This window comes from Erigeron canadensis, chromosome 3, assembly GCF_010389155.1.
Source record: "Erigeron canadensis isolate Cc75 chromosome 3, C_canadensis_v1, whole genome shotgun sequence".
In the NCBI taxonomy this organism is placed as follows: Eukaryota; Viridiplantae; Streptophyta; class Magnoliopsida; order Asterales; family Asteraceae; genus Erigeron; species Erigeron canadensis.
The window spans coordinates 36,755,548-36,897,847 of NC_057763.1; the positions used below are offsets into that span (position 1 = coordinate 36,755,548).

Genomic DNA, 142,300 nt, shown 5'->3' on the forward strand with positions numbered 1-142,300 from the left:
ATGGCATTCGTCACCTTCTCAACCTTCCCAAATTTTTATTTTTTTTTCTTGAGAGATTTTCATATATGTCATATTTTAAAGACATAATTACATATATGTCCAAAGCATGCTTTAAAAGCATTGTATTTATGCATTAAAAACTTGCAGCTAAGGAATATATGTAATTATGTTTTTAAAATGGGATATATATGAAATTTTTTCTTTCTTCTTTTTCATTTAATTTAATCAAATATTTTTTCTTTCATAATTAAATTAAATATTATCTTCATTATTAATAATCATTATATTATTAAATAACAATATCAATATATATTTTAATATAACTAAAGATGATAATAATAATATAAGAATATATTATATGAAGGTACCTTTTGTATATACATGAAAATGTATGGTTTAAATTGGAAAGTGTGGTGCATCTTTTGTATATACATGAATTTTTGGTGCATTTTCTTCCATTCTTCCTTCTCGAGTTCTCGCTGCTCTTCTTCTCCAGCAGGTTCATTCCTTTTTTTATTTTTATTTTTAAGTTTTGAAGCTCAAAAAGGGCTGGACCCCACCTCCCACACACTCCCCTACAAGCTCAACGGTCGAAAATAACCCAACCCGCAGCTGGCTTTAATCCCGCTGAGTCCCAGCCCGTCTTCAAGCCGCCTTGATGGCGGCGGTGTACCCTCAGCGGGTTGCTCAACCCGTGATGCATGCCGCTCCCACTCCTCTCCCCCTTAGTTCTATACTTAGGGGGTGTTTGGTATGAGGGAATCATAGAGAATGTAAATGTAATAAAGAATGGAAATAGTGAGAAAGAGAATAAGTATTTAGAAAGATAATGAATTCCGTTGTTTGGTATCCACAGAGAATGAATATATATAAAAAATAAAATTTTAAATAATAATATATTTATTACATATAACATCTCTAAAAAAAAAAAATTTTTTTTTTTCATTCTCACTCATTCTCTACCATTTGTAGAGAATGAAATTGATTCCTCTTTCTCCTTTCTCATTCCCTTTCTTCGTCGCAAACAAACAAGGGAAGTCTTTCTCATTCCCTTTCTCCCCTTTCCATTCTATCATACCAAACACCCCTTTAGTCTATTTATTATTATCATTATTATTATTTAAGTAGACAGTAGATAAAATGCATTAATTATTATATCGAATGATATATGCTATTTGATAGTTTTACTTTTCCTTCTCATATAATAAAAATCTGAACTTGGTAAAAGAAATGCATTTTTAGTATACTGATAAATTAACGAAGTAATTAAAAAAATTTAGGCATATCTTACAAGTAATTGAAAGTTACCATATCTAATCTTCAATGGATAATGTTATTCCACGAGTATTCTCCAACGCAAAATCATTGAGAAGGTTTTATTAAATGTAATTTTAAAAGTTTCAGTTAAAATACATTAAATAATTATATACTTAATATAAATTTAGGAGTTTAATTAGCTTTTTGATAAGGAAGAAAAACTCGTTTAAATGAGAAAACCGACTTTGTGAGGATTATTGTTACCAAAATAATCTATATACCTGAGCACCACCAACAACTAGAACAATACCCGGTTGTTGACCGGGTTAGAACAATGAATTAACGAAAGTGCAAGTATCCCAATAAATTAACAAAAGTGAAAGTATGTTTAAAGTACTTGAAACATGTTCAAGTTCGTCTATAAAGATAGAGTGAATTAATAAAAGTGTAAATATCCAATTTTTATTAGAAAGGCGTAACATGAAACGTCGCAAAACCAGATATAAGATTGGTAGAAAAACAATGAACGAAAAGTATAAGCCCTGTAGTATTCAAAGATGAAGTTTAGTATAAATCGAGTATCGTAATAAAATAACCTTTTAACACTTATATATATATAAGTGTTATATATATATTTATTATAACACATTGAGGCTATCAATACTCGATCTAATCCAAAACTAACGCGAAAAAAACCGGGTTAGACTTGCATATTTTTGACTCTCTAACCCGCCAAGTTGATTATTTCGTGTCGGGTTGACCTTTCAAATTAAGAAGTCGACCCGTCAACCAAAAAATATTTTAAACTTATATAAACTTTTAATATGTCAACCCACCAACCCATAAGACCCAAGAATCCATTACATGTTTGACCTGAAATCAATCCGCCAACCTACAAACCCACCAAGCCATATGACATGTTGAAACTAAAATTAATCCACCAACCGATTTAACCCGACGCTCGATTATCCTGTGTCGATGGGATGGTTTCGGAATAACCATTTGAGAAAATTGGGTTGAAATTTCTATCCTAATTGTGATATCAGGTGGAGTTCAAGTTAGGTATTTTTAACCCGTCAATTCGAACCAGTTGACCCTAACACGACATCCTATGTATACTATATCCTTTATAAAAAAAAGTTTCTAACTTATTTTAAGCTTAATAAAAGTCTTATTGAAATAGAAAAGCTCATTATAACTTAAAAACGTATTTATAAATAACTTAACTAAATGTATAATTCTTTATATCTACAGAAATATGTAAATTATGTCATTTTAGATTTTATAAATATATAACTCAGGTAGTCTATAGACAATAATGGTTATGCAAACAACCCCCCCCCCCCCTAAATAACTCATCTTCTTACTTTCAATTATGAAAATTAAATAAAAGATGTTTTATAAAAGTAAATGGATTTTATATTATATTATAATAATAATAAAAAATTAAAAATAATAATAACAAAAATAGTAATAATAGTAACAACCACAACCTTAACAAAACTAATGCATATTGATCTACTTCCAAAACTAAAACAAAATAATCGTAAAATATTATACTGTAATCAAGAGCATTTAAAAAAAAAACACAAGAAAAATCGGTGATGCACTTTGATACATAACCAATATAAATTTTTTTAAAGAAGCAAAAATAAAATTTAACCATGAATTTATAATCTCGACTATTTTATGTGTTGATAGACAACCGACGGTAATTATAATCTCGAGTATTATATATTTGTTGAGTGTACATTTAGCCAGTTATGCATCTATGTTCTCAATATTTTAAGTTTTATATATTTTGTTAAAATACATCATGATGCATCTAGATTCAATTTATATATCAGCTCTAATGTTCTAATTATGGATTAACTGAAATACATATAAAAAATCGGATTATGCATTAGACATGCAAGTCATATGAAAGTAATTACCATGTATTATATAATTACCATGTTCTATCTATTTAATAGCTACTATAATTACGAAAGCATATATCAAATGAAATAAAAGAGTTACCATATTTAAAATAGTCAAACTTGACTTTTAGTTAAAAGGGCCTAAATTGATTTGCTTATGAATTTAGATGATTAAGATTAAAAGTTTCATTTATTTTTTAGATCAATACCCGGTCGGTGACCGGGTTACCAAGTAAACTTAAGAGACTTATATCTAACAATAAAGTTTATTATTACATCGAGCATAATGTTAAAATAAAGTCTTAAACCTTTTATATAACATATATAGAGTCGGTGTAATATATATATATATATTATGATTATAATACTCGACCTTACACAAAATTTAACTTGAAACCGATACGAAAAACTGGGTTAGGGTCGTAAGATCTGACTCGGTAATCCACCAATTTGATTTTTTTTTGTCGGGGTCGGTTGATCTTTTAGGTTATTAGGTCAACCCGTTAACCCAAAAATACAAAAAAATTATATAATATCTTTTGATAGGTCGACCCATGAATTTGTTTGATCCGATAACACACGCCCATTTGAATTGAAATCAACCAGTTAACCCGTCAACCATATTATAGAGCTTTTCTTAAAATAAAATTTGGGATAATTTTTCCCGCTTCTTTCTCTCGGTCACTTTTTTCTTTATTTTTTAAATTTATAATTTATCTTTTACTCTTTATCTTTTCTTATTAGATATATATATAACATACATATAATAAAATTATGTATTGTTTTGATGTAACTTATGGATATATATCATAGATGCATCTTCTTTTATTATTATTTTTATTATTTAATATTAAAGTTAATGTCTATTTTCATATAATATAAAAGTTTTAGCTATCAGTTATTTAATAATATTTTCTTTCTCTTAAAATAAAACCAATCGTATAATAAATATAGTTCCTTCGTACATCGTACGGGGTTGATAGATATCAAAAGTTAATGTTTAGTTCGTACATAAAATCTGCTTAAATTGAAAGTAATTACCATGCAGTATATAATTTTCATGGTTATGGTAAAAATACACAAGTCATTTTGAACGTAATTACTATGTACTCAGTATTAAATAGTTACTATAATTACAAACGTATATATTAAATATAATAAAGAGAGTTACCATATATATAATAGTCAAAGTTGACTTTTAGTTTATTAATTAATTAGTTACCATATCTGCAATCCTAATTTTAAAGGCTCAGATTATTTTGTTTATTAATTTCAATGGTCCAGATCAAAAGTTAAGTTTATTTTTTTCTCTCTGCTCTACCGGCAATATATATATATATATATAATGTCCAACTCAGCTACATGGTTTAAGTTGATTATTATGGGAAATGCTAAATACAGCCCTAAGGGCTGTATTTAATGTGCATAAAAAAATTTGTTTCTTTTATATTAAAAGTCCGCCCCCTGATTTTCATGGTAAATTTACAAATAATTTATGCACCTTAAACACAGCCCTAAGGGCTGTATTTAGCAAACCTTGAGGATTATTCTAACACAATAACCTCTAACTAACAAAGTTCATTTGCGCTCACTTTTTTATTATTTTGACTAATTGACCCTTACTAAATGAAACTGAGATATACTTAACAAGTATAAATATCATCATTTAAAATTTTTAAAGTTTTTCATTTTTAGCTATGACTTTAGTTATCTTCTATTATGTATTATATGATTTTATTTTATTTTTGAACAACGAATTGGTAAAATTAGTAGTTAGCATTTGAGACACTATAGTGACATACCATTAGACATTATGCGGAGCTCAAACAAAACATGTCTGAGATGAAACCCATGACTTTCGAAAACCCCCACAATAATTCACTCCTACAAATATGGGAAATGAGATTTGAATCTTAGTGAATTTTCCCAAGATCTAAAACCTTACCACTGGGTCACCAACCCATTGGTAATACTTAATAAAATTTATACCAATGGGAACAAATCTAAAACTCAATTAATTCATATAACTTTTATTTAGTATCGTATAATACAAACAAATGTATTTAAGGTTAAAATTGTAAAAAAAGCAAAGATTTTGAAAATTAAATCATGACACTTTTAATGGGACAAAAAGAGTATATCAATTACAACCGGAATAACCAACTCTCTTGTATCAAGTGGTTGAATTTTTTGCCTATGCAAACATAATTCGACCTGTATGCCCATCAAGACTGTAGGTCATTTTCTACCTTTGTTAAACTTAATAAAAGTCTTTCTATCTTACGTAGAGGTAAGACGGTATTGAGACCCAAAACCAATGAAAAACGACATTTGAAAGTTTTGAGCGGTTGCTACTATTACACACACACACACATATATATGCTAATCCTAATATCCGTACGAGAAATCTGAATATGCCTCTTACATGGTTTGAAATTATAATAAATTGTAGTTAAAGTAAGCTGATGATCGAAACTATTTTATAATAAACAGTAATGATAAATATAATATATGTTTAGTTAGAGTTTTGAATTTACCTTAAATTTTTACAATCACGTCAAAACCGAAACTTGTAAACATAGTGGATAACGACAAATAGCCTTGTGATTTTAGATCGTATACTCAAATTTTTGAAGTCTTCATGTTAATAACTTATTATTATAAGTAATATGAATTGAAAATTGAGAAAGAAAAAGAGACAATTTTATTAATAAAAAAATATCAATCAAATAAGATTATAATGTGTTTTGTATCTTTAAGCCAAAGTTAAAGTTTAATTCTAACTCTAATAAGGAATTTGAATCTATATACAATTAAAAAAGCTAATTTAATAAAATAAATAGATTAAAAGCACACGTGTTGATCAAAGATTACACCACGTGTCGTTTCAAGAACATCTCAATCCTGTTTTAGTTTATTGTTAGATATATATACTGAAATTAATCATTAAATATCGATGTCCTTTACTTCGAGTGAATAGGATCCATTGATTTTAGGTAGGGGTGAGTATGGTTCGATTAGGGTAGTTTTTGACTAAAACTGAAATTGAACCGTTATATTTCGATTTTTGAAAGCTAAAACCATTGGGTTTCGGTTTGGGTCTATCTCGGTTCGGTTTTTTGATTTTAGTCGGTTTTTAAGCACTTGTATGTTTGGGTCAACTTGAGCTTGAAAATTTTATAAGTTTATGCTATATGAATACGCTATAATTTCAACAAGTTTTCCAAACAATATTAGTAACAATAACATTACAACAATGACAACAAATCCATCAATATAAATTGTACATCAAATACTTATTTCAAACAAATTTTATATATAACTCTTTATATACGCGTTGTTTAATTATATAAAACGATATTATTGCATACACTTAAAAATGCAAATATATTAACATATTTACTAAAAAAGAGTAATGAAATAATATAAATATAAAATAAAATAAGCAATATATATTTTTGGTTCGGTTCGGTTTTTCATTAGAAACCAAAACCGAACCATAACTTTCGGATTTTAGAAAACCAAAACCAAAAACCATTGGTTTTTTCGGTTTTCAGTGCTTTTAGTTCAGATTTTTCTTTTTTTAATGTTTTTTTGGTTTTTGGTTCGGTTTTTGCTCACCCTTCTTTTTAAGGTATGGGTCATACGGTCTACATCTCAACTTTTCCATACGTTGTCAGAGACGGTATCAAAACATATAAACAATGTATCTGATATTGGGTGTTACCTATGTTAACTTAGTCATAGAGTTTTCTCTTATATATGGTGGGTTATTTTTTTCTAAAAATATGATCGGGTCAGCGTCAGCCAATGGTCTATCATTGATCTTAATTACTATTAAAAAAGATTATAAAAGGGGCCTGGTAACCCGACCAGTAATCTGGTATCTCGACCAGACTATTTGCAGCGATTATGATTGTAAATAGTAGTGTTTTGTTAATATCCAACTATTTGCAGTGATTACTGACAAGACCTCGCTATTACTTTGTCAGATTTACCATTATAGACAGGGGGCTCACACTATTTGCAGTGACTATCGCTGCAAATAGTAGTTGTGGTCGAGATATAAAAAACAATGAGAGCTGCGTTAATCATTGTTTGGAAAATTAATTATGGAGTTGATCTATTACACGGATGGTCTTTTGCAACTTTGATATGATCACGTGTAATTATTACAGTAAATATTAAGCTTTCATTAACTTGGAAACCTCTTGTTTTTTTATGGTGGCATTATGATGTGGCCAAATTTTTATGGTTTGTGTGTCAGGGACAAACAAGTGCTGCCATAAAGGCAGAGCATACCAGCAACACAGGCATTGCCTGTCAATAATACAGTCCACACCACACCATATCTCTCTCCCTCTGATCTCTATATCACAAACAAAAAAAATAAAAAGCCTCCCTTGCATAGATTCTACTGAAACACAAATAATTCCACTATACTTCTCTCTTGTGATCATCATAAAGTAAGGGGTAATGGAAATGGAAATGTTGAGTCCAGTAAAAAATGAGAGTAGTAATTCTAATAGGTTTGCCCCATTTACTTCAAGTCAATGGCAAGAGTTAGAACACCAAGCACTTGTTTACAAGTACATGATTTCAGGGATGCCAATCCCTCCTGATCTATTGTTCTCCATCAAAAGAAGCTTGGATTGTTCTACCAAACTCATCTTGCACAATCACTCCCCTCTTCAATCAAGTAAGCTTCTTCTATCTTTATATATATATATATATATATATCTGCTGCAATTTTTTTTATTCTTATTCTAGCAAATGAGCACTTTTATGCATTTTCACAAAAGAAATTATCCTTCATGGTAATATATAATATCTAGCCTAGCCTAGAAAATAATTGAAAAAAAAACTAGTTAAATTTGTTACAAAACTAGAAAATTTGACTTAATGTATAAACTTAAGTGTTAATCAAACAACTCAAAAGTCTGAAAACACGTTTAATTATTACTGTAATTTTATTTAAATTTACAGAGAGCACAATAACTTCCCATCTGGTAAAATAAAATTTCCCAAAAACTAGATACTGTTGTTTAATTTCATTGAAAAACTTTCATTAGTCATGCATAGATATAGCTAAAGCATATATAAGTTGGTTTAAACTAACATTGTATGTATGTAGTTGGATGGAACTGTTTTCAAATGGGATTTGGAAAGAAAATAGATCCAGAGCCAGGAAGGTGCAGAAGAACAGATGGTAAAAAATGGAGATGTTCAAAAGATGCTTATCTTGATTCCAAATACTGTGAAAGGCATATGCATAGAGGCCGAAATCGTTCAAGAAAGCCTGTGGAATCAAATAATTACGCCCCATCACCACCATTATCAATAAGCACTAATACTAGTACAACTAAATTCCATAATAATAATAATTATCCTTCATCAACTTCTTCTCATCATATCTTTGGATATCATGATAATCCACAACTATCATCATCATCATCTAGGCCTAATGGTGCCAATGTGATGTCATCTCATCAAGATGGCTTTATGTTGGAATCTAGCCCCTACTCAGAAAAAGAACACAGGTTTGTTTCTGTCAAAAAACTTTTCTATTATAAAATATATACTGATATCTAGTGTAGTCATGATTGTACACATGCATGCAGAAGCATGCACATGCTAGTCTGCAGTGGCTTATAAAATTGAATGATTCTTTCTCTGATAATACATGTACCAAGTTATGCTTTTAACAACTTGTACCTTTTTTTGCTGTTCAAAAATAAAGAATAAATACTTGGACTTTTTCCATGCTAAAACTGAATACTTACCATTTCAAGATGCAAAAGTTAAACTTGGTACTGTTATTAGGATGATTTGGGACTGTCTTTCAGTTTTCTTTGACTCTACTCTTTGAATATACAGGGTAGGGGTATTTCAGTCCCTTTGAAACCTTGTATTTTTTGTTTCCTTTTATCTAGTTTATTTCATTAATGTTAACTTGTTAAGTCCAAAATACTTATAATGATGATAATGCTTCTTGTCTTCTTGAATATTAAGAATTACATATGTTGCTTAAATAAAGGCTGACATGTCGATCAGTCAAAACGTCAAATCCTGTTTTAATTTATTGTTAGAGACCTAGACAATAATCTCAAACATTTAACGGATGTAAAAATACAATTCAACCACGACTCATGATGCACAGTGTGAAAAAATTTATATTGTGAAAATTTATAACTCATTGTTATATTTCGGACCAAATGAGTAACCACTGTTATGGTTTGGGCTTGTATATATATTTGTTTTGAATAGGAATACTGCTTCTTTCGTTTACCTGTTTATATGCACATTGGTACTGATAATTGTGCACATTGCTAGATGATTCAACCTGATTGTTTTTATGTTAGTTATAGTTATGGGATGAAAAAGGAAGTAGATGAACATCCATTTCTATCAGAAAGTTGTGGCAGCATCTCTGCTTCAAAACAGCGAAACTTCTCAGATTATCGAAATGACTATTCATATCTACAGCTTCAAAACACTCCGACACAACAACGGCAAAAACAGGATCAGGGACGATGTTATGATCAACTGGCTCTAAAATTCGAAAGGAAAGGTGAACCCCAGAAAGTAATGCACCATTTCTTTGATGAATCGCCACATAATGACAATGAAGACAATAACAAAGATTCTTCCACAACTCAGCTCTCAATCTCCAATCCTAGTTTTGCTCATGACTTCTTCCTGACCCATAAATGGTATTCAATTCGCCCTTTTTTCTTCATTTTAATTCCTTTATGGAATGATCAAATATTTTTATATTAATTTTGTTGCCTTAGAGTGTACTCAGGGTAGTTAAGTTCTAACTAATTCTTACTTCTGATGCAGATAAATGAGGTTTTCAATTCCGGATATTGATAAGTGGTAGTGGATCAATGTTGCTAATTACCTTTATAGAAGTGCATGAGGTAAGAATAACTGGGACGTGTTTTGAATTTTCGTGTTATTGTGGAAGGATGGTATTACAAATAATCACATGTTTTTGTTAGACTAATTGTACGTCTTTCTGATATCAATCGACTACATATGTTCTAACAAGAATACAAATATCTAGGAAGCAAACTATCTCTTGGAATCGGGTGGACTTTGCACCTTTGTTTCTATTCATTGAGCTACAATTATAGTCTGTTTGAAGCCTTTGAACAAGATTAAGTGTATGCTACTCGAACCAACTAGCACTCTAGCAGTGATATGATGCATTAGAAACGATTAATATTACGTCTCAAGTATATGATTAAGTATCATACTTCATTACTTCAATAACATAATAAGTAATGTACTTGAATATGATTTCTTTATATTAAAACATTGATTTTATAATAAATTTAGTAACTTAATACCTAAAGATAATTAGGGAATGGTTAAGTAGTGTTGCATACTCCATCTTAAGTGAAACTTGCAATTCTTACCTTTAATAGCTTTTTCCGAGAGTTTAAAGTCTGATCATGCGGCTTAACAACAGTATAAGGATCTAAAATCGATTAGCTGAAGGGTATGAAAGATTGGATGACAGAGATTGCCAGCAACAATAACACATTGGGCAAACTGAGACTCTGGAGCATGTTCAGTAAAAAAAGTAGTACACACAACTACACAAGCAGATAATTTTACTAGTTTGTGAATGAGACCAACTTTAAACCAATAGACACACATATTTTTCCAGAAACGTCGTAGAAAACCATAAGACATTCAGCGTAATAATGGTTCAAAGACAAGTCAATGATTTACATATATTTAATATCATAATAATATGTTGTTACCTACATTTTCCGCAAATTATCTAACCTTGCCTGTAAATCGCTGTCTATGCCACTATCATCGGTTGCATCTGCTTCAGCTTGTGGCGTCTTGTTCTTTGCAGCAGGGGTGGGGACGGAACCTGATGGCGCATTCATCAACTGCAAGTTCAAAAAATTCCATAAATACCGGTTCCAAGAGATATCATTAATATCCCATGGAAATTGCAACATTTAACAAAATGCTTTCAAGACCTTTTAGGCCTCAGTAATCTAAGTATCTAAGGAGTTGTCAAAATCATTAAGACGATACTTGTAGCTTCAATCCAAGGGAAGAAAAAACTGAAAATGAACAAGCAATCATAAAGAGTACCTCTTGATTTATGTTGATTCCAATCTCATCAAGGACCTGGCTCACCAGCTCTTCTGTTTGTTCCTCTGCATCTTCGTCTTCCAAAGCATCATCAATGGCATCACCCATAACCTCACCGACCATTTCCATCTTCTCGTTCTGTTTCTCAAATTCTCGCATTATTTTTTGCAAGGATGGCAGGTTCATCTGCTTGTTCATCTTCCCCATAGCCTTTGTGACCCCTCTCATCGCCTGGCCCATTGCTTGTGTTGACTTTAGTGTCTGATCCAAATAGATTTATGCTTAATCAGATGCATACAATAACTACGCTATATTTGTGCCATAAACACAAGGGAAAGAAATAACAAAAAAAGGTACCTGAATCCTAAGTGAGACACCCTGCAGTTGGGATTTAAGCTTGAAAAATTTCTCAATTTGATTCCGTGTTCTGATAAGATCTTTCGCCAGGATCCTAACAGCTCCCTGGATCAATTTTTAGTTATAAATCTAGTGAGAACAATGGTTGCCCATAAGAGAGCATAAACTCATACAACAAATTACTGGATTAATTACCATTTGGCCTTGTTTGGCATTTTTCTTAATCTCCACAATCAATTTCTTCTCTTGTGTCTGCAAACCTTGCCTTTCCCTTTCTATTTCTCTAATAGATCTATCAAGCATTCGCTTATTCTCCCGCAACAGCTCTGCATATAAACAAAAACCGAATATACTTTACTACAAAATCAACTTTCTATTTTTTACTAACCATACAAAAAATATCTTAAAATCTCCCAAAAGAATGTGTTGTTTTAAATTACTGAGGAATAAGAGTCAACGACAGATATATATGCCTGTTGTTGATACACCATCCTTGAAATTTCGTTTTATTGTTGTTGTGGAAGTGCATAAACAAGGCTAATATATTAACTTTGTCAATGTAGTCTTTCTAAGGAACGAGGCATAGTTGTGGCGGATTTTGGCCTAATAACCAAGTAAAAAAAAAGGGTAAGTGGGTGGCCACCCTCGGGGAGCCATGTAGCTATTGGTACCCAACGCATTTACCGCATATACGCATGCCCTGGTGAAAACCCCTGAAGACTTGGTTTGGGACGACATTCGAACCCGGGCCTCATAGCCCCCAAGCCCCCATTTTTAGGGGTACAATCTTATATATGTTCAACATGGGCTGGTTTTGCACCTAACATGCAAAATTGTATAACCATGCATCCATCCAATCTTATGGTTCCTCACTTCCTCATATTCATCTTACAATACTATTCCCACCTTCTAACACAATATTCTGTCAACTAACAAAAAATGTTACAAAATTTTTATGATCATCAATATCTATACAAACACTCTACAATCATCCACACCCATTATTCATAATCAGAATATATATATATATATATATGTATGTATGTATGTATAACTTTATATAATAAAAAGAAGATCAATAATATACAATACAAATAGTAAATATAAACTGAAAACCTGCTGGGGTCTTTTTCTTCCAAAAAAGAAAAGTACTCATTGTCATTACGAAATCAAGAACTTAGTAAACCCTTTAAAGGTTTTGGATCGTCCTCTTTGTTTTTGATTTGTAATTCGGGATAGTTGTGAAATAAAATATATTTGAAGTTTCCCTTATGCAGAATATATATCAACCCGGAGAAGGATAACTCCGAATTTAGCTCAAACTGTTGTTGCCAATTGGGTGGGCTTACGCAAGGACCATTCACCATTGGGCCTATAGTTTTATATCTCTCATTTATTATTGGATTGGGTTTTTATGCCAAGGCATGAGGTATTATTATAGAATATAGACTTGTCTTAATAAAATTCGTATAGTATTATTTACTACGAGTATAATAATAATAATATAATATAATTAGTACTAAATTTTAGATCCGTGCCCAACACTGGACATGTGTTTTATGATATTATCAATGTTAGATCTTCTTACATTTTTAAGTTATAAAAACTTATAATTTTTATATATGGCTAAAAATTTCACTCTTCCTACATACCGTCATTCTGTGATCTGACAATGGTGAAATTTCTTAATTTGCCGTTAAAAAAAAATCTATGTTTTCTTTACTTATCAATTTGTGTGTGTTTATTTGGTTATCTTAGTTTATTTAATTCTGTGTGGTTCAAGTACTTTTAATAAGTAGAAAAATTTCATAAATATAATACAAATTAAATAATTCAACGATATCTCAATCTCATGACAAGAGTGAAATTTTTTCAGTTAATTGAACGATTGTAAATTTAAAATTTTTTTCTCAAGTTGATGCTAAAAATAAATGTAAACTAAATATTCGGGGTTAAATAGTGTAAATTATTAATGGAAAACAAAAAAAATGTAAATTAATAAGACTTTTTCTACAAATTAATATAAATACTAATAAAAAAATATATTTTGATAATAGTTATTAGTATTTTTATTTTATAGTTAATCTAAATGATGACATAAGTGAAAGTTAATTTGATGAATTTGAACGATTTGATTGGTTAATAAGTCATTAGTTCAACTGTGTTATAGTATATATTAAGATTAAGAATAAGATTATTTACTAGGGGTGAGCAGGGGCGGTACTAAAGGGGGGGCAAGGGGGTCCAATGCCCCCCTCCAAATTTAAATTTTGTCATGTATTTTTAAATTTTTTTAAAATTTTTCATAGATTTAAAAAAAATTTATATAGGTTTTTGACATTTTGCCCCCTTTTAGATTTATTTTTCATAAGTTTTCTAAGTTTGCCCCCATTGGAATTTTTTTCCTGGTACCGCCTCTGGGGTGAGTATGGTGCGGTTTTTAGTTAAAACTAAACACCAAACCATTATTGTGGGTTTTTAAAGTTTCAAACCATTTGTTAATGGTTTATAACGGTTTGATTTTGGTTTTTTGTGGTGTTTACCCTTTTTTGTGGTTGGAGAAGCACCACTAAGAAAGGGTAAACACCGCTATAATGAACAAGTCTACTTTGCTGATTTAGAGAAAATAGGGTATACAATATATATATATACACACACATACACACACATACATATACGTATGAAAGGCTAGTGTACATTATTTTGAGCAATACGAAAGTAAATGGACTGTCCCATTATATACGTATGAAAGGCTAGGGTACAGTGTCTTGAGATATAATAGAAAAAGGGTAATTAAATGGAAACCCTTTGATCTCATATACCATTTGGTTCTCCCTAATCCCCCAGGCAGACTTAGGGATGACAACGGACCGAAAAAAACCCGTAATCCGCGGATACCCATCCGTCATGGACGGGTAATTTCAATAAATTTCATCCGTTGATACATAACGGGTATAAATATGTACCCGTTTGCGGATCGCGGACGGGTAATGGATATACCATATCCGTCATGGATGTATCCGTCCTGCGAACCCGTGATACACATTAGTAAGATCCGTGGATATATCCGTAGGATAACCCGTCAAACACATATACAATTTTTAGTTTTATATAAAAATTATATATATGATACATATTAGTAAATTTTAAAACTCAAAATATCAAATTGTTTACGTATTATGTTTAGAGTTTTATTCCAATATTAATGATTTATTCCTAATTTATAGCCCATTGATTATTTGTTTCCAATTTAAATAACATTATTACTTTAATTTCCGTTTAAAATTTTTAACATTCTATCATTATAATCTCTTTCTACCATTATCAAAATTTTAAGGTGATATAGAATCCGCGGATCTACCCGTGAACTTGTATAACCGCGGATGACGAACATGGATCATATATTTTCCCCGTTTGCGGATACCCGCAAATTGGCGGATCAAGAAAAACCCGCGGACATGGTAACAGGAAAGAGGTATCCGCACCTGTTACCTGCGGGTGCCCTCCCTAGGCAGGCTAGTCAAGTGATCCTTAACCACTTAATAATCCCCAAATTATCTTAAGTTTGTCTTTGCCAAGAGTCGAACCCAAGATCTCCCATACAAAGTGGCGGTTGGTGCTGGGTTATTACCCAATGGTTAGTATCTTGATATATATATATATATATAAATTAACTAATATCAAAATTTAATTTAATATTACTGATAATATATAATGCGGTTCGGTTTGGTTTTTTATATGCAACCGAAATCCGAATCATTAATTTGGTTTTTCTAAATATAAGAACCATAAAATTGGTTTTTCATTGTGGGGCGGTTTTGCAGTTTGGTTTTTTCGATTTTTGTGATTTTGCGGTTTATTGTTTGGTTTTGCTCACCCTTATTATTTACTATAATAATAATAACTTTACTTACCATTTTAACCCTTTCATCTACTATTATTATTATTATTATTATTATTATTATTATTCAATTCTATCATTTAATTGTTTAAAATATTTATATAGTACATATCTTTTCAAATATTTTCACCAACCCCACAATCACTACTATTATTACCACCACCACCACCACCAATAATCACGTCATCACAACGATGTTGTTGTTGCCATTATCGTCACTACCACCGGTCGACGTCAGCACTAGTCGGCGTCGTCATCATACTGCCGTTGCATCGCGTAAACATATGTTAATTTACATTTACATAAATGTAATGAATTTTCAGGAATTAAAGTATACTTTGTATCTATAAAAATGTTCGATCGGTTTAATATACTTACCTTAACAATCACATGTCATTCCAAGAAAGAAATCTATATTTTCAAGATAGCATGATTTAAAGGAATTTAATTATCTAGTAGATTTGATCCTTCCCTTACAAGGAATATCAAAAGTTCAAAATCCATTACATTTATGTCTTCTGAAATTTGAACTATTAGAGGATTGACCAAATAGAAAATATGTTAGCTTGCATAAAAAGTTTCAAAATCAATAGTAAACATTCCTAAAATAACATGTAATTTCAATCTACTACCGTTAATCTACCTTCCATATATGTGTCTAGCTAATAATAAAAATAGAAACAACGATCAATCCAACGTATTCTATAGTAAGATTGTATTCTATAGTAAGATTTACAAACTTGACCACCAAGATTTCTACTTAAGTTAATCTCTACACGACCATAATACCCTCACGTTGCGACGGAATTTTTGTTTTAGGAGTGACAATTTGTTATAAGGGTAGTTACGGTAATTTAGTGTTGTAGTGTACGGAGGACCATTTTGAGAACCATATATATAGTGTTGAGGTTTTTTGAAAGAAAAAAAAAGTATGCTTAATTTTTTTAAGACACACCATAAATAAAACTTCAAAATGCTTTATAAAGGGGTATAGATATATGTATCCTACATCCCTCTAAAGCTTTCACTTGCGAATTAATTAGTTATTCTTTTCGATATCGATATCCCGGCCATATATAAATCTCCCCATACGTACTATACGTCTATACATAATCGAATTTTCAATCCTAACAACTACCCGCACTTAAATTAATTTCTCTAATGGATTGCATGCTTTCGAACGAGATGACGATGTTCGAGATTCTTTCAAGAACATCGCTAAAGACTCTTGACGCAATACGATGTGCTAACAAAGAGTTGGATACCATCACATACAACTCGTATTTTCTCGAATTGTACAAGAAAAGAAATAACATTGTTTCTGGTTTTCTTGTACAAAACTTGAAAGGCTCTATTCGATATGTCAACCACTTTGTACCCTCGCCTCATTCTGAAACTATCGATCTACGAAAAGTCCTACCTCGTGATGCTCGTATTCTTGCAAGTTCAGAGCAAGGATTAATATTCATTGAGGGCAAAGATCATTTGAACCCTAACAAGGCTTTGTACCAAGTTTGCAAACCGGCTACCCGACAATCTTTGGAAGTACCAAATCCGAATTTAGACTATGTTACTCAAAAGGCCGCAATCGTGATCATGGGGCTGAAGCCGTTGCGTTTTAAAATCGTGAGATTATCTCAACCTTTACCAGGAAAAACAAAGTATTATTATGAAATATTCAACTCGAAAACAAAAGCATGGAGCCGCCCATATCCAATAACAAAGTTTACGGCGGGCGCGTTCCTTCTTGACGATGCACAAGAGCCCATCACCACGGGTGGTTCAATCAACATGCTACTAAACAACAACATAATACTGAAGTTTAATGTATATTCGGAGGAGTGGAAAGTCTTTTCATCTCCAATAATTCCAGCTCAAAAATATCAGGATTACACTTGCAAAAGGCTTGTAAAGTTTGAAGGGAAATTGGGGTTCACTTGCAAGTGACCAGATGGTTCTTTGAAGACGTGGGTTCGTGGCGCAAATCAATCATCATGGAAGAGTTTGTATGTGATCAGCAGCAAGAAACAAGGTATGGACCGGAAGTCACTTGTGGCGTTGTATGATTCGGACACAGGTGTTATGGTGGATAGCCATAATGGACTCGAGTTTTATAGGTTTAAGAGAGGTCTTAATACTAATAGGGTCGTGTTGAATGATCATCCAACTCGAATGTACGCCTTCCGATCAGATTTTGAGCCAATTGACGAGACCGATGATGCTTGGGTGTATAATTAATTAGAGGAATTAATTGATCATCGATCAAGTTCATTATCGACATATATCATTTTTTCTAGCTAGCTAGGGATGCATATATTATCAATTACTTTGAATGTTTATAACATTTGTTGAATTCGAATTTATGCGTAACATAAGTTACAAGTTGTTCAAGAATGAAACACGACTAGCTAGAGGGTTGACTTTCTAATTGTTGATACTAGTAAATTACGTATTTGTTTTAGTTAACTTGAATTTGTTTCGATAATTAATACGAGCAGTGTATTAATTAAATAGAAAATTTTAAATTTTAAGAATAATTAGTATATCTTCTTGTAATGTATTAATTGTATATACGAGTATCATATATAGTAAAGTAATAGTAATAATACGTTGACCACCTTAGGATAAAATTTTAGAACAATATACAAATTACCAACTTTCCATAATACAGCAACATATTTGTTCTCCATCCCGGCCATCATATCCACCATATATGAAAAAAAAATAAAATACGCATATGGATTCAACATTTACTTAATAGGTCGTCAAAAATTGGAAACTCTTCAATTCAAATCCCAAAGGATATATATATATGTCTTCTTTGAACTTGTTGTGGCAAAAGCAGGATTGATCAACACTTTGTTGAAATCCAGGTACCTCCGGATGGATCGATATGATGGATGCATTTTCTTAATTTGTTTTCTCGTTTATAAGTATTGTTTATGTATCCTTGCCCGGTTCTCTTCCCACCATAGTCTCGCATGAACTTCCCCAAATTTTTCTCGGCTGCATTTTAATTAATTCCGATAATATTGTTAACTAGCTAGCTACTACGTACTGATACAAGTGTAGGTAGGAATGAAGATATATGTACACTACACATAAAGCAATTATATATATATATATATATATATTCAAAGTTATGCGTACGAACCTGAATCTAACACGTCTGAGTTCCCTCAAGCCGCCTGGAAGCGCTTTAATAGTAATGTAGACGCCTGGCTCATCCTGCTCCACCCACTCATTCTCCATATCACTGACATTGCTGATGGATAGCTCTCCTGACCGATCGGCCTCTCTTGATGAGCTGGTCCTTATAGAGGCATCCATGGATGATGTTTCTGTTTTGGCTCCACTAATACTTGATACTTTTGGTGTTGCAGTACTGAGACCAGAAGAGTCCCGATTGGACTTGCCCACCGTTGAGCTTTGGTGGTCTAGTGAATCCGAGGATGAGTATCCCATTATCCCCATTGGACGGTATAAGGTTCGCGGCAGCCTTTCTTTACTCAATGGAGGTGTTATTGGACTGTCCCCAATACATTCAAATTTCAGATTACTCTGTTTACACAATAATTTAATATCTCATTATTGGCATGTCAAAGAATAGTTCCTATGAAATATGTGACTATATGCAGTATCATGCACACCTCATCTTCGGATCTTGGAGGCGTTGGAAGGGGAAACGCTTGTCGGTTTAACCTCTGGACATTGTAAAGCTCCATTACTTTGTCGTAATTCTCTTGCCACCATTTTTGAGCTTGCCATTTGTTAAACATCTCTCGACTACAAAACCAAAATAACCAAAAAAAATAAAAAACAAAAATCATAAGTTTTAAGACACGGGCTTAATTAGTTACTGAAAATAACTACTGTATTATGTTTGTTTTTATTGGAAGGGCTTGATGCTTTAGATTTAGAATACAACTATTTGGATAGACTGTTTGGAATCAATTCCAACTCACCATACAAGGGTGATAGTCTTAACTGGTCTGCCTGCGAGTGGATTCCCAACAAAAAGTCAAAAAGCCACCAATATGCGTCAGCCATGGCTCAAACCCGGAAAACCCCCATATTAATTAGTAGTTTAGTGTATATGTCAAAATGTATTCACGGCCTTTTTCTTCTCATGATTTTGAGTAAAATTGGCTAACCATTATGAGTTGTACAGTTTTATACTATATGTTTGTGGAGCACCATATAGCAAGTAGTGGTGCACTACCATAAGAGGTATCTTCACGAGTAAGGCTAGATTGGGCTAAAAGTCATGACTATCTCGATCTATGGATTGTATTAAAATTCAAAGCAAATTAGACTTGAAGCTTAGGCCAAATATATACTCGTATTATATTAGCTAATGATAATCACGTATTCCACTATAATAGAAAAACAAAAACCTAACCACTAATGTTGACCAAGAGGCACATTGTACCTTTGCTTTTTCTTTTGACAAAATTTAAAAATGAATTGATTTTGGATTTTACAGATCCATAATGGGACAGAGCACCTTTCATATTTAGTTCATAGTAGCCATGTATGCCTTGGTGGTTACATTTTTCTATATTACTATTATTGAAGGTAATCCTGTGAGTATATGAGTCAAAGAATAAATACGGAGTAGTTCTTAAATCATCACACTCGGCAAGCAATTCTATATACATGATGTTATAAATTTAAATAACTAAACAGATAGATATAGACCTGTGGTAAATGATACTATATAAAAGTAAAGCACTATCAATTGAGTGTGTTAGAAAAGCAATAAATCCATCATCTCATGATGGAAAAATGGGAAAGATTTGATGGTCAAAGCTCCACCACGAGTGAATCGATGTGAATTCAAGATAAAACATGATCAAAATTGAGAGACTCAGCTTTATATCCTGCGTTATTATATTGAATAACTTGTAACAATATTCATAATAGTAATTTGTCGAAAATATATATTCTATACACAACTTTTTATCTTCAGATAAATGTATGATCTACAGGTCACGTCTTTCATATCCATCCATCACGTATTATAAATATAATTTTCATAATAGTAATAAAATTAATCTAGTAATACTAATTACAATAGCATTTCTGACATTAATTAAGTTGTTAAAAATAGCCGATTCCATGACGTACAACATATATGGTCATCGAAATTCTGAGTCACGCGACACTAACTATCCATCCATCGATCAATTCGGGTTATAAATCAAGACTGAAGTTGGATCACTAATTCTCATGACTATTCTTGTCTAGTTTATAATTAAAGAGACATGTTTTTCATGGTGCCTAGTAACCTGACCACCTTTTTGGTAACCCGATTAGATTTTTTGCAGCAACCTAAAGAGGGGCCCCGCTTTTATTCTGCCATATTTACCATTATAGACATGGGGGTCCGCATTTTTTTTACTTTTTGCAGCGAGGATCACTGCAAAAAGTGATAGTGGTCTAGATATTAAAAAAGAATGGTTGGGATATGGGGGCTTTTCATTCTTGCCATAGTGACCATCACAAAAGAACAAAAGATATAAATGTAGGTGCGACAAAGTTTTTAAAAAGTTGATAGGAGACCATTCTCCGACAAGGCAACAGCATTCTTGTAAAAAAGCACACCAAGAAATACAAAAATTTAAACAGGGACCCAACTAGCTAAAGAACTACTAATGAGAGTAATAATAAGTAACTATAACAATTTTGGACTTTATTTTTTACATAAAAGCAAATTGGAGTGCTACTATTTTCTAGCGGGACCTTTGTTTACATGATGATGTTTCTAGTATATGATTGAGACAGTTTTAAGGATGCAATCCCATTTTGTTATTATGAACATGTAGTCAATTATAATTCAACATTATTACTAAAGGTTGTGTGAAATAAGACAAATTGAAAGAGAAAAAAAAAGTTGGATAACTGAAACTTCTTTGATTTATAATATTCAATTAAAACTTTAGATATCTTTTATTACTATAAGATTTGTAATAATAATGGCTAGATAAATCTTCATAGCTCATTGTTTATATGAGAAGCAAATTTCTGAATTTCTTTAGAAAAACAAATTAAGTATCTTAAATCTATAACTATTTATAATTTGTTTATCATGAAGAATTATAGAACAAATGAAGCTGATTTGAAACTAATTATATATATATATATATATAGAAAAGTGAGTATGAGGTTGTTATGCACCTAACTTAGTTGAAAAATTCCCCACATACTAATATTTTAATATTTTATATAAATGTTTGGTCCCCATGATTTTTATGGTTTAAAAAAAAAGATGTGAGGGGTTTTCCACCCAACTTAGGTGTCTAACAGCCTCATATCCCCTTCTCTTATATAATAATAATAATAATAATACGGAGTAGTAGTAGTAATAATAATAATAATAATAATAATAATAATAATAATAATAATAATAATAATAATAATAATAAAGCGGTAGAAGACTCGTGAAGTAAAGAAGAAACTAAAATGATTTTAAAAATCTAATGTATACATCATGTTTAATGGGGTACCACACATGTTAAATTTTGTAAGACCAACTAACATGAGTTATCAAAGTCTCCATTGGAAGTTTGGAACATGGGAGATAATAAACTTTGATGACTTTCTTTTATAATTGCAAAAGACTTTTTTTTTTTTTTTTTTGCATGGTGTGAACAATTTCAAAGAAAATAATGATTTTCATGATTGTGTCACCTACTACCAAAACCATCATTTGTGCATACAAGAATTAATTGTACAATTCCAAAAGGAAAAAGGAAACAAAATTAGCAACTAGGCAAAAGAAAATTCAAATTCAAGTCTTTTCAGGGTAAAAAGGTAACAAATTAAAAACTATGGCATGCCTACAAAAAACAGTAAAAAGATGCCAAAAAGAATCCTAAATACTTTCATAAACATTTTTCAGATTCAAAAGGGGAAAAAGACAACTTTTGTAGCTCATTTTAATAATACATGTTCAATATACATGAGTGTAAAACTATAAAATTAGGTAATTCACAGTAAAATTTACACCCCATAAGGTAATTTGTTAGGAACAGAAGCTGTTTTGACAGAGGAGATCAATTAAGCATATCCATCTACCCTATGACTCAATAGTTACTTCTTCATAAAAAGGAACTATTTATTACCATTGGCAAACTGGAGTCTGAACCTCTATGTACTTGTTAGCTCGTAATTCTAAATAGTAGCATTGATACTGCAGGACATCTACAGACTACAATCAAGATCATAACTTCCAATGGAAGGTCAGGTGTATTTTCCATTCTTGTACATAAAAACAAATATTTAAGGGCTTAAAACATTTTCAAAATTATGCTATTGTACAGAATTAACCCTTTTTCAAATATTCATGCATCAAATATAATGAACTTGCAAAACGTATCACTTGATGACTTGATGTATGGTATGTGCAATACGAAACTAATTTACTGGTTATATAAAGTTTTTTTTCTTTTATATCGATTAAATGACATATAACAGTAGCTTATTATGTGCAGATATTATCATATTAAACGAATATTTCAAATATTTGTCGTATACAAATAGAATAACATTGTAAGTGAATTTTTTTTTACACTTTTTATTTGGATGTTGGATGTATGCGACATGATATTTTACTCTTATTAGATGTATACGATCTAAACAAGATATGTAGCAGTCGTTTCTAACTATATGGGAAATAATGATAGATCCTTTTAAAAAAAAAGTGCCTATTATCCTCCTAATAACTTGATCATTACATGTGTATAAATCAAGGATAGTGATAATCTTACAACAAAATTTAGCCATATACAATGTATTGTTGTAGATGATTAAAAATTGTTGTAGGAATATCATTTTCCATAAATCAATGGATAAAATTAAGAAAGCGAATAAGTAGATAACACATGTCATGTTTTAAGGTTATTAGAAAGATTATTAGACTATTTTTTAAAAAGATTTAACATTTTCCTAACTTTTTGTTTTTTTTTTTTTTTTGAAAAGTAACATTTTCCTAACTATATTCATGTCCAAGATGATCCAAAGTGGTGTGAAAAGAATCAGATAGAAGTGCACACCAGGAAACCCATAAATCAAATCAAATAGAAAAATAACTATAACTAGTACTCGTATATAATACTATATACTCGTATAATCATGTAGAAATTGAATGTGATGCAAGCAAAGTATATATAGTGACAAAATAACTTCAATGTTACCTGAACCGGATTCGTTTAAGATCATTCCCGCCACGTGGCAAAGAAACAAAAGTAATAAGCACGCCGGGTTCCACCTGGGCAACCCATTCTTTAGGTTCATTTTCTTCTTCCAAAACAATCGGGTCGGGTCTCCTTCCACTAGCTGAAGCAGACAATGTACCTACCGATACGTCACCACTAATGCTCCCCATTGATATCCCTTTCAATCTTGCTTCCATTTCCTTGCCCCATACCCGACCCGAACTCGAGTTCTTGCTTCGGCTTCGTCCATATGACGACCACTTGAACCTGTCAGATGATGTCGATAAATCGGTTTCTTGGTGGTTGTTGCTTTTGTTTTGTAATTGTTGTTGTTGTTGGGGTGTCATCATCATAGTTGATCCTGTACATGGGTTGCAGCTAATTCTGTATGCTGATCCTGACGCTTTTAGCGCCATATCCTTGATCTATTTATTAATATATACATATTTACAAATTAATTAATTCGATCATATATATATATATATATATATTGTTAACTATATATGTTTCATATACAAAATAAAATTATACATTTGTTATACCTTCATATCATGCGTGAAAGTTCAAGGGGTAAATTTTAGGAGTATTATTAATTATTTTAATTGTAGAAAGTAATTGGAATCGGTGAATTTAAGATTTTCTAGAGAAGTTTTGGATTAAGAGTAACGGTTAAAAAAATTATATATATATATCATTTTTATGCTGAATAAAGCATAGTAATTAATGATCCAGTAGTAAATATGAAAATAAAAAATATGTTTCATATAAAACAAAACAAAATGACAATTTTACTCGAAATTCGTCGTCTTCCTCTGTCTGTCTACTTCTTTTAGCTAGGATGTACGTGGGGACAAAATTGTCAAAGGACGTAGTACAGTTAGTTGGTTAATTATGTATTCATCAATGCATTAAATTAATATAATTTGGTATTCCAAAATGATGGAGAGTCTAGAAGTACTTACTTGAGAAGTGAGTGTTTTGATGGCAGCTTGATGTTTATTATTGTTGGCTGGAGTATTGGCACGATTTGGTTCGTCGGTTTCATCGGGTTGTTTCGAACGAGCAATGCAGGTTAGCATTTTTTTGTTTATTTGGTCGAACTGAATTGAATTTTGTTAGATGATAATTGTCAATTGTATGAAAATTAATAGTAGAAGAGAAGGCCGGACTGAGGGAGGGAGAATTGAAGAAAAGAGAGAATGGAAGGAAAGGAAAGGAATGGGATTGATGAATTGAATTGATCGAAAGGAAGACAAAAAGAAATACTAATCATGTGTTGGGTGCTAAGGACAGGGACTTTTATTACGCCCCCCTTAATTCCGCTAACAACAGATTCCTTTCTCTCTCTTTCTCTCTTTTTTTTTTCAATTTAACGATAAATACATATATACTTTTGAGTTATGTTTAAGCCAAGAAAAAAAAAAATTAAAAAGCATTTTTTTATTACATAGCTACAAGAATTTTTTTTTTAAGAAAATCGTCAAAAATATATATAGAGTCAAATCTCTAATAAAAAAAGACAAAATTTTAAGACTACTCATATATTTTTTTTCCGTTTAAAGATGTGTTGTTTGCGAGATCAAATATTTTGAATGTATCGAATGAATTTTCATTATTTTAATAAGAAAAGAACATGTGTGATACAAAACGGTTTTCAAATTCTTAAATAACTTTTTCTTTATAAATATGTTTGCATATTGGATATCAATAATACATTCTTTTTCCCTCGATTTTTAGTAACAAAGCTTACTCCTAATCTATATAAACAAGTTAAGATTAAGAGTGACGTATCAAGCGGTTTTAATTTTAATTCTGATTATTATTTTTCTAACAAATAAGATTGAACTGATCAAGGATATTAACTCCTCGTAAATCTAACTCCCTTAATTAACTCTAACTCTCTTTAACTCTGCTTTTAACATAAGAAAATGCTAACTAAAACCTTAGAATAATCGTCTTCATGAAAAAGATTTTTATGATAAAAATACAGTTATTTTATGTAATATGGTTGTTTTTAGCAAGATTTTTTATTTTAAAACAGAAAACATTTGCTTATTTAGTTCATTAGTTGTCTTGATAAGAATACACTTGTCGGCGAATACTTCATCTTTCTAACTAAATTATTACTAAACTTAGAAATCAATATTATTGCCAAAAGAAATCGAAAGATACGTACTTCTTTAGCCCATTGACACTGCAATATGATTTTCATATATAGACCCTAATCTAAAAGTTATAAGATGGGCCACATTATAGTTGTATAATTAAGATTATCTAGTACTCATCTTAAATTTTAGTGAAATTAACTGATCCAAATTCATAATTGAAACCTTACTGATAAATCAAGTCTGACGAATATACTTCCACATGCTCCAATCTTCAAAATTGAACACATTGTAGAAAGGTTAAGTACGTTATATATGGACTATTTGTGTTAATGTCACAAGTTTTAAAGTTTGGGGTTTAGGGATGGGGATGATATCCCTCATAAATTAAATAGTGAAACTTAGTCTAATCAAAACTTAGTTAATGTAGAGTGGAGAAAAGGACCCTTTTAAAGCTCGATTCAATCAAATTTAACTCTTTCCTTTTCAGTAGAGATGTACAAATAATGCTTATTTTTAGGATTCCTTTTCAGGTAAAAGTACAACATGCTTAATATTTCAAAAAAAAAAAAAAAGAAAAAAGGATTAATTTCTATGTATTTCTTTATTTGCATGAAAACGAAAAAAAACATCTATCGAGTTATATAACGACATGTTAAGATCTTTGTGTGTGAGACTGAGGCGTATAACAATTTAAGATATTTCTCAACATACTATCATATACCTGTTCTTTACGAGAACATAACCCTTTATAAATATGTGGTAACTAACTTTATAAATATGATTTACTTTGATAGACGTGGTTTATAATAAGTTAAATCGTACGTACTAGTTTATAGTAGGGTTGGTAATTTGGGCACAACACGATCAGCGAGATGATATGAAATAAACGGGTTTGGGTTGAGGCTAAATGGGTTTATGACATAAATGGGTCAACACAACTAACACTATTAATACATAGGTAGGTTTTGATATTTTGTGTTCATTTCCGTATGGGACTATGGGTCATATTACTTCTTGTGTGTGAATCTAAAAGATGGAAAATCTCAATTAGTAATTTTTATACATAGTTTTATTGGCATAGTTACACCGGCCAGATGACCAAATAGTCAAATACTATTGAAGTATTAGTAATGGGCCAACAAAAAGATATTACACTTGAAGAAAATTATGTCAAGGAAAGTTTAAAAAAATATGTGGATGAAATAAAGTTTATTATGGAATAACGAATAGACCACTAGCCAAATAAACCAAAAGGTTCCAATCCACAAACAAATTCTGAAATTAAATCAAATTTTATAGCTAATCATCCTTCATCTATTTCTTTGTACATATCATTTTATATCATCCTTAAAACTAGCATGATTGATAGATACACGTTCAAGGTGAATGCGTTATAGATTCATGAATGTGTTATGCTACGAAAATGTCTAGCACAGATGACGCGGAAGAGAACTATTATGGCCAACGTCGATTTTTGAGAGTAAAACAAAGGCTAAAAGATCGATCTGAGGTATCAATATCTGTTTATGGTCGCACATTTTCATGCTGCATCGATTTAATACATTTTTTACGTTGCCTTTTCTTTTGTCTTTAGAAAGTGGCACAAACAAAAGAAAAAACAAAGGAAATATTGTCTAAACAAGCTGTCTTAATAGCCAAACATGCGGAAGAACATGAGAGCTTCATCACGAAGGTACATATAACATATATATATATATATACTTTACATTAGATACAGACACATATCAATGTTATTTATATGAATTGGGATTTTTGTTCTGGTCTAATAGATAACTCATTTTTTGGGTGTCTTCTCGTACGGAGCGTTTTGTTTCATCTTGGGTGCAAGTGAGTATTTACGCCAAGGGACAGATTTTATGTTTTGGAATTTACATGATTGATTTTTAGTTATATTGCTTTGCTAATCTATTGTTTCGGTTGGTCTCAGGGCCACAAGATGTTCGATACATATATGTTCTGTTTTATATCACATTTGTGCCACTTCGATGGATTTATTATCGATATAAGAAATGGCATTATTACCTTTTGGTATGTTCATCTCTGTTACTCTTTTCACTTGGTGATAGTATTTATATGGGATAAGAAGAAACCAACATATGCCGACGAGTCTTGTTTGATTGATCAAAAAAGGGATTAAAGATGCATGGTTTCTGCAAAAGAGAAGGATGCAGACACGAAACTAACCATTAGAGATTGTAGAATGGTGTTCGTACTTTCGTTATCCATTGTGTTTTTCGTGAAAAATAATCCATCATTTATTTTTGACATGATTCAGGATTTCTGCTATTATGCCAATACCATATTCTTGATCATGCTTTTGTTCTTTCCTAGAAATCAAAAGCTTTTCATGGTTAGCTTCTCATTTGCAGAGGCAAGTTGATTCTCATATATATTCATACTATATATGTGTTTACAGAAACTTTATTTGTCTCCATTGTAACACATCAAGAAAAACAAAACAAGAAGATTGATTTATCAAGTCCCCAATCAACTTAAACCACATGGAAGAGTACGTTATTAGTTGCTCACTGGAGACTTTTAAGCAGGACTCACAATCTAGGGTTGATGCTTTTGCAGGGACCGCTAGCATGGGCAATTATAGTTTGGCGGTGTAGCTTGGTTTTTAGTTCTGTTGACAAAATTGTAAGCGTCCTTATACATCTTTTACCAGGTTAGTAGTACCAAAGCTTTTAATCGTTCATCTGTTATATTTTAATCTGTGGCAAAGCCAGGTTTTTGGCCTTAGGTTGCCAAACCGTTTACAAGACACTAAAACGTGTAGAATTAAATTACAAGAGATAGGAAAATGGAACAATATAATAACCTTCATAATAGCTAGATATTTCATTTAGAAAGTTTTAGCTGTACACAACGCCCTCTTACAGCACCAAAATCATCTAAAGTCTTTGATCTTAGTTCTACAATCATTTTTATAATCCATTTCTCATGTTAGTTTTATAAGTTCATTTTCATGATGTGATGATAAACAAAGATGAGATCTTATGTAGGAAAGTGGTTTTTTCTCGAGCAATGTTTTTCGTGTAATCTGCAGGTGTGGTATTCTTCACGATGTGCTGGTGGGATCCGGCCTTCTTCGAAGCCATGCATCCTATGGGAAGTGTACAAGGTGGTTCATGGCGTCAGATAGAAGACAAATCTTTCCTGTGCACATGGCTATTCACGGTTCCATTGATTGCTTACTTCCTTTGGCAGCTTCTGTATTTTCTGATAGTCAATGTCCTTCGTCGACAGCGGCTGTTAAAGGACCCTGAAGTCATGACCTCCTACAGGTTATCTTTTCTGCTTTCAATAAAAAAAGTTTTTAGTCCCCTCCAAAAACCGCATGCCCAAAACGCTTGTACTTTAGGTTACCTTCGACCCGTTCGACCCAATTTACCCATTTTAACTTGTTTCCTTGTTAGCAATGTTTTATATTTACACGTCCCACTTACAGGTTAAGTAGAATAAAATGTTCAGCTTTTAGTAACATAAATGCACATATACATAACATTAGATTGAAATCTTGAGTCCCCCACCGAGAACTTTGACTTTTTAACCAACTTGACCATATTACCACTTCAAAGAAGCAAGAATTTTGATCCAAAATTCCAAATCTATGATGATTAGTTATTCCTAATACTACAATGTTGGTATATAGGGGGCTGTCCAAGAGGGCACAAAAGGCAAACAATGTATGGTGGCGCTTAAGCGGGTGTCTTGGTGATCAGAACCGTATGTTTATGTACATTCTTTTTCAAGCCATTTTCACAGTGGCAACAATGGCACTCACAGTGCCAATATTCTTGTCGTACGAACTACACCTTGTTTTCCAGATACTAAAAGTTTCTGCAGCTGTATGGAATGGAGGACAGTTCTTGGTGGAAGTGATGCCTCGGCAAGTTGTTCTTAAAGAGAAGAAAAAACTTGAGGTGACGCCAATAACACAAGAAATCTGCCAAGAAGAAGAACACTGCCACCAAAGCTAGTCTTGGGTAACTAAAGCTCTAACATATACACGTCGTCGGGGCGTGTGACATGTGTTGTTGTACATGTTATTAAGAATTTACCAGTATAGTGTAGATTATGGTTCGTAGTGGTCAGGGAATAGGGTCCTTGTTACAATCTATTCATTAAGGTACATCAAATAAAAAGGTACCATTATTATTGGCCTCTAGAGCAGAAACTATAATCTGTTGTAAAAAGGAAATCTTAAAAACAACGAAAGTATCATCCTTCAAATCACCAAATGTATATTGTTCTTACTTACTAATAAGTATATTCAAGGTCATACATAGTGCAACACTTGTATTTGATTGATCCATTTCCTATAATTAATTGTGACAATCACATTAGTTGCAACTTTTGGGACAATTGAAGTAGAGCATCGTATTTTTCATGAAATAATAATTGCGAATATATAAGGTTAATAAAGATTATTAGTTTATTATTTACTGCCTCTTAAAACATAGACCATGGCTTGAGACTGTAAACTTACACTATATTTTGAAGGTTCTGTATGAAAAGATTAACATCTACAAGGTGTCAACCTCTGCATATTAGAATAGAAGAATTGCTGATATGATCAGCAATACAACAGAAAACCCCATTGCCTGCAATCAAAGACAACATTGTGCTTAGTATATGTACATACAATTATAAATAATAGTCTACAGAGTGAGTACTTACAGCGATTGCAGAAGCAGCAAGACCTGCCCGTTCCCTAGGATCTCTTCGGTGGTAATTTCCAAAATAGAGAAATGTAGCATAGTACCACATCAATGGAAATGCAAACCCTAGTAGGAATCTGATAACGACAATAAGCAACCATGAGACGTCAGGCTAGCATGTTTAAAACGTGAAAAAGAATGATACTTACGAAAACCATCCAACCCCGCAGCCAAAGCAAGGAAGAGGTTTAGCATAAATCCCTTGTTGGAAGTCATCTGCATCTCTCACAAGAATATACCTATCTTTCTCGCAGTCATCATAATTTGTTGCATTCCCTGCATCAACACTTGTTCATTTTGATCATTTAACTTTCTTATTTTGTCATTTTATAGGAACCCAAAAAAACAACTGGTGATTTTATAAGGTTACAGTTTTACCTTTGAACATTGAAAAACAGTGAAACGAAGACCTCAAAATATCAAGATTCTTGTCTGAAACCGACTTCACGAACTCAAAGCCATGTGTCTTACCCTTTGCCTCTTCAATAGCAGCATCTGTGAGTACCATCATCAAGGTTTAGATAGTGAAGCAAATACGAGTATCTATATGAAAAAGTTGATGTTTATTACTCTGGTCCATATGCACTATAAGCTAGTTTGGATTCAGCTACTTGCTAACCAGTTCTTCCTCCTCCTGCTATATATAATCAAACCATTCATACCAAAATTTAGTCCAATGTTGTTATAAACTTTGAAGCCAATCATATTAATGAATATATAAAAAAAAAATAGTTATCCTAGATACGTTGGTGCTCTTTGGTTGATCATAAATATCATATAATTTTACAGAAACTATTCCAGAGAGAACAAATACCATACAAGAGAAGTAACCAAGATAACAAATTTATGAGTATGAGATTGACAGAACATGATAACTTGCCTGATGATCGGTGACTGTTTTTCGTTTGGCTTGAGATTTGGGACTGTTTTTTGGTTGGGTCTTAGATCAGAATTCTTGCAAAATAGAAGTCAATTGCTTGTAACTTGTAAGAAAATTGATGTGGAAGCAACCAAAAGAGTGTGACACCAAAAGTTTCCACACTTGGTACCATTTGGTGGTATGTCCTACTATGAGAAAATAAGGCCTTTCCTTATAAGTAATCTGTCCTCAGGACTTCTTCACGGTCACATCAACATCACACCACTCAGGACTCCCTTCAGGACTCTCCCTGCCTATAAGGCAAACTTCTTCAGAACTTCTTCAAAATTTCAAACAAAAAAAAAAAGTTTTTTTTTTATTTTAGAGTCCTCACCAAGACTCTCCCTTGAAGACGCTCATGGAGGACGCTCGATGCTTGTAACGTCGGTCGTCCTTGTTTGTTTGGACGCACCATTTGGACGTTTATAAGCAAGGGCCTAATAAACAAAGTATACTACAGTTAAACTATTGTCCTTTTTAACTAAATTGGACATAGATACAAAGTCATATATATATATATATATAAGTGACATCAAGTTTATTATTTTTATATAAATGACCATCATTTAGAATGTCTATCATAATCACACACAAAACACGATATTCCCTTCTCAGTGTGCCGTTTCTGGCCGGCTATTAATCTTCTTATTGTCTTTTTCAGTGCTTTTGAGGTCCTTTGAATATCACTATTATTAATGGGAAGTGATATTAGCACCAAATATTTTGATTTATTTACCACAAAATACAACAGTTTATGCATATTGTATAACCGGCTAATGCACAATGATGGTAAATATATCAATAGACATGGTACGAATCATTACCCATTATTAATGTTTACTGCTGTACAAAAGCAGCCCGCATACACTGAACTGGTACGAGTGGGTATTGTTGCTATTGTTGTATGAAAAAAGCATTACATGGGAAAAATTAATACAAGTGAAACAGACACCTCTTGCACCGCTGCTATAAAAAGACTAATTTCATCAAACATATCATATTTAATACATTAAAAAAGTACAGATTATATAAAGTCATCATAAATGTTGTTCAACCTCATACGACTTGACCCACAGTGTCCCAGGTTTACAAATAGCTCTTCCCTCATAATGTGAACCTGTAATCCACTCCGTCCATTACAGGTCATCTAGAACCGCGGCTTGAAATAATGCACGTAAGGGGCTAACGTTGAGCTAGAAGAGATCATAGATGGCCGATGCCCTAAAAAAATTAGCACTATGCGGATTTGAAACCTCTTATTGTATCAGGTTGACCAAAACATGCAGCATGTCTACCAGTACAATACTTCATCATGCAAATACTGAAGAGCATAACGTATCGCATGGCTCTCTAAACACGTGTAACTCATCTGACTTGTTATCCCCCTTGTCCTGTACAGTCTGCTTGAGAAAATTCTTCTGTTACCTGCAACTCCAAGTATCTGAAGTAAGAGAGTGAACTCTTTAATTCTATATGTCAACCAAAAGAGAAAAAGAGTAGATCAGTTTTGAAATCATTATTATTCATTACAAAACAACCACTGTACTAGCCAAACTACAAACATTTTAAAAATCACAAGCTCAATATTTACCAATAGCTAAGAAAACTGTTTGAATATGCAACAAATCTAACTGGACAAATTAATACTATCAGCTTTATGTTAACAAGTGACCATAAGTTGAAAACCTTCCTCAGTCACTTTCATAATAATTAATTTAAGAAGTTCAATTTAAACCCTTGTAAGGTTAGGATGTACTATGATTAAATTCAGACAGTCATCGATTATCTGCTCACGCCATTCAGCTCAAAGAAATCAGGGAAATTTTTAACTATATTAAAATTTCAAAACTGGGGACAGTTCTAAAAAGACGTATTCATTGCATCTGATCTGGGAACTTCCGCTGCAGAAAGAAGCCCACATGACACCAATCTTATTAAGGGCGTGTTTAGTTGCAAAAAAAATGGAGGAGTTTCCCAGAAAAGCTTTCAAGGAAAACTCAAAAAGTCTAAAACATGTCAAAATGCGCTTTCAAGGAATGATTTTCATAGAAAAGAGAAAATTCACTTTTCAGATTGATAACTAAGCTTTTAAAAACTCGCTTTTATAGTTTTCTACTTTTTTCCTCTCCAGAAATAGGAAACTTCTTGTTACTTTCAAAGTCTGGAATAACGATAACAAATAAACAAGTTTTAAAAAACTTTAACAGTTTCTAGAGAGCTAAAATACTTGCATTTTCTAGAAAAATTGAGATGCAAAGTTAGAAGACTATGTTCGAAAACAAAAAGCACACTAAGGTCTGTTAAAATTAGAATTAATAAAAAAAACAGTTGAACAATTTCCTATATCAATCCTATAGTCGAGCAAAAAAACTGCATACCGTTGCAAAGAATGAAGGAAGATCAAAACAAATGCAGATGCAATGTCAAAAATCCTGCAAAACACAAAAAGTCACGTTGTATGAGCAAAAGTCCAAGAATAACTCCAGAACTGAAATTCTAAATATAAATATGAAAGGCAAAAAAGATCAGCAAAATAAATCCTTGTGACAACAAAAAATAATCAATCTTATCAAAGAATTATCGGCACAAGAATATCCAAGTTGAGAAAATTTGTACACTATTCAGAAAATGATCAAACTAATCAACGAATCATGAACTCAATAACGTCGATGATCATAAGTAATACTCTCATACTCTAAACAACCTATAGCGTTTAAATTTACTATGTATTATTGCTTCCCCTTCTCAATATTAACGCCGCAAAAACAAATTTGAGATCTCCAAGAGATTTAAAGATTATGGCGCCATCTGAAGTACACCATCACAGACTGATATATATATATATATGTGGAGATAATGTTCCTTGTGTGGTCCTCTGTTCATTCTGCAAGACTTGAAACAATGTAAAGAGTCCAAATGGATGGTAATCCAGAACCAAGAAGCCAGGTGTGCCTATCGAAACACTTACAGCAGAGCTAGCTCTTTGTTTATCTAATTATAAAGTGCTGTTTGTATTAAATGTCTGCATAGAAGAATATAATCTGTACGGATTAAAAAAATAGTGTTAATTATAAGTGATGAACCTAATCTGAATTATTAAAATAATGACCATTATACCCTTTTTTTTATATAAATTATCATAAAAAGAGACATGTTTGCATTAAATGACCATCAAAAATAATGTTTACATGCATATGACCTTTTTGGTTAAGCCATGCTTTCTAAATTAACTCAGAAACAAACCAACCCAAATGACTTGATAGTTTATTACGTTAAAATCAAATACCACCTCAGAGTAGTAGAATACCACTGAGAGGATTGTCTCTCCCAAAACTATCAAACCTAGATACTAAAAAAAAGGTAATAGAGGGAACCCTAGCCCCGGTACCACAATTGGATACCCATCGACTCACCCCGTATGAGCCATATCATGCTGGTACCAAAGGTGACAGTTTCAACTCATTTACATAATATCATGAACGACTTAAAGGTAAATGATCACATCGGTAACTGTTTTATCCTATTTTGACCCGTTACCCAGCCCACTGATTCTGCCACTAACGCATACGACCAAAATAATAACCTCCAGAACTTGAAAAGCTCAGATTAATGACCAACACAAACAACTTACCTGCAACGGTAACCTAGAATTTATCATCAGAAAAAGAAAGTCAATTAAACATTAAGTATATAGAATATAAACAAAGCAAACGGTTAGTCTGATGGCCATTTTCAACATTGAATTGTAAAAGATCTTTCACATTAAAAGAGAAAGATTACATACTTCTGTATATAGCTTTTCCAACGGCAGTCAAAATTGGAAAATGTTCCCTTTCCCGGAAGTGTCGATGAACCTGAAGATGGATAGAAACTCGAAGGCCAAGAGAATAAACACAAAGAAAAGATGAGATGTACATAGACACACCAACCTATACCCGCACGATTTGCTGGAAACATTTTATGAATGAACTGATTTTATTGAGAACATAATTCGTATGTACAAGGGGTATTGTCCCCTGATCTTTAAATGCTACAAACAGAATTTGTGTTTCCTAAGATATAGTGAGCAGAACGAACTAGCTTATACGTAGAACAAAAAGATTTTTACAAACTAAGTCACTATATTTAAATACCAGCAAAACCCATACCATCCAAACCGTCCACGCAGGTATATTATCTCTTTCAGGGGTTCTGAAAAGAATATGTAACGCAATCACGGGCCGGAAAGTCACTTGAACGACTATTCAGCTTAGTTCTTGACACCAGCTGTTATGTTTCATTCTGTAAGTGGTATACTGAACATGTCTATACAACACAATCAACTTTAGAGTTTAAACCATCATATTCAAATCTGATAGATCATCCATTGGAATCTCAAGTCCCATAAAGTCGTCATCTTGAAATGTTTCATCATCAATGTTCAACCACGAACCTATGTCCTCTCCTTGCTCGCCAAGGACATCCATTTCAGGCAATTGCAAGTGGGAAAAGTCAAGTGGCTCCTCAGAGTTATCGAGTAACTTGTAGTCATCCTTCTCTTTGACTACATTATTTTTCATATCAAATGACTTCGGAACTGTAGATAACGTTCTATGTTGATCTGAAATCTTTCCTAACGGGCCATTGAGAGAAGTAGATAACTGAGTTGTTTTTTGCTTCAGTTTCGTTTTATTCTTTCTTTCACCCTTAACATTAACAGTTGCAGGCCGCCCAATTTTGGGGCCTCCATTTCTGGATAAACCATTTCCTTTACCTTCTCTATCCCTCTCACTCCTCTTTCCTTTTGCACTATTCAAAATTTTTGTTCCAATGCCTGCAGATGTACCAGCAACAACATCATCAAGATACAATTCTCTCTTCTTGACCCTGCTAGACCATATATCATCTTTGCCGGTAGCTTGGTCAGACAAGTGGAATGCATCGGACGAATATATGTCATGGCTGTTTAACGAAGGGCTTAGCTGTGTACCTACTTTAGCATTGAATAACCAAAATCACCATTTGCACAAACAAAAGAATAGTGAATAGGCGATTTCATAAAACAAATGTAAATAATATGTAGTACCTGAAACTCGCTCTATGGAGTTCCCATAGAATTTACCGAATTCGCCACCAGTTGCAGCCTCTACTTGGACGTCCTCTAAGTATGACGATCCGGAACGGAACATTTCCTTATATGAGGGCTCAGCAAAGCAACTTTTGCCTGTTTCTTCAAATTCGTGGCATCGATCCAGTGTTCTTTTTACAAAACCTAGAGCAGTTTGCTTGGCGATTTTGCTACCAACATTCTTAGGTGCATGAGGACCCCAACAACTCTGATGAACATTAATTGACAAATGAAAAGAATATCAAATTCAAGAACTTAGAATTTCTATGGAAAACACCCGTGACAAAAATGCTTGAAGAAATATGATTCTCCCGTCAAGTTAGTAAACTAGAATAAATACGATTTGGACAGTCAAAAGAGATGGTAATAATAAACGTTACCATGTACTTTTGATAAGACATTGCAGTAAGTTTGTCAATACACTGTTGTTCAAATTCCCTACAAACACAAATGGTCATATTAGAATCCTCATGCAGAGAGTAAAAGCCACCAAAGAACAAAAATCCTTGGTGTAATTAGAAGATTCCTTACTTCTCTTGCAGCTCTCTTGCTTTAGTCGTGGACTCCAAAAGGTTCTCAAGCAGGTGTTTCTTCCTGGAAACCTGTTAATCAACTAGATAATGAGATGAGGCTTTAAACTAGTAACTCTACAGTGTCGGTATATGTCAATACATCCTTGCTTTTTTGGTCTTTTTTGCAATACTATCATGATACATGCAGATGAGGTTAATTGCATAAGACTTCATGAGAAAGAGCATATACCAGCAAATTCAGTGAGTTGAATAAAAAACTATGAAAAAAGGGAAAAGCATGTATGGGTCTAGTAAGAAACAAGATGCAAGATCTTATAAGAAATCTTCACACAAGACAGACTATATCAAATCCCATCTTGATTAAAGTTTATGATTATTAATGATGACCACATTACTCAGGTTCGAATGATCCAGTTGATGTTAGCTCAAGAAATAAATACAGAAGGATAAAAAATGGCCAACTGGATGCCAATACTTCTTGCTTCTGGGGTATTATTTACAATAAAAACACAATTATGCCACCGCAACATAAGCAGTTACTTGTGTAAGACGAGCATATACTAGCAACTAATCGTGTCTTGTAAGAACAATCAACAAGATCTCAAGAGAACTCTTCACTAGAGAGACTATCAACTTTTCATCTTGATTAAGGTTCTCACTATCGAATATGACCAGGTCCCTCAGGTTGGAAAAACCCAGTTGATTTAAGCTCCGAAAAAATCAACTAAGATTACATATATATATAATATAATAGAAGACACTTGTGGGATTATGGTAAACGGATCATGAAAAAGCATTTGCCAGTTCATCCTAACAGATAACAACACTACACACACTTAACTGAACCTTCACTAAATTTTACAGTTGTTACAATAGTCCTAATACTGCATTCTATGATTTTTGTTTCATGGTCAGGCAGAGCAGTTGTTAGAAAACAGGGACAAGAATTTTTTTTACGGATCATGAAAAAGCATTTGCCAGTTCATCCTAACAGATAACACTACACACACTTAACTGAACCTTCACTAAATTTTACAGTTGTTACAATAGTCCTAATACTGCATTCTATGATTTTTGTTTCATGGTCAAGCAGAGCAGCTGTTAGCAAACAGGGACAAGAATTTTTTTTACTTTTATAAAAAACTGGTAACACACACACAAACAAATACACACATATATAATTATTATTGATGAAGTCAGATATAATTTTCTAGCTATCAAACACTATGTGATGGAAACTTCTTCAATTGAATAATAGAGAAATATACAAAACCAACAACACACAGAACAGGGTTACTCTGATTATATATCTGTATCTTATGGACTTGAACTGTAAATGGTCAAAGAAATCCAAACAAAGCATAAGTTTCAAAACTTTGTGTAGCAGAAGATTCCTACCTGTTCATGGTGCTTTTCTTCAAGTTGACGAATTTCACCACGGATACCTTCCTTCCCATTACGTGGTAACTCAGGCTGGACAAAAAAAAGGAATATTTGCTTTTAAAAAATTGCAAGTGACAGCTTACCAGCAAACAGAACAGACCCGTTAAATCTTATAGCAGTGAACAGGACATTAGAATTGTAAGCAGTGTTTAGAGACCTTGAATTGAAACCTCCATATTAGAAAGGTATAGAACACATAAAAGTGGGGAAAAGAAGAACATACCATAAGCTCTGGATAAAGTCCAATGCTCTGAATCTCTGATAAAAGTCTGTCATTTAATGGCATGTTACCATACTCATATTCTGAGCAGGTTATGCCAGATGTCATCGCTGGATCTGTAAGTAGACCATTGAAGGATTTATCAAAACCAGTGGCGATTGTCAAATCTGGCATCGGCGTAATATGATTACTTGACGGGCTGTGCACAGCTTCTTTACAAGATCTCAGTGTAGAATTTATCCTATGACCAGTATAAGTACCACGTCCGGCAATGTCGTAGTTCTGCAATGATTGATTATTGAAGGCATCTTCTACATCTGCTTCGAACTCAAATGCAGATCCATATATATTAAATCTATGATCGTCACTCCCACCGAAGGGAAGCTCCTTGTCTTCTTCTGAGATGAGAGCGGCAAGGAGTCTCTGACACAGAGGAATTTCCCCTGGTCTCGTGGTTCCTGGTGCAAAACTTTCTGAACTAGGTTCAATAATTTTGCTTTCTGTTCCATTGGGAAGTGTTCCAAAACTATCATCGTCTAGATTTACTGGGTTTGTCTTGTTAACAACGGACTGAGTGCTTCCCTGTACAGGAGTAGAACAAAAGAGTTAAATGTTGCCCCTTCGAATGTCTGATGTTGTCTATCGAACCCTGGAAGTAGAAAACTGTAACACGTTTTAACTGTGATGACTAGGGAATAACTTTTGTAAATTTATGTTCCATAGAAATGTGTAGAAACCACCATTGTATACATTTCTAACGTCTCACAGGATAAAAGACAATATAGCCTACAAGAATGAAGACAACAATTACACAATATCTATAAAACTCCAAAAAGGATCATCACCTGTTGCTTTAGATAGGAAATTTCCGAATCGGATACAAAACCAAAAAGTGGTTCCATCTGCCTCCAAAATAGACTGGACAAAGCATGACCTGCAACCACCCAATCCACCAATTAGAATTACCGAAGACTAACGCTCAAATGGAAAAATTTGAAGGGTGGAAATTAAAACAGTACTAGGGTTGATAACCGCATTCGCTGCAGCCAGAAGCTCTTTGTGTCCATCATCAGAACCAACTAACAAAAATGAAGAACAACAACGTCAAGCAATCTACAAGTATATAAGTAACTTCCAGCAAGTTTTAGCTTTTATTGTTTCCATCTAAGTTCATTTTTCCCTACATCCCCAATGGGTGGCTGTTAAGGTTTCATGGAAGATAATATAATTAAAGGGTTCATGTATATACACGAAATCTTTATTTGAAAAATCAAATTTCATATACCTAGAAAATCTGCTGCAGTATTGATTGTGGTATGCTTTTGACGAGTATAAGCTCTGCGGTCGGACAATTTCCTAGTGGGAGGCCTGCCTGATTTGCTGTCAACATACCAATACGAGTCTTAATAACACATAGGTAACAAAAAGAAAAGTACCTACTTAATAAGAATGATCATTCATCTGGAACGGTTAATGTACAACCTTTCAGACTTGTCAAAACCAAGTTTAGCAGTTCTAAGTTGTTTTGCAGTTCCCACATTGCGAATCTTCTCTACTGTTGGCGTAGCAGCCCTAGCACCAAAACCCCGCCCAGTTCTGCCTTGTCTACGAACTCCATCAGTGACATCTTCCCCATTCACCATCTTATTCTTTCTTGTTGGTGGGACTAAAGTAGACATCTTTTGAATGTTCCGTTCGGCTTTCTCTACCACTTCTTCGGACTTCTTACCCTTATCCCTAGATCTGATTTCAGCAGCCCCTGACTCCTCACTTTCTGATAGTGTAGATGATGGGAAATGGTCGCCTTTTGATTTGAACTGCTGAGGAGAATTCACTGGAAAACGTTTACCAAATCCAGTCCCACTTTCACTACCAGTAACATCACTAGTATCCAAAGCAGGGACGTCATCACTATTAGATAATATAGGGACAAGGTTGGTTCTCCTTGCTGTACGTGATATCTTCTGGGGCCTTCGATCAGCCCACTGTGCTACTGGTGGAGATGAGGACCGCGTTGAGGATGTACGTTTACGATTAGTGGACCCAAAAGCCCCATTATTCTTATTTGTACCATGACCCGAGTCCCAATCACTGGAGGCAGATGCCCGTTGATTCACTGTTGATGATTTGGGCACCACATTTGATCCTGATCTTGGACCTCGAGCAGTCACGTGCAGCTTTGTGCTAGATGTAGGACTACCAGACATAAACTCTTCTCGAACATTAGACCTGGAAAGGTTCATACTGAATAAGAACTTCATTCGCAAGAAGAAACATTGATAACAGAAATGAGTTTTTAATATACTAGGAATGAGTTACATACTTATTAACCGATCTAAGATTTGTCCTTTCCTTCTCGGAACTAGTACTTCTATCTCTTTTATCGTGAAGGGACGTATTCTCCTGTTCAGGCCTTGGGATGGAAGAGCGCATGCCCACACTTGCCTGCTGAACGAGGCCGTCAGCTTTGCCAAATCCATTAGTGGTTCCTGGTCTGCAGTGAGATATGTACTATATCAACTATAACACGGACAAGAAAATATACAACATAAAAAGTCGACCATAAAACTATCTTAGCTTATTTCATCTTGGAATTGAACAATTAAATTGAAAACCTACATTGTTAAACTGTCAACATTGACGACCAGTACAAACACCAAACACGATTATTGTATGAACTGTGGGTATGAGAATTAATACCTGAACCCAAGGGGATCATTTAATCTTGCCATAGCATCAGGAAGATGCCTTGGATGCATTCCTTGTTTGGTTTCCCTATATCCATCATTAACTTTTGTTGACAAAGAGCTTGGACTTGGAGCAGTGTCCGCCTTTATTCCAGTACGCTTCTTTTTCATCTTTGCCTTCTCCCAACCATCAGCTACAATTGGCAATGTTCGTTCCTCGCCTTGAGAAGCATTATTGTTAGGAAGTCTTAACGCCTCTTTATCTCTATCTACATTCCCAGATGGTCTAGCAGGAGTGTTAGGCCGCACCTCAGCCTATAAAGGTAAAAAATCCAAATAAAAATCGCATAGAAATGAAAAACATGGAAATTAAACAGAGCAAAATCTTATATGCTCGAAAGCTTTAAAACAGGCAAAGAGAATCTTAAGATGAAGCAAATTGTAGTGGAAGACCACTGTCAGGTTCCATTGTATAAAGTAAGTTAGATGTGAGAAGAATATACCATACATATAAAGTTCATTACATAGATACAAATTAATAATAGAAAATTCAAGGACATTAAGTAGTGAGAAGTGAATAAGATGCAAGATACGAACCCGTTGATCGACCATTGAAGTTCTGGTTCGTTTGTTAGGAATGGCATTTTTACCCCTTTCTTCGACTTTCTGTTGATCAAAATCTAAAGAAGTTGAGAGGGGGTGACTTTGGGCACCCATCTTACCAACACCCGACCCCATAGGTGAACGATTTAAAAGTAAACCGCTAGAACGGTCCCCAGCCAACGCCTCTGGTCGTGATCTCTTCCTTGAAGGAATACTTGGGAAACACTTGTTGACCACTGATAAGGTCTCACTAAAGACCTTCACCCGTTCCCTGTATAAATAACAGAAAACTTACAAACTGTATACATCCGTTATCCCATAAGTACAAGAATATATACCTGGCTTTAATAGTGGATTCACGCAGACCAGCCTTTAGTCGTTTGAGATCGTCAGGGGAGGAATTAGGCCCCTTGCTTTTCAACGAACCAGATGGCGACTCATCTGGTGAGCCAAGAACAGCACTAGCAAGTCGTCTAAAATCCCCGTGGCGATTAAACTTATGCTCGGCTGCCATTGCCTTGGGATCAAACCTCAAGCATTGTAAAAAGTTGGTCACATCCAATTGTGTGACAGTTGAGTTACTTCTTGACATGCTTGGAAGGGAAGATAAGATAGGATTTTCCATGTTCTCACGGAAACTGGATGATCTGTCCATTGACGCGGCTGTGTAGGACCCACGCTGAGTAGAATTGTACAATGGCCTATCTGGGCTGACAGATGACAAGTCGAATTTACTAGATGATGCCATCGCATCAGTTTATAAACAGTCTCTGTGTTACTAGACTTGTAGACACAGTTGTGCATGACAAGACTGTCTTGTCACAACACATAGGAATGCAGCCCAAATTTCTCAATGGTATAAGAAGAACAAAACCTAACAATAGCAGAGATGCTATAAGTTTCAGATTTGTATCAAATGTACATATAAACTGAAAGATAAATTAAAGTAATTTGCTCTCATGTTGGTTTTTACAATTAGCAAAATTCAAAACTTAAATATGAGGATGGGAGCAAAAAGCAGGATCATGCCAGTATTCACAAAGGAAATTAAACAATTGACTCACACCTCTAATAGGTGACGGGATGGAGGGTCCAGCCTGATGCATTCAGTCGATTTAATAAATAGATGTTGTGGTATCTAGACTGTATGCCTTCACAAGCAGCGGTAAAATGCTATGCAATCAAACTTAGGCAGCAGAATGTACAAGTCCTCAAATCTATATGTATGAGAAAAGAGGCATGCCATGTGGCGTTGACAAAGTGGACAACACCACAGGTGCAAGACACAACTATTCTAACAAGCTTATAAATTCCATGTTTGCACTGGCATAATATGATTACTACTCCCAGATCTCCACTTAAATTACAAGGTTCGGCAACATACAGCTATCACGTAATCACGTGATTCGGAACCTAATCTCGAGATGTTCTGGGAGTTTGTAAAAGCTGCTGATACAAATTCCAGCTGAAAATGATCTGTACCAATTCTATTGGTGGACACACAGGTGGGACTAAGATCAAGTTTCCGATTTCAAACAAGAATGATGGCTTAACAATCGACAATTGAGTTCCCTGCATCTATCGGCGCCCTATAAACTATAAGACAATGTTTCTGAGATTCACAAAATTGAAAGTCATTCAAAAATTCATAAAATGATATTTAAAAAGTTTATATAATAAAATAGGGAGAGAAAAAACGAATCACTTAGAGGTTCATAGGAGTGTAGTGAATGCTACTGGTAGCTATAGTATTTCATTTTTTATATCCCAAACTGAATACAAACAACCTTGGCGCACAAGGGTGAGAGATATGGTCTACTATTCACATTTACCACTAAAATACATCTACACACTCATGTTGTAGCAGAAAAATGAAAGGAAAACTCTAGCTTAAGGGATCATACTTCACCTTTTTTAAAATGCAAGTGGACATATAACTAGCTAGATTCCTGTTCTCCCAGTGTTGTGTATACTCCTTATTTCAAGGCTGTCAAGCCTCGGATTATAAAAGAATTGAGCTTTATAATGACTCGTATACAGCTACTTGCTAGTTCAAAGGTTGTTAAGAATCTCGAAATGCTCTGACACTTTCAGATAAAAAATTGCCACACAAAAAAAAAAAAATTCTCGGAAAGGTCATGCTTCTTTTTGCTAACAGTAAGAATGCCTAAGCACTCTTGAGAACCTCGATATAACAAAAATATCCCGTAAAATACTCATTGATATGTCAAATTACCATTTTTTGTAAACAGTTCATAAACCACGCGGACGCACACATTTAGCAACATAAACATCAAGTGATCTTCATAAATTTGCTACTTATCTCTCCAGCCTCATTAACTTTATTAACTATATAAACTAATAACCTGATCACTATTGAACTTAATAATTAATGACAATCCAAAAAAAAACCAAACTTTATTATATTCATTCATTCATACTTCCTATATCTATATCTATCATAATATATATCTATCTTAACAATTATATTTCACCTGCAGATCAATACACTCAAACAAATAATTAACTCAAAATTAATTACAATCCTTGTGATCTCAATTAAACTACACACTTACAAATTAAACACATGCAAATTATTAACTAATTAAATTCAAATTTACACCCTAGAAGCCGAATCAATACAATTAAATAAAAAAGAACAGCAAATCATTAAATTAGAAATTAAATTAAATATATTAATTAATTATCTAAGAAAAACACAAGAGATCGAACAATTCAATACCTTAAGCTGAACCGAGCGTAAAATTCGTCAAATTAAGGGTTTATACAAAGCTGATTTATAAAATTAGGGTTAGCTTCTTATTAATTTTATTTTATTTTATTTTTTTTGTATAAAAATTGGGGGAAATATATGGTATATTTATTTTATTTATGGAAATTTATTTATTTTCACAAAAAATAATAAAAATAATAAGATGTGATGGTGTTGTTTGTATATTTATTTATTTAGGGCTGGTGATGAATAAAATCGCCATGGCAGAGGGGCTTCCCCTTCAGTGTTATGATCGGAGATGCGTTGGCTTATTATGAAATGACAGTTTTGCCCTTACATTTTGTTGGGTAAATGGGGTACATATGGGATTTGTATGATGGGTATTTTCGGAATATTTTGTGATTTTCAAGTCGGCTTCACCAGCTCGAGCTTGGCTCCTTTTTTTTATCATTATTATTTTCCTCAGAAAATATTACTGCATCCTTTTTTTTTAAACTAAAATATTACTGCACTAATCCTAAGATAAATATCCTCACATGTATAAATAATCCGCTAGTAGTGTTGTATGATTTGTATGTGTGTGTACATTGTTAAGTGAATGGAAATAACACTTGTATATAAGTTATATTAAGTTGTATATAAGAATAGATAAATATAAACTTGAATATTAATTGTATTTAAGAAAAGTTTTAACTTAAAATTTTGACCTCATCCTTTGAACACAAACATTTCACTATTCTACAGAACTCAACTTTATGCAATAAACAAAATACCATCTATTAAGGTTAATTAGATTATAATCACTCAAGAGTAACTGAAAAATTCAAATTGATTATGACTCATGAAATTTCATTTTGTTAAAGTCATTGTTATATCAAGTGTTAGATTCAAAGAGTTTTGGGTTACTATCAATGGGTTATTTTGTAATAGTAATGTAATGATTAAGATCAAATGTATTTTGAAAGCTCGTTATTCGTAAGTGGATTTGATGCCTAGCAATAAGCATGGTACCAGGTTTTACGAAAAGGCCATGCCAAAATTTTTATAACGAGTTTTGGTAAATGTATTTGTCGGAATTTATAATTGAGCATATTCTTAAAAGAAAAAAAAAACTTATTAAATGGTCGAGTCGAGTTTGATCTTTTCACTTATACATATACCAATAACCGTTTTTTTCCCCCGAAATTGCAAATGAAACATGCAAATGAAATTACTTTTACTTGTTTTAGTCATAGCCCATATTTGACCTATCACACATCACATTTACTTTGCTACTGCATCTAATCAAAACTAAAAATAATGTAAAGGGATGGACGTAAGGGGATGCCAAAAAATGGATGGTGTAAGAAAGGAAAGCAACTAAGCAAGTATAAGGATGGTCGGAAAAGGTAGAAACTGACCGAGGGGGTAGTCAATGAAGGGTAAGGACGATGGTGGGAGAGGATGGCCAAAAAGTGATTAGAGGGGAAGAAGTGTAATTGATAGTGAATGAGATGCGTGAAACAATAAATTTAATGTTTTCTTTTTAAACCAAATGATGCCATAATGAAGTCTATATTTTTGTCCCAAACAGAGGCGGAACCATGCGGGTGGCAAGGGTGGCCATGACCAACCCCCCAAATCTTGTTTATGTATGTGTATGTTGCTTGGAAGAAATTGAAATTCAAGCAATACATGGAAAGAGTGGTGGATGATGATGAAGATAAAACTAAAAATAGATGTTGAAAGATAGGTGCTTAATAACTTTGACTGTTTGATATAAGGGGATTCTTAGTATGAAGCACCCATTGATATGCAGGATGTGAAGCTTTCAGATTTGTAAGGAAGATAAAGAGATAAAAAGTTAAAAGCAAAGTTATTTTATTTAAATAAAAGTTTTAATTTTCTACTTATAACTAATGTTTAATATATCTTACTGTTACGCGCATATAGTTATGTATAAATTTGCTTCAACCTTAATTATTTTCATTCAAGTGTATGTATAGCAGATTCCCGTAACTGTTTACCGTCACTAATTTTGGTACCCCTTAACCTAAATTCCTGGCTCGGCCTCTGGTCCCAAACAAACCCTCTTCAGTGGCGTAATTTTGTGATGGCCAATATGGTCATGGTAACCCCATAATGTTTATAAAACTATATATTAGTACTAATTTTAAGTGCTTATTTAGTTTTGTTGTTAACGGTAATTGATAATGATATTGAGGTAATTTAAATTTGTAATTTAGTTTTACACTTGTTAATATTATGAAAAACCGTTCGACGTCCCCCAGACTAAAATCCTAGCCCCGTTATTGACTCTTTCCATAACTTATATTACGCACCACAAACATAAAATAGTTTGCATATATTTGAAGTAAAAATAAACACGACCTAAAAAAAACTCATATCCTATAAGCTACATGTGTTTTTTTACTAGTTTTTGGTTCGAAGAGTATGAATATTTTATAAGTTATATTTTGTTTAACAAGTATATCTTCTTGTGTTATCTAGCTCATAGGCATGATAATTAAACCCTTTACATTTTTTTTTGTCTTTTACTTCTTTGTGACTGAAGTCTTTTTTGAACCAGTCTCTCTGCCTTTAGGTAGAAGTGAGATCGTCTAGAGTTACCTTCTCCATATTTTCCGTTTAGGATCGAGTCTTGTTCTTGTTTTTCTTCCTTTTTAACAAGTTTTTGGTTCAAGGAAATATGTTAAAACACAAGGGCAAAAACGTCAAAGGAAGAAAAAAAAAACAAGAACTAGGGTAAAGGTATATCTTTCCATCAATTCGCCCACCATCACTTTCTATTCTATCTTATATATATAAATCTCACGAAACACACGCATCTCTTTTCTTTCCTCAACTCCACGGCGTCGATCCGAGGAGTTTGAGAAAACCCTAATTCACTCTCTTTTACACTTTCAATCTCTCTCTCTTTTTTTCCCACCACAATCAATCAGGTACGCATATATGTATATATCTTTTTAGCTCTTTTTTGTTTGTCTGTGTAAGTAAATAGATGTTAATGTTTTAATTTTTTCCTTTTTTAATATAAAGTGTTGCTTATAGTTTGTTATTGTTATATTATATTTTGAGATTCAGGTCTTTAGACTGATGACAATATCAGCTGGCTAATTAATTAAGAAATTAGCATTCTGAACGTACCACAAAAATCGTATAAATTTATTTAATAATAATAATAGTAATTTGTTTGTGAAATAATGACGGATTATGTTTTTGTTATACATACTACAAAAGTATATAAATTTGTAGGTAAATATTATATGGACATTATATTTTTGGAGATATGTATGTATTGTTTGCTGAATGATGGATATTGGAGGCTTCATCTGTGTTATGATTTGTTAAATCTGTGAGCTTTCTTCAAAAAAATGTTTTTTGTGCTCTTTAACGGTGTGTGGAAATTAGACATTTCTTTAGTATAAGGTGGAACTTAAAAACCTTTTGTTAGTATACTAAGAGTATGGAGCCACATTGTGCTTAACGTGGTCACTACTACCATTAGCGAGCTAAAGGAAGAAGCTTTATGCATCTAGTTATGTTATAAGGAAATCTATTTTTAACCCTTTTGGCCTATACGGATTGGATGAAAGTATGTGCTTACCATTTATCATTAATATATAGTTTACTGGATGTTGTGGTTGGTGACTATGCTCATAGCTTCAGTAATTAATTTGTCCGTAGAAGTTGTTGGTTTCTTTTTTGTGGCCTAAGTTAACCTTTAACATTATTTTAAATCAGTTTTGAGTAATGTCATAGATAGTATTGGCAACCTTTTAGTGTAAATTTAAACTTGGAAATATGTGCCAAGATTGAAAAGGGGGTGGTTTGTGTTTCTTGGGTTGATTGTTTTTATTTCTTTGCAGTCATGGCAGGTGTTGCACCAGAAGGGTCCCAATTTGATTACCGACAATTTGACTCCAAAATGAGCGAGTAAGTTTTGTTTATCGAGTTTTTCAATTTGACTGTACACTTGGTATTCATTTGATGTGCTTTATTTAAGTTGGGTGTCCAGCATTTAAGGTGATGCATTTTAATTAACCATGCAGACTTTCAGCTGATGAAGACTTCTTCCGGTCATATGATGAGATCCATGAAAGCTTTGATGCCATGGGTCTACAAGAAAATCTATTGAGGGGCATTTATGCATATGGTAGGTCTGCTATTGCAACTTTATTTAGATTTATAATGTAGTTGCAATGAATTATCTCAACTTCTTGTTCAGTTTTGAAGGATGACTTGTGTTGATGTAGGTTTTGAGAAACCATCAGCCATCCAACAGAGGGGTATTGTTCCTTTTACCAAGGGTCTTGATGTAATTCAGCAAGCACAATCTGGGACAGGAAAGACTGCCACTTTCTGTTCTGGTATTCTTCAACAACTCAACTATAATGCAGTAGAATGTCAAGCTTTAGTTCTAGCACCAACTCGTGAGTTGGCACAGCAAATTGAGAAAGTCATGCGAGCTCTTGGTGACTACCTTGGCGTAAAGGTTCATGCTTGTGTGGGTGGGACCAGTGTTCGTGAGGACCAGCGTATTCTCTCAGCTGGGGTTCATGTCGTTGTTGGTACTCCTGGGCGTGTGTTTGACATGTTGCGAAGGGAGTCCCTTCGATCTGATCACATAAAAATGTTTGTATTGGATGAGGCTGATGAGATGCTTTCAAGAGGTTTCAAGGACCAGGTTCTTGAATTTACTTTCATCTGTTTGTATTGTCAATTTACTTTTGAGGTTGCATAATGTCTGCATTTGGATGGTTGGGTAAGATGCATACCCAAGGATATGAACTGGGTTTGGCTCGAAAGGTTTTCTGTGAAGTTTTGAAAACATACTGTTTATAGTTACATATATGATTTCAAATTAAACTTTCGGCAGAGGCTTCAAACAGGTTCTCTTTGAAGCCAACTTGTTTATTTACCTGCTTGACATTTTATAAATAAAATATATGTTAATTGCCACATTAATGTTACTCTTAGCATATCGTCAATTTACGAATAAGGTGGCAGAATGGGTGGATTAATGGATGCTTTTTGTTCAGCTCATATAATTATATCAGGTTATTTTAACCTGTATTATTCTGTGGAAGAATTACCAAATAGTTGTTGTGAAATATGATTCTAAATATTATCTCAACTTAAATATCAGTTTAGTATTAAAACTACCATTCATGTATTTGGACCCATCTATCCTTGTTTTCTTTCTTTCTTTATTTGTTTCACAAACAAACATGGGTCGGTTTATCTCTCTATTTTATCTTATGATCTGATTTAGTATTTAACTTAACAAGTTATATTGTTCGTTCCAGATCTATGATATCTTCCAGCTGTTGCCTTCAAAGGTTCAAGTTGGGGTGTTCTCTGCAACAATGCCACCAGAGGCCCTTGAAATTACCCGAAAGTTTATGAACAAACCAGTGAGGATTCTCGTCAAGCGTGATGAGCTCACCTTGGAAGGTATCAAGCAGTTCTATGTTAATGTAGAAAAAGAGGATTGGAAGCTCGAGACCCTCTGTGATCTTTACGAGACTTTAGCAATCACCCAAAGTGTCATTTTTGTGAACACCCGAAGGAAGGTTGACTGGTTAACCGACAAAATGAGAAGCCGTGACCACACTGTCTCAGCCACACACGGTGACATGGACCAGAACACGCGAGACATCATCATGCGTGAGTTTCGATCTGGTTCATCTCGTGTTCTCATCACCACTGATCTGCTGGCACGTGGTATCGATGTCCAGCAAGTCTCACTTGTCATAAACTACGATCTTCCTACCCAGCCCGAAAACTACCTTCATCGTATTGGTCGTAGTGGACGATTTGGAAGAAAGGGTGTGGCTATTAACTTTGTGACGTTGGATGATGAGAAGATGCTTGGCGATATCCAGAAGTTTTACAGTGTGACCGTTGAGGAGCTTCCATCGAATGTTGCCGATCTCATCTGATCTAATTTGAAAGATTTGGCTCGTTTCCGTGTCTTCAGTTTTGAAACTGATTGTTACTTTTGCTTTGTTTTAAGTTATTGAAAGATCTTTGGAGTTCATCTTTGATACTAGTATTTGCAACCATGTTTGTACTGTTTAATTATCTTGGATTGTATGAAATAGGTATTTGTTTGAATTCCATCTTTCAGTATGCTTGCAATTTTGATCGAACTTTAGACATGTATGTTCTAAAATTACTTATTGATTATTGGTACTACAAAATCTTGACAATCACATTCTGTTTTGGTGTTGTATTGTTTATTTGTTCATGTGGTGGTCCATGTTCAGTTCCAGGTAAAAGCTATTTAGACAGGGTTCATTATTGCAATGTGAAGGTTAAAACGAGCATAGTTTATCAATAATTTGTTACTACGCAAAAAGTCTACATATTCGTTGCTAAATGTAGCCCATGCCCTTTAGGGCTATATATGAATAAAACGAGTATTGTACCTTATTCATAGCCCTTATGCGAGCTTTAAAAAGCGAAGTCTACAATAAAATATTCTACATCAAGAAATTACAGCGTGTCCAGCATCTTCAAATTATACATTGTACCGAGGCTAAGTACAAAATACATTCATTAAGGGATGCTTGGATGCACATTTTGTAACTGATTGTGTAGTGGTTTGATGGGCTGAAGTATTAATACTCATTCGTGATGTTGTTGTCTTGAAAGTTTATTAAGCTGTTGAGAAGCTAAGGGTATGCGAGTTGTTTTGCTTAACCATTTGATACAGTTTTATTGCAGTTAGTGTGAAACTGGTTATTTTGATCTCATGTAGTTAGAAATCATAAGCATCATCTGACATTACAAACTATCTATTTTTCATTTTCCAGCTCTTCCTGCAAAGATTTAATATGAGGTATTCACTACCAAATCACCTCTTGCAGCACTAGTCATCTCAAGAAATCTTATAAACTCATTGCAAGGTGTTACAGCAGTTTCCTAGGCCAATGTAGAAAAGGAAGAATGGAAGCTCGACACTTCGTGATCTCTTCAAAAATCTAGCCATCACTGGGACCGATAAATTTTGTGACCGAGAAAAAAGTAACTGTAAGTAACTGCTCAGTGCCGCGGGTTTTGAGCCCCAATACCTCGACGGTGTATGAGAGAGGTTAAGATGTAGGCAGACCTTACCTCTACCTAAGTAGAGAGGCTGCTTCCAGTTTCTACCTAAATGGTAGAAAAGGCCCTCCAACCTTTGCATGGGATGAGGATCGAACCCATGACCTCTGTCTCCAGAGGCAAGGGTATTTACCACTGATCCAACCATGCTGCTTCTTGTGACTGAGAAGATGATATGTTATTCGACATCCATAAGCTTTACGTTGTGAATGCTGAGGAGCTGTTATCAAAAGTTGTTGATCTCTTATATAATTATAGTTTCATTTTAATTCCGAGCTAATTATATAATTAACTTTGTCATGGTTTTCAGAGATCTCTAAAAAACCATTCTACTTGATTTTGTTTTGTAAATAAGCCTACAGAGCTTAAACATTTATAATCAAACTTCCATATCTATCGGATACATAAACAGAGCCAAGCCAATTAGAAAGCTTACATATAGCCAAAAAAATAAATTAAACTCATATTAAGATTTCTACTATGAAAAAGAAACGGTAACAGAGATTAATCATAAAAGCTACAGATTTACAGTTCAGTATGTCTGTCATCAGCTATCACAAATTCACAATTAAGTACTATCAAGACGAAACTTCCCTCTTAAAGGTGCTCATTTGGAAGACCATGGGCTATGGCCTATGGGGTGGGTGGGTGATTTTCTTGTCTTAAGAAAAAAGATTGTACAATTTACAAGATATCTGAGTCCCTTACGGATAGTTAACGAATCCTTTCTTCGTCTTCAAAATTTAGATTCTCCATACCTTTGAGAGTGGTTTCATACTTCTTTGCTGTAGCTACGGTCCTGTTTCTAGGATCAGAGGATCCAGCTTGTGGTGAACTTTTCTGTCTGGTCTCGTCAATACGTGAACGACCTGTGGGGTCCACATCATTACCTCGTCTCATCGACCCACTTGCTCTCCCACCAAACCCAGAGCTTGACATCTATGGCATTACAGTCAAAAATGCATATTGGGCAATGTCAATTACATGTGCATATATGAAAAGGGGAAAACAAGATTACGTCGTTAATATTGTAGACATAACTTTTAAATCAGCACTCGTATTGCAACAGAGCACTATTTACCTATAAATCTATAATAACCGAACAGGAAAGTGATTAAAATAATAGAATATGCTATTGAAAATTCCCTTTCTACTAAACGAGATTTGATTCCTTCCCTGGTCACACGCATGCCTACTTGAGTACCAGGTCAAAGGGGAGGGATTAAACGTTCATGAAAAAAAAAAGAAGCAGAAAATGATATGTTTTGATAGAATATAGTAGAGGTCGCCTCATATGTATTACTCATATAATGCTTAGAATGTACTGATCGTTTTCTTTAAACTTGTACTATTGCTATGGTATTAATATGGATGTAATCATTTTTAATGCATAAATTGTTTAAAATAGTGAAGAAAAAGTATTAGCGGGTCTGTGCAACCCAAACTGGGCCTTTTTGACCTGTATACAAAAATGACCATTTATGACCTGTCACCCAACCTGCCTATTTCTCCAGATTTACACATATCAAGCAATAAGAAATTGAGTTTACACACACAAACACATACACTTGCATTATAAGCACAATTCAAAGAACCCACCATGGCATCCGTGCTGATTGCTGCATCGTTAGCAACAGGACTCTTCTCCTTAGCTAGACTGCCAGAGTTTGTGATTTGTGCTGAATTTCTCCGACGAGAAGGGTCCAGTGAAGACAAGCCAGTCTGTTTCCCACTTTCCTCACCTAAAACAGATGACAGATCCAAGTTAACTACATCCGGCCCCAAGAATTTACTAAATTGACAGTTCTCCCCAATAATCTACAACATTAATAGCTCAATATTTATAAACAAATGTATCCCTGAAGTAGAAAACTATAACCTACATAGAAATTTTACCTGGCCTATCACCATTCGGAATAACAGGGGGGGTCCCAGAACTCGGCCCGGCACCGACACCCTAACAGATAGGACAATAGGCTTACTTTTTTAATTCTGGAAAAAAAGCGCATGAAGCAAAAAATTTATGATACTTACAAGACCACGGGTAGGAGGAGCTGCAATTTGTGACTGCTGATACTTCAAAATCGTCCAATCAAAAACGTAATCAAACTGAAACCCTATACAAAAAAGAAATTAAGAAAGGCTGATATACTATTATCTGTATCTAAGTAGGGCAATCTAAGCCCAAAAATACTTTTATAATCGCAAATAAGTCAACAAAAAAAAAAGTAACCCAACAGAGAAACAGCTCAAATGGGTCAAACAAGTATAAGGTTACCCAAAATATATTGAGATACATACAACTCCAAAATGTTTCGATTCAAATATTGGTTAATATTAGTATATATGATTGTAAGCACGCTGCTTTTTAAACTTAAAGAACACATTTGTGAAGAATACAAAAAGCAGTTGTTCAAGGAATCACATTACATTTTGAATGAGTTATTCCATTCATGGTGGTCAACCAAACACATGATTAACATTGTAATGAAATGACTTCCACTCCTGGAGTCATTCCATGCAACCAAACACAACCTCACTATTCATATTTTGTTTAGAAAGATGGTCAAGAATGTGTCTGCTGGTCAACTGAAGTCAGCTGGTCCATGTTGACACATACCAGAAAATTTCATGTTTTAAGTTTTAACCGGAACATGTTACCCAGGCGGCCAGGTCCACCCATGTTGCCACCTTAAAATATGTTATGGGCTGGGGAAAGTACAAACCTTCACGGATAAAGAGGTCGCGGAATATTCTCTTCAGATAGGCATAGTCCGGTTTGTCCTCAAACCGTAGTGAACGGCAGTAATGAAAGTATGATGCAAACTCAGTTGGATAACCACGACACAAGGCCTGAGCGAAAGTGAGAAAAATTATTACCCGTGCATTATAGACAAAGAGAGGAAGACAACTAATCTCGTATTTCACTTCTTATTTTCTCAATTGAGAGGTGAAATACCTCAATTGATGTAGAAACTTTCTTCTCGCTAATTTTCTCATATTTCTGTTTCTTATTTCCGGCTTTCAGCCCTTGCCAAGGAAGGCTGGTAATAAAACACAGATATCATTTGACTGATGTAGAGAGGAGAGGTCTAAGAATGGAAAAGTAATTAATTGTGTTTTACCTTCCTCTTAAGAAATACATGAGAACATATCCAAGAGACTCTAAATCATCCCTCCTGCTTTGTTCTACACGTTCCAGCAACAAAAGCATACACAAGTCAAAATTCACATGACAGCATCTTCCAGCATAAGAGTGGAATATTTCATGCATAGGTAGCAATGCATACCGATCCCAAGATGAGTATTCATGCTTGCATATCTAGCAGTCCCAGTCAAGTTTTTGTTCTCCCTGCAAAATAAGTAAGCTAATGTTTGAACATACGTATGCCATTGATAAGTATAATACATGCAAATAACATATGTATAATAGATGCACATATCCTAACATACATAAACCAACATGGAGATGAAAACATTTACTAATGTACCTTAACTATATGAAAAAGGTGAAAACCATGAAGAAGTTGTTAAACATTCACCTGTATGGAATGTGCTGGTGAGTTGTAGTATCCCTGTATTTCTTGACTAGACCAAAGTCAATAATGTAAACCTGCATAACCACAAAAGGAAAATAACTAAATAATCTTAATCAAGGCTCCATATTGCTAGAAAGCTAAATGACCAATATATGTTACCTGATTTGCACGGCGTCCCAAACCCATTAGAAAATTGTCTGGCTTAATATCACGATGTAGAAATGATTTGGAATGAACAAATTCAATTCGATTGATCTGAAAAGATTATCACCAGATAGTCATTAGATGTAGAGGTTAAAACAAGATACATATAACAAAGAATTAGTAACTAGCTAACCATTTGATCTGCAAGCATTAGAACTGTTTTCAGGGAGAGTTTCCTGCTGCAGAAATTGAACAAATCTTCAAGACTGGGCCCAAGCAAATCCATCACCAGAACATTATAATCTCCCTCCACGCCAAACCATCTCACGTTTGGAATACCAGCTAGAATAGCACCATGGTGCAATTAGTAAGTTGACTCAGTTACAGGAAAACGAATTCTTAAATTTATAATGAAAAAAAAATTTAGCTCCTTACTTCCTCCCTGTAGAATTCTGTACAACTTGGACTCATACAGTAGTTGTGGATGTTTTGTCTTGACATTTTCCTGGCAACCATTACAAATTGTAAGAGGAAAGAAGGTGACACAAACCAATACAAAGTATTTAGTAACTAAGGTATCACTACGTGACAGCTACACAATCTTGAAATGCAGAACCTTAGTCATACTTAAATTAGAAAACTAGTACAGGATATACAATGTACGCTATTTTAAAGTTGATTGTTCGCACCAGCAATCAACTTTTAGGTAGTTTTCATTTTACAAGGTAACTTCCTCCAGACTTTCTAGGTGACTTAGGGCCTTCATGTGTAATTTTTCGAAGCTGCTTTTAGGTATGGGTATAGAGATACATATATTAATTTAGTTATAAGTGTCATAGTGCAACTTGTGCATAGACCAATACATACCCTTATCTTCTTATATATGTTTCTTATGGTTATATCTCTTGTTCTTTTTCCTTCCACTACACATTAATGCACCATTCACGTAGCTAAGTTATCAAAAAAGAGTGGCACTATGTGCTGTATGTATCCCACATTAACGCACTTCGTTTTCCACTATTCAGAATTTCAGATAAGGTGCCACCATTAAACTTAACATACTAACCTTAACTACGCATACATGATCACTTCAAATATGAATAAAATCCTCCCTGTTTTATGAAACCGGATACACATTCTCATTTGCATAGTATCTAAAAAGACATAACTTTTTACATTAACCCTACTTTATATAACCAAGATTTATGGCAACACTCAATTACTACTAAATTTTACCTAATTAAAATATCCCAATACCTACACAATTCATTAATCTTTCAAATAATAAATAAATAACCACTAAAAACCAACATTCAATAGTTAAACTTTAAACAAATTGATCAACAAATAATAACATTATCTGAAGAAAAAAAAAGTCCTAAAATTTACAACAATTATATATAAAAAAAAAAAAAAAAAACTCACAAGCTTAATTGCAACTTCTTCATTCGTCTGAACATTAGTACCTAAAATAACATAAAAAAAAAACTTCAATAAAACCAAATCAATTCAAAAAGATTAATCAGGAATTGACATTATATGACATCATAGATTCTGGGCATTTTTGAAATTAGAAACGATATACCAAAAAAGTGGGGAAAAAAAGAATGATTACAGACCTAAATAGATCTCACCAAAGGATCCACTGCCAATTTTCCGACCTAAACGAAATTTATTACCAACACGAGGTTCCATATATATAATCTTTTTATTAAAAAAATGAAAAAGATACAATTTTCTTTACCAAAAAAAAAAAGATACAATTTTGAAAAATGGGTATGATAGAAAATTGTCAAGAGTGAAATGGGTTTGAAGGAAATTTGGAAAAGGATTAAAATGAGAAAGAAAGAGAGAGAGTAGCACAAGTATCGTTTTCTAACTACCGGAGTAGTTAGAAAATAGAAAAGGTCTTACACGCGTTGTAGTTGTGGTTGTTAAAAGTGAGAACCGAAAGTGGGTCAGTGTTGTTGAAGTTGAACCGAGATGGATAATAGATACCTTCTGAATTAAAGGCCGGTGTGTGTCAGTATAGTCAACTGTCTTATTAAATTATTAAATTAACTGATGATAAAAGAAAAGGTACGTTTTAAACATGATTATATTTTTCTCCATTAGTCCTTCCTTATAACACTTACTTCTAACACTATTCATCAAACTTATAGACACACCAAAAACGCCATCTCCTTATAACTTTACTTCTAACACTATTTATCCATTATTTTATTATAATTAAAACGCATTACAATACTTAAAAATAAAACATAAAACACATTACAAATTCTTAAAAATAAAACATTAAACACATTAACCTAAAAATTAAACCTAAGAATTAAAACACATTAAACTAAATATACAAACTAAACCTAGATATGCTTAAAATGTGACCTGTAGGGTAGTCCTGATCTGCTCCAACTCGTCTTCATCTATGCCGGTGGGAATCGGCTGCTGCAGAAGCTTAAACGCCGCCCTAACCTGTTTTCGGAAACGATCATCTTGTCTCATCTTCCGTTCCACTTCTATTTTCTTCCTATCCTCATCAATTTTTCTCATCTGCTCTTGTTGCAGAAAGAGCATTTGATCAAGCTTGCTTAAGGCCTATTCTGACCCACTCGAACCACCACGGCTAGAAGTGGCATCTGAATCACTTGACATTTTCCAACTAACATTACGACCCGGTGGTCTCCGAATTGGGTCATCCTTAAACAACCGGTCTATCGCCACATCCGGCTCCATACTCGATTGCCCCAAATCAACATAATCACCCAAATCAGCATAATCACCTATGCCTCGTTTGGCAACACTATGTTCTTGCCAAAAGGCGGGACAATCTTTCAGCACCTCGTAGCACGCCTCATACTGAAACTGGGGCGGTCCATGAACCTTCAAATACTGTTGATGAGCGGCATTTTACACTTGTCTCTTATTTGCACTGCTCTGTCGTCCCTGCTCTTACATCTTCTTCAAGATTGCTCCAAACTTCTTAGTAGTACTCTTGATCTTGTTCCATTTCCCTTGTAGATGACTCTTGTTTCGCTCTCCGATTGGGGGGGTCCTCATTGAACCATTCGATCACTTTACGCTAAAACATTGTCTCATCTTGGCTAATACCAACAATGAAGTCTAGTGAAGCATGTGTCCACGCCTTAGACAACAAAAACGCCTCGTCCATGAACCACTTCGCCTTCTCCGCTGCATCAACCCTTTTTTTTTGTCACTCGTTTGAGCGGTGCAAAAACTTCTTGGACTTCTTCTTCCTCTGCAGTGGCGACACTAGTTCGTGAATGTTGAGAAAAAGTCTCACATACTGGTCTCAGGTAGGATTGATTCACAGCAGCAATTTCACGAAATTGTTGCGTCAACATGAACTGTTGAAACTGTTCGTTAACTGTGGGCAAACCTAACAAGTTCGAAAATGATTAGTTCATCAAACCAAAGCTGCTAGAGGTCCCCACCATATTAGACGACGACATGGAGAGGGGAGATCCCACTGGTGGAAGAGGTTCCAAACCTAGAAGTGCATCAAAATCAACGAGAGTGTGTTGGTATTGGTATTGGTTTTGGTTTGGAAGGTTTTTGTTGATTCTCCTACGCATTTTGATTGATGAAATGTTGAGAGAAAGATGTGTTTTTGAGTAAGAAATTAAAAGATGGAAGTAAAATGTGAAGAAATGGTGGTAAAATGTGAATAAGGGGTGTTGTTTAAATAGGAAAACAAAATAAAATAAAATAAAAAATAAAGAGGAGCGGGTCTTTGAAACTAGTTGTTGGTAGTTTTCAAAAAAAAATGTTTTTTTTTAGTTATGTACCATTAATACTGATTCGGGCCCCACATGAACTCAAATTGGTGCGTCTAACTTCCGAACAAAGCACCAGACGCCGTCCTAGACACGCCTGGTGCTACTTGCGTCTGAACCGTTGGCTGCTTTTGAAGTGCTTTCGACGGAGGTTCGACACTATAAGCATGGGCCTTATGTCTTCAAAATGAAGTGACCCACAATAAGACTTTTGTTTCGTCTTAAGTTATATTTGAAGAAATTCATTATTTGACATATCTTTAGATCTTGAATATAGCAAACAAGGTGGGGTATGACTGGGATAAATGATGTAATAGGCGTAAAATCATCCAGGCCATTATGAGTTTAATAGTGTATTTTAATTTTTGATGTTGTAATCTTTTTTATTGTACTTTGTTTTGTTGCTAGCTCTTTTCTAGTTTTGATTTATAAATAATACATCATCTTTGTTGTTAAAAAAAATGATATCTTTTATAGTTTAAAATTATGTATCCTTGCTAGTTTTGATTTATAAATAATACATCATCTTTGTTATTTAAGAAGCTTTTAGTTTAAAATAAAAAGATAAAGTTTCTGAAAAGCTTTCGAAAAGCTTGTGTCAAACATAGCCAAAGTTAACCTGATTTTTTTTTAGTCAAACATAAAGTTAATTAAATGTTAAAATAAATCAAAAGTTACAGGGAAAATAAAAGTATGGTAAAAGATTAGAGACAAAATTACAAAATCTTAAAAACTAAAATTAAAAGATTTTATAACGTGAAAGAACTTAATATCTAAAAGCAAAATTAGAAAGCCGGAAGTGTGTAAAGTTTTCTTTTTCAACGGCCAACTAAACATTTTATAAAATGAATTTCATCTGGGATAACTTTACGGCTAAATGCTCCGTGCCATCGAAAATTTTTGTTATGAATAGATTTTTCCTATTAGAATAATAAAATTCATATAGGTAAAACGGGAACTGAAAATATTATGTTTTTAACCTTTCATGGTAAAATTATTAGTTAATGTTATAACGTATATGATAGTTATTAAGTCAAAGAGTATATTGTTAGTTTTTGTATTCTAAAAAGAATAAATTTAAATCCATATCAATATGTTAGTAATAGATATTTTCCCAAAAAAGATAGAAAATACTAGTCCGCTTAATTCTTAAAACATGTAAGGTTGGTACAACTTAACAAATGAAACAATATATAAGTGTTTGAGTCATCATCATCTTGCTCACCGTTCATACCAAATTACCAAATATGATTTTAAATACATACTTTACAACTAATTGTCTGCTAAATTTTTGTTCACCAAAGTAGAAAAGAATACAATGAATGTCAAAGACTATAATACATATGTAATTAGCAGTATTAAATATATGGAAATGGTTTTGGTACTAGTCATTGCTCAATTTAATATATGAAAAAGGAAAATGAATAATCCAATTAAAAATATTAGCTAAATTCTCCTAATAATGATAATAATAGGGCTGCTTTTGGCATTGTTATTTTTAACTCCTTACGGTGAAACCCCTTGTGCAATACAAGTTCTTTGGATGATGGCCTAATTGTATTCTACAATCGGACTCTCATTGTCATCCACAAAAACAAATCCACCATGAAACTTGGCTGTTCTTGCGACACATAATTAGAAATGATAGCTATATATGTGCAGCCTAGAGATGCACACAAAAACCAGTTTTTCAAAAATTGAGTCAAAAAACGAAATCAAACTTGGGTTTGACCAAAACCGGTTCGTTTTTTTGGAAAACCCGACGATTTGAAACTAGTTTCAGTTTTGGGTTTTAAAATCCAATAGACATTGGGATCTATATCGGGTCGGGTTCGACCAAAACCGGTTCGGTTTTTAGAAAACCTGACGGTTTGAAACCAGTTTCGGTTTTGGGTTTTAAAACCAGGTAGATACCGGGATCTAAATCGGGTTGGGTTCGGTTTTGGGGGCGGGAATAATCGATCCGCCTTTGACCAAAAGCCGGGTTCAACCCGGTTCGGGTTTGACCAAACCCGATTTCTAGATCCGTTGACCTAACCCGGTTCAGGCCGGGTGGCGAAAAATCGACTTTTGTGCATGGCTAGTGTAGCCTAATTAACGGCCTATAAAAGTAGAGCACTATGTTGTTTGTGTGGGCCCAGATAAGAAATGGGCTTTACATGCTTCGAAGGGTGTTGTACCGTCCCTATTACTTGATGGTCTAAAGTATTGACTTAAGTACATTCTAGTCATTTCAACTCTCTATAACTAGCACGGTACCCGCGTAATGCGGCGGTGATGGTTACGATGGTCTGGTGGTGTCGACAACAAGTGGTGATGGCGCGACTATTGGTGGTGGTGGTGGTGGCGGTGTCGAGTGGTGTAGGTTGATATAAATGTAATTGATGTAGAGATAATTAATCTAAAGGGGTAATGAGATATTTTAAAAGATAAGGGACCAATGGTGTAAGTTAATTCATTAAGGGTATAATGGTTATTTTGCATCTCTCTTTTTTTTAACTTTTCAACAAAGATGTATAATCTTTATTTAGTAGTATAGATTATGCAATAAGCCAGTAATAAAGGCAAAAGGTCACTCTCACTATAGTTGTTAAAAGCATTATTTAAACTAACCAGGTTGATTCGGCAAGTTGAACTGGTGATCGTCTGACCAAGTGAGACATCTATCTGTTTGTAACCGGTTTTTTATTTGAACGGTTTTTGGTTTGATATGGCTGGGTTCCTAGTTCAACATGATCGATTTCCATAACATCTTGTTGTAGATTCTAGTTGTTCACAAAAAAAAAAAAAAAAGTAAAAAGAAAGAAAAATCAAACTAATATGGTACCATCTTTAATTTGAAAGTGTTTTCATATTTAAATCCCGTTAAGTACATCTTCATATAGCCTTCATTCTCCGAATTAGGCCGCACATTTGAATAAAAAACAGGCCCTAAAACCTTATTCGTTTAATCTTTAATTACGAATCTGATCCCTTTAATTATGGAATCGTTCTTTATCCATTCTTTTCAATATTAAAAGATTGTCCTTGATAATTTTATTAATCAAAAGCCAAATAAAAAGGTACTTCTTGGCTCTTGTTATGAAAAGTTAGTATGCCGACATGCATGCGAAATCAATCAAGCCACTTTTGTTTATTCATTCAATTACAATTATATTATATATCAACTTGCTTTTATTCTTTACAAAGAAATTAAACAATCGACTTAAAAAACCCAACTGCCCAAAAAAAGCAGTGATAAAAAAACTGGGTACAACAGGATATTACATGTCACCTATATAGTAAAAAATGAACCAATAAGTCAACTTTTGTAGGTCATTTTCGAGTTAAAATAAACGAATGGATTCAGCGTTTTCTAACTCGATTAACTTAGCTAGCAGCAGCCATGGGAGTCCTTGGGCTAGGGAGTCCCATGTACGAAAGTCGTGGTGAGAGGCGGACCTTTGGGCTTGGTCTTGGTGATGGGATTGGCCCGTAATTCGCAAAGTTTGTTGGATGGACCCGAGGAGATAAGTTGACTTGTTCAAGGGCTCGAGATTGTAGCTCGACCGGGTAATCCCTAACACATCCAATACGTGGTCCGGTTCCTGATGACCATTTGCATGACAAACGGCTAGCCAAGTCATATTTGGCCGGGCTTGCCCTGACAATATCTAGTCCACGGGCTGAAACAGGTCTGCCCGCGTCAACGTTGGATGTACTTGTGACACGGGTAGGTGTACGGATAATATCAACAAGTCTTTGATGTGGGATAACAAGTGGTTTTGGCTTTAATTCGGGTCCTGTTTCTTGTTCAGTTTCAGCCACCTTAAACGAAAACCCGACGCTGACATCATCCTCATCAACAGAACATCTCTGCATTAAGAATTACAATCAGAAATCAGAACCCAAATTAAGTATGAAAGTTGTACAACCTTTATTTAAAGGCAAAAATAATAAATATATACCTTGACATTTGTAAGATCAACATGATTATCCTCTAAGAAAGAAATGAATTCCCTAAAGTTCTCTTCAGTTGGGAGATAGTGACCACTGTATGGCCATATAGCCTCTAGTATACCGCCGTGGGCGACTAGGCGCCCAGCGGCTGTGGTGGCGCCGCCAGCCAGAAAACTTGAATGTTGAAAAAGGCCCTTCTTTTTTTGGCCAACATACAAGTTCCTCGAGGTACTTAGGACAAAGATCCATTTGGAACCCTCAATGGTCTCCAAAAGCAACCCGGTCTGTCTAAAAACAAGCTTTCCATTTTCGACAATCACTTCATACGATTCCCTTTCGTTGGGTCCTAAATATATGATGCATTGACGTTGTAGATGCGGCCTTGGACACTTTTCAAGGTTTATTTCTTTGCCATCTCCAACATCCAACCTTTATAATATCAAGAAAAAAAAAAAAAAGTTAGCAAAACTTTATTTAAAAACTATAGAAGTCTTATGATGAAAATAGAAAAAATTGTAAACAGGTTCTTACCAGTAGAAGAAAGGCTGGCAGCTTTCACTTTCGAACCATAGGTCATAGTACATATGCAAGTTGTGGCCATAACGATGTCGTGGGTCGATCTGCAAGTCGAAAAAGGTTAGCAAATCATTAGACAAAATTAAAAGATCTTGAAATTTGCATACAACCAATCTACATATATATATATATATATATATATATTCAAGAAAGGGAATTGAAGGCTAATTTCGAGTAGTGCTTACAGCTTCAAGCCAATGTTGCAGAGCTAACTTTTGAGCCTTTTCATTCTTTGACAGCCCTTTTCCAACCTTAGCAACTCGAGTCCGGGCCCTAGCCCATCGTGAAACTGCAGTTTCGTGCTTCTCAACGTTGAAAAATGAAACCGAGCTTCTATCCAAAGCTGCAAAATCTAAAGCCTTCCACCTATAAATTAAAACATCATAAGCACATTTTAGTAAAACCAAACTTATATAATAAAGTCAAGACCAATAATGAAATATATAAATTTCGGGTTAGAACTAACCATAGTTCCTCAATAACAACAGCACAGTCCGCTAAATTTCTTCGTGTTCGATAACTCTTGTACATTTTCTGAACTGTGGTAGCTGCAGCATTGAGCTCACTAACGGGCCTGGGCGAAAAGAACACAACGGGTTCAGGGAGAAGGTTTGTTGAGCCCAAATGGCCCGTTTCAACATTCGTGCTTTCAGGTTCGGGCTTTCTTATATCTTGAACTAAGTTCTTGAATGAAAGGGTGGTTTCAAGCATTATCTTTAAGGGTTCACAGGTATTTAAACAGATTGAGTTCCTTCTTTTACTACTAGGACTAGAATAATCTTGTAAATCACTTAAACTCCTTGAGCTTATTTCGGGTTGTTCTGATTCGAGTTTCTTGAAACTATCTGATCTTAATCGATTTTCGAGGTTTTCAAGATCATAAGGTAGATCTAAAAAACCATGTTTCAAGATTACTTCCCAGGCTGATGATAATAGTGACAAGGATAAACCCATACCAGTTGAAAACTCTCCTGCAAAATGATGATCAAATTTACTTAATTATATTAGAACTTGCATGATTAAATTAACCATAACTTATTGTTTAGCATTAACATAAAGATGTCAAAATGATTTTGTAACATCATAAAGGACAAACTTTTTTCTGTTTTATTATTTACTGTCAAAGCATGCAATAATTAAACTATACAATCATCAATTATTGAACAAACACTAAAAACACACATCTCCTTTAGTTAAAATAAAAATCTTATCTTTATATTGAATCATTGAAAAAAAGAACACCACCCAAAAAATTTATAACAAAAAGATTCAAACCCATAAATTCAACAACAACGATACTCAATCCCGATAACCAGACTTGAAACTAAAAGTACTAACCTTTGAATCAAGATTCAAGCTTTTGTTTTGTCAACAACACTAGCTTGCTCTCTTATTTATTTATATTTGAATGTGAAAGTGGAGTTGAAGTTGTTTGTGTTTCTTGTTTGTAGTAGTATTGATAAGATGATTATGACAAATCTCACCTTCTCCTATTTATACAAGAACCTTTTGTGGAAAATAATTTAATACACGTCTTTGAATATTTTTAATTTTTACTTGTGTAGAAGATTGACCAAAATATTTTTATTTTTTTCCGAAAAAAAATATGGTTTGATTTTGATTTTGATTATATGAAATACGTGAAATCAAAATTCAAACCTAAGTTGTACGTTTTTGAGGATTCAAAGCTTGAGAATTTGGAATGTACTTTAAGGTTGTAGAAAAGCTTGCTTATTTATATGTGTATAGATTTTGAAGATTATAAATAAGTGTATATATTTGTGAGTATAGAAATGATGGTCAAAGAAGGAAGCTGGATATGGGGTTCCATGAAAACTCATAAAAACTATCAAGTTCAATGTGAGAGTATGGCAGCATCGGCATGCGTTTTAATATATTACTCATAATTAGTTTACGTATACTTAATTAATTTATTACTATAAAATATAAAATATAATATATATTGTGGATGGATATGATTCTTCTAAGCTGGATAATTAAGCAACATATCTATACTTTCTATATAAACAAACTATCTCTCCTCAAATTAAACACTTTACCTTTAAATTTTTTATTTTACCATTATAATTTACACTTTCCCAAACACTTTATTCCTGAACTTCCTAAAATACCCTTAGAAAAATCTTATGCATCTATGTATCTATTATTCATTTTTTAGAATAGAGATGTTTGTGCGTTTAGGTAATGGATATTGTGGTATGTTGATGTTTGCAGGTTGTTCACTATGTTTAGTCATGTAGATTGAAAGTATTTTTTTTTAATTTTATTTTAATCTTTATAACGCTGATTTGATAAGGGTTAGTTGATGTAAAATAACTTCCTAAAATACCCTTAGAAAAATCTTATGCATCTACGTATCTATCATTCATTTTTTGGAATAGAGATGTTTGTGCGTTTAGGTAATGGATATTGTGGTATGTTGATGTTTGCAGGATGTTCACTATGTATAGTCATGTAAATTGAAAGTAGTTTTTTTTTCAATTTTATTTTAATATTTATAACGTTTGTTTGATAAGGGTTAGTTGATGTAAAAGACAAGATCTCAGTTTAATTTCTATATTCGATTAAAATTATCAGCCGCATCACGTTTATTTCTATTCAATACAGCCCATTGTTTTTTGTTCATGATACCCCCACATTTAACCGCCTTTCTTTTTTCACAGATGCCGCTACAACGCGAGGGTATCCCTCTAGTTCTAATATATGGAAATTTATCTGAAGAACTTAAAAAATCATTTTCATCTATGTTAGTATATAATAAAATGAAGCGATATTCGTACCATAAAAAAATGATTTATTTATTATAATGTATAATTTTTGTAACATATTGTATAAGTCAGCAAAACAAATTTCTGTAAAAATACATCAATTGTGGTACAAATTGAAATATCAATTCCCTATAATAAACTTGAAAATAATTACTACATGGTAGCTTAATATACTCAAATCTTTTGATAATAAGTCTTAGATTAGAGTCTTACAAGATAAACATTTGTTAAGTAATTATTGCAAAACAATCATAAAAATACTTATGTTGCTACATTATATTTGTTCGATCTATCAATCCTTCTATTAGACCTCATACATTTACCGTTTTAGCTTAAACTGGGACTGATCTTTTTTATGCATCGGCAATTAGTAAAACGGTAAACTATTTCATAAAATAAAAATATGTACTTTTTTTTTTATGTTTTAAATAAATTTATCTAAACATATATAATAAATACTGGTCCTAATACCCATACTATGTACGGTAGTTATAAATATTGTGTTATAAAAAAAATTCAAATATGCCTCATACATAATTTGTGAATATGAAACAAATTATGCTTAAAGTAAACTGATGATCGAAACTAAATTATAATAAATAGTAATGATAAATATAATATATGTTTAGTTAAAGTTTTAGATTTACCTTAAATTTTTAAAATCACATCAAAATCAAAACTTGTAAGCATAGAAGATGACGAAAAATAGCCTTGTGATTTCGGATCATAAACTCAATACAATTTTATTAATGAGAAAATGATTAATCAAATAAGATTATAATGTGTTTTGTATGTATAAGCTAAGACTTATAGTTTAATTCTAAGTCTAATAAGAAAATTGAATTTATATACATTTAAATAGCTAATTTAATAAAATAAATAATTTAAAAGGACACGTATCGATCAAAGATTACGTCATGTGTCATTTTAAGAATATCTCAATTATCTTTTAGTGTATTGGTAGATATGTAGCATTTATCAGAGAGAAACAACAGTTAACAAAAAAAAATCGAGTATATAAACATCTAACAAGTGGCTTGTGAAGTGAATATTTTAAAAATAAAATATATAAGATAAATATAATTGTAACAGATGATTTTGTTTTTATTGTTTTGTTTTGTTGATCTTGTTTAGAATATTATAAAGTAAATGATGTTGAAAAATTGAGGTTCCTCGTCAATAGAGGGGAAAGGGAGTCACATACTGTTTGCAAGCATGAGGACAATTTTTGTAACATCCATGAATTTTGACCCGTTGACTTTAAGTATCATGTTATGAATTATAGTAGTTAATGATATCTTTAAATCCATCTTGTGGTTAAATGACTAATTGTATACTCAATGAGCCGGTTGACGGTGTGCTAGATGTAATGTCGTGGGTTTTGGACTAATTAGTTATGTTGACGGGTCAACCCATGGATCAAAGTCTTGACCCATGACCCACCTTAGTCAACCCAACCCCCACCCACCTTATCCTTTCCTTCCCTTATTCTTCTTATCTCTCTCTTCTTTACTCCCAAGAACACACTCTCCTTTCACTCTCTCTCTCTAATTTAATTCATAGTTCATGGAAATTCAAGCTTAGTTAATGCAAGAATAATAAATCTTATCACCATTTTAACTTCATATCAAAAACTTGGGTTCCAAAGTGTAAGAAATGACCTCATTTGAATCAAAATTCGGGTTTGAGGATTTGTGAAGCTTTTGGTAAGTAAATTCTACTCTATGACCTTCACTTCATGTTAGTAAATGTACCTATAGTTGTGCCAAAACATTTTCGGGTCACAAATCGGGTCAAAAGTCGAATTAGGGTTTGTCTAGGGTTAGTAATGGGTTAACCGAATTTGAACTTGAGTTGGTGTTTTGAAGAAAGATTTTAAAGTGGGTTTGGGTTATTCATGTGTAAACATGCTTAATTATGCTTCATATTGAGTTTTGATGCTTCACAAATCGATTTGGGTGTCAAAAATGAGTTATGGGTTAGTTTTGGTGTGTTTAGGTCGAAATGGGTTGCTGAGGCTGAACTGGGTGAGCTGCTGCGCAGCTAGTTAAGCTGCTGCGCAGCTTCACAATTCTGTTTTTCAGCTGCTGCGCAGCTAGTTAAGCTGCTGCGCAGCTTCGCGAGTCTGTTTTTCAGCTGCGGCGCAGCGATAAGTTGCGGCGCAGTTGGGGGCTTAAATCACTTAACTTTTTCCTAGCTTTAGTTCTAACATCCTAGGATCGTCCCGACCTTTCCGGAATGTACTCTTATGACCTTATTGGTGCCCTACACATGACAAACGAGTCGTTTAAAGTTGGGTGTCCTCTTTGGAACCTAATTCAAGACATTAACATAAACTAAATAAACATATAACTTATGTTTGAGAATGAGGCGACCTTGGGGCGACTTCATTTTGGTTACAAACTATTACATGACCTCCCTAACGACCATGTTGGGTCCCGAAAGTCTTTCAAAGCCATAAAGTAAAGCTAAAATCTAGTTAGAGAATCGTCTTTGGTGAATAATGCATGTCTTGTATACATTACTAGGTTGTGGACGCGTGGAGCACTATAATCACCTATAATCTCATCTTAATTCGATATTAGCCTCTTTTGCCAATCAAGGTGAGTTCGTATCTCCCTACTCTATTGAGATTCGGGCTGAAAAGTGTACATTGTGTGTTTATTTGTTTGAATTAGTTGTTTGTTGATTGAATGAAGATTGATGGATGAATCATTGAAATGTTTTGTGTATGTTGGTATTGAGAAAGGTTATATTTAGATTAGATGTACATACATGGAAGTCGACTTCGCGTTCAAAAGGTTTGAGATGTGGAGGGTTAGCCGCTGGTACACCCTGTATACAAACATCGAGGACTCTTTGAAAGCAAGCCCTCTCAAGTGTATGTATGTATAGTTTCATCATATTGTTGGTTATTGGATGTTGGATTGATGGATTGTTGTGCTTGCATTGTGTTGGTTGCTTGAGATGATTTGGTTGTCTGTTGAGACAAATGTGTTCATCCAGGTATAGACGTATACACTGGTGTTGGTCATCCGGGTTTATAGACGTATATTCGCCGACGTTTTTGAGATGCCACAATGGTCATGGTGATGACCTGTGAGTATCGTTGCATAGATGGCATAATGGCCCTACATATTATATGTATTTTGGTTTGGCATGCATATCATTCACATCATGGCATTGACATTGCATTGATTGTTCTTATACGTTTGTTATATAGTGATGCAATGGTTGGATGACGTGTAAGACTACTTGTATGTGATAATTGTTCTTGTTTTTATGATATGTGGTTATGGTCGGTGGTTCATCTTGGGCCACCACTACGAACTCACCAACCTCGTGTTGACTTGTAGAACACTTTTCAGGTAATCAGGTGGTTCAAGGATGTGATGCATGATCTGGTGTAGCTTTTGGTTTCGGGCATGGACTTTATGGATCAAGGATTCATACGCCCACTTTTGGATTAATGCTTAGGATCGATAGCCATCTCTAGAATTCTCTTTTGTAAACTTTGATGGTCATTTGCTCCTTGTGCATTGTTTGAATATTTGACTTGTCGTGGATTCACCGAATTCATTAATGTCATTTAGTTGCCTACGATAATCCCTCCTTGTGCTATATGATTTCCGTAATATTTCGAGCCCTAGCTCGGGGTGTTACAGAATGGTGGCCCATGCCAGGTCGTAGAGAATTAGGTGGTTTGACCTAGACTACGGCTTAAGTTAAAACTCTTCATATAGCATGCATGGCTAGGAATTTTGTGTGCAACTTGATTTTTGTGAACCCTAGAAAGTGTACATTGGGAGTTCGTAGTTGAGACCAATTATGTGATGACTTGAGTACGATATGGTTTTGGTTTGAGTTTGATTGTGATTGAGATGGATTGTTGTTTGATAATAGTTGTTGATTTAGGGCGAGGTGAAGTTATGGCGTTAACTTGATGTAACATTGTGGCAACCCTAAAAGAGCGTGATCAACTATTTTATGGTCACCCGATGTTATAGCAATTTAATGACATCACGGGTTGCGCACGCTTGGTTTAAAGCATAATAAGGAATCGATATGCTTTTTGGGAAGTTGATTGAGTGGAGGGTTAGCCGCCGGTACACCCTGTACACAAACTCGATCAGTAACTAGAAAGCATATTGGATTCGGATTATACTTTGAACCATCCGTGCTAGATTATAGGATTGTATGATAAATGATTGTAGTGAGCTCAGTATGGTAAGTAATAATTTCTCCCTAGAAATCTATCGCTTTTGCCTTAGCTTAATGGTATGAAATGTGTATGTTATGTCGACTTGAGGGCATTGACAACTTGTGTGACTAACATGTGAGTATTGAGACTAACTTTCGGGTCAACGCCTTGCTTGTTTTATAGAAATGGTAAGACCAAGAAGAGCTGGAACTAACTATAGGGCTAACTCGGAAGAACCTCAACCGGAAGCTCAACCGGAAGTGCAAGGAGGTAGAGGTAGGGGCCGGGGTGGTAGAGGTCGTGGTGGAGGACGAGGTAGGGGCCGAGGTAGGGGTCGTGGTGAGGCTCCCAGGCCTAACTTGGCGGATGTGATTGCTCAAACGGTCTCCAATATCATGCCGACTATTGTTGCCCAAGTCCAAGCAACTCTTGATGGGAACAATGGGGTACAACCTAATGAGCATCAAAACGTTGGAAACCCGGAAAATGTGAATGATGAGGGTGCTCAACCTCATGTTGTAGTAGAAGAAGAAGAAGAAGAAGAACTCGAAAGAGCGGATAACTATAGGGCTAGGTATAACCAACACGGAGTGTACCGCCAAGGTTGTCAATTCAAAGATTTCAAGAATTGTGGGGCACCGGAGTTTGATGGGTTGGGTGGGCCCGTGGAATGTATAAAATGGTTTGAGAGGATTGAAGCGGTGATTGAAAGGAGTCATTGTACTTATGATGACCGAATTTATTATGCCTCCGGTATGTTCAAGGAGGATGCTTTAAGTTGGTGGAACCAAGAGAAGGCCTTGGGTCGGGCCCACAATTTGGAATGGGCCGACTTCAAGAACAAAGTGAAAGAGAAATTTTGCCCACCTTATGAGCTCCAAAACTTGACCATCGAGTTTGTCCATCTCAAAATGGACGGGGCCGACTACAAGGGCTATGTTAGACGATTCCAAGAGTTGTCTACCCTTGTTCCTCACCTAGTGAGCACCGAGTCTCGGGCCATTGAGAAGTTTGTTTTGGGTTTGACTCAACAAGTCCGTTCTCTCATCAATCCGGTCATGCCTACTTCCATGGTCGAGGCTATTAACCGTGCCGGTAGTGTTACCGAAGACTTGTTAAGAAGTGGAGTTTTGAGTAAATCATCATCCTCATCATCAAAAAGAAAGGAGGTTGGGGAAACAAGTGGTCCAAGGAAGATGGGGAGGTTTGACTCCAAGAATGCTAATCGGGGTAGGGTGATGGCGGCGGTGGAGCCGGTGAAGAAGCCTTATGTGGGGCCCCACCCACATTGTGGAAGATGCAATAGACACCACCCCGCCAATGTTCAATGTGGGGCATGCTTTAATTGTAACCGTTTGGGGCATATGGCGAAAGAATGTAGGGCACCAAGGGTGGGTACGGGTCCGCTCAATGTAGCTCCTATTCAAGCTCTTCCTCCTCAAGGCAATCAAAGAAGAGGCGAATGTTATGTGTGCGGTAGCCCAAATCATTACCGTAACAATTGTCCTCAATGGGTGGGACAACAAGTTCAAGTGGCCGTTCACCCCAATCAACTACAAATTGCCGGGCCTAACCAAAACCGGGGACAACAAGGTCACCAAGCGCAACCCCGTGGCCGAGCCTTTGCGGTCAATGCAAATGAGGCCCGTAATGATCCCAATGTTGTTGCAGGTACCTTTCTTCTTAATGGTCATTATGCAACGGTTTTATTTGATTCCGGAGCCGATTATAGTTTTGTGTCCTCTCGCTTTATCCCTTTGATTGATGTGCATCCGTGTGCCCTAAACTATGTACTCGATATAGAAACGGTAAATGGCACCTTAGCAAAACTTAGTCAAATACTTCGTGATTGTATTTTGACTCTAAACGACATCGAATTCTACATCGACCTTATGCCTTTTGAAATCGGTAGCTTTGACGTTATTGTGGGAATGGATTGGTTAACGGCGGTAAATGCAACTATTGATTGTGGGGAGAGGGTTGTTAAAATACCGTTGTCTAGCGGTAAAATTCTTAGAGTTCAAGGTGAAACTTCCGATTCTCTAAATTCTAAAGTCTTTAGTGCTACCATCTCAAAGGTAGAATTGAAGACTGTTCCTATTGTTTGTGAATTCTCTGATGTTTTTCCGGAAGAATTACCGGGATTACCCCCATCTCGTGAACTTGACTTTCGTATCAATCTTATTCCGGGAGCCGCACCCGTGGCAAAAGCTCCTTATAGACTTGCCCTCACTGAAATGCAAGAACTCGAAGCTCAACTTAAGGAACTTCAAGAGAAAGGTTTCATCCGTCCTAGTCAATCTCCTTGGGGTGCTCCCATTCTCTTTGTCAAGAAGAAAGACGGGTCGTTTAGAATGTGTATAGACTATCGGGAGTTGAATAAGCTTACGGTGAAGAATCGATATCCTCTTCCTCGAATCGATGACCTTTTGACCGACTTCAAGGTGCCAAGCACTTTTCCAAAATCGATCTCCGCTCGGGTTATCATCAACTCCGGGTTCATGATGATGACATTCATAAAACGGCTTTCCGAACTCGGTATGGGCACTTTGAATTCACCGTTATGCCTTTCGGGTTGACCAATGCACCAGCAGTATTCATGGATTTGATGAACCGGGTGTGTCGCCCTTTCTTGGACAAGTCCGTCATTGTCTTTATTGACGACATACTTGTTTATTCTAAAACGAAGGAAGAACATGCCGAACACTTGCGAGAAGTACTCGAGTTGTTAAGAAAGGAGAAATTGTATGCTAAATTCTCCAAGTGTGAGTTTTGGTTAGAGAAGGTTCACTTCCTTGGTCACATGGTAAGCAAAGACGGTATTCACGTTGACCCAAGTAAGATCGAAGCGGTTAAGAATTGGAGGAGACCCGAAACACCTTCCGAAATCCGTCAATTCCTTGGATTGGCGGGTTACTATAGAAGATTTATCGAAAATTTCTCCCGCATTGCACAACCTCTTACACTCTTGACTCAAAAGGAACGGAAATTCGAATGGGGCAATAGACAAGAACAAGCCTTCCAAACTCTTAAGAACATGTTGTGTGAAGCACCCATTCTAACCCTTCCCGATGGAGTTGAAGATTTTGTAGTATATTGTGATGCTTCGGGGCAAGGATTGGGTTGTGTCCTTATGCAAAGGGGCAAAGTTATTGCATACGCCTCCCGCCAATTGAAGGTGCACGAGAAGAACTATCCGACACACGACTTAGAATTGGGAGCGGTAGTATTTGCTTTGAAGTGTTGGAGGCATTATCTCTATGGCACCAAGTGCGTGATTTATACCGATCACAAAAGCCTACAACACATTTTTAATCAAAGTGAATTGAACATGAGACAAAGACGTTGGCTTGAACTCCTTAGTGACTATGATTGTGACATCCGTTATCATCCGGGTAAGGCCAATGTGGTAGCCGATGCCTTGAGCCGGAAGGAACGAGTTAAACCAAGACGTGCTAGGGTTATGAGCCTCACGGTAGGACCAAACATTCGCGATCAAATCATTGCGGCTCAAGTACAAGCCACTCGACCAGAAAACTTTGGTAATGAGAATTTGGATGGTATGGAGCAACAATTCGATAGGAAGAGTGATAATGGGCTCTATTTAGTTGGAAGGCTCTGGGTTCCCATTTTCGGCAATCTAAGAACTCTTCTCATGCATGAAGCTCATCGATCACCTTATTCGGTCCACCCCGGGTCGGATAAGATGTATTTTGATTTAAGAGATTTCTATTGGTGGCCGGGTATGAAGCGAGATGTGGCTAGGTATGTGAGTGAGTGCCTTACTTGCTTACAAGTGAAAGCCGATCATAAGAAGCCACCCGGATTATTAGTGCAACCCGAGGCCCCCGAATGGAAATGGGAACACATTGCAATGGACTTCATAACGAAGTTACCGAAGACAAGAAGTGGTCGCGATACAATTTGGGTGATAGTTGATCGGTTAACGAAGTCGGCTCATTTCGTGGCCATTCGTGAAACCGATGGTGTTGACACCTTAGCTCGTTTGTACATCAAGGAAGTGGTGTCTAAACATGGAGTTCCGGTTTCTATCATCTCCGATAGAGATTCCCGGTATAACTCGAATTTATGGAGGGCCTTTCATCGTGCAATGGGTACGCGACTAAATATGAGCACGGCGTTTCATCCTCAAACGGATGGGCAAACCGAAAGAACAATACAAACGCTTGAAGATATGTTAAGGGCATGTGCCATTGATTTTAGTGGGAGTTGGGAAGATCACTTGCCTTTGGTGGAATTTTCATACAACAATAGTTATCATGCCACCATCCAAATGGCGCCTTTTAGAGCTTTATATGGTAGGGTTTGCCGATCTCCCTTAGCTTGGGCGGAGATCGGTGAAAGCCAACTCATTGGACCGGAGATTGTGGTGGAAACAACAAAGGTGATCTACCAAATCAAGGAGAGATTGCAATTGGCCCGTGAAAGACAAAAGAAGTATGCCGATGTGAGGCGGCGACCGCTAGAGTTTGAAGCGGGGGATTATGTATTGTTGAAGGTGTCGCCCTGGAAGGGTGTTATCCGTTTTGTGAAGAGAGGCAAACTCGGGCCAAGGTATATCGGTCCTTTTAAGATTATTGAACGGGTTGGGAAGGTTGCTTATCGGTTGGAATTGCCACAAGAACTTGGGGGAGTACATGATGTCTTCCACATTTGCAACCTACGCAAATGCTTGGCGGACCCGACACAACATGTGCCTATGAATGAAATTCGGGTGGATAAGAATTTAAATTTTGTGGAGGAGCCGGTAGAGATCTTGGACCGTCAAACCAAAAAGCTCAAGAACAAGCATTATACCATTGTTAAGGTTAGATGGAATGCTAGACGCGGAGCCGAGTTCACTTGGGAGCGTGAGGATCATATGAAGTCCAAGTACCCGGATTTGTTTAATAATTAGTGTTTTATTAGATTTCGGGACGAAATCCTTTTATCGGGGGAATAATGTAACATCCATGAATTTTGACCCGTTGACTTTAAGTATCATGTTATGAATTATAGTAGTTAATGATATCTTTAAATCCATCTTGTGGTTAAATGACTAATTGTATACTCAATGAGCCGGTTGACGGTGTGCTAGATGTAATGTCGTGGGTTTTGGACTAATTAGTTATGTTGACGGGTCAACCCATGGATCAAAGTCTTGACCCATGACCCACCTTAGTCAACCCAACCCCCACCCACCTTATCCTTTCCTTCCCTTATTCTTCTTATCTCTCTCTTCTTTACTCCCAAGAACACACTCTCCTTTCACTCTCTCTCTCTAATTTAATTCATAGTTCATGGAAATTCAAGCTTAGTTAATGCAAGAATAATAAATCTTATCACCATTTTAACTTCATATCAAAAACTTGGGTTCCAAAGTGTAAGAAATGACCTCATTTGAATCAAAATTCGGGTTTGAGGATTTGTGAAGCTTTTGGTAAGTAAATTCTACTCTATGACCTTCACTTCATGTTAGTAAATGTACCTATAGTTGTGCCAAAACATTTTCGGGTCACAAATCGGGTCAAAAGTCGAATTAGGGTTTGTCTAGGGTTAGTAATGGGTTAACCGAATTTGAACTTGAGTTGGTGTTTTGAAGAAAGATTTTAAAGTGGGTTTGGGTTATTCATGTGTAAACATGCTTAATTATGCTTCATATTGAGTTTTGATGCTTCACAAATCGATTTTGGGTGTCAAAAATGAGTTATGGGTTAGTTTTGGTGTGTTTAGGTCGAAATGGGTTGCTGAGGCTGAACTGGGTGAGCTGCTGCGCAGCTAGTTAAGCTGCTGCGCAGCTTCACAATTCTGTTTTTCAGCTGCTGCGCAGCTAGTTAAGCTGCTGCGCAGCTTCGCGAGTCTGTTTTTCAGCTGCGGCGCAGCGATAAGTTGCGGCGCAGTTGGGGGCTTAAATCACTTAACTTTTTCCTAGCTTTAGTTCTAACATCCTAGGATCGTCCCGACCTTTCCGGAATGTACTCTTATGACCTTATTGGTGCCCTACACATGACAAACGAGTCGTTTAAAGTTGGGTGTCCTCTTTGGAACCTAATTCAAGACATTAACATAAACTAAATAAACATATAACTTATGTTTGAGAATGAGGCGACCTTGGGGCGACTTCATTTTGGTTACAAACTATTACATGACCTCCCTAACGACCATGTTGGGTCCCGAAAGTCTTTCAAAGCCATAAAGTAAAGCTAAAATCTAGTTAGAGAATCGTCTTTGGTGAATAATGCATGTCTTGTATACATTACTAGGTTGTGGACGCGTGGAGCACTATAATCACCTATAATCTCATCTTAATTCGATATTAGCCTCTTTTGCCAATCAAGGTGAGTTCGTATCTCCCTACTCTATTGAGATTCGGGCTGAAAAGTGTACATTGTGTGTTTATTTGTTTGAATTAGTTGTTTGTTGATTGAATGAAGATTGATGGATGAATCATTGAAATGTTTTGTGTATGTTGGTATTGAGAAAGGTTATATTTAGATTAGATGTACATACATGGAAGTCGACTTCGCGTTCAAAAGGTTTGAGATGTGGAGGGTTAGCCGCTGGTACACCCTGTATACAAACATCGAGGACTCTTTGAAAGCAAGCCCTCTCAAGTGTATGTATGTATAGTTTCATCATATTGTTGGTTATTGGATGTTGGATTGATGGATTGTTGTGCTTGCATTGTGTTGGTTGCTTGAGATGATTTGGTTGTCTGTTGAGACAAATGTGTTCATCCAGGTATAGACGTATACACTGGTGTTGGTCATCCGGGTTTATAGACGTATATTCGCCGACGTTTTTGAGATGCCACAATGGTCATGGTGATGACCTGTGAGTATCGTTGCATAGATGGCATAATGGCCCTACATATTATATGTATTTTGGTTTGGCATGCATATCATTCACATCATGGCATTGACATTGCATTGATTGTTCTTATACGTTTGTTATATAGTGATGCAATGGTTGGATGACGTGTAAGACTACTTGTATGTGATAATTGTTCTTGTTTTTATGATATGTGGTTATGGTCGGTGGTTCATCTTGGGCCACCACTACGAACTCACCAACCTCGTGTTGACTTGTAGAACACTTTTCAGGTAATCAGGTGGTTCAAGGATGTGATGCATGATCTGGTGTAGCTTTTGGTTTCGGGCATGGACTTTATGGATCAAGGATTCATACGCCCACTTTTGGATTAATGCTTAGGATCGATAGCCATCTCTAGAATTCTCTTTTGTAAACTTTGATGGTCATTTGCTCCTTGTGCATTGTTTGAATATTTGACTTGTCGTGGATTCACCGAATTCATTAATGTCATTTAGTTGCCTACGATAATCCCTCCTTGTGCTATATGATTTCCGTAATATTTCGAGCCCTAGCTCGGGGTGTTACAATTTTAATTTTGACGTGTCGATGGTTTTTTAATTTGACATTTTATGTTTATTTATATTATTAGTGTTTTATTTATTGGGATGTGTAACCCCACCAGGAGAAAATGTGTAACCCCACCAGAGAGGGTATTAGCGGCGACATCGCCACTAATACTGCGGGTCGCCATATGTGTAATGGTAAATCTGAACGAGAAATTAGCGGGTCCCATGTCAGTGTCAGAGTATTAGTGGCGACGTCGCCGCTAATACGTTGGTCGGGTTGACTTTTGCCTGGTGGTGTTACCCTCTGCCTTAATTATATACCATAAAAGAGTAAACTAATTTTTTTAATTATAATAATACAGACAATAGGTATTTACCAGCACGATACTAGGTAGTAGTTGTTGCGATAACGGTCTGTTGATATCAGCGACATGTGGTGATGACGACGACTATTGATATTTGATAGTGGTGACTGACGAGTGGTCCGTCTAGTTTGATGTAAATCTAGGTGATGTAAAGGTAGTGGTGGTGAAAATATTTTAGAAGATAGAAAGATATTCACGCAATGCGGTGATGATGTGGTGAACTGGTGATGGCGTTGACCGGTGGTGATGGCGCAAGCGAGTAGTGATGGTAATTAATGTAAGAGTGTTAAATCTAGAGGGGTAATTGAGATATTTTTAAAGATAAAAGACTAATTGTAAATTAACTAATTACAGGTATGATGATCATATCGTTTTTTTTTTTTGTTTTTTCTTTTAACTTTTTAATAAAAGTGTAGATTTTTATGAAAAAGGACTCACTTAAGTTCCATAACATGACTAGTTATGTTAGGAAGAGTTGAGACTTTTGGATTAAATCCAACGATTAATATTCAAAAATGATATTTGATTATTGACCATTAGATTTAATTCAAAGATTGAGGTGTTTTTAACTTGACTTTTTAAGTTAAAAACAACTTTAAGGAATTCTCCATTTTTATATATAGTAATATAAAAGTGTAGATAGATGTACATTTGTACTAATTTGACTAGCAAGTATAGTCCATGTGTCTAGTTTTTCTATTTTTGGGTGTGAAATGGTATAAAGAATTGAAGGGGGGTTTGGGTGGACTCACGTCAAGTCAATAATATGTGAACAAGATAATTAGATGGAATTTGGGAAATATCATGTTTTAATTTGGTTTATGCACTCTCTAATTGATGCTTTAAGAAAATTCAAAGTCAATATCTTACGAGAGGGGAAAAAGGAAGAATTAGTATTTAGTAGTATTAACGTCTCTAAGCTAAACTGCTTGATTAATCACCAAATACGATCGAGTTAAACAAAACTTAATTAGAGTGGGGCTTTGGTCTTTTCCGAACTAGGTCTTGAAGACTTGGACACTACCAGAAATATTATTCCTAGAGCATAGCCGATTTTTTATTATTAATTTTTTTTGTATCACTTAGATTTAGGGCATAATACATGTGTAAGTGAACGAAAAAAAAAATAGATAAAAATTGTGTGACCGAGAATGGTTTCCTTGTATAGACTTTTCGTATCTCAAGTTTTTTTTTTTTATTTATTAAATGTAAGAACTCTTAAAGTTATATTGGATCACATGTTTTTAAAATTTATTCATATGTAAAATTTTATAAAAATGTTTTGTAAGAGTTGAACTCTTAAATTAGAAGATTTTTTTTTTCCTTCAAAACATTTAAAACAACCTTATGTGAACTTGTAATTGAATTTGTTTATGTTTTCATTTATATGTGAACAAACGACTATGTATAAGGATTTAGACATAATTTTCTACCATATACTTTTATATAACAGAATGAATTTGAAAAATATATAATATAATACATAGTTTATAACTTATAAGTTATTATGTTTTTTTTTTTTAAATTCTCCATCCCACTATGTATATGTATAAATCTACATGAGTTTGTTAACTTTGTTTACTAGTAGCGAAAAAAAGAAGAAAAGAAAACTAGAAAGGTACAATTTCCACGCGGTTCTTTAATTGCCGAGTGTCTAAATATTCTACATTTCAATAGTGTTGACTTTGATTCAAAGTCTTAAATTACACGCATGCACATGCATATCTCCTCTTTCGAGTTTTTGTTTTTCTATGTCGTCTTAACCAACATATACTCCGTACACAAATCCCATACTACTAGTATTCTGTATTCCTTTTTTAACTTTAATTAAAAAAACCACAGCAGTTTTTCAAAAAAGACTAAAAAGTTATACTACCACCAGGCACCAGCATATATGTTTGCAAAAAGTTGATTTTTGAAACTTCTAATATTCCCCTCAAATTAATCTAGTATATATGTTTGCAAAAAGTTTACTTTTGAAAGTTCTAATTAATATTCCCCTCAAACTAATCTAGATTATTGGTCTTTACATATTGATAATTATTATTGTTAATAGTGTTTGTTATAGCTATAATTTAAGTACTTTTTTTTTTTTAATAATATTAGCATTGACTTTAGTTTCAAAGACTCAAATAGTGATATTAGTACAGTGATTATTGCTAATTTAACATTTAAATTACGAATAAATCTAAACAATAGCCTATTCATACTTTCAGTTTGTTTGTGCTAGTACATTAACATAAATGAACAAACATAAACTATAAACAAACATGAGCACAATTTCATGTTTATTTATTTGTTTGTAAACCGTTCGTCATATTAACTGAACCAATATATATATATATATATAAACAACTATATTTTTTTTTTAATTCAAGATTTTTTTATAAGCTTTTCAAAATCTTTAGCTTTTAATTTGAATGAAAAGCTTTATGTACAAATTAACAACACACTAATATTGTGTAAACAAAAATTGGTATGTTTTATGGCTAGGGATTCCTTCAAGTTGAGGAAATCTTGACCATTGATTGAAAATTAAGGGCAAAACTTCAATGATTATCATTAAATCGTGGCCCTTGATTTTCATTCAATGAACAAGATTATCCTAACATAACTAGGGTAACTTGAGGAAATTTCCTCTCTTATTTTATAGACATGCAATTCATATGATATACAGTATTACGCTTATTATACATTTTTAATTATAATGAAATTTATACTTTACCATTATGGCATTATATATTGTGTAGAGAAGTTCTAAACTTAAAAAACTACTCAGTAAAGCATACAGGGGACTATAGTAAGCATGAGATAAGTTTTTGTTTTTTAGTCATTATCATTTTATACTTTAAGTTGAAGCCATAGTTACGGATCCAAACACCTTAAGAAATTAGAAATCTTTTTAACAATTTTAATTAAAAGCTACAACTTACAGTTCAGTTCTAATTAAAAGATACTAACTATTTTTAACAAATATACTAAATGTATAGACAAATAAGTATGAACGCTTATATTTTTGGCGTTTGTTCAGATAATAACAATATTAAATACTAGTTGCCATATAAACCTGCCTCGATGACATTGTCATGTGCGAGACACTGTCATGCATCATCTTCCTACTTTTTAAAATTGCCATTTCTTTTACTATCTGTCTTAGTTGTTATCTTAATTTATTCGAAGTACATACGTATACGATAAGTCGATAACTTGCATGTAAGAGAAAATCAGTCAAACTAGCTAGAACAAATCTTTATATGAATTTTAGCTTTGTATTATATTTAAAAAAATTGACCTAGCTAATTAACATCTAATGTAGCGAGTGTTTTCTTTTCCTTTTATCTACTTCTTGTAATTTTTATCTTCCTAACATTTCCACCTCTCCTTTCTTCGTTGACGTTAACTAAATAAAAAAATTAAAATCGGTCAAAATTAAAACATTTTTATGAAAAAAATTCTTTTCATAAGAAAAATTTAAAAATTCATGGCTTAGGTTAAATTTTCCGAGATAAATACAAACTCATGTCCACCTCGTTTCTATGGATAACAAACAGGAGTAAAAGGCACTCCTTATCTTGGATGAATTAGATCAAAAACCCTCTTAATGTACACGATTAGCTCATAGTTGTATCTAGTTTACTTGTATTTCGGTTTTTTCTTTATAATTGAACTAATTGGATCAGTAGCTCCTTGCTAGTCGATCTCCTCATTAATATATTCCTGCCGTTCCAAAAAAAAATATGTATTGTTTTTTAATATTGTCAATTCTATTTAAACGATGCGTAGTTGACCACCAATGGTAGGAACCTCTTTTCTATTCATTCCGTATATAGTTTTATATAATGATATATCTGAAATTTAAATTTTTGACCTTGTTTTGAAAATATAAATAATGTATTCATGTACAACTTTTGTTTTTAAGCTATCTGAAACATCAGCAAGGCACTTGTCTTTGTTTAATGTAATTTTAAAAAGTTTAAACACGACCATATCTTGACAAAGAAACTATTATTATTATATTGTTCAAAATGAATTTAATTGTAAAAAGCCAAGTAGTATTTGATTATAGGCAACTTATACAGTTATACACTTATACATGGTATAGTGTATACAAGAGTAACCGTATCTTTATTATCATCAATTTTGTTTTATATGTGACGATGTAAGAGAACTAATTTAAATAGGATTACCACAGGCTGCAAATATTATTGGTCAGTTGGTCGTCACAAGCTTTATAGTAATTAAAATGAAACAATGTTATCTAATGCATCTCAATTACATTACTTAGTCAACTCAACAAACAAATATAGCTATGTTTTGTAAAATTTGACTAAGATATCAAATGACAAATAGTACTAGTGGTCGTAACAAACCAAATAATGAATATGAACGGAGCATGCTCATGTTGTTTGTTTAAGTTTAAGCTATTTTAACCATATATAGAGAAATTAAAAAGTATATGGTAAACTTACCATATTTTAATGTATCACAAATATACAGATGAACGGCAAAAAAGTATTACTTGTATTATATAAAGTCATGAGAACACAAAAATAACACTAAGAAAAATAACTTTTCAAACAAATTACGAAGAAAACTATACTAATGATTCGGAAAAAGGCGGGGGCCCTGGCCCCAAAAGAGATCCGCCCTTGCTTTGAACCGTATAACATTTTGCTAACAAAGAATTTCGATCATATACGATATATTGATTTAGAGTTAAAAGAAATTTTAAATGGAATAAGACGAAAACTGCAACATAATATAGTCAATTAAAGTTAGAGGATCAAGAACAAAGAGTGTATCGTTGATTTTACAAAGATTTATGTCTATTGGTGAAACAAATCTAATTAACAAACATTACATTTAAATTTAATGATTTTAGCTGGCTTAAACGAGTGTATCGTTGATTTTTTTTTAAAAAATAGTAACGAGCAGCCATGGTTAATAATAGACATGCCAACTAACTCATTCGGTCATTCCCATCCCAAGACCCAAGCTGCCAAACTATTAATAGCGAAATATCAACTGGGCTATACTGGGCCAACTATTAAATGCGTATAAAGAATTGTTGGTCCACTGGGCCCACATTTGTCCCAATAATGTATCTTGGCTTTGGATGCTTCGGTTTTGAAATTAGTTAAAATTAAATCAAATAGTTATAGCAGTTTGAAGCGGATATTACGATTGCTAAAAAAATATGGTCTGAAATGTGATATATTATACTTCGAGCGAGGTACTTTGTGTAATAATCATGCCACCAAAATGAAATATCAAGATGTTTGAATCGATTTCATTGTTAGTATCCTTGTTACTACTAGTGTAAGTATACAAACAGAGCATTTGTTTTATTTGTGATTGTGACCTTTAAATTGTTAGTATAATAATAGTATTCACATAAATATGTATCAAATCATGTCTGGCAAAGGGGGTACGGAATCGACATCAATAGTTAATGATTGAGAAACATACGAGTACCTTTTTATACCGAATTATAGAGAATGAAAGTTGAAAACTAAAGAAAATCGTATGAAATAATGCTTTGGTGTTAGTTGTATGATGTCGACTTCATACAAAACATCTAGATTATTATTCGTTATATATAATACATAAATAAATGTATTAAATATAAAATGATTCATACATGTTTTCGTAAAAGGAAAAATATCAAAAGTGACACCTGTTTTAACGGGTACTGAGTCTCAATATCGTCTTCGATGGTGTATGGGAAAGGTTGAGATGTAAATAATCTTATACTTACTTAAGATAGAGAGGTTGCATCTAACCATGCAAATCCTTACGAATCTTTAAAATCTTTTAATTTTATTTCTGACCATGCAAATGCCTTTATATTTTTTACATCACCATTCGGCACTCATTACTTTAATAAACCCATAGACAACACAAACTTGGCCCAATACTTTTACTGTTGTATCAAAAGTATCGTACAATCCAACCAAAGAAAGAAGACTTGGACAGACCCAAGTTACACATACTAAACAACTTCCATTGACTATCTATACGACTTTACTAGTCACAAACCATAACATATTCACAAAGAAAAACAATGTACATGCTCTTCAATTCTTCATATATCAGCTTCCTTTCCACTTCATCCGTTGACTCACTACATCAGCCCATCTAATATCAAACTATGCACAATGTCTTAATTATAACAGCCTTTGAAATTGAAGCACCTGCAAAACTTAACCAGATTCCATTCCATAACATGACAGCAACTATAATTCGGTAATTCCCATGATCTCTTTAATGCCTTCTAAAATTTGGTCCTTAATCCTCTCCTTACGAATGCTAGTATAAATAAAAATCCTATTATTCCTTTCCCCAAATCCAGTAAATGTTAGCAGCTAAATGCATTTCTTTGGACAACATTCCAAATAGTATTTGGACACTTAACCATTTGATTACATCCTCCCACATTTTAGGTATCCCATTACCATTAACTATAGAACCTCTTGCCAAACCAAACTAGCATACTCATAATCCTGTTGGTACTTGCAAAATACAAATTTACTTATTCACAGGATACCATTTTGTAAGCCTGTCACGAGTAATCAGTTTACCTTTCAAAGCTAACCATACTGTGAAAGCATGACTTATTATGTTCATACTTGGTATGTACTATCTGTCTATTATATCTCTAAACTAATGCACAAGACGTATTTCATGCCTTTCTATCTAATAGCCCGAAACGAAATTAAAATTAATCCTTGTTCTTTTCTTCTTTGTAAAGCATATTGAATCCTCCATATGAGTTACTAGTGATTGACTCCGGTAATGATTTCCCTAGATCATATGGGGTTATCGGCAATTATGTTTTCCATAAAACCTTTCTACTAGCTCCTAGCTTGTTAGGGGTAGCAACCGTGTCAGGTTGGATTGGTGGATTGGAATCACCCAACTCAAACACGACCCATTAAAGTAATCTTGTCAAAACCTCGTTCCAAACCCAGACAAGCTTAAAACCAGTCACCCATGTAATACATGGTTGGTGTGTTAAAAGGTGTTCACGGGTGAGAGCCAGGTCTGCAATGGTTCAAGCTTGAAGCCTAGGTGGTTGCGATGGTTTTTAAATCAAAGAAAAGTGAAACCTTATATGAGAGTGAACCGCAGAGACACGTTCCACATTATCATATAAAAGGCTAAACCCATTATGGCATTATCCCCAACCCAATCTCATTTATTTAGTGTAAGGTCCGCAGGCAAGAGCAGATCTAAGTGTAATATAAGTACGAAATTTGACAAACACTACTTAAGCATGACATTTAAACACAATTGGTTACAATTTTGAACAAGTTTTTGAATCCAAATTGAAAAGTATGTTTCTCCTAAAATAAGGAGAGATCTCTAATTGAATGTTGGCATGTCTTACAGAAAATAGAAGAAAAACATTGATAGATTTAAGTACATTGATTTATCTTAACTCAACACTATAGTTTACCCAATATCATTCAATCATACGAACAGGGACAAGGTTGAGCCATTGAATTTTCTGATTCATTTTATATCATTTAGCCAAAGCTTTCTTACATGCTATTCAAATTTGACTTAACAAAGTGTCAAATGATTTAAAACCAACAAAATTAGTTAATCAATGGGTGATTCTATTCATTATAGGCACGAATCTTCTGCATTTCAACAGATTGTACTACTTTATCCTCATGATCATTGCATTAGTATGTGTATGATATACATGTGAGAATTGGAACAATGGACAACTGAGTAGCAATAATAAACTCACTGTGGGGAAAATAGATAAAAATCTCAATAGTTATCATATATAATGATATACTCAGAGTTACATATATTCATCACTTTTATGGGGTTCTAGTATTCTACTATTCAAGCATTTACAATTACTATGCAGCAAACTTTATCCACACCAACAGAATATTCCTATGGACTGAAACAGCCCCGAGAGCTTGAAACTTAACACATTCTCAGATCAGGTGCCGTATTGTTTAACAGAATTTCACAATATGTATAAACTTCACCTCCAGAGGCATTAGTTCTAAGAACTAGAGGCCGTCAAGTACCTCATCATTTAATTTTCGAAGATGTGCACTACTAATGCTAGGGAATAGAGGTTTTGGGGATAGATTAACAGCCACTTGATTTCTCATAATTCATCTGTAATATGAGATAATGTTAGGTACATTTCTGAAGCATTTAGTGAAAAAGTTCAGGTAAAATAGGTAGATCACATCTAGTAGTTCAAGAGACAGTCTTTTTATTATCTGATTAGCATAGTGCACACATACTTGTGCTACTTGCGAGGTGTATCATAGTTCATCTCAAATGTAAGAACAATGCATAGAAAACTTCCCCAAAAACTTCGGTGTTCATATAGTAAATTTCAGAAGCATTACATAGAAATGTCTATCAAATCAGCTAGAACACCATCTGTAATAACAATTCAAAGATTTCAGATTCAATGGTTGACAATCAATAAGAAGTGTATTATTCAGACAAATTCTTTTTACGGTGGTGGTTTTATTAAGATATATTCTTTCTACAAGATGCACATATTTTCTATCAACTCTGATATGACATTACATTTATTATGAAGGACATTCAGAGAAATGTAATCATGTAAAAATGCATACAACGTTTCTCTATCCTGCATTTACAGATGCTACTAGCAAGCCATTATCACACAAAGGTAACTTCAGTAGAAAGATGCCCTGAAACCTACTCTATCATATGGTGGAAACCTTCTGTCATATGATGATGAAGACAAAGGTAAAACAGGAGGCATACCAAGAATAGCATTTGAATGACAAGTAGAACCATAGTTAGCCACATGATTGTACCTTTGTGGTTGCCGATTGTTCACATCAACCACAAGGCTAATGTAGTCCATAGCTACAGTAGGTGCAAAACCAAGAAACACCTCATTCCATTTCTTCTTCTGCCCCTCTCCGTCCACAAACCTCAGTGCCTCCAATTCCTCCCTTGAGTATGCAATTTTCTTTAACCCAACAGTCGTGTTTCCAGACACGTTTTCAACTACTGTTTCATTCTTCTCGGTCTGCAAATCAACTTTCTTGGATCCAACAGTCACGTTTTCACAGAGAATTCGATCTTCTACTTCATTCTTGACGATACAAACATCAATCTTTGGGTTCACTTTTAACCCATCATCCTTCTCATCCACAGTTTCATTCTCCACCAAATCCTTTTCATTCCCATTTGACATCTTCACGTTCACTTCATTTTCTTGGACGAAAGCCTCACCAACAATCGTTTCATTCAGATCAACCTCACCTTCTTCAACAATCGTTTCATTCAGATCAAACTCACTTTCTTTCAACAACCCGCCACCACTCTTTTCAGATACACTCAGATCATCAACTTTCTGGTGTTCTTCAACACCATTTCCTACCATTTTCGGATTCTTGGTATCCTTCCTTCGATAAACAGCTTTCACTTTACCACTCATGTTCTTAACATTCAAATCATTTTCTTTACCATTTGACACCTTCAAATTCACTGCATTTTTTGGAAAGTAAGCCTTGCCAACAATCTTTTCAGGTAAATTCAAATCCACCTTACTTTCTTTCAACAACCCGCGACCAATCTTTCCAGATACACTCAGATTATCAATTAATACCCGATTTCCCTCAACACCATTTCCTTCCATCTTCACATTCTTATCATCTTTCCTTCGATAAACCGCCTTCACTTTATCACTCATTTTCTTAACCTTTTTTTGATCTTTCCCCTTTTCAACCTTCTTCACAATCACCCTTTTCCACTCTTCCGCCACACGACCATTTCCCCGCTTCTTCTCATTCACACATTTCATCGAACACTCGGCACTCGGTTTCTTGAACCCATTATCCCTCTTCTTATTCTTCTTCTTTCCGTCCCCAAAACCGACATCAGTTCCCTTCTTCCCCTTACAATTCTTGAACCCACCACCCATCTCAATCAAAGCTGTATCATCAATCACTTCAACTTTCAATGTATCATTTTTTTGCCCAACAACTTGTTTCATGACCTTTTCTTTACTAACCACCAGTTTCTTGATATTCCGTGACTCTTGATGGGTTACAAAGAAACCCATTTGATGGTTTGGTTTGTTGATGGAAGATTTCGAAAACCCAGTTGACATATATGAATTTGTATGTATATGTTGGATGATTTTTTTTGGAAGTTTAACAAATGAGTGATTAGCCATGAATGAATCTGTATATATATGAATAGTAAGAAAGAGAGAAAAAAAGAAAGTGCGGGAGTGAGAGTTTTAGTTGCAAATCAGTTAAAGAATCCGTTTTTATATCCCAACGGAATTTCGAATTATTATATTTATATTAATAGAAGATTTATATATCTATCCAAATTCCAAATGATAATTTGGAAAGATTAGTGCAATTTTATTTTTAATATGATGTAAATTCATGTATGTAAACTTTGGAACCGTCTTATAAGTTTTAAAGAATAATAATAAAAAAGTTTTTATATAAAAATCTATCTATATGCAAATGCAATTTCATATTTTATATAAGTTGCTTAAAAATCTAACATAAATATTGATCACGTGTCACTCAATACTATAAATTTTACATAGTTAACTAATCATACGTGATTAGTTTATCTTATAATAAATTTTTCATTTAAACATCAATTTAACATTATGATATTACCTAATTACGGTGTCAAGTTTGTCAAACAAATTTGCAGTCATATGTCTTTTGTTACAACTTACACAACTTATATTATATATGTTTCTTGTGGATTGCACAATCGTTCCATGGTTCTTGACTCATGTATATATAATTTAGACTATCAAAAAGTTTACTTTCAGAAAGAAAGACAAATTTGTCGTATGGAAACACGGATTTTGACATCAAAAATTGTATCTTACCCTTTTTATATTTCATTTATTCAAGGATTGAGTGCAATTGTTATTGTTGTATAGAAAAAGATAAATGAACGAAAACTTTCTAGTCCCATATGAATATATGATATAGACGAGGTACTATCGTGAACCTTTATATTTTTTTATTCTCTTTTTCTATCACCCAATACCCGATGTATCTTTACCAAAGAGATTTGAACATATCAAGATGGACAACTAACGAAAAAAAAAAAAAACGGACAAAATGAAGAAAAAGAGCCTAGAATGCAAAATTTTCAAATACTCGTTCCACGTTTGGCAAGAAATAAAGGTGCAGTGTATTTAATTTGGCGAGAATAAACTTTTGTTTGGACAAAGAAAATACAGATCTCTCTATCCAACATCCTAAAACCGAATATTTTAGCATAATAATAATATTCTTCTCATCTCATCTGCCAAATGGATGACCCGAAACCTGATCAATCTTCAGGTACCTCCCTCTCTGTTTTCATTTTTATATGTTGTCATATAAATGAATCGCTTATTCATATTTATATATGTATTCATCCCTGTATCTAATGTTCATGCAATTATGGGGAAAAAAAAATAATAATTCCCCAAACTTATTATTTGGTGCCTTCCAACTGTTTGACAAAGTGAGAATTAGTACCCAGAAAGGAATTAAATAAGCAAACAAAACATGGGTGTTCCAAAAGTTGTCATCTTGATGAAGTATTGTCACTTTTGGATTGATTTTAGATAAGGGTTTGGAAGCACCCAATGTGTTGGAGGTGCGTACTGGAAAACACCCATCACATAATAAGGAAACTCACGGGATGCGTGATGATATCGATGTGAATACGCCCATTGGTGATGTCAAAGGTCCTAATGTGTTTGAAAGAGTAAAAGAGGAATTTGAGGCTATCAAGGAAGCCATTCATTCACACAAAGAATCGCCTTCTAGTGCTCGCAAGTATGTTGTTAACATTGCAGTAAATTGTCTTTGCGTGTTGGAAACTATCGTAGGGAGTACTTATTGAATGCGATAAATGATTCCTGACTGTATAATTTCAGGGTTGATACGGCGTTTTCAGGATCTAAACATGAGAAGCAAGGCTCATTTGCAGGTACGATTCTTATAATTAAGTGCACCCTATGTCACTCTATGTATGCTATTGTGAAGTTAGTTTCATACGAATGTTGTCACTCGATATTGAGGGTTGTGTTGATGGGAGATCCTTTGGTTTTGATGGCAGAAGAACATATGGGGAGTCCCAGTAAAAGTAGTCACCATAAAGAGACACATGGGAGGGGGGATGATATTGATGCTGACATCCCAATCAGTGAATTCAAAGGTCCTAGCATATTTCATCGTGCTAAAGAAGAGATTGAGGCCATTGTTGATACTATTCATTCTAAGAAAGAATCTGATGACCAGGATACTCCATCACCAAAGAAGGAGGGTGGATTCCGAGCTGCAGTTAAGCAAAAGCTACATAGAATTAGTAAGCATGAATGAGGTAAGTTACTTATGATTTTTCAGCACATTCAGTGTGCACTTTCATTTTATTTGTATTCAAATAGGTACAGAATCAGTAGATCAGTGTATCATTTTGCTTTATAACCTAATGGTAATGTATGGAATTCAAAGAGATCAATGGATCACAAAAATGTGAGCCAGATTGTTGCTCTTTCGATTGGCTTGTCCTCCGTTTGATTTCTTTTAACTGATTTCCAATAGTCTGGTTCTGTTTTGCACTTTTGCTGTAACGTTCAAGCACACTTGTGATAACAAAAACTAAATTAGGCACAGAAAAAAGTGGGTTGATGTATTGGTGAGGTAGTAATATGAAATTGTACGGTGTATCAGATCAAGTTGTTTTGCCCAATCCTCTTAGGCAGAATATGTTTCGGTAACCTTTCATTTAGTAGATTCATATTATCTTTTCCCAAGTATTTTCAGCGTCTCTGTTAGACACATCAAGAATAAGTCAATAACATATAAATCCTACCTCTGTACATAAATGGTTTGGAACCACATGAGGGCCTTAGTTGGACTTGAACCAGCTATAGAAGTTATGATTTCGGTATATATATTGTATAAACCTGTTAAATTTGTTTGTGTTTTCGTCTTAAGCGGATTATATGGAAATTTTTTTGGCATAACCTGATGTACTGTACCCATTTTATCTCTTAATTATAGTCAGGTATCACAAGCTAGCGTAATCAGGGTGAAAACACGCATTTGAAACACTATGCGATAAAGAAACAATAATCATGTCAAAGGACTGCTAGCATAAGTGTTGAATTGATTGACAATGGGGTATATTGTTGTGCTTGACTCTTGAAAGGAATTAAAGAAAACTGTTGATAACTAGTTAGGATCCCAAAGACAACCAATGAATTTATCTAAACCCTGCAAATTTGGTAATATGGTATAAATTAACAATGTGCTTTCTGTTCTTCATTTTAATATAACAGGGTTTTTGAACACTTCAGGTCCTCAATAAAACAATGCGTCAGGATGCATGAACACATTGTTAGGACTCGACAGACTTGTCTAATACTAATTGTCAAGTTTGCAACAATGGTTACATATGCTTCGGCAAATCAGCTTGTAGCACCTTGTTTTATTTGCAGCAGGGCTGGCAATGGGCTGAGCGTGCATTCAACATGTAGATACTTCTATATTAGCAAGTAATGGAGTCTAAGTGAATTTTCTTGCAACATGGATTTATCCTCAAAACCTTGATATAATGGCGTGTTCTGATTATATCATTTGACATAACCTCAAAACCTTCCTTAATTAAGCGAACAATGGGTACATATAAACCAAGTGAAAACTATATTACGTTCCAAATTTCTGGTGAACAAGACATGAAAGCGCAATGGAAGAAGACAGGCTGTTCAAAATTCGGAACATGTATAAAGTCTCTGGATATATAATAGAATAAATTGGATGAATAGGTCTACTAGGCCTTAAGTCTTAGTTTTCACTCCTCTCCCCTCACTACTCTCTTTGGTTATGCTAAGGTCAGAAAGGAGGAATGGGTGGGCTTACAGTGTGATTTAAAGATAGTTATCAAATCAAATAAATTATAAACTTGTAGTTCTAAAATATATATAATTATAAACTCCTATATTAAAACTACTCTTTCACTACGCCATCCGGTTAAAACTGCAACATTAAAGTGAATTGAAAGCCCTTTGTGAGAATCGTCTGACCAAATCAATATCATCAATAAGTTGAACGGACACATAATTAGCAAGTGACTAATTTTTAGAATCAAAAGTTATAGACACTGGAAAAGTGTTGCAACTTGCATCAAATGCTGAAAGATTAAAAGGACCAATGAAAGACCGCCTTTGGGTTGATGCTAGTTCCAATCTCATCGAGGACCTAGCTTATCATGTCTCCTTTAATGCCATCACCTTTTGTCTCTCGAGTTTTTGGCTCACTGGGTTTTGCCTAATCGGACGCGTGTAATAGGCAAATTAGATGGTAGATTTGTTAAATAACACGAGGAGAAAAATAAAATTTACCTGAGTCTTAAGTGAAACACCCTGCAGTGTTGATTCAAGCTTGTTAAATTTCTCGATGTGATGTCGTGTCATGACTACTTCTCTTGCCTTTATCTTAGCAATATCCTGTATCAAATTTAAAAATTGATCTAGTGAGAACGACATCTTCCCAGAGAAGAGCCTGGATCTTGGTTCTACATTAAACTTCATATTTGTGTATCCTAGTGGAAGTTGTCAGCAATTATGCATGATACACATGGTCATATCAATTGTATTGAGACTAATCTAACACCCTCCTCCATAGTCATAGTATGTCAACAGGCGCATGACCGAATTTTTGATAACAAAAGCTTCATAAAAGCTTTAAGGGAAGGGTAAGGCATGCAGATTTGTATATATGGGCAAAACTCTGATTACCTTATGGGCGTAGGAGCAACATAGGTACTCTAGATTTTCAGGGAAAGCACTTACATAGAATCTTATGCGGCTGCAGGTAACCTCAAGTTTATCAGCTAATTAATGAATCCTAAATTATATGCTCAGGCTTACTATTAGCCTATCAAAAAGCATCATACTGTTTAAATTAGTAGATGAAAGTTCAGGAAGCATGGGCCAGAAAGGGGAAAGCAGAACATCATGTATTTATTTAATTAGTTCAAATAATAACACAAGCGGCAGGGAAGAGCAGAACATCAATCGATTTTCTGAATTAACGATTAGACAATTATCAGACTGGCAGTATTGAATATGTATATATTGTATCAAGTTGCTCAATGTCAAATTTGCAGAACTTTTGCCCAATTGTACATACAAAGGAGTTAAACATCACAGATGCAAAGGAGTTATGCATCTGTCATTACTACATATGACCTGCAGCCACAAACTGCTCAAAAGCACTACGGAAAACAATTATAGTGTACACTAAAGTTGCCAATATAAACTTTGTTGAAGCAAAAGCAAAACAAGCAAGCATCTTTGCACACAGCCGATCAGTTGGGAAAGAAAAGAAGAAAAAAGAAATGCAGATTGAGTTGAAAACTAATCAGAAAGGCGTAATTACCATATTCCCTTGTTCGGCTTCTTTCTTAATCTCTGCTAACAGTTCCTTCTCATGATCCAGAAAACCTTGCCTCTGCTTCTCTATTTTAGCCCTACATTTATCAAGCCTTTTCTTCTTCTCCTCCAATACGTCTGCATAATTTATTACTCTTAAGAAGTTAATACAGATAATTACAATTACACTTTATCCGGACAAACAAAACAAGGTAGCAGTTTACAGGCCAAATAGCATAAAAAGGGTAAATACGAAATTCACAGTTTTGGTACGACAACTGAAACACACCACCATTGATGGTGGGGAAGTGTAACATAAAAGCGAGGCCAGAGTTCAAATCCCATGGCCCTAACCATAGTGTCACACTCTCAAAAATTTGAGGGTTTTAGGAATGATAAAAGGGGAGGGGGGACCCACCACCACATTGGACCCTAAATCACCTAATCCCTTACTAGTTAGTGCTTAATACATTGGTAATTGTTTTTGTATCTAATCTAATTATTGTTAAGCGCTCCTAACCGAATTGATAGCTAGCATTTATATGATTCTTACCATCAGAAAGGCACAAATCAACCAACTCTGTAAACATCTCAGTTCACATCTATAATATAAAACTAAACCAATAAATTTATTTATAAATAAAAATAAAACATAAATAAACAAGTAATAGGAATTTAACACAGCAAATGTTTAAAATAAAAGTAAAAGTGCGAACCTTGGGCTGTCTTTTTCTTCTTGCCAAATATGGACCACATTGTATTTCGGTCGATCGATTTCAGTTTGAGTGATTTATATCAAGAGATCGAAACTTGAATAAAACCACCCCTTTTTTAAGTTCCAAAGATTTTAAATTTATTAACTTTTGTCGCTTTTATTAGCAGGCAAGCGGGAAAAGATTTAATATAAATGCTGTGTAGACACTATACAGATGGAGATAGTTTTTTCTGGTAACATTGACATTACCGTACACGCATACAGGGATAATGTTTAGGATTTTGAAAAGAAAAGAAAAAAAAAGGTCTTATATTATGGGAAAAGGGAATATAAGACTGTCCGACACCTAAGCTTAGGTGTGCAACTCCTCACATACTAATATTTTATTATATATGTTTAATGAATAAATGTTTGGGCCCTTTAAAAAATTAATATGTGAGTGTCCGGCATCTAAGCTTAGGTACCTAACAGCCTTATATTCTCATCCCCTTATATTATACTGGATATAAAAAAGTAGGCTCATATAATTTTTTTTATGCACACTATTTATAAAAAACAATAGGTTTTGCTAAACAAAGTCCTAAGGGCTGTTGTTAAGGTGCATTAATTAGTTGCACACTTGGGGCGACATTTAATATGAAAATGTATAACCTTTTAATGCACGTTAAGTAAAGCATGGGGCTTCATTTAGCATTTTCCAAAACAATATATAATACTTTTATCATAAAACTATAAAGTTTATAGGATTTAGCTGACACATGTACTCAAGTCACTATTAGGGTGGAGAGAGTGTGCAGCGAGATGGGGTGCAGGAAATGGCGAGTTGGAGGGAGCTTCGACCACATTTGATGCGAGATGGAGGGGAGATGGTGGGTGGCAATATGAATTCTCGCATAAAGATGTGGAAGGAGGTGAATAAAAAGGACAGTTTGTGAAAATTTCAAACGAGCACACGACCGTTGGCAGGGACCATTTGTGTAACTTGCCCCACTTTAGGGGCCAAATGTGTAAAAAAAATATTTTTCTATATATACATGAATTTTAAACTTAAACTTGTTGTCATCAACCATGTTAGAGTGGATCTTGTTTCTAAACTCGAACTCAGATATTGGTGAGTTGTTTGAAGAAGCAAAAGAAATCATTTGAAAAAAATAGAAGATGAAATGGTTTGAATTTGTGAATAAAAGGTATAGTGTGTGTTGAATGGTTTGATAATGGAATTGATAGTGTTTATGGTAAACTTTAGGAGAAAAGATTTTTTTTTTTTTTATATTTTTATAATCTTAACAATCAAATTCAAAAACTTAAAATATTTAATTATGCAAAGTTTATAACATTAAAAATAAGTTGTGAATATTTAAAGAAAATGTTAAAAATGATGGTTGTCACTAAACAAAAATCGAAGAGTTTAAATGAGGTGGAGTAATTTGATTTGATAAGTTGATGGAGATGAAGAAATGGAAATGTATGTCCGTCCCCCCCCCCCCCCCCCCCCCCCCCAGTAAAAATTCTAATATAGTTAACCAGATTACTATTTGTTAGTTTACGTGTAATCAGTTAATATCATTATGAACTTTAGTTACCATGTAAAATCAAATATTAAGTAATTCGTGGTTGACCCTTTGGTAAACATTTTTGCTTTTTGAAATGTATATATGTGTATTTTAAAGTGATTTTTTTAAAAATAATAATAATAATAATAATAATAATAATAATAAAAAATAATTGGATGGAAATCCCCTGATTCCATGTATCATTTGGTACCCACTAATCACATAGTCAGGCTAGTGTCCATGTGATTTTCAACCATTTAATAATTCACTTATTATCTCAAGTTTGCATTTCACAAAAATCGAACTTCTCATCAATAAAAGCAAAAATATAAGAGTATTTTGTTCGTATGTGAGTTTGTCATTTGTGTTGATTATCCTTTTCAAATGGAAGAATATGAAGATTATTTATTTAACAAATAAGTGCCTTGTTATTTAATATTCGTGTTTGTTCTTCTTTGCCTAAACCTAAAGGAATGAACGTGAACATAAATATCGGTTCACTTGTGTGCGTGTTTACCTAGTAATTTTGTAACCTTGAATATACATTATCGTTACACCAAGTCATTTATTTCATCGCTTGAATGTGAGTGAAACAATACTAAAATTTATACCCCTTTTTTTTCTTTTTTTTTGAAATTTCTTTTAAATTGTTGCTTTGATGCTACTGATATCTTAATATATGTTAAAAAACTTTTTTAACCAAATTCAAGTAACTGAATTACAGATAAATAACATAATATAGGTTGGTTTGAGGTAGTAAAATAACATAACCAAACCGAAAAAATCATTTAAAATCTTTATGTAACCGAATCAAGCTAAAACCGTTTGCACCCATGATCTATACAATGTCGATTTCAGTCATGTGTACCATTATACTAACTTGTTTGACTATTTTACTTTGCAATCTCAAAGTTTATTAGATGAGTAATTCTAAGTTTATAAACTTTTTACAAACAAAATTTACAAACATAACTTCCTCCAATTGAATCATGTCTAGGTCTTCTATTTCTTCTTTCTCTCCTTTGTTTCATTATACCAACTCACATACCAAGTGTTTGTAAAAATTATTTTGTAATGTGTTTGTCAATCTAGCATTGCTATTATTAGATTAGCAAGAGATAAAATAGTCCAAATATATGATTTTAGTAATGTAAAAATGAGAAAATCACCCTCCAAACATAAAGGGTGGTATATGTAAATTACGTACTCAAAAAGAGGGAAAATCGAAACCTTTAAACCCTAAATATCAAAAACCAATTCACCCTGAAAATAAAGAAACTGGCTAGGGTTTTGCTTAAACCCTGAATACCCACCCACCCATCCTTCCAACCCATCATGGCCAGACTACTTCGTAACGTATCCATTATCAAACGATCCCTTTGCTTTTGTCAGGTCATTTTTATAAAATACATTAATATTTCCTTTATATTCTTTTCATTTTATGTATATATTAAGGTTTTTTTTTTTTTTTCAAAAAATAAATAATATACCTATAATTGGTGGTTGTTGTTGTTGTGCAGGATTCTAAGAAATGTTTATTGGGATCATCTTTTCAGATAAACACCTTCTCTACTAAAGGTCTATTCTTTATTACTCATTCTTAATTGGTGTTTTTTTTTTTGTTTATAATTATTGTTGGTATTTTTCGTTTCGGTTTGAACTTTTTAAAAATGCTGTTTCTTTGTTTTGTTGTTGTTCTTGAACTAATTTTTCACTTAATAAGGCTGACCCGGAACTTGCTGACTTTGTTTCCATCTTTTTGTGGCCGATGAATTTGATTAGCTTAAGTTAAGATAGAGCAATTTTGTTCATTTTTCTTTAATCATACATGTCTTTCGGACATTTTAGTTGTATGTTGTGAATAAACTGCAACCAATATGTGATATGTTGTTGCCAGTCATGTCACAAGAACAAGCAATAATATAAATATGTTTAAGTGAACTTTTAATTTGTGATACTGTATAATTATTGTTAGATCAACTGGTACCGCCACCATATGGCCACATGGGCCCACAGATGAAGACTACAAGTCACAGGTCCAAATCTTGCCAAAGGCAAGTGGAGAAAGTATATCTTGTGATCCATGTGTGAGAATGGCGAGTCACCGGCATGAGTTCTATGCGGTGTGCACTCTGGGAGGGTTCTCACCCATGTACCCTTTTTATGGTTAATATCCTTTTTTATTTCATCTAGGGTGGAAAATTTTGTGGTTCTTTATTTGCATAAAGTTCGTAAATGTAAATGTCCATGGGAACATATATATACTTCGTGCATTTTTTTTTTCTTCTGATATCGCAATCAGCATATTAGTATTACAACCTCATTTGACTTGTAGGTAAAAAGAAATCAAAGTCCGATGGAAGTGATTCAGGTGATGAACATCTGTCTAAAAAGGATCTCGCCTTAAAGCAAGCAATTGATCAGATTAACACCTCTCATGGAAAGGGGTCTATCATGTTTCTTGGTCAGTGTGCGTCTCCCAGACAAGTCCCGGTGGTATCTACAGGATCTTTTTCATTAGATATAGCACTTGGAGTTGGCGGGTTTCCAAAGGTTATATGCTTTTCAGTTTTAATTACTTAATTTTAAGCATGTATTTATGGATTTATGATTTTATCGTGATTACTAAGTGCTTTTCGCTCATGCAGGGACGTGTAGTGGAAATATATGGTCCCGAAGCTTCTGGAAAGACAACTCTTGCTCTTCATGTAATTGCCGAAGCGCAGAAGCAAGGAGGTTAATGTCTATATGCTTGATTAATATATATATGCTTAAGTCATGGCTATTGGGAAAAATAATTATACATGTTAAGACTTAAGAGGTGGCTTTACAGGCTGCAGCATGTCTTGTTTGTGTAACTCAAGGCATCAACATGTATATACAATTGTTAATTTGTAAAAAAATTTAGTCTCATCAACTGTAAATTTTCTATCTGGCCACGGTGCATTCTATAGAAAGTCAGTTTTCTCAGTTATCTGTTGCAGGTTATTGTGTATTTGTTGATGCTGAGCATGCTCTTGATCCATCATTAGCTGAAGCTATTGGTGTGAACACCCGTGATTTGCTTTTGTCACAGCCAGATTGTGGTGAACAAGCTCTGAGTCTTGTAGATACCATTATCAGAAGCGGTTCAGTTGATGTTGTTGTTGTGGACAGTGTAAGTAAGGTCTCTCTTCAAGTATTTAGTTGAATTTTTTGGAATATGTTCGCAGATCTAGCAGGATCTGTTCCTGTGGTTTATGTTTACTTTCTTTTATCATCCTGTAATCAAACAAAATGTGTCTGGTGCCTTTTAGTGGCATCTTTAAAACGAATGCAAGCATTTCTTGATTTTTTTTTTATGGTATATTTATGTCTATTAGGTTGCTGCCCTTGTGCCTAAAAGTGAACTAGATGGTGAAATGGGTGATGCGCATATGGCAATGCAAGCTAGACTTATGAGCCAGGCACTTCGTAAATTGAGCCATTCATTATCTACGTCACAGACTATTTTGATATTCATTAATCAGGTACCAAATATCCGTGTTACACGTACAGAAAGGCACATCCATGTTGCCATACGGCCGTTTCGACCCATTTAACTATAAACAGGTCAAGTTGAGTCATGTGCTATCTCCAATGAGTCAAATGGGTTAAGCTAAAAAACTTGCCCAAAAAAGAAATGGATGAAAGTCATCTTAAGTGAATTCAAATTAATAACACCCCTATGAATTGATTTATCAAAAAGCTGGCCTGTTATAATAACAAAGATAATTTTACGGTCATACTATTAATGAATCTTAGAAAAAGTTAAAACAAAGAGGCGTGCATGGGTTGGTCCAACACTCCAACCTGACCTGTCCGAGCTGACCTGTTACCCAACTCATCTATTGTGCCACCTCTGTCTTATTTAAATAGAAGATGGAATGTGGTCCCGAGTGACCATAAATTTTAACTTACAGTGTTTATGATTTTAGTACTAGAAGTTAGCTTAATTGTTCTTGCTAACTTGATAATATGCCGAGAGTAGCAACATACTGAGTTACTGACATAGTTCTCATATTGCTCATTATTTCAAGATGTTTTAGGGTTAGTATAACACGATTTGCATTGATATTATTTTCATGTTACTCAGGTAAGGTCAAAGCTTGCTACTTTTGGTGGATTTGGTGCACCCTCGGAAGTGACATGTGGTGGAAATGCTTTGAAATTTTATGCTTCAATCCGCTTAAATATCAGGAGAGTGGGGCTTGTCAAGAAGGGAGAAGAGGTATTGCTTTCATTGATTATTCAACTATTCAAGGGCGTGTTTGGGATTGCTTATAAACAGTGCGAATGGCTTCAAAGTGTGTTTGAAATAAGCATTACATAACCAGCTTTAAAAAGTTTCTTTTTTTCTAAAAATAAGAAAAAATGTAACAGCTATCTAAACACTATTTACGTTTTTAAAAACACAATAAGCCATAAGCACTTTAAATGTAGTAAATCTTATCTACCAACTTTTTGTATATACATACATTGTGTTTATGGCCTGCTGCTACTATTTACTGATAAACACTGTTAAAGATAAGATGAAATACTCCTTATATGGGTCTTTGGCATGGGAGAACTTGATAGAATGGAAACATAGAGAAATGATGTAGACCTGGAAAAACAGAGATTGAACCCGAGAAGTAGTGCATCTTTTAAATACAGAAACTATTAATAAAAAAATGGAATTATTTCCCATGTTTCAGCTAATCTTTCGACATTGAGAGTATCAATGAGATGATCCCAGCCTTCCAGGTTTTACATGGCCATGACTAAATTGGTTTCTAGATGGTTGGTAATGGCTATTCGGAAAAAAATAGAAAAAAAGATGGTTGGTGATGGATTGGGATAAGTGGTGATATAACATGGTATCATATGTTGGTGGTCCTCCTAAAGTATTCTGTTAAATGTATGAACATGATATTTTAATGCTATTTAATCTTGATTTTATAAATTAAATAGTTTTTTGCTACAAAAATTGATATCAGTGGGTAATTAAATTCATTTTTATTTCCCTGAATAACAAAAAACTAAAAAAGAACAATTCTACATTTCCATTTTTTTTGCATTTCCGATATATGGATTACCTCCAACGAAACACTCCTTTGTACCTTAGATTGCCAGGGGAACGCGTGTTACAGACTTACTCTCGTCTTGTCTAAATCATGTTTCTTCTTGAACACGTTCCCTATTTGGAGTCCTTGTGCTGTTCAATTTATTTAGATTAATGAGTATGATTTTTTTTTCTCACTTCGTTTTGTCTTACAGACGCTAGGAAGTCAAGTTCTGGTTAAGATTATGAAAAACAAGCTAGCTCCACCTTATAGAACCGCACAGTTTGAGCTTGAGTTTGGCAAGGGTATATGTCGTGAATCAGAGCTTATAGAGTTAGGTCTCAAACACAAATTCCTCATGAAGGCTGGAGGTGCATATTACAGCATGGGCGATCTGAAGTTTTGTGGAAAAGATGCTATAAAACGTTATTTGGCTGAAAACCTAAATGTACGTGAGGAGTTGGAGACCAAACTCAGAGAAAAGCTTGTGGATGAACCCAAAAAGGAAAAAGATTTAGAAACAACAGATACCGAAGAAGACATTGTAGCACCTGATGCAACAGATGAAGAGGTAGCTGCCGTGGAGGCTTGAAGTGGAAATAGTTAATTTAACCTCAAATTGTAACTTGTTCTCCCTTAATTTTCTGCTCGAACTGGTTGTACGTGTCTTTTAAGCTTCAAAGGGAGATTTTAAATGTTACAACTCTTCCGGCCAAGGGGAAGATGCTTCAAAAGTGACTATAACTCACGAGCACTTAAGAGTGACCATGCACCCTAATCCGGATTGTAAGTATAGAATTTTTGTGTATCATGTGTTATAATGAAGTTCTTGAAGAAAAATTTTCGTTGCTTAAATCATATTTAAGATTTTGTTGCTTCAAAGTTTAAGAATCAAGATTCACCCCCAATTACATAAAAATTAAGAGCTGGAATTGTTGTAAATCGAATTCAATTCCCTTCTCCCCTTGGACGTTTAGACCCATATCACATATCGAAAGCGTTAAAGGAAATAGTGCTTTTGTGTTGTTGCTAATTAGAATTGTAATGATCGATCTTGATTGTGTTCAAGTGCTTGACAAATCTTGAATTATAATAAAAAGCTTTTCCTTGGATTTTTTTTTATTAACGTATGAAACGCCCTATCATAAAGATGAGCAATGTAAAACAAAATGAATAATGATTGTAATCGACAGAGATCACCGTGCAAGTTAAAATAAGAATGATTACTTAAAACTTTTACACCCTCATTTCTTTACACCTGAAGCAGTAAATCTGTATCTACGCATTATTTATATGATGAATTGATGATGGTTCAATAAGCTTAACCTTTACAATTCCTTGATTCATCGGGGAGTTGCGTCATTTTGATCATCATCTTGGTATGTTTCAAGGTAAGCTTCTTCATCCTGCATCAACACCCAAAGAATAATATGCATATCCATCATCCTTGGCATACATACACTAAATTAGCCAACACATAACTGATTTCATGTTTACCTCTGCCATTTCATAACGATCATCTGAATCAGATTCCGAATCTGTATCATCTCCCATTCTTGATCTCAACGTCTCTTCATCAATTTCATCAATAGTCTTCATATCCTCCTGCAAATCCAATTGCCAAAGAGTAAATTTACCAATATGACAATATGTCGTTGTAACATGTAAATAAAGGAGCTACAGGATTGCAGAAGTCATACAAGTTCCTGTTTCAGAATCTCAATTCTTTCTGATAACTCCGACATATGATGCCTTAAAGCCTGCACATATTCAAACAAAGAAAACAAAATGTTACTACTTAAACTTTCAGCAGTAAGGGCAATAGTGCATAACAAGCTTTTGTGTGAGGTGACACATGAAATTTTTTCCCATCGTAAACATTATCACTAGAGGTGACGAGATGGACAAATGGGCTGGTGGGTAATGAGTTCAGCTTAAAATGGTAGGTCAAAACAGGCCGGGGTTTGGTTGACCCCCCAACACCTTCATATATGCATTGAAAATAGATTTGGGTAACTTTCGCCGTGTTTGACCCATTCGGCTTTAAGCTAAAAGTTTAAATTGATATGTTTAAGGTAAAACATAACCCATTCATAAGTACATTGCTTGAAGTTGCCTGCAACCTTACCTCACGTCTTTGCAGTTCAATTGCACGCGCTAAAGCTTTCCTTCTTGTCAATAGATTCTTTGGCCTTATTGCTTTTGGGCGCTCGTAATTCTTTCCACGATAGACTATAATGGCATAACCTTTGGTGGTTTTGTCTACTGACACTAAAACTCCACCACTTTCTGCCTCAAGAGAAATGGCAACATGTTTGACATGTGCAAAGCTCTTTCGCTCCACCATTATCTTGACCAGCTCCCGGTACTTCCAGTGTAGGTGCATATTTTCAATTGTACCATCGAAAATACCTCGCCTCCCTAAAATGACAAATCTTTTTAATCCCTTTCCAAACGAGATTGAAAAGTTACCATAGAATACTGTAAACAGAGAAACATTTTTTTACCTAGCTCCAAGTATGGCTTCATACTCAGCCCTAACTTACGAAGCGAGAACCTCTCCTCATCGGTTAGGGTTTCCAGATCAGTAGGAAGTTGTGATGGTCGTAAGTACTCTTGAACTTTTGCCAAGGCCTTCTCGGCCTTCTTTATCTTTCCTTTTGCCTGCAATCACAGTGTACAATCACTAAAATGCCCTCCAAAATGAGATAATGGAATCTTGAGAACCTAAACTGATATTGTTAATCTTTATAAATCAAAGGACCATCAGAAATGAGATAGTGGAATCATAACGACCTGAACCAATATAATTGCTCTTCATAACCATGACAATAGGCAAATAATTAATTTCATTGTAGGGATGGTATAAACTTACAACAGCTAGCTTCTTTTCAAGAATTTTGACAAGAGAAGCATGTCGGGCAACAGCTGAATCCCTTCTCATTTTCTCTATTTCCTCACTGCTAGGCTCAATTCCCCATCTTGAGGTTGCCGCCATGGTTTCTGAAAGGGTCCCAGCAACTAATGGACCCTTAATAGTGTTTTTAGTAGTCAAATCAATGAAGGTTGAAGCCTTTTCTCGTGCTTTATCTTCATCGTCCTGGCGGTTAATACTTAGATCTTGTGCTTCATTCAATGTCCTTGTGACATTAGAGGGTAAAAAGTCGTTGCCCCTGTAAAAAACGATATAGTCTTTGTTCCTAGAGACTAGGGTCCCTCCTGTCAATCTCTGAGCCAAATAAGCTAAATGGGTACATTACTAACATTAACAGGAGATGTCAAAGAAATAAGCATTTCGGATATCTCACCTTGAGCTCTTCTGCCATTCTGTCATTACAAGTGTTGTGCACGCCACGCTTGATGGCTATCTTTGCGATGGCACTTCGTTCCCACAGCTTCGTCATAGCAACCGCAAGACCTTGCAGATCTCTATTTCTTCCTATGGCAAACAAGCAGAAGAGAACAATTAATAATATTGTAATTTACTCTTAACTAAAAGAAAAAGGAATTCATCAGGAATCGAGATGACCAAAACAACATGAGGGTCAATTTGCCTGTCAAAAAAAAAGACACGAACCTCATCAAGAAGTAAGAATTGACAAAAACACGACGAGGGTAAATTAGTACACGTACCAAGTGCAAAATGTGGAGGCATTGTTCTTGCAGTCCTACGGAAAAAGGTCATCTCTTTATCTAGTAAGCCAGGTTTTGTCCCATACGGAAGAAGTCTAAAAGGTCTTTTGTACCCTTGAACTGTAGAAGGAAGCAAATCTGCATCAACAGGTAATGGCTCACGGCCGGACCAATCCTTAAATCGAGGACCCAGTCCATCTAAAACAAGGTTAAGCTCTTTTAAATCTAATAATTCTTCTTCAGTAAGATCCTTTACATAACGGCCGGCATAATTCGTAGATGATTCATTTTCTGTATGAACTGATTTATTCTCTGTGAATGATTGCACACATGGAAGTTTGTAAGCCATTCCTCTAAATAATACAGCTGAACTGCCTGATCTCCATATCACTATACCACCCGTTCTACTCTGTTGGCATGTAAAAGCCGAAGCAATAGCAAAACTCATCACAATAAATCCATCAGAGGAAATAAGAAGGTTCGACTTACTAATGTCAATGGGATTATCTTTCATTTTCAATGTAGATTAAACTATATTAAAGTTTCAATAGATTCAGCTAAGAACATAAAAAGCTTATAAACAAAAACTTTGAATAGTATATTTATGGTGTAAATTTGTAAGGAAATATGGATTTCAATTTCATTTGTTAGCAGTTTCACACTAAAAGTTAAAAGCAGATGTCATGTGAAAGCTAAAACACAATTTGCTAAGACTTATTAAGCGCTATCTACCCTGAAAATAAGCTAATACAAACCTAATAGCAAAAGCTGCAAAACTTTTCATGATTGTTTTATGGCTTTCAAAAACGCAATAAGCTAATAAGCACTTCCAAACACCCTCTAAGAACTTATAATCTTGAAAGGCAAAAGTCATAATGTGAAATGTGAAAGCTAAAAGTATACACGAAGAAGGCTAAATAACACCGAGTTACTGACCTCTAAACTTTCATGGATTCTTTTCATGTTCAAGGTAGAAGGTCCTTTAAATTTCAACTTAACAACCTCATCCTTTTCCCATTTTCCATGAATTGCATCCACCAATTCCTGTGTCACTCCAGCTGCACCAACTCTAAATCTTTCCACCATTCTCGCTGCTTTGTTCCTCAATCTCTTCAACTCGAATTCCGGTATCATTTTTTCAGCCAAAGGCGTATTACTACTTCTTTGAAACAAATCTTTCTCTCTTTCCCATGGGACCCTCTCACGCATTTCGCCTTCTGCACCATCATTTTCATCATCTATAACAAAATCCCTTTCGTTATTTCTTTTCTTTACATAGACCCCATCACTCACAGACGAGTTACTACCGATACTCGAATCACTATATTTTTGCAAATTCCCATCATCAAAATCAAAACTTTTTATCTGGGGTTCAGTTTTCCTAACCCAAGGAGCAAACTTTACACTTTTAGTAGCATCAAAACTCACTGAGTCATCCCCCAACGAGTCACTACTGATACTCAACTCACTAACCCCATCACTATCTTTTTGCCAATTTCTATCATCAAAATCAAAACTTTTTATCTGGGGTTTAGTTTTTTGAACCCAAGGAGCAATCTTTACCTTTTTTACATAATCAAAACTCACTGATTCATCCTCAAACGAGTCACTACCGATTCTGGACTCATTTAAAATCCCATTTCCTTCTTGCAATTTGATTCGATTTTTTGGTTCTTTTTGTTGCTGTGTTTGTATATCTTGTCTTTGCCATGGAAATTTGTCTTGTAATATTGTTGGTTTCTTTGACCATTTTTCAAGAACTTGGTCAGAAAAACTAGGCCTTGGTTTCCTTTGGGCTTTTTTCTTGTGTTGGATTTGAAGCTGAATTATTTGATTACTAGAAAACAATTTGAAGTTCGGAGAGTGTATTTTTCTAGTTGTTGTGCTGGGAAAATTTAGTTTGAGTGAAAATGGTGAAGATGATGATGAAGAAGAGGAACAAGAAGCCATTGATGAAATGGGAAAGACCTCTGTTTTGTGTGATAACTTTACCATGATAATCCAGTATTGGGCTCTATGTACAGTAGGCTAAAGTTTCTAATGGATCATAGCCCAGTTTGGATTGGGCTACTAATTTATCACAACAAAAGCGCTTTTTGTACAACAATGAGCTGTGGTTGGTTGGTTGTTAACTTGTAAAATTGTCAGAATGAATTTTCTCGAATCTTCCATGCTTCATTTGGAGAACCATGCCTCTCCGTCCGAGATGCTATTTTTCCCATTGCATCTTCAACGCCATTATAGATGGAGAGATTTGATCTATTAGAATGTGTGATGAACCATTACCCACTTTTGTTCATTTAATTTTTACCATTCATTTTAAATATTTTAGATTAACTTTTTGATTTTTTTTTTCTTCAATTTTGATCAAATATTTTATTTATGTTATATAACAATTTATATAAAATACATAAATGAATTGATATTAAATATATTTTTTTATCAATATAACTTCATCAATTCTTATATAATACAGACAAAAATATTAACGATCAAAATTATAATGAAAAAAATCTTTAATAATCAAACTAATATAATTATAAATTTTTAAGTTATTTACATATAAATATCTAACACTAAAGCTGACATTTCAATGTTTGAGATATTATATTGTATGAATCTGATTCAAGGACTTATTCATTTCATATCATTTAAAATGTACTAACATAGTACCCGCGCAATGCGACGACGAGCCAACGATGATAGTGGTGTGATGACGGCGACGGATGGTAACGGTGGCGGCGACATCAATTGGTGTAGGTAAAGGTATGTGATTTAAAGGGGTTAGTATAGATATTTTACAATATAATGGACTAATGATGTAATTTAATATTAAGAGTTGCTGGTGATTTAATTTATTAAGGGTATTTTAGTCAATTCACATGTTTTATTTTTTTTAAACTTTCAACATGGGCTTGTAATTTATAGTATAGATATATGCATTTAAACACCACCACAACCCCCCCCCCCCCCCCTTTTATATATATATAAAATGTTTTACCAAGACATGTTTGGAAAACCCTTACTTTATTACCATCAGTTTTATCTATTTGATAATAAAAATAAGAGATTAATGCTTAAAATAAAAAATGAATTTTGATCAATTTATTAATTTATGAATATTTGTATATCACTTTTATCATGATTAATAGTTAATATATTATCTTATGTGTTTTTGTTTCTAATATTTATTTTACACTAATCAATCTTCATGTTAATAATCATAGTAAATGACTAGATATATTACCTCCCATTTTCGGACCTTGTGTTACAGCCACCACTTCTCAGGGGACCTGAGTTCGAGTCTAGATTATTCAGTGATTGAGATTCACCTGGACACTAGCTTGGTTAAGTGATTAGTGGGTACCAAATGGTACATAGGATCAGGGGGTTCCTATCCAATTACCCTTTTTTATTAATATTAAATATACACATCTTGTTATTTTTTGTTATCTTGTTTTTCTTAGAATAATTAGAAATTTTATATTTTGTTAATACTTAATTATGATGTATATATGTTTTTTTTAATGAGAAACAAATATTCCCTAACTCCGTTTAGGTGGGTTGGCTAGGGGTATCTTCTAAATCAACTATGTGCCGGAGGTGAGTTTTTTCCGAGGTCTCGGGTTCGAGTATTGGGTTTCTCATCTCAAGGTATTTTTCATGAGAAGCAGGTTGGAGGTCCAGTGATTTGTTGATTAAATTTGTCTTCGGCATATCTGAATCGAATCTAACTTTAAAAAAACAAAAAACAAAAAAAATAAAACAAAGTTGTTAATCTTTGAGAGACGTACATGGAAGGTCACAAAACAGATTTAGTATACACTAATTTTTAAAGTTTTAACATATTTGCACCCCCTTTGGTTTAAAGAGTAGTATGGTCCCCATGAGAAATATGGACCACTTGTGTATTTGTTTGTATCCTGTATGTACCCTATTTTTATTTCTATATTTCTACACAATTTCTTTTTCTCTCTTTCCATTCGTTTTGCACATTTTTACTTTCACTCAAAGTCACATTCTTTCTCATCTTCATTACCATCAATCCATCTTCATCATTAACACTAGCATCAACTTTAGAAATAGATAGATATTTTGTTAACATTTAAGTAAACCATGGATGACCCAATAAACCATTTCTCTTCGTGGTCCAAAACCACCATAATTCACTATTGCAATTGAACCTGGGTCATTTGTAACACAACTATAACAACTAATACTAGTATCTTGGCTGAAAGAAAGATTTGGTCATACTTTATTTGGCTGAATGAAAGATCCCATTTAGGGTTGGCTCATTACTCAATCTTGAACAAGATTATATATTCATAACTAATATTTCTTTTATCAAGATTATAACTAAGTTATATATTTCATCTTTTTAAGACAAATTTGATTTTTAAGTACTTAAAAAACCATAAATGAAAAAGTAAAGAAAAAATTGAAACATGCAAATAAAAAGAAAGTGAAATATTACCAGTACCCAGTTTTAATAAAATGTTTATGATAGATGTTAAAAAAAGAAAAAGAGAAATCTTGAAAAATAAAATCTGAAAGAAACTACACCAGATGAGAGCTTATGATCCCATAGCTATAACATGTTGGAAGGGGGTGTGCAATTAATATGGTCCTTTTTAAAACATTAGTATAAAATGGTGTGAACATAATAAAAACAAATGATTGTCATAACACATCACTCAAAAAAATCATTATCAAATATACAGTCAAAAAAAATCCTGGAACCACCTATGAACGTTCACATGTCACATGGCATATCATGCTGTGCACCCAGCCGACCCCTCCTGTCATATGCAAACCAAAAGTGATGTCCTCTATTCTGAAAGAAAGAAATTAAGAAACTGTCTAATTGCGCCTTATGCGGGTTTTGAGCTCCAATATCTTAATAGTGTATAAAGGGATGTTAAGATGTAGGCAGACTTTACCCCTACCTAAGTAGAGAGGTTGTTTCCAGTTTCTACCTATCTTAATAGTGTATAAAGGGATGTTAAGATGTAGGCAGACTTTACCCCTACCTAAGTAGAGAGGTTGTTTCCAGTTTCTACCTAAATGATAGAAAAAGCTTTTCAACCTTTATAAATAATACGAGTAATAATATATTGTTAGATTGATATATGAAAATTATGTGATTTATGTCGGACACATACATTTAAAAGAAAAAGCATGCAATTATATATATAGAGCAAACGTGGTAAAGGAAGTCTCTCTATATATGACCTCATCGAGATTGAATTTTGGATGGCCCAAATTCGAGAACGAGACAAGGTTCTATTTTAATACATTGTTGTGCATTTGGGCAGACTATTAAGAGATTTTTCTTTTACTGGGTATTGGGTGATGACGTTCTCTAGCGTAGACCCGATTAAGACAACATTCTAGACTTTTCGTTGTGATATTCGATCACATCACCTGTGAAATATATATAAAACAGATATTAAAGTAAAACAAATAAGACAATATCTTGACCATTAGATCATGGTTAAATTGATGCACGAAGATTCTCGAAACAATTGATGTACGAAGATTTTCATGATACACGGTGATTTTTCATGATGCATGGTTAAATTGATGTACGAAGATTTTCATGATCCACAAACCCAATTTTTTTGTAAGAAGCTTGAGAACTTGAACAGTTGTTTTATCATGGTTAAATTAATGCATGAAAGACATTTTAGTTTTGTTAATGAGAAATGTTATGATGTTTGATTAAGAGGTAAAGATATCTTGAAGTTACATCTTTAATTTTGCCAATCATATATTGTACTTAGATGCATATATAATATGAAACTCTTCCATGAGCAATTTTGCCATGCATTTTTATCCTTTTTATAGATGTATTTAAACTTATAAATTTTAATACATTAATTAATATGATTTTTTACTCCGTAAATAATACGAGTAACTATAAAAAGAGTTGCAGATTTTTGTATCATTTTGCTTTTCCGACAATGCGAAAGACTTTTTTATAGTCAAGGTACATGGTCCACACGAGTGTCAGTGTCCTCGATTTCCATTTAATTACAACCTACCATTTAGATCAAACATTTACCCTTGTGTGGTACAAATAAATTATAAATTAAATTATATTAGCGCAACAATAAATACTTTTGAAATCATTATGTAACGACAAATTACAAAGGCATAATTTATTGACGACTACTTAGCAGTACAATGCAATTCTACTTAGCAGATACGTGATTAAAAATAAAATAAAAAAACTCAATAACGTTTTGGTACAAAACATAACGAAAAGTTATTGATAAAAACTCGTTTGCCTTGATGATTATACGAGTCTTTATAAAAGATAGTCTCATGTCATCTCCGAGTCAATTGGGCTTTGTCAGTTGAGCTAAGCCGAATTGAGACAATTCTAATTCTAAAATAGTAGTAAAATGGGAGTATGTAAAATTGGTATTATGGTATAGTCGGCAGTTGAGCACTTTCGCTTGGTGACAAACCACCTAGACAGGAGACCCCAAATCCGACCTTAATTTGTTTGTGTGTCAACGTACCCTAGTTTGGGTGAGACGATATTAGCTCTGTTTTTGCTGTTTTAGAGTCGGCAGTTTTAACCACTTCCCGTGTTTGTTAGCCGTGATGTCATTTTGCGTCGTAAATTTAAGTTAAAATTTAAAAATAAATAGAAGTGGCGTAATGAAGGAAGTAAAGTGATTTATTAGCTTCAGTCTTAAAAAATAAATTAAGAAATAAATACAAGTGACGTAACGAAAGAAGTGAAGAGATATTGTTATCAGATGTATGTGACGTGTGTGAGTTAGTTGGTGTGTCCTTAGTATGCTGGAAACAATAAAATTGATGAAAGGTAAAAATTATTAGCAAAGGTGTGTCATTAGCATGCTGAAAAAAATAAGATTGATAGAGAGGAAAAAAACTATCATCAAAATGTAACTGTATTCACAATACAAGGTCATCCGATCCAGCTAGTAATTATACATATGGAAATTAAACTACAGTACAAGAAAAATAAACAATATTTTAAGTCGCACCATATATCTTCTCCAAGCACCAAAATGGCAAAGTCTCATATTTTTTTGCTTACGTTATAAGCTCTAATTAACATTGACGACTTTTCAACGTTTGGTTGTACCTAACAAGTGACTCAAGACGTTGTAATTTAAGTTGTTGCTTAAATTTGCTAATGAAATCATCAGCTTTTGCATCAACTTCTTCATCAACCACATGATTTCGGCTTTCTCTAGTAGTCGCTGGTCGTCTCAAGTCAACGTCATCGTCAGCCATTTTCATCTCGCTACGTGACTTTTTTATTTCCACTAATAACTTCCGCCTCCGGGGTGGCTTCTCGGACTTGGTCCTTATCACAGGTGGATGGTCACCCGTAATGTGATCACTTGGATATGTATCCACATTTTCGGGTTGAATAGAAGGAGGGACTTGTTGGAAAGGGTAAGACATTTTAAATGATTTGACTCGGTCTAAGAACGAAGGAGCTCGGGTGAGTTGACTCGTTGAGTTGGACATTTGTTCGGACTCGGTGTGAGATGTGTCGTCATTGTAAATAGATGACAACTTAATAGACTTGACTCGTTCCAATAGTGATGGAGCACGAGTGAGTTGACTCGGTTGAGCTACATAAATGGACTGCGCGAGTCTACTCGATGAAGAGTAGTTTGGTGTTTTGGATGGGGATGGTGGATGGGATACTTTTTCGTGATGTGATGCTGACGTGATAACATAAGATGATAGGTTATCTGCTACACTTGTCGTGGTATAAGATGATAAATTAATGGATCTAGCTCGATTAAGGAAAGAAGATACTCTAGTAATTCGAGTAGATGAATCTCCTTGAACTTGATCATCATGGCTTTTACCATTATTGTTGTTTGAAGCTATAAGGAGGGTGCCAATAATAAGATTAGTGACACAAAAAAGGATAGTAGGAGTAAACCAAGAAGCCATAGTCGTCCACATGGAGACAATCAACAAGGATTCACTATCTACCATTTTGAAAAATCGATTCTAGATGCAAAAGAGGGAGAGCTTGGCATGTATTTATATATACACACTCCATACCCTCGTAACTTATTTAATTCTGTTTTCCAAAGTTAAAAGATATTATAGCTTTTTTGAATTTCCTAATAATCTTGGACGAGTTTTTTCTTCTTTATATTTCTTTTACACTATTGTCGTTTTGGGGTCTAAATCGACAGCACATGCAAATCTGAAATAAACACCATGTGATATATATCTTTATATCCTTTTAATGTAAACACAATTATTAAATTATGATTGACTTTAATAATTTTTTATTCTTAATATGTCATTATTTGTTAGGAAAATAATTAAGTAAAATGATTTTAAAAAATAAAAAAAGTTTTAAAAAAATGATTGATTAACTTAATTTACCTTTTAGATTGTTTAAACAACATATATTTAACATTAAATATATAATACCCCCCATACTAATTTTATTTTATTCCAAATGGATCTAGTTGCCTTGACTATGAATAAATAACCATTTTTTTTTATGTGAACAGCTTCTTTTAAATCTTTTTTTTTTTTATAATGACATCAGAATATAATTAACTATGATCAAAAAGTTATTTAATATCATTATCTATTCGACTAGCTATGTAGTGTAACCACCTTTTTTTAGGGTTATGTAATGTAAACAACTGGATGGGAAACAAGTTGTCGGTTACCACTTCTCTCTGTCTCTTTCTTCTTTCTCTTTCACCTCCGACCACAACCACCATTACCACCGTCACCTAAAACTTAATCACTTATATATATATATATATATATATATATATATATATACGAGAGTAAGTACCTGTGCGTTGCAGCAGTAAGATGGTAGGGTGATAGATCATAGGTTGTGATATGTCATAGAGTGTGATAGCCAAATGCCTTAGCCGACGAGCTCCACCATCGGATTTAAAAATTCGTCAAAAGTATATCGAATGACATTTCTAATGAAAGAGAATAAAATTTTAAGAACACCCATGTAATTTTTATGATTTATCGATTTACAGATTTTGAGATAAAATATTTTAAATAAATTAGAAAATTTTATGGAGGAGATAAAAAAATGAGTGGTTGAGATTCGAGAATAGAGAAAAAATGAGTGGTTGACATTTATTTAAGGGTATTATGAATAAGTGATAGAAGTATTTGAGGTTTTTACTTGTGTAAAGTTGAAAAAATGAAGGGAACAAATGCTTTATAATTTAGTATATATATATATATACTCACACACAGACTAGCACAAAAAAAAACTCCATCTCTTTCTTTAACTCTCTCTCCCTCCCTCATCCCTCTCGTTCTTTCTCTAATTGTTGCAATAGTTCTGAAAATTATTGGGATTCGTGAAGGGGTCTTGAGGGTTGAAAGATCTGGATGGTGGCAACGGTTTTGATTTTGAAGATTCCGGCAACAAGCGGCCTCTCTTTTCTATCAGTTTGAGTTTGAAGATTTGTGGATATTTATCGAGTAGATCGTGAATGATAATAGTGAAGAACAACACCAGATTCTGTCGATAGTGAAGAACAACATCAGATTCCAGCAACATAGCTAGTCTGTGTTGTATATGATGAATATACAGTGATAGATAAAAGAAGATATATTGATTGATGATGATATGTTGAATCGGGTGGATTAATATATTTGGGTTTAAATTTTTATTTTGGGTTGTGTTGCATAGTCCGTGTGATGAAATGAAAAAGATAAATGAAGCAAAAAGAAATGAATAATTTTATAACTTTATTTTTGTTAGTGGAATTACAAAGGTGGTTACACTACATAGCTAGTCGAGTAGTTCACTACATTACATAACCTTTTGGTCATAGTTGGTTACACTCCGGTGCCATTATTCCAAACTTTATTTTTGGCTTAGCCGGATGGATACTTGAAGTAACCGGTTGCTTACATTACATAACCCAAAAAATAAAGGTGGTTACGCTACATAGCTAGTCGAATAGTTGGTTTGAAAGGACTAGACTCGATAAACCGAAATACTGAAAAAAAAAATTTTTTTTTTACACCCCACTGCGCCGTAGAGGGTCAAGCACTCCCCACTGCGCCGCAGTGGAAAGCCTCTGCAAAGAAAGGGACAAAGCCCCATTGCGCCGCAGTGGGCTCGACACCCTCCCACTGCGCCGCAGTGGGCAGCACATCAGCAACCCTAAAACATTTTCGACACTAAATCGAACTTGTGACCTTCAAATTTCAAAACGAACTTTACCAAACTCTTTCCAGAGATTACCAACAACATTACAAGCACGTTGTATACATAATTACGTTTTAGTCTAGCTTCAAAACTCTTGAACACAAAGAATGGGTCATTTACCCATTTGACGCTATTTTTGTCCAAATACAACTTCACAGTTTGCTGAAACTTACACTTGCCCATTTACACAATTTGACCAAAACAAGCCCATCAAAACGAAAAGTATCAAGAGCTAAAGGGAGAGGGACTTCTAAGCCTCTAAAAACAAAACTAGCCATTCATCCATGAATGACCTAATACCTTCAAATCTTGCAAAATACCACTTCAAGCTCTATCAAATCTTTCAATATCAACCACACTAGTTCCTTCTTCTGGAACTACCTATAAAAGAGTAAACAACTAAAACATAAGCAAAGGCTTAGTGAATATACTTGCATACATTTACGAATACGAAGGAGGGCAAGGTACAAGGACTTTCACATGTAACCTATGGCATCGTCATGTCACATTTACATATTCACCTTGCACACTAACATCACATATATGGATCCATATAAGCTAAACAACATAATCATGATCTTCTATCGGGGTTCTTAGGCCACCGGAGGTTCTTAGGCCTCAATAGATCAACTATCGGGGTTCTTAGGTCCCGGAGGTTCTTAGGCCTCAACAAATACTATGCCCCCACATGGGCTAATGCCGCATCAATTACCACACATGGACAAATAAACTTCAACATGAAATGGTCAAAACCACCATGGACAAAAGGCTTCAACATGATGTGGTCAATTGATCCAACATAAACATAAAGGTATGCAAATATACTCACCTCCTCCGCAACAAAGACAACAAAGCTAAACAATAATGCTCAACAAACTCAACCTATGATCATATCATAAAATGCATAAGCTTTCATTCACAAATTGACTAGTTTAACCTAGTCATACTCAATTACTAGCCTTTTCTAAACCCAACCCATTTGTCATTGAGTTACTTTCATCTTTAACAACAACATTAGGTAGTTCATCTTACCATTTTCATCCACATTCCAATAACTAGCAAAATTTCATCTTTTCTCACAAACTCAAATTATCACATAAAACTTATAAATTTCATAATCCACACATCAAATAACTCAATGACAACTAGGTTAACTAAGGAATTGTGGAAAATTAGCCATAATTCAATTTCTAGTAAAACCCCCAATTTGGTTCATTGATGAACCCTAAATTCAAAAGAGAGAAGAAAACTAAATTAAGGGAAATCAATACCTCAATCAAACGGAAGATAATAGATTAGGGTTTTCAAGCTACAATTTCTTCCCCTTCTTCTCTCAATTTTCGGCCACCACCACCAAATCCACAAACCCTAGCTTTTGAATTCTTAATTGAAGATTCTTTGATGGTGATGATTAATATGGGTGTTTTTGTTCTTGAATTAAAGAGAGAATTGCCTTAATATTTGAAATGAAGTAGAAGAATTGCATGAAGGAATTGTTGAAGAACAAAGTGGAAGTGTGAGTCAAGGAAAAAGAAGTTGGCTGGCACTTCCCTGGCTTGCCACGACCCAACTGAAATTTGTGGGTAATAATACCCGCTATCCGCCAAAGTTCCAACTAAATTAACCCCATAATCAAAAATAAAATACTAGGAAATTAACTTAATGACAAAACTATAAAAAGGGGTTAATTTCTTTTGCCTTAAAAATTCTTCTGGTCATAGTTGGTTATATTCTGGTGCCATTATTTTTTTTTTTTTCTCGAAAAGTAGAATAGCTTATTTATATCATTATGCATATTATGATGAAATTAAACTAGTGAAGAAAGATTGGTTAATTACCATGAAAAAAATTCAAGTATTCAACACAAACGTTTTATGTGTAAAAAATTAAAGATAATATATAGCCGATTCACGACAACATATTACTTGGAATTTCTCCATGCACATGAATGTTAACACTTAACACTTAATTACACTTCTGCAATATATGTTGTCAACAACAATAAAGATACCAATAAGGCAATATAATATAATATTATAATATATTTCTATACTACTGTATAAAATAAATTAGCCCTCTTTCCTTTAAGCAATTAATATTTTGAAATAATCATATTACCCTTCTTATTTATTCACAAATTTAAACATGTCTATCTATATGCTATGATACTTTTAATGAAATAACATACAACTTAGGTCCTCCAACCCTTAAGTAACCATCTTAACTCCTATTACATTAATGAACTTTACATTCATCACCACCACCACCACCTCGCGGCCACCACTGCTGTCGTCCCCACACCGTCGTCGTTACCACTATCGTTTCTGGGTCGCGTGCCATATGTCTAGTACTAACAATTAATATGGCTCGGAATCTCATAGGTCACAAGTTAACAAGAGATATCATACATGTTCGTTCACCCATAGGCCATAACCACACTTTAATATATGGTGCAGACTATCAAACCACTGCCATTTTTAGTAAGATAAAAATGTCATTAAACGATCAAGGCATTTTCAAATACATGTCGTAATCTCTGTTCAGTTTAAATTTAAAGTAGACATTAATATTAGTCATAGTAAATGGTGATTAGTAATAATACTAGTTATATATGAGAAATTTTTAAAAAAAAAGAAAATTTAGAAAAGTATATGTTGACCAATTCAAAGTTTCATTCAGGTAATAGTAGCATACAAGTATACAACCGAGCTTCTTGAGTTGATTTTTAAAGTCAGTCCAATATTAATAAATTATAGCAGTAGTATTTTCTCTGTCTTTTTCTTGCATTTCTGATCTGACATCTGTAATTAATGTTTTCACACCTACGCTTTAAAAACTAGCCATTTGTTAAGTGTAGCCCGATCGAGTAATGATTTAGCTGCTTTCAATCATGATGAATTAGCTTGCAACGTCAGTATTTTTCAAACAATTACACCAAGTATTTTTTAACGCAGAGGGTAACACCACCAGGCAAAAATTAACCCGACCGAGGTATTAGCGGCGACGTCGCCGCTAAGACTCTGACAGGGGTCCCGCTAATTTCTCGTTCAGATTTATCATTACAGACATGGGGGGCCCGCAGTAGCGGCGAGAACCAAAAATACAATTTTTTTTTACATCCCCATTGCGCCGCAGTGGGAATCCTCGGCCAAAGATTGAACATGCCCCACTGCGCCGCAGTGGGTTTAACACATCCCCCACTGCGCCGCAGTGGGAGGAACCAGATTTATTTCCGTGGCAATCCACTGCGCCGCAGTGGGCAAAACCACCCCCACTGCACCGCAGTGGGCTACCTGTTCAGCAAACCAAAACCATTTTAACACTTAAACCAAATTGCAACCTTCCCATATCAACATAAACTTCATAAAACACATTCCTAAGATTTTCAATACACATAAAGACACATTTTAAACAAATTTACATCATCAACATGTTCACAATTCATGGATACCGCCAAACGGGTCATTTACCCATTTTGACACCGTTTCGACCAAAAATGCGACTTCACAACTGATTGAAAACTTTACACCTGATCATAGACACAAGTTTAATAAGAGTATGACCATCAACGCAAAATGTACCAAGAGCCAAAAGGTATGGGACTTCTAAGCATCTACCAAAAGATCGTCATTCATCCGCAAATGACCTAATTACCTTCAAGAACTTGCTAAATCCAACTTCGAGCTCAAAGGAAATTTGGTCCACTCCATGAACCCTAATTTGGAAGAGAAGATGAAAACTAATCAAGGGAAATTAATACCTCACAATGGAAGACAAATAATTGGGGTTTTCAAATCACAACTTCTTTTTTTTTTTTTCTTCTTAAATTTCGGCCACCACCACTCTACAACTCAAACCCTAACTTTTAAATTTCTTGATTGAAGATTAATGATGGTGATTGTTATTGTTCTTGATAATTACTAAATGATGAGGAATGCATGAAGGAATTTTTAGATTAATTTTGTGATGATGAACAAGAAGGTTTGAGAAAGGAAGAGAAGTGTGAGTGGGTTATGACTTAAAGTCAAGGAGTTGGCTGGCACCTTCCTGGCTTGCCACGCCGCATATCACTTTTTGGTATTAAAATACCCGCTATCCGCTAAAGTTCCAACTAAATTAACCCCAAAATCAAAAAATAAAATACTAGAAAATTAATTTAATGTCAAAACTATAAAAAGGGGTTAATTTCTTTTACTTTAAAAATCTTTGGGGTGTTACAGGTGGTCACTGTCGCCGGAAGATCATGGTGGTGGTCGGAGATGATGATTGTTGTATAAATTACACATGTATAAGTCGTGGTTGCGGTGGTCGCCGTCGCCGGAGGATCATAGTGGTGGTTGGAGATGATGGTGGTGGTGGAAGGAGGTAGTTGAGATTTGAGTAGAGAGAAGAAAATTAATGGACCATTTGGACTCAAATTAAGACCAGGACTCAATTTATTTTTTCCTATATATATATATATATTGTTAACAACATTTTATTACTTTATTTTACGTGCACGCCATTTATGAAGATATATTATCTGTATAAAATTTTCTTATTTTGAGAACCATTTTTTTGTAAGAACCATAAGAACTATTAAATTATATATTTGTTCACATGTTTTTTTTCTTCATTTACATGTGAAATGATATAAAAATATATGCTGTAGAAGAAACTTTTTTCAGAAACCTTCAAAGTAGCCATTTCTGAACTTGTGAATAAATTTGTTCACGTTTTCTGTTCACATGTGACAAACGAATATATATAAGGTTTTGAAATAAATTTTCTTCTACAACATATATTTTTATAACGTTTCACATGTGAATGAACAAATTAAAAAAAACATGTGATCCAATATGAAATTTAGGAGTTCTTTATGGTTCTTACAAAAAAATGGGTTCTCAAATTAAGCCTCCCCTATCTGTATATATATATGTATATATTTTAGGTAAAATGAAACAACTATTAAAGTAAAACAAATAAAACAATATGTTTTTCTTCACTGAAAATCAACGTGAATCACAAAAATATCGTGCATTAATTGTTTTATGTATCTTCGTGCATTAATTTAACCATGATCTAAGGGTCAAGATATTATTATATTTGTTTTATTTTAATACTTGTTTTATAATATCTAACCCCTATATATATATATGTGTGTGTGTATATATATATATACACACACACACATAAAAGGACTGCTACAATATGCATGACGTCAACTATTTCGTCCTTTTCTACTTTATTTTTTCTTCCTGATAATATAATTTTAAAGTTTCCTATTTTTATCACGCAACTTTTTGGTTTTTTGACTTTAGGTCTTTAATCTAACATTTTTACACAAACTTAAATAGAGTTTAATTTTACAAAGTTTTTAATTTTTATCAATTAATTTTTGGGTTGTTAACTTTAATCATCAAATCTTTGTTTTTTAACAAAGTTTTTAATCTCTATCTCAGTGGGTTTCCCTCTCTGCTCTCTCTCTCTCTAAGCTCTCTCCCTAGCGGTAACAAAATTTTAGATCTATATCTAAGTTTGTGTTTCTGAGTTTGAGATCGAGCTGAGATTGAGAGTTTAAGATCGATATTATTCCTATACGTTAAGGTTTCCACTCCGGTGGATCTAACCCTATTTTTTCACTCTTGGGCCAGAGGTCCTTTCCACTTTGGTAGATCTATAACCAGTCTCTCTACCTTGGAGTAGGGTAAAGTCTGCTTACATCATACCTCTCCCATACCCCGACTTATACCGGGATTGGGTACTGTTGTCGTCATCAAATCTTTATTTTGTTACTTTTTATCTCTTATTATAAGGTTTATAACTTTTACCATCAAGCTCTTGGTTTTTTCAACTTTGACTACCAATTATTTTAACTTTTTACCCTTCTAGTAAACTTTAAATGTCAAAACATTTGAGTAATGCTAGATGTATGTTTGCATGATGTGACAACAATCTGAGGCAACGCCAGGATAAAATTTCTAGTTATATATAACTAGTCATGTTAAGGAGATATCAACCCTTAGATTAAATCTAATGGTTAAGATTAAAATACTTTGAATCAAATGTTTTAAATCTTGACCATTGGATTTAATCTAAGGGTTGAAATGTTATTAACTTGACCCCTCAAGTTAAAAACAACTTAAGGAGATCTTTCCCAAAAGAAGAGCATCAAAAGCGGACGAGACAAAACAATTTCGCTAGTTAAATGATACGTCAACGCTGATGAGGCAATTGCTATCTAATAAGGCCTTATACTAAGCTAACCTCATTTTTACCTTTTCCACACTGCCACATCAGCTTTTCTCTCTCTTCATCTACCTCTTCCAGAATCACTCCCTATAACCCCCTCTTCTACACCTCTTTCACAACTTTTCCACACTTTTTATTTATTTTATTTTATATTTACACAAAATTAAAAAACTACTTAATTTTATTAATAATAAAACATTACAACTAAATAAAAAAAACATTACAATTAAACATTACAACTAAAAATGAAAAACATAGCACACTTAAAAATAAAACATTGCAAGGAAAAATAAAACATTACAATTATAAAAAAAAAAAAAAACTACTCGTCGTCGGCGGTCTGGTCGTCCTCCTCCGGGACGTGGCTAGGACCCGGCTGTGCCGCTGGTGCCGCGGGTGCATAAAACGAGCTACCATAGTTCTCTTGCAAGTATTGACGATATCTCATATGTGCCTCAAAGTCGGTTTGCGACAAGCCCGTCGGAATTGGTCTCGCCAAAACCTTCATGGCATCTCTAATCTCGGCCCGTCGCAAGGCTTCTTTTTGTTCTTGAAGATAAGAACTAACGAGCTGAGCTGTTTCAGAACCCGAAGATCGCCCCGAAGTGGCATTGAATGAACTAGACAACCTCCGACTAACATTACGACCCGGTGGTCGCCTAATGGGGTCTGGCCCAAATAAGGCCTCAAATGGGACCGGGGTCGGGGTGGGAATATGAGTGGGAATGGGGCTCCTACCTAATGGAACATCATCGGCGGTTAAATCTACCGTCGGAGCTTGTCGACTACTCGTGACCTCGTTTTCATTCCAAAAGTTGGACAAGGTTTTAAGAAGGTCATAGCAACTTTGGTAATGCCAAAATTTCTCCCATGTTTGTTTCTTGTATAGTTTCACAGCTGCATCCACCACCTGTTGCTCATCCGCCCCACTTTGTCGGTCATGCTCGCTAACCTTCTTCAACGCCGCACCAAATGCCTTAACACCTTTTTTAATCTTGTTCCATTTGCCGTGTATTTGGCTCTTCGTACGTGCTGCGTGTTGTGTTTCGTTGTTAAACATCTCCACCACTTTTTTCCAAAAAATACCCTCCGTCTGACTATTACCCACCACCGGGTCCTGCGACCAATGCACCCAACATCGTGCTAACAATGTATCATCATCTTCCCAGTTCCTTTTCTCTCTCGGTTTTGTGGCGCGCCTCTTCCCACGACCCACCTCCACAACTTCATCTTCATCTTCATCATCGGCAGACGCGACACTATCTTTGTCGGGGACATTTTCATTGATAATCAATGGCGGTTGTGAAGTTCTTGGTCTTTGATGTTGTTGTTGGTGAAAGTCAAACGCCATTTGAGCTTGCATTTGAGCTTGAATTTGGGCTTCGAGTAACGCCAAACGTTGAGACTCGGTCCAAGTTTGAGTTTGACCCATAACTGGATTGTAACCAATTTGATTGTAATACGCTTGAGAATATGGGTTAACGAGGCAAGGGGGTGAAGGACCCATTGGGATTGGGTTGGATGAGCTAGAAGCATGGCTTGTTTGGCCTTGGTTAGTTGACGACATAGCCGGCATCGGGGGTATACCCGGCATTGGGTTTTCTAGAAAGTGACTCCACATGTCGTTAATTTGGTTTTCGTTGTTGTTTGACATGGTTTAGAGATGTAGTGGGAGTGAAAGAATTTGTTGATATTGTGAAGAAAAAGTGAAAGGAGTTGTGAAGAAATGAAATGTGGTGAAGAAGGAAATGAATTAATTAGTAGTATATATAGATGAAAAGGGGGGAAAAAAAGGAAAGCATACTAGCCGTTGGTTTTCAAAAATTTTGAAAAAAATCATTTTTTTTTGTTTACGTTACATGCGGTCCCCGCCATATGCTCCTCCCCTCGTCAATACGCTTCAACCGATCGATGTGTAACGAAGGAAGCCCCCGTCGACGAGCTCACTCCCTAAGCTAGGAGTGTCGACGAGCCCATCGACGACCCCATCGAAGAGCCTTAGTGTGAGGCCTAACAAAATATATATGTAAGCACAACTCTCAATTTCTCTAACTTATTTAAATTACCACATGTCATAAATAATTTACACTTTTTTTTCATCATCAATTTACATTTTTAAACTTTTTTATTAAATAATATTTTTATTGGAATAAAACATAAAATATAAAAATTATGTTTATCCAAAATATCCAACTAATTAAAGCCTGTTTAATTTATTTTTAATTATAATGTCAAATTATTAATGATTATATATAAAAAAAATAATATATTTAACTATATAATCTAAAACTTTAATGAAAAAATATCATAACAAAAACTGCAAGAATTTTTTTAATTGTATAATTAAGAAAAATGACAACAGGACATATAATATTAATAGAAGTTAAACGTTTTTGTCAATATTTCAATATTACATTTTGTTACTTTGATTTTCATTACATTCTTTATATTTGAATTTACGGTTTGTTTTTCACAATTTTAATTACATTTTTTATATTTAATTTACCAGATTCTTCTTTTACATCTTTCTTGAATTACATATATTTAATTTTATATTTAATATGTAATAAATAATCTGTGTATTTGATACCAGTGGCGGAGCCACTTTGGTAGCAGGGAGGGCCAAAGCCATCCAAGCCCATTAATAATACTTAACAATTAGTTCTGCAAAATTTTAGTTTATAAGTGAGTTGACCATCCTATATAAAAGTAAACTTCTTTTAACATTGGCTCATTGATCAACTAAATGTTGCAACTAGTCAACCCCTCCTTTTTTTATGCCACTCTTGAAAAGATTTCCATTCTCTTTTTTTTTCATATCTAATGAACTAACCGATCCTCCATGGAAATTTTAATAGTCTCCATTCTTTTTTTCTAATCTAACATACTACATGGGTATATTAATTAATTCACTGAATTCATTTTTTTATTCTTTTATATTCAATCTAACATAGGTATATTTGTAGTAATAGATCATAGATCCAAGATGTTGTTGTTGTTTTCGTTTTGATTTATGTGGTTTAAAGTTGTTCTTCATTTTATAAGGTATGAACGGGTTTTGACTATGTATTTAGTTTAGCATAACAATTCTTCTAAGTGTATGATTAATATTGTTACTTGTTTGATGTTGTTGTTGTTGTTTTCGTTTTGATTTATGTGGTTTAAAGTTGTTCTTTCATTTTATAAGGTATAAACGGGTTTTAACTATGTATTTAATTTAGCATAACATTTCTTCTAAGTGTATAATTAATATTGTTACTTGTTTGATTTAGTATAACATTCCTAATATTGTTACTACGGGTTTTGACCTATGTGGAAATATTGTTAATTCACATGATTAGGTTTGAAAAACTTAGTCCCATCGCAGGAACCAAATATAGAGTAGGGGTTGTTCGGGTTACGGGTTCGTTAAATCCATCTAGTTTAAATCTTTTGAAACATGATTTTTTTTTATTGGTGTTACGGGTCTGCTAAAAAATGAGATACTGGTCAATGCAACTAAATTTAAACTTTCGAAAAAACTTTTAACAATAAAACCCATAAAGATATATATATGTGCAACTAAATTATCGTTACATTACGTTAGCACAGAGCTAGTGAGAAATATATGTGCTACGAGTCACATTGAATTTTAGTTCCGCTACTGCTTAAACAATTGTCTAGTTTTGGCCCATCCTATGTATAAATCTTGGTTTCGCTACTGTTTGATACGAGTCTAAAATCTAATATATTGTATTTAATGAGGTTTTAGATACATCGGTAAACACCACATATTCAAATATTATCTTGTACCCTACGGCCTGAACAACTATATCAAGCATAAGTTTTTTATTCTAGAAGAAGTAGAGAGTTAGTTATCTATGATCAATTATGTATACTATGAGTATTATAATTAGCAATGTTAGACATGCATATTAGTCTTGGTTGATATTTTGGTTATTCCCAAATGATCTTAATTGTATTGTAGTGATCATCTTTGTCGTACTAAATAACGCAAAAAAGCCAAAGCCAACGCTAATTAGTAATTTAAAAAAACGTACAGCTGACTGTCAACGCCAATTTTCAAAAATAACAACGAAGACAAGTTCATTTATAATAACAAGCTTATACAAAGAAGAAAAAATAAGAACGGAGACAATATATAGAGTTTTGCTTAGATGTGCTTGAAACTTTAAATTTTCATTTATTTTAATTGTAAGATTTAGCAAGAACCAAATACAAACTTTCATCAAGTATATTACATGTTAGATCTTTGATTGATGGATTTACTAATCATAATAGCAATGATTAACATGTAGTGAGATGTTATACAAGAAAATAAATAATCCTAAAAATAACTTGCCATATACCATAGTTTGGTGCACCCTTAATGCCATAATCTTATACATATACTATAAGACAGTTGAACTAATGATTTATTAACTAATCAAATCGTTTAATTTTATCAAATTGATTTTTGCTTATGTCATCATTTAATTAGTTAGAAATTAAAAATCCCAATAATCATTATCCAAATATCTTTATCTTTATAATAAATAAAACAAGATTGTTTTTTATAACTATTTTTAAAAAATTTTTGATGTGGCAAGCCCATATGTTATCTTAAAAGGTTTGTATTTAATTATGATGTCATATAAGGAAAAAATAGAAATAGTCCTTAACATTTTTAATAAAAAATATTAATCACTTATTAAAAATAAAAAAACTCTATCTTATATAATATTAAAAATAAAATGTTCTTTATATTTACTTAATACAATAATTATTTTTATATTTTAAATTATTATTGTGTTAGTTGATTATTAACTATATAATTTTTGTATTAGTTGAAGTATTTGTTTAATATCAAGTTATTCAATGTACCAATAACAAACATTATATATATATAGTATATTTTATGATTTTAAAATTTTAAATAGCATTAATTCTCATTAATTATATTAGTATTTGTAGAAAAATTCTTATTAATTTACATTTTCTTTTTTTTTTTCATCAATAATTTACAATCTTTAACCTTAAATATTTTACTTATATTTATTTTTAGCCATCAACTTGAGAAGATTTTTTTAAAGTTATTAATCATTTGATTATTTTCTCAAATTTTTAATTTTGACTTTTCTTGATTTTTTATTATATGAAATAAATATAGATTTACACATATAAATAATAATGTCGACTACATGACTAAAGATAAATATTACTTATAAGAAAATCTTATAAATTGATACTTATAAATGTCGTACAATGGTATCCTAATACAATATTGATAATGTCGTCCAATTTAATAATATACCGGATTAGATTTTTATAAATTATAAATTATATTTAATTTAATATAAATACAATATGAACTCTAGATACCTAATACAAACACAATAACAGATAACAATATACAAATCTTTATCATAAACATAATAGGAATCACATAAAATGAGACGATTAACAAAACACGATTTACAACAGAGGGTTACTTGAATACTATATCCAAATTGATATGAACTCCTTTCAAGGTTCACTTTACCTCTCAATCAAAAAGGTACAAAAATTTCCCCTTCTTTATATTTTAGTTCTGCGTATTAATGTTTAAAGTTACAATTGTCACTCAAATTAGGAGTCATAATTGTTATCAAAAATTATGAAAACAATTCTAATTGTTATTTAGTTATCATAGGACAGATGATTGAAAAGAAACTTCTTCGTGTTATGGGCTCTCATCATGATTAAAGACATATACTTGAATGTCAAGTACATGATCACATGTATGTTTATATTTTAATTCTTGTTTTTCTTTCCTAATAATATCACATTATGAGTAAAATTGGTTTCTAAAAATTTTATAATAGATAATATGTCTCAGCTACTAATGACAGTGACGCACCTCTTATTATTTTACTACAACTTGCAAAATATAACACTTGGAACCGTATATCTTCAAAATTATTAGTTTATATGACTTAAATGTATGAAAAATTAATATTGATAATATCGTAGTGTCCAGTGTTGGACACGAGTCTAAAATCTAGTACTAATTGCTAAATGCTATGAATAACAAACTCTTTATTATATTGGGCTACTTTAACCCAATAAATACTTGACCTTTATAGGCCGGTCAACCCATGAAGCCTTGATTCACTACCGATACTTCATACTTTTATTGAAAAGTCGGCCCACTTAAGTTTATACCGCTTAGATTTTTGTATTACAATATTACATACCTGTAAGTAGGGCTGGTTTTGAGTATAATACCGTATCGAATTAGTATCAGAACCAATTATCATTAAAAGTAGGAGCGAATATCGTACCGAAGTTATGGTTTCGGGTTTGGTTCAGGTACCATTAATTTTAGTACTGTTTAAAATCGGTTCACATGGAAGTATCTTTTAGTGTTAGCAAAAATAAGGTCAGCTATATATACATTATAAACAATCTTTCGTCTATTATATATTGAAGTTTTATAATGATCTATGAATATCTTGTTATCCTATACATTCATGTTAATTATATATAAATTTATTAATATAATCTACATCGCACTTAATATACATGTTAACCATATTTTATCAATCATTGACTGGTGCAAACTTAATATAGAAACGTCGAATAGACCAAAGATGTTGAAAAATAACTTACCTGAGTTGTTTAAATGTTTAATGATATGAATTCATGAGTTTCGAAAACCTTTGAAATTAAAAAAAAAAAAAAAAAAAAAACTTTTGTTGACCTTGACCTAGTTGAACCGATCCTGACCGATATTTGACTGATATTCAAGATAACTTCAAGACAAATGAATTGATCAATAGTAATGTATCACCGACCATGGTAATTTTTTTTTGATTTTTGGGTTTTTGTATGGGCTATTTATCTCATACCTAATTTCAGTTATTTTTAGGCTTTTTGTGTACATATAAAGTATGTATGTATTTGTTAAACGATTGTTAGAGATTTATCATTTTTCATAAGAAAAACCCGTGAAAAATAATAGCATCTTTTGGTGAGGATATTTTTTTCTTGTCGACGTGACTTTAATTTGTCCTCAGACTGCACTGTCGCGTGTGCTCTATTTTCCAACGAGTTTGATTGATTTACCACCAACCAATAATACATGTACCATTTGACTATCACCATTTCAAGATAAGTATCACTTATCCACGTTTTTATAGAAATCCATATCATCGATTATATTAAAATTGTGTCTACCTTGTTTTTTATGCGACTTAATTAGGTTACCATTACATTATATCTTACATTGTTACATTTATTAAACTAAATAACTATTTTAAACATATATTAATTTCTTATTCTTTCGACATGACAGAATATACGTTCATAAACAAAAATAAATCTAACAAATTTTATAAAAATTGAATAGACTACAAATAAGTAGCTAGATTAATAGAAAGTAAATACAAGTAATACAACCATAAAAATTAAACCTACAAATATTAGCTGCTGCTACTACATAATAATATGAGATAACCAATAACAAATAAAGAAAAATATAACTATCATGATTTTTCCTACTAACCAACTAAAATATCTCGAAAACAAGTGAAAATGGCAGGACAACAAATTAGTCTTCCACTACCTTTTTCCTCCGTCATCAACCGTTAAGTCCGTTATCCCGGCCAATAGCATAAAAACTATTAAGTGTTGTTCGTGACAAGAACGATACTCAATCTCTCATTTAATAAAGAGAAAGATATAATACATAAGAAAACTGTTTAAATAAGAAGCTCCGCTTCATATGACGTTTTGTTATGAGTTTAAATATTAGAAGTGCTTCTTTATATTTATATATTTCTTCTTTTAGTTTCTCAACATGTCATTATATCTTGCAAAGGAATCACGACGTTGCAACTTGAGCTGTTCCCTAAATTTAGTAATGAAATTTTCTGCTTTTGCATCATCAGCCGCATTACGCTTAGCCCTTGCCGTCTCTGGCCGTTGCAACAACCGAACTTCTTCTTCGCCTGTGTCATTAGGATCGCACAATTTTTTTACCTCGCTTCGTGTTTTCATTAACGGAGCCACTATTCTAAACGACTTGATTCGGTCGAAGAATGTTGGAACTCGGACGAGTTGACTCAGCGAGTCATCCGATTTATGATCTTCTGACGACTTTTTGGTGTTGTCGACGACACCATAAATGGACGAGAAATCTATGGATTTTAAACGTCCCAGTATCGAAGAAGTCGGTGGGTTTGGTTTGGGTTTATTGGATGGGTAACGTGGTGAGTCGGGTTGTGAGTCGTACTCACAAATGGAAAATATTGACTGAGATAGTCGACTCAGTGAAGTGTATGTTGCGGGTTCTGATGACTCGTCGTTGTTGTTGGTGGTGGTTGTGGTGGTGATTTTGGGAATAATGGAAGATAAATCAATAGACTTGGCTCGCTCGAATATCGATGATACTCGAGCGACAATTGGTGTAAATGAAGCGCCATGAATATAACCATAGTCATGGTCATTTTCATCATATTGTTGTTTGGTTGCGGTTTTATTGGTGTTTGTTTTTGAAGCCAAGAAAAGAGTGGCTATTATAAGATTTGCAACACCAAAAAGAACAATTGGCGTACACCATGATATAATATAAGACCAAAGAGAACTACTACTACTACTACAACTTATCATAGATTCATTAACTTTCTCCATTTGTAAGGAAAGAAAATAGATAGATGTTAGAAAAAGAGAAAAAGCTTGGATACTATATACTCGCCCCACCCCTCATATAATATCCCATTTTTTGTATGTATAAAAAATTATACTCGTATTTACTACTGCAATGATTTATTAGCAAAATTAAAGACAATCTATTGGTTCTTTCTAGGCGATGATGGAGATAGGACAAGTAGACTGTTTTAAAGTTGACAAAATGGAAAGGACACCTCAATACTTTTATCGACCATCGTATGTCTCGAAATATCTAAAAGATACGTCGCATAGTGTTATTATTGCTTCATAACTCTCCTTTTAATGGATAAAAGGTTTAATAACACATATTAATTAAACTAATAATTAAACGAGAGGGGTACTTACACATTGCGGAGGCATGGCAGCAACGATAGGTGATAGTGGCGTTAATGGTGTACATAGTTATTAATGTTAAAGTAGTTGATGTAAATTAAATGATAATATAGTTGATAAAAATAGACACTCGTGAAATATGAGATATGTTTGAAAATGTTTGGTTATATGGAGTAACGGAACAAAAGATTTCTAATGCTGAAACTAACGCTTCATGAACATTGGAAAAAATGGATGCCGACTTACCACCGTTTTGAGAATGATTAACCCAAGTAGCACGGATTGGATTGGACAACAAAATAAATTAAAAACAACAGATTTATAGCATAAATAGCACCTGCTCTCTATGGTGGAATAGATTCAGAATCACAAATCAAAGACACGAGCAATGTGAATGTTAACTTACATATGTACGACGAATTTGAAGGATATTTTAGTCTTGTAGTTAATTAGCAACACAAAATAATTGCATCAACACGTACCTAGCTTAAATGTGAAATTTGTAGAGAAATTAATGTAATAAAATTGCACACAATAATGGAGAAGGAACACCGTTTGAACGTGCTATTATTGTTGATGGATATAGTGTTACAAATCGGCCGTAGTTCAAGTGTTTCACAAATCCTAATTAATACTCGTATATAAGAACAATCATCACAATTAATATTTAACTAGACATCACATTCACCTGATGTTATGGACGAGTTCGCTCCTAGTTGGTTATCTATATATACTCCATGAATTAAGCAGCAACGAGGAGGTCTGGTTCCATAGTGATTTCGTCTGCTTTTGGGGTCGGCCCTTGAATTTTATGATAAGTGTACAACTAATTAATGCACCTTAACGAAAATCCTTTGGGCTTTGTTTAGCAAAACCCTAAAAAATATAAGGGTAAGGTTGAAAATTTAAATTTTTTGGGACATGAAGAATTAACAACTTACCATTTTCTTTAAAACAAAATACAAATATTTTCATTCTCTCTTTCTTTATGCCAAAACAACACACGCACAAGATATTCTTTCTTTCTATATATCAAAAAACAACACACACCCTTTTATTTCCGTCAATAACCACCACCATCGTCCATCATCACCAACTGACCAACACCCCGGCAACCGACGCCCATGATATCCGCCACAACGCGTGGGTAACATGATCGTTATGGTTTATAAAAAGCACAATGGTAAAAGGTAAACAAATACATGAACATAAACTTTGTCTCTTTTAACTTTTGAAACATGTGCTTTCACTTTAATAAGTGGTAGTAACATGTAACCCTAAAATTAAACAAAAATATCAAATCAAAATCAGAAACTACAGTAGAAACAACGGTATATTATATCTCAAAAAAAAAATAAAAAAATCAAGGGATTCAGATCTAGAACTGCTAAATTATATATGGAACGAAAAACATGAGTCAATTAAAGTAAATGGAAATTGTCATTGTACATAAGCTATAAATATTTTGCATTCTATTGTTTCTAACTCTAGAGTTGATGATATTGATAAATCATGAAATCTAGAACTGTGAGATGTTTGTGTGGAAGAAGGGGAGAGCAGAGAGATGTTTGTATGAAATTGAACAAAAATAAATAAATACAGATTGTGAATTGGACATTATTAGATGATCAGTGTTGATCAATCAGGCCGGTACATATGAACAGGATTTTAGGAGCTGCATGCTTTATATATTAGTAGAAAAAATGAAGACAAACTTGACTTGGAGCCTTTCCAGAAAAATACTTGACTGAAATACAACACTAAGTATTACGAAGTATTTTGTTTTAGAACAACTTCATATCAGCTGGTTACAAAACTAATTAACAACTGACTACACTTACTTATTACAGTAACTAATTACATGACTCTTTTCGGCTAGCTCTTTACTCCTAGCAAAACAAATTAAGAAAGGCTTCCCAAAATATATATATATATATATATATATATATATAATGAGTGGTTATATCATTTTTTCCCCTCGGCTAAACTAACTTAAAAGAAGGAAAAATATGAGTGGGGTGCATGGTGACTATGTGGGTTAGTTGGTCAACGAAACAAATTCACCCATTTTGGCTTTGTGTGAGCCAACGAATTAAAGATTCATACCAAAAAATGAATTGGGCATGTCGAGATGACATCTTGCTGGGTCCAGGCAATCAAGGACAATGCCTAACCACAATCAAACATTTAACAGCCCATGTAATATTGGGCTTCTCAGGCCATCAAAGTTGTTAGAAGTGATATTAATAGGGATGTGCAAATGGCCCGACCCGACCCACAAAAACCCGTCCCGACCCGCGACCCGTGAATGCATGAAAATCGAAACCGTGACCCGGCCCGTGAAGGTCCGGGTCGGGTACGGCCGGGTCTCGGGTTTTCTTCACGTTTTTTCGGTTTTTGCCTTCACACGACCCGGGCCGGCCCGACCCGACCCGCGAATGCAACAAAAACGTGACCCGTGACCCGGCCCGTTTGGGCAACGGGCGGGTCGGTTCGGGCCGGTTCCGGGTCGGGCGCGGGTCAACGGTTCTTTTGCTCATCCCTAACTGATAATCTCCGCCCATGAATAAGTTACAATCAAAAATGTAATTTTTTGAAAGTTAGGGATGAAAGTTGCAAGTGACCGCCCACAACAGGGACAATTTCTGTAATTAACTCCGGTATTATTAAGCCAATTTACGAGATTACCCATCACGTGCGAATCACGTGACTTGATTTTAAACGAACGTTTATGGCCAGGATTAAAACTGTTGACGAAACAAAGTTTTTTGGATTAAAAGTGTAATTTTTGAAAGTTAGGGATGAAACCTGCAAGCTGGGTACCACGACAGGGACGACTTCTGTAATTAACTCTTTAAAATATCATATTTGTCCAATTAAAATTTGAAATATCATATATGTCATTTCTAATACCTACAAATATTAAATATGTCATTGTTAAGTAGAAAAATATCTTTTTTTTTGAACGACATTCTATTCTACTCCTACTATTAAATTACACGTATGCCTGAAAACCAGGACTTTCGAAAAACTCCCAATTAATCCACCCCCACAAATATGGGAAGTGAGACTCGAACCCAGATGGATCATCCCAAGGTCAAAGACCTTATCAATGGGCCACCAACCCCATTGTCAGTAGAAAAATATCTTATGTGTCCAAATACATTATTAGATATTATATATAGGGTCATTATTTTCGAAATATATCTAACATGTCATTAAAATATATCAAATACTTTTAAATTTATCATTAAACTTTAACTTGCAGTTATCCACTTTTTCTTTAATTCATGAGTTTTTCTTGCATCAAATGTCGTGAAGGCTAATTACTATGCAAAAATAAAAGCATCACATAGTTGAGTCACTTACAAACCAAGATCGCAACACTTTTATATATACCATGAATTGAATTGAATAACGGATTTAAAAATATTAATGAAATTAATCATGTCGGTAACATTGAATTAAACTTACACGGTTAGAGAAAAAAAAGGATTAAATTATAAAAGCAAGAGAAAAAACGTATGTAATTATGATTTCTAAATATTTTATTAATAATCTTAAAGAATTTTTATGTTTTAATTTAGACTAAATTAGTTTAATTGGTCATATTGAGTATATTTCAATGAAATATTTAATGTATTTCAAAATTAACAACAAAATATATAATATTTAAAATTTTATTTAGAGATATTTAATCTTTTTTACTTAACAATGACATATTTGATATATTGGTAGATTAGGAATGACATATATCTGATATATTTTAATGACACATATATTTCAAAAATAATGGCCCCATATATAATATCTAATAATGTATTTAGACACATATGATACTTTTTTACTTAACAATGGCAAATTGATATTTGAGAGTATTAAGAATAACATATATAATATTTAAAACTCTAATTGAGCAAATATAATACTTTATAACTTAACAATGGCATATATAAAATTTTCCTATAAAAGGCAGCCATGTATTTTATTTGTCTTTTATCACGTCATTGACTGTCTCAAACAAATACGGAGTAGTATTTAAATACTAAAGTAACAAAAATAAAGAGTAGACATTACCTATCAATAATCATCCAAAAATATGTACTCCGTATAACCTAACTTAGAGTATCATATAACCACCACCACCACCACCATATCGCTAACAACAAAACATAATAAGTCAAAGTTAACAACCTAATAAACGTAGTGTTTAAACGAGCCCATTCTATATAAGTTACTATAGGCAACTAATTAACAAAACATCATTCAAGTAATAAAATCTTTATAATTTGACCTGTTTTTTAAGATAAAACACAAACTAGAGCGACCAATTAATCAATGAATGGGTTGAGATTGTCACCTTAATGATTAAAGATTTCCATGGCAAAATGGGCAAGGCTCTAATATTTTTTTTTCTGACAAGTGAGGATACCTGAGTATTTAGGAAATACTTTAGGTTAGCAAAGAAATTGTTTGACAATCAAAGCGGAAACAAAAGAACATTTCTGACTTAAAGATTTACCATTTCTCGATGCAATGGGTACAATAGAACGTTTCTTTACACTTGCTGCAATGAACAACATTTCATCTATCATGAGAAAATTTAATAGCCAAAGTTTTATGTGCCTAAGATACCTCCATATGTGTGTTGCAGAGACTTCCATATGTGCACCATGTTACAGATAATCGCTATTGAACAATGACTAAGTAAGTTTTACGGCTATGAATTGTTTCATCAGATATCATCCTTTTTTTATCCTATCTTAATTATATTTAGTAGCTTTAGTCTTAATATCTTGATTCAACTATGCATCTGTTAAGGTATTCAAAGAAACAATTAATGGAGTGCACAAAATTCTCTCTTTTGAAGCACAACCCTATCAATCATAGCTTTAAAAGAATGACCAGACTTTAGCTTCTTAGAACTTTTTCCAGTAGTATCATCATTTGCTATAGCTTTCCTTTTTCTTGAATAGTTTAATAACTCAACTATTTGACTTTGAGAATCTTTTTCATATCCACTCTTGGCATATCTTCTTAGAACATCATCACTTATTGGCATATCGTCTTCAATGATCCCGTTAATTCTAAACTCATTGACAAAGACAGTTTTCGATTGGACATCATTTTCATAGTGCCTTACAGACTCTTCAAACTCCTTAGCTTTAACTGGAACAACCTCTTCATCAACATGAACTGAACTACACAAAATAACTCTCTTCTTTATTCGCTAATCTAAACATCTCTACCTAATATACCTATAATACCCTTAATGAAATAAATTACAACATAAACCCCTTAGCTCTTAAAATAACTACACTACTACCTTTAACATCAATTACTTTAGCATTCACCATTTCCGCCCCCACCACTCATCACCGCTTTCGACATTATCGTCATCGCCACTACTGTCACCATCATCCGGCGCCGCTACCACCATCGCCGCCGTTGCACGGGCATATGACTCGTGTTGGTAAATGTAAATGCCTTGTTTTAATGATGAAATGAAAGATGTAGAAACATGGAAATGAACACAATATTGAAGCATAATTTAGGTCCAAACCATTTTATTTGTTAATGGTTTGGTCTTGGTTCCGTAATGATTAAAAACTGTTACTATTGATTCGGTTTATGTTCTCCATGCACGTGTTGAGAGAATGATAATATCACTTTTACTGAGTAAATGATAAGTATATAAAATAAAATGTGGGGGCCTTTTTGAAAATGAGAGATAAAATAAGCAAATGACGTTTTCTAATAATATATAGCGATAGTGATTGAGTACGTATTATGACTACTCTAACACATTCAATTTGTTATGGCTTCTTGTGATCATAATCGGTACATCTCATCATCTTTCTATCTCTGAAATATTTGTATATTAATGACCTGAGATTCTTTACATTTGAATAATGCTTATTGATGTCATGAAGCTCACAATTTTTTTTGAAATAGGTGCTTACAAGTGCAAATATGGACTTCCCACATTTGCACAATGTGCGTGCCTGCTTAGAAAGATCTCCACCAAATGCTGAATTTCATCATGTCTTTACATTTCTAGAGAGGTCAATTATTTCATTTGCCATTTAAAAGAGACCACATGTTTATGATCAGCTTGTTACATCATTTTGGGATTCTGCTAAGCTACATGATGAGGATAATATTCAAGGGATTTCTGCCAAAGTTTCTGGCCATGGTATTGTCATTACTCAATCGATGATCATCGATTCCTTGCATTTGAGTGATGCTGATGGGGATATTTCTTATTCTGAAAACAAAATTTGTCATTGTTTTCAATCTATTGGTTATGATGCTGCTCTCATCAAGCAACAATACAAGAAGAGCTTATTATCTTCTCGATGGAGGTATATTGCCCATGTCATCCTAAAATGCATGTCAAACAAGAAGGACACATTTTATGAGCTTAGTCAACAGCAAGCTCCTGCCATGGTTGGTCTTATTTATAATATTAATATCAGCTTCTCAAATATGATTTTTCAAAATTTAAGAACAAATGTTCAAGCTGTTGGAGGTTCTAAGTTTTTATGCTATCAAAGATTTCTCCAAATCATCTTTAATGCTAACATTCATGGATTACCACAAGACGGAGATACAATTTTCGCATATGGATCTCAAGGTTTTTTCATATATGACGAACACAGTTGGGTCAACGAATTGTTGAAATATTTTCACACATGGTGGAGGATGTGGAGGAGATTGCCACATCCGAGTCTTCTCATCCTGGCTCAGAATCTTTTTCTGAAGAACATATTAAATTATTGATGGTGATAGTGATGAACATCATGATAGTAATCAAGGTGGTGGTGTTGATGTTCAAATCAATGTTGAATCCCCACTGCAAGTGTCTGATGATGTGTCACTTCTCCTACTGAAGAAGAGTTGAGCAAAATCTCAACAGATGGTTGGAGCAGTGACATCAGCAGACACTTGCAGTGGGGATTCAACATTGATTTGAACATCAACACCACCACCTTGATTACTATCATGATGTTCATCACCATCAATATGTTTTTCAGAAGAAGACTCTGAGCCAGAATGAGAAGACTCGGATGTAGCGATCTCCTGTGTTATCCTTTTAATCTCCTCAACTTTAGAGTGCAAACCTACTAAGTTCTTCACGAACCTAAGGTGATAAAAGGATAACCTAGAGTGAGAAAGCTCTTTTGAGAGTTTACCACACCAGGACCAGAGGAAAGTGAAGAGAGTGCATTGATGGGAGAAGTGTTGGTTGGGGGTGTTGGAAACAAGGAGATGAAAGGAGATATAAAAGGTGAAGGTGTGGAGAAAAGTGAACCAACACTGCCACTACAAGAACCAAGGCTAGATCCAAAGCTCACCTTGGGTGGCAATCTAGCTCCATCACCTAAAACAACATTTGTTGCACTTGTCAAGATTTCACCAGATCTAGAACCAAATTCTTGGAATTTTTCAATTGAAATTCTTTGAATGCCATCGTTAGAAGTTTCTAGATTTATCACTGGAGATTCTCTTCCATCAATACTTATCCCTAACCCAGAAGAAACCACCTAGGAAACTGGTGAAAATTCTTCAGCCATATGAAACTAAAGAACAAACAAGAACAAATATGATGATTTTTTCTTTGAAACAACAAAAAACCGTCCAATAATCAGTAAAATTACGGATGATGCCAATGTTTGAGAATTAGATGTTGAGCTCAATCAAAATGGGGTTTTAACCGTGTTATCCTTTTAATCTCCTTAACTTTAGAGTGCAAACCTACTAAGTTATTCACGAACCTAAGGTGATAAAATGATAACCTAAAGTGAGAAAAGCTCTTGGTTTCTCTCTCTAGAAGGATGCATTTGTTTTTGATTGATTGAAAGAATGAATGATTGTGTGAATTGTGTATTGAATGATTTTTTTATCTCACATCCAATCATGGGGTATATAGGCTGACAATTAGGGCATCTCGTATTTTGGGCCTTGTCAGGTATGGGCCTGTCCCCTGAATCCAAAATGTCAATACGAGGAATAGAAATCCTTGTGGATTAATCTTTGCTCCCTTGCCAAAGGAATAAAAAGAAGTTATACCAGAGCTTATTCCCAAGGGCAGGGGAATGAAGTCTTTCCAAGGGCAAGGGAGTTCCCAACTAGAAAGGGAGAGAAGTCTTCCCGAGGGCTTCAGGAAGGAAACCTTTTCTTATTCTCGCTCTCTTTCTTCTCTCTTGCTCCCTTCCTTCTCTCTTACTCTCTTCCTTCTCTCTTGCTCTCGATCTATCCTTCCGTTTCTTTCAAGTATAGATTAGGTTAGGGATTTACTCCCAACCTCATTACTACTCATGACAAAACAAATAACACTAACATAAATAAATCCATACTAACCATTGTAAAGTAAATAAATCTTATGATGAAATAACCTCTGATGCACGAAAACGCCCAGAAGCCACCGTACCCCGTACCGGAAACTTGTCGGGGACGGAAACGTGTACGGGGACGGCTGCGAAACGTTTCTAGGCCGTTTCCAAAAATTTGGGGACGTTCCTTGACCGCTTCGATAAGTCAACTGGTGTTGCTTGTACCGTTTCTAGTTTTGGGGACGTTTTTTTTTAAGTTTCCGGCAGTCAATCAGTGGCGGATACAGTGTAGAATAAGGGTGGTCACCGCCCAACCCTCAACCCATTTTTGTTAGCTTTTTTTTTTTAAGGTCAGTAAGTTCCCGGAATAACGTATACAGAGGAGGGAAAGGTATGACGACGTATTTGCAGGTTATCCAAATGGGGAAGATGACATTCTCTTATAATATTTATTCATTTAAGTCCTTTTAGTATATTCAAAGTTTAAGTTTAGTCCCTAAGCATTTAAAGTTATAATTTCTTTAGAATAAAATTCATAATATACTAATTATTTGTAAATATCATCACGTGATTTTACTCTATGTTGAGTAATTTCTTTTAGTCAGTTTCTTAAATTTAAATAATGATTTTTTTCCTTCTTGAGCAGTTTAGACTAGTTTATATTTGGGATACGAGCCTTACTTGTAGGTCATGTGTTCGAGGTCGGTATCGATATTCAAACGTATAGTTTATATTTGGGATTAGTTTCTCAAACTATAAGTCTTTAAGATATAATTAACATAATACCTCCATTTTTTTTTATTAATTTAAGTTATCAAGAATATAGAAGATGTATGAATTTTGAAAGATTTATGATTTATCTTTGGAAGATGTATGAATTTTGAAGTTAACATCAACGTATGAATATATTTTTTATTTATTTAAATCCGTACCCGTGCCGTACCCGTTTCTTGATTTTTTGAGTTTTGCTGTTCCCCGTTCCTGTACCCGTACCCGTTTCTCGTACCAGTTCCCGTGCAACATAGGAAATAATTAATAAAATAATAGTAATGTCACCAATAATAAATAAGGAGCAGAAATCGAACGATTGTTGGTGTAGGGGATGATGTCGAAGTCGAACCAAAGGAACCAGTGGCTGCCTCTCGATCTCTTCTTTTCTCCCTTCTTGCGGCCGTATCTGACCAACACGACACCACCTCCTTATTTGATCTTCTTGCAAATTAATTTCACCAATTAATTAATTCTCCTAGGCTAATTAATGTCGAGCTGCTGCTTCTTTATCTCCTTTTCTCTCTTCGGCCGAGAACACCACCAAAACCAACACACCACAATTAATTTGACCTACTTAAATTCTAACCTAGACTAATAATGTCAGCTGCTCTCGATTGTGATATATCATATGATATATATAGTGTTAAAGTAGGGTAATTAATTTGATGGCCAAATTGGGCTTCCTGCTTGTTGACTTCGAGCGACCACAAGAACCAAAAATGGGCTGCTCCAATTTGCTTCTTCCTTTGGACTAGCCCACGACACCACCACCTTGGACTTCTTTCCTATCTATGCTTGAATAGCCCACGTGAACTAGTCCACCAACAAATATCTTTGGGCTCCTTTTTTGTCTTTCGAACACCACCACCTTGTCTATTATTATCATTCAATCCATGGTGTGTAGTAAGCTTGTCATAAGGTGCTTCATTAAGCCGAGTCCACTATGTGACGTTCTTGATCCAATCCCGTCATATTTCATGTTATAGACCTATAATAAAGTAAATCATGAACTAAGTAAAAAGGTGTATAAAATGATTATTATTTCACAAAAAAATGCTTCAATGGGGTATATGAAAAGTCACAAATAATACGCTCATCAAATGTTAAAGTAATTGACGTTAAAGGTAGTAGTGTAGTTATTTTAAGGACCGGTGTGTTTAGGTTGTAAATTATTTCATTAAGGGTACTATAGGTGTATTAGGTAGATATGTTTAGATTGGTGAATAAAGAAGAGGTATATTTTGGGTAGTTCAAAATTATAATTTGAGAAAAAAGGGGAGGGTTGATGCTTTGTATAATAGTATAGATATAGATATGGATATAATGCACGTCGAATGAGTCATTTACCCTCATTTTAGGCTCATTAGAAAAAAACTTATTAACAAGAACAACAAAAAAGAGAGATAGAAACCTCACATACAAAAACACAAAAATAAAAGAGAAGCAAGGTAAATTGACTGCGAACAAAGAAGTAATTTGTTCACAATGAGAAAACAAGCCCCGCATAAACTACCGTGCTCTCTTTTTCTTTACTTCTTGTCAATATAATTAAAACATCTACGGTTCCATTTATTAATTTTCATAATCAAAATCACGAAATTCAGATATATCAAGAACCCTAATTGATAACTATTTTAAACAAAACTTTACCTCAAATTGATAATCTATGTGAACCATCGATTTGAAGAATTTGGTACATAAAGATGAACAGGAGTCTCTTGCTTTCAGGGAAGTTACAACTCAACAATTTGAAATTTGTGTTTATAAAAACTGTCGGGTGGTCAGAATAATAAAGAGTTGAAAGTAACGCTGTATTGTTAAGATTTTATCAAAAGAGAAAGAAAAAGGAATGGGGAGTGGAAGAAAATTTATAAAATGCATTCTTAAAGATATTTTAAAAGGTGCAGATTGTTAGAGTATAAGTATATTATCAAATAAATAATCACGAGTACACAGCGAAAAGAAACGTATATGCAATAATATTAATTAACAAAGTAGGGAATTAAAAGTGTAAGCTTCCAATAAAATTAATAATAATATTATTAGTTAGGGTTTAGAGAAAAATTCCTCTACAATCGCACACTTGACACCCCTATGATGTATGCTAATATAGTACCCGATCACGAACTCACAAACCCGGTTGTGTATACCCTTAATGTTGAACCCCAGAAACCGAAAACCCTATGGGTTTTGTTGCTATCGACCGAACCAAAAAGAAATGAGAGATTTCTACAAGTCTAAAAGTTTTGTATGTATGACTCTAAAACCCTTAGATTTAACCCTTATATATAGGGACTTATTTAGGGTTTTAATACTTGGTGACCAAGTTTAATCAAGGCCCTAATAGGCCTCTCAAAACGGTCCCCCTTAGGTGGAAATTAGGAAGTTTCCTAAACTCCTAGTTTTCACTTAAGTCTTTCTCTTTTCAATGTATTTAATTAACAAACGTATATTTAAATTTAAACATTTGTTTATTAATCATTTCGTGAACATATTAATTAATATACTACATTAACATATTAATTAATTTCACAAAGTATACGTGTCATTTTGTGTGACCCCGTAGGCTTAAATAATTTCCGGATATGCGTTTATTTAACG

At 34.0% G+C, this 142,300-nt stretch overlaps 17 protein-coding genes and 1 long non-coding RNA gene across 25 annotated transcripts; 7 read left to right on the forward strand and 11 right to left on the reverse strand.

Annotated features, from left to right (window-relative positions):
• Nucleotides 1-7,479: 7,479 nt before the first annotated feature.
• LOC122593366 (growth-regulating factor 6-like) lies at nt 7,480-10,185 on the forward strand. 2 transcript variants are annotated; one of them, XM_043765762.1, is made up of 4 exons: nt 7,480-7,875; nt 8,311-8,716; nt 9,545-9,889; nt 10,020-10,185. In XM_043765762.1, coding segments are annotated over exons 1-4 (975 nt in total). In that variant the 5' UTR covers nt 7,480-7,652; the 3' UTR covers nt 10,021-10,185. The 2 variants fall into 2 exon arrangements, with proteins under 2 accessions (XP_043621697.1, XP_043621696.1); XM_043765761.1 differs by having other exon boundaries at nt 7,481-7,875; nt 9,539-9,889.
• A 707-nt stretch (nt 10,186-10,892) lies between these two features.
• LOC122594281 (vacuolar protein sorting-associated protein 2 homolog 1-like) lies at nt 10,893-12,886 on the reverse strand. Its single transcript, XM_043766754.1, has 5 exons — nt 12,774-12,886; nt 11,853-11,983; nt 11,658-11,762; nt 11,301-11,561; nt 10,893-11,089 (listed from the first exon to the last, which is right to left on the reverse strand). The coding sequence occupies exons 1-5, from the start codon at nt 12,817-12,819 to the stop codon at nt 10,952-10,954; spliced, it is 681 nt and encodes a 226-aa protein (XP_043622689.1). The 5' UTR covers nt 12,820-12,886; the 3' UTR covers nt 10,893-10,951.
• Nucleotides 12,887-16,743: 3,857 nt separating this feature from the next.
• Nucleotides 16,744-17,505, forward strand: LOC122592049. The gene has a single exon (XM_043764261.1). It carries the CDS (start codon nt 16,744-16,746, stop codon nt 17,503-17,505), a length of 762 nt encoding a protein of 253 aa, XP_043620196.1.
• Nucleotides 17,506-18,177: 672 nt separating this feature from the next.
• LOC122593038 (protein Brevis radix-like 4) lies at nt 18,178-24,987 on the reverse strand. The gene is made up of 5 exons (XM_043765380.1): nt 24,740-24,987; nt 23,757-24,202; nt 19,209-19,344; nt 18,713-19,119; nt 18,178-18,564 (listed from the first exon to the last, which is right to left on the reverse strand). Exons 1-5 carry the CDS (start codon nt 24,854-24,856, stop codon nt 18,486-18,488), a joined length of 1,185 nt encoding a protein of 394 aa, XP_043621315.1. The 5' UTR covers nt 24,857-24,987; the 3' UTR covers nt 18,178-18,485.
• Nucleotides 24,988-27,678: 2,691 nt separating this feature from the next.
• LOC122592050 (glycerophosphocholine acyltransferase 1-like) lies at nt 27,679-30,153 on the forward strand (the record flags this gene model as incomplete). Its single annotated transcript, XM_043764262.1, has 6 exons — nt 27,679-27,733; nt 27,834-27,934; nt 28,182-28,277; nt 28,484-28,577; nt 28,959-29,196; nt 29,565-30,153. Coding segments are annotated over 6 exons (912 nt in total), but the record flags the coding sequence as incomplete, so codon positions are not given.
• On the reverse strand, nt 28,714-31,685 carry LOC122592923. Of its 2 annotated transcripts, XR_006322774.1 has the most exons (7): nt 31,514-31,685; nt 31,204-31,267; nt 31,012-31,128; nt 30,783-30,909; nt 30,593-30,710; nt 30,402-30,516; nt 28,714-29,206 (listed from the first exon to the last, which is right to left on the reverse strand). XR_006322774.1 is itself a non-coding variant. In XM_043765256.1 (6 exons), the coding sequence occupies exons 2-6, from the start codon at nt 31,211-31,213 to the stop codon at nt 30,463-30,465; spliced, it is 426 nt and encodes a 141-aa protein (XP_043621191.1). In that variant the 5' UTR covers nt 31,214-31,267; nt 31,514-31,685; the 3' UTR covers nt 30,296-30,462. The 2 variants fall into 2 exon arrangements, 1 of the variants encoding a protein (XP_043621191.1); XM_043765256.1 differs by lacking the exon at nt 28,714-29,206 and having other exon boundaries at nt 30,296-30,516.
• An 837-nt stretch (nt 31,686-32,522) lies between these two features.
• Nucleotides 32,523-34,158, reverse strand: LOC122594588. The gene is made up of 2 exons (XR_006323039.1): nt 33,931-34,158; nt 32,523-32,977 (listed from the first exon to the last, which is right to left on the reverse strand). It is a non-coding gene; the product is annotated as an uncharacterized LOC122594588 (long non-coding RNA).
• Nucleotides 34,159-35,508: 1,350 nt separating this feature from the next.
• On the reverse strand, nt 35,509-45,025 carry LOC122592297. 2 transcript variants are annotated; one of them, XM_043764493.1, is made up of 15 exons: nt 44,889-45,025; nt 42,484-43,019; nt 42,140-42,416; nt 41,556-41,857; nt 41,179-41,349; nt 40,338-41,084; nt 40,141-40,235; nt 39,875-39,934; nt 39,701-39,789; nt 38,859-39,437; nt 38,591-38,665; nt 37,191-37,261; nt 37,040-37,097; nt 36,618-36,867; nt 35,509-36,521 (listed from the first exon to the last, which is right to left on the reverse strand). In XM_043764493.1, the coding sequence occupies exons 2-15, from the start codon at nt 42,891-42,893 to the stop codon at nt 35,884-35,886; spliced, it is 3,822 nt and encodes a 1,273-aa protein (XP_043620428.1). In that variant the 5' UTR covers nt 42,894-43,019; nt 44,889-45,025; the 3' UTR covers nt 35,509-35,883. The 2 variants fall into 2 exon arrangements, with proteins under 2 accessions (XP_043620428.1, XP_043620427.1); XM_043764492.1 differs by having other exon boundaries at nt 35,509-36,524; nt 44,889-45,024.
• A 2,645-nt stretch (nt 45,026-47,670) lies between these two features.
• Nucleotides 47,671-50,999, forward strand: LOC122591195 (eukaryotic initiation factor 4A-10-like). Its single transcript, XM_043763417.1, has 5 exons — nt 47,671-47,821; nt 48,749-48,815; nt 48,932-49,035; nt 49,136-49,566; nt 50,189-50,999. Exons 2-5 carry the CDS (start codon nt 48,751-48,753, stop codon nt 50,822-50,824), a joined length of 1,236 nt encoding a protein of 411 aa, XP_043619352.1. The 5' UTR covers nt 47,671-47,821; nt 48,749-48,750; the 3' UTR covers nt 50,825-50,999.
• A 1,471-nt stretch (nt 51,000-52,470) lies between these two features.
• LOC122591263 (casein kinase 1-like protein 2) lies at nt 52,471-57,558 on the reverse strand. Its single transcript, XM_043763499.1, has 14 exons — nt 57,292-57,558; nt 57,098-57,138; nt 56,108-56,177; nt 55,866-56,014; nt 55,688-55,783; nt 55,532-55,602; nt 55,280-55,341; nt 55,115-55,178; nt 54,949-55,033; nt 54,716-54,842; nt 54,024-54,106; nt 53,886-53,946; nt 53,589-53,731; nt 52,471-52,928 (listed from the first exon to the last, which is right to left on the reverse strand). The coding sequence occupies exons 1-14, from the start codon at nt 57,365-57,367 to the stop codon at nt 52,704-52,706; spliced, it is 1,353 nt and encodes a 450-aa protein (XP_043619434.1). The 5' UTR covers nt 57,368-57,558; the 3' UTR covers nt 52,471-52,703.
• Nucleotides 57,559-62,580: 5,022 nt separating this feature from the next.
• LOC122591194 (IQ domain-containing protein IQM1-like) lies at nt 62,581-65,497 on the reverse strand. The gene is made up of 6 exons (XM_043763416.1): nt 65,320-65,497; nt 64,448-64,952; nt 64,167-64,347; nt 63,937-64,025; nt 63,414-63,834; nt 62,581-63,321 (listed from the first exon to the last, which is right to left on the reverse strand). The coding sequence occupies exons 2-6, from the start codon at nt 64,933-64,935 to the stop codon at nt 62,836-62,838; spliced, it is 1,665 nt and encodes a 554-aa protein (XP_043619351.1). The 5' UTR covers nt 64,936-64,952; nt 65,320-65,497; the 3' UTR covers nt 62,581-62,835.
• Nucleotides 65,498-71,156: 5,659 nt separating this feature from the next.
• Nucleotides 71,157-73,550, forward strand: LOC122592051. Its single transcript, XM_043764263.1, has one exon. The coding sequence runs from the start codon at nt 71,157-71,159 to the stop codon at nt 73,548-73,550; it is 2,394 nt and encodes a 797-aa protein (XP_043620198.1).
• Nucleotides 73,551-89,923: 16,373 nt separating this feature from the next.
• Nucleotides 89,924-92,303, forward strand: LOC122592588. Of its 4 annotated transcripts, none has more exons than XM_043764857.1 (5): nt 89,924-90,066; nt 90,336-90,549; nt 90,651-90,703; nt 90,833-91,096; nt 92,058-92,303. In XM_043764857.1, the coding sequence occupies exons 1-4, from the start codon at nt 90,036-90,038 to the stop codon at nt 91,093-91,095; spliced, it is 561 nt and encodes a 186-aa protein (XP_043620792.1). In that variant the 5' UTR covers nt 89,924-90,035; the 3' UTR covers nt 91,096; nt 92,058-92,303. The 4 variants fall into 4 exon arrangements, with proteins under 4 accessions (XP_043620792.1, XP_043620791.1, XP_043620793.1 ...); XM_043764856.1 differs by having other exon boundaries at nt 92,076-92,303; XM_043764858.1 differs by lacking the exon at nt 92,058-92,303 and adding an exon at nt 91,780-91,912.
• A 465-nt stretch (nt 92,304-92,768) lies between these two features.
• On the reverse strand, nt 92,769-95,125 carry LOC122592589 (vacuolar protein sorting-associated protein 2 homolog 1-like). Its single transcript, XM_043764859.1, has 4 exons — nt 94,868-95,125; nt 94,159-94,289; nt 93,120-93,224; nt 92,769-93,045 (listed from the first exon to the last, which is right to left on the reverse strand). The coding sequence occupies exons 1-4, from the start codon at nt 94,905-94,907 to the stop codon at nt 92,977-92,979; spliced, it is 345 nt and encodes a 114-aa protein (XP_043620794.1). The 5' UTR covers nt 94,908-95,125; the 3' UTR covers nt 92,769-92,976.
• Nucleotides 95,126-97,663: 2,538 nt separating this feature from the next.
• LOC122593148 (DNA repair protein recA homolog 3, mitochondrial) lies at nt 97,664-102,340 on the forward strand. 2 transcript variants are annotated; one of them, XM_043765510.1, is made up of 8 exons: nt 97,664-97,811; nt 97,940-97,997; nt 98,755-98,972; nt 99,068-99,155; nt 99,404-99,585; nt 99,782-99,928; nt 100,534-100,668; nt 101,697-102,340. In XM_043765510.1, exons 1-8 carry the CDS (start codon nt 97,755-97,757, stop codon nt 102,072-102,074), a joined length of 1,263 nt encoding a protein of 420 aa, XP_043621445.1. In that variant the 5' UTR covers nt 97,664-97,754; the 3' UTR covers nt 102,075-102,340. The 2 variants fall into 2 exon arrangements, with proteins under 2 accessions (XP_043621445.1, XP_043621447.1); XM_043765512.1 differs by having other exon boundaries at nt 99,404-99,576.
• A 229-nt stretch (nt 102,341-102,569) lies between these two features.
• LOC122593752 (CRM-domain containing factor CFM3, chloroplastic/mitochondrial) lies at nt 102,570-107,089 on the reverse strand. The gene is made up of 9 exons (XM_043766197.1): nt 106,052-107,089; nt 105,116-105,524; nt 104,791-104,921; nt 104,358-104,711; nt 103,990-104,146; nt 103,611-103,903; nt 103,183-103,242; nt 102,980-103,087; nt 102,570-102,888 (listed from the first exon to the last, which is right to left on the reverse strand). The coding sequence occupies exons 1-9, from the start codon at nt 107,063-107,065 to the stop codon at nt 102,826-102,828; spliced, it is 2,589 nt and encodes an 862-aa protein (XP_043622132.1). The 5' UTR covers nt 107,066-107,089; the 3' UTR covers nt 102,570-102,825.
• A 4,934-nt stretch (nt 107,090-112,023) lies between these two features.
• LOC122592934 (pathogen-associated molecular patterns-induced protein A70-like) lies at nt 112,024-113,146 on the reverse strand. The gene has a single exon (XM_043765268.1). It carries the CDS (start codon nt 113,111-113,113, stop codon nt 112,205-112,207), a length of 909 nt encoding a protein of 302 aa, XP_043621203.1. The 5' UTR covers nt 113,114-113,146; the 3' UTR covers nt 112,024-112,204.
• A 15,749-nt stretch (nt 113,147-128,895) lies between these two features.
• On the reverse strand, nt 128,896-130,259 carry LOC122592948 (pathogen-associated molecular patterns-induced protein A70-like). The gene has a single exon (XM_043765282.1). The coding sequence runs from the start codon at nt 130,218-130,220 to the stop codon at nt 129,375-129,377; it is 846 nt and encodes a 281-aa protein (XP_043621217.1). The 5' UTR covers nt 130,221-130,259; the 3' UTR covers nt 128,896-129,374.
• Between the last annotated feature and the right edge of the window lie 12,041 nt (nt 130,260-142,300).

Bases quoted from the DNA above. Each gene is read 5' to 3' on its own strand.
- LOC122592589 (XM_043764859.1), bottom strand. From the start codon at position 94,907: ATGTGGTCCATATTTGGCAAGAAGAAAAAGACAGCCCAAG. The intron at 94,290-94,867 runs GTTCGCACTTTT...TAAATTATGCAG, and splicing joins GAAGAAAAAGACAGCCCAAG to ACGTATTGGAGGAGAAGAAG. The intron at 93,225-94,158 runs GTAATTACGCCT...AATTTGATACAG, and splicing joins AAGCCGAACAAGGGAATATG to GATATTGCTAAGATAAAGGC.
- LOC122592049 (XM_043764261.1), top strand. From the start codon at position 16,744: ATGACGATGTTCGAGATTCTTTCAAGAACATCGCTAAAGACTCTTGAC.
- LOC122591263 (XM_043763499.1), bottom strand. From the start codon at position 57,367: ATGGAACCTCGTGTTGGTAATAAATTTCGTTTAGGTCGGAAAATTGGC. The intron at 55,342-55,531 runs GTGAATGTTTAA...CTTATTTTGCAG, and splicing joins CACCAGCACATTCCATACAG to GGAGAACAAAAACTTGACTG. The intron at 54,107-54,715 runs GTTTGTACTTTC...TTTTTTGTATAG, and splicing joins CGACCTCTTTATCCGTGAAG to GGTTTCAGTTTGATTACGTT.
- LOC122592923 (XM_043765256.1), bottom strand. The intron at 30,910-31,011 runs GTAAAACTGTAA...GTGTTGATGCAG, and splicing joins CTGTTTTTCAATGTTCAAAG to GGAATGCAACAAATTATGAT. The intron at 30,711-30,782 runs GTAAGTATCATT...TGTCGTTATCAG, and splicing joins TGCGGGGTTGGATGGTTTTC to ATTCCTACTAGGGTTTGCAT.
- LOC122594281 (XM_043766754.1), bottom strand. From the start codon at position 12,819: ATGACAATGAGTACTTTTCTTTTTTGGAAGAAAAAGACCCCAGCAG. The intron at 11,763-11,852 runs GTAATTAATCCA...AAATTGATCCAG, and splicing joins ATGCCAAACAAGGCCAAATG to GGAGCTGTTAGGATCCTGGC. The intron at 11,090-11,300 runs GTACTCTTTATG...TTGAACTTGCAG, and splicing joins GAATCAACATAAATCAAGAG to TTGATGAATGCGCCATCAGG.
- LOC122592934 (XM_043765268.1), bottom strand. From the start codon at position 113,113: ATGGTAGATAGTGAATCCTTGTTGATTGTCTCCATGTGGACGACTATG.
- LOC122592948 (XM_043765282.1), bottom strand. From the start codon at position 130,220: ATGGAGAAAGTTAATGAATCTATGATAAGTTGTAGTAGTAGTAGTAGT.
- LOC122592588 (XM_043764857.1), top strand. From the start codon at position 90,036: ATGGATGACCCGAAACCTGATCAATCTTCAG. The intron at 90,067-90,335 runs GTACCTCCCTCT...GATTGATTTTAG, and splicing joins GAAACCTGATCAATCTTCAG to ATAAGGGTTTGGAAGCACCC. The intron at 90,704-90,832 runs GTACGATTCTTA...TTTTGATGGCAG, and splicing joins GAAGCAAGGCTCATTTGCAG to AAGAACATATGGGGAGTCCC.
- LOC122593366 (XM_043765761.1), top strand. From the start codon at position 7,653: ATGGAAATGGAAATGTTGAGTCCAGTAAAAAATGAGAGTAGTAATTCT. The intron at 7,876-8,310 runs GTAAGCTTCTTC...GTATGTATGTAG, and splicing joins TCACTCCCCTCTTCAATCAA to TTGGATGGAACTGTTTTCAA. The intron at 8,717-9,538 runs GTTTGTTTCTGT...TTTTTATGTTAG, and splicing joins TACTCAGAAAAAGAACACAG to TTATAGTTATGGGATGAAAA.
- LOC122593752 (XM_043766197.1), bottom strand. From the start codon at position 107,065: ATGGCTTCTTGTTCCTCTTCTTCATCATCATCTTCACCATTTTCACTC. The intron at 105,525-106,051 runs GTCAGTAACTCG...ACATGCCAACAG, and splicing joins GAATCCATGAAAGTTTAGAG to AGTAGAACGGGTGGTATAGT. The intron at 103,088-103,182 runs GTATGACTTCTG...TTGGATTTGCAG, and splicing joins AGATTCTGAAACAGGAACTT to GAGGATATGAAGACTATTGA.
- LOC122592051 (XM_043764263.1), top strand. From the start codon at position 71,157: ATGGTAAGACCAAGAAGAGCTGGAACTAACTATAGGGCTAACTCGGAA.
- LOC122591194 (XM_043763416.1), bottom strand. From the start codon at position 64,935: ATGGGTTTATCCTTGTCACTATTATCATCAGCCTGGGAAGTAATCTTG. The intron at 64,026-64,166 runs GTAAGCACTACT...TTCGACTTGCAG, and splicing joins TGCAACATTGGCTTGAAGCT to ATCGACCCACGACATCGTTA. The intron at 63,835-63,936 runs GTAAGAACCTGT...GATATTATAAAG, and splicing joins TGCCAGCCTTTCTTCTACTG to GTTGGATGTTGGAGATGGCA.
- LOC122591195 (XM_043763417.1), top strand. From the start codon at position 48,751: ATGGCAGGTGTTGCACCAGAAGGGTCCCAATTTGATTACCGACAATTT. The intron at 49,036-49,135 runs GTAGGTCTGCTA...GTGTTGATGTAG, and splicing joins GAGGGGCATTTATGCATATG to GTTTTGAGAAACCATCAGCC. The intron at 49,567-50,188 runs GTTCTTGAATTT...TGTTCGTTCCAG, and splicing joins CAAGAGGTTTCAAGGACCAG to ATCTATGATATCTTCCAGCT.
- LOC122593038 (XM_043765380.1), bottom strand. From the start codon at position 24,856: ATGCTAACCTGCATTGCTCGTTCGAAACAACCCGATGAAACCGACGAA. The intron at 24,203-24,739 runs GTAAGTACTTCT...ATTAATAAATAG, and splicing joins TCAAAACACTCACTTCTCAA to ATCAAGGATATGGCGCTAAA. The intron at 19,120-19,208 runs GTGTGCATGATA...TTGTGTAAACAG, and splicing joins CTCCAAGATCCGAAGATGAG to AGTAATCTGAAATTTGAATG.
- LOC122593148 (XM_043765510.1), top strand. From the start codon at position 97,755: ATGGCCAGACTACTTCGTAACGTATCCATTATCAAACGATCCCTTTGC. The intron at 97,812-97,939 runs GTCATTTTTATA...GTTGTTGTGCAG, and splicing joins GATCCCTTTGCTTTTGTCAG to GATTCTAAGAAATGTTTATT. The intron at 97,998-98,754 runs GTCTATTCTTTA...TTTGACTTGTAG, and splicing joins AAACACCTTCTCTACTAAAG to GTAAAAAGAAATCAAAGTCC.
- LOC122592297 (XM_043764492.1), bottom strand. From the start codon at position 42,893: ATGGCATCATCTAGTAAATTCGACTTGTCATCTGTCAGCCCAGATAGG. The intron at 41,350-41,555 runs GTATTAATTCTC...ATCTCACTGCAG, and splicing joins AATGATCCCCTTGGGTTCAG to ACCAGGAACCACTAATGGAT. The intron at 40,236-40,337 runs GTTGTACATTAA...GTATGTTGACAG, and splicing joins GGTTTTGACAAGTCTGAAAG to CAAATCAGGCAGGCCTCCCA.